The sequence below is a fragment of the Mobula birostris genome, chromosome 5 (assembly GCF_030028105.1).
Source record: "Mobula birostris isolate sMobBir1 chromosome 5, sMobBir1.hap1, whole genome shotgun sequence".
Taxonomy (NCBI): domain Eukaryota; kingdom Metazoa; phylum Chordata; class Chondrichthyes; order Myliobatiformes; family Myliobatidae; genus Mobula; species Mobula birostris.
This window is the reverse complement of record NC_092374.1, coordinates 183996078-184125446: the sequence shown is the minus strand read 5'-3', so window position 1 is coordinate 184125446 and position 129369 is coordinate 183996078. Positions and strand designations below refer to the sequence as shown.

Below are 129369 nucleotides of genomic sequence, written 5' to 3'. Positions count from 1 at the left end.
ACCATATACTATGCTGACATTCATCTTTTTGTAGGGATTCACAATAAATACAATGGAATAAATGAAAAAGTACACACAATGACAGACAAGCAACCGATATACAAAAGAAGACAAACTACAAATAGATAAGTAAATAAATAATCAATAATATTGAGATCAAGAGTTGAAGAGTGCTTGAACGTGTGTCCATAGGTTGTGGAATCAATTTAGTATGGAGGTGAGTGAAGTTATTCACACTAGTTCAGGAGCCTGATGATTGAAGGGTAATAACTGTGACAATTGTGATACTAGGTTTCCTATTAGGCATGAGACAGGGCAGGTGATAGAAGTTGGCTTTGCATCTACTGTTCATATTAAGGCATCCGTTAGTCTTGCGAGACAATAGGTCTGCGCCTGGAAAGTCTTCACTCTCCAGGGTGCAGGCCTGGGCAAGGTTATATGGAAGACAGGTAGTTGCCCATGCTGCAAGTCTCCCCTCTCCACAACACTGATGTTGTCCAAGGGAAGGGCATTAGGACCCATACAGCTTGGCACTAGTGTCGACGCAGAGCACTGTGTGATTAAGTGCCTTGCTCAAAGACACAACACGCTGCCTCAGCTGGGGCTCGAACTCACGACCTTCAGGTTGCTAGTCTAATACCTTAACCACTTGGCCACGTGTTCATAATGCCATTAATTTCAAGATTATTATGGAGAAGGATAGGTCTCATCCTTGGGCCAGATTTTACATTGGAAAAAGGCCAATTTTAATGGTATTGGAAAAAAAATCGGATAAGTGTGGATTGGAGCAGGTTGTTTGCTGGCAATGGTGTGCTTGGTAATTGGGAGGTGAAATTTTGAGAGTACAGATTCTATGTTCCTGTCAGAACAAAATGTAAGGATAACAGTTTTACAGAGCCTTGGTTTTAGAAGTACTGAATTGAATTGACATTATTACTTGCATGCATCACATACATGAGGAGTAAAAATCTTTATGTTAGGTTTCCGTTTAAATGTGCAATGTGCAATTTAGAGTAATTTGTAGTAAATAATATGTACAATAAGACAGTCAATATAACATAGAAAAACAACTGTATCAGCATGAATTAATCAGTCTGGTAGCCTGGTGAAGAAGCTGTCCTGGAGAATATTGGTTCTGGCTTTTATGCTGTGGTACTGTTTCCCAGATGGCTGCAGCTGGAACAGTTTGTGTTTGGGGTGACTCAGATCCCCAATAATCCCTGGGGCCCTTTTTACATACTTATCTCTGTAAATGTCCTGAATAGTGAGAAGTTCAGATCTACAGATGAACTGGGCCGTCTGCACCATTCTCTGCAGAGTCCTGCGATTAAGGGAAGTACTGTTCCCATACCAGGCAGTGATGCAACCAGTCAGGATAGAACATAGAACATAGAACATAGAATAGCACAGCACAGTACAGTACAGGCCCTTTGGCCCACAATGTTGTGCCGACCCTCAAACCCTGCCTCCCATATAAGCCCCACCTTAGATTCCTCCATAGTCTCTTAAACTTCACTAGTGTATCTGCCTCCACCACTGACCCAGGCAGTGCATTCCACGCACCAACCACTCTCTGAGAAAAAAACCTTCCTCTAATATCCCTCTTGAACTTCCCACCTCTTACCTTAAAGCCATGTCCTCTTGTATTGAGCAGTGGTGCCCTGGGGAAGAGGCGCTGGCTATCCACTCTATCTATTCCTCTTATTATCTTGTACACCTCTATCATGTCTCCTCTCATCCTCCTTCTCTCCAAAGAGTAAAACCCTAGCTCCCTTAATCTCTGATCATAATGCATACTTTCTAAACCAGGCAGCATCCTGGTAAATCTGCTCTGTACCCTTTCCAATGCTTCCACATCCTTCCTATAGTGAGGTGACCAGAACTGGACACAATACTCCAAGTGTGGCCTAACCAGAGTTTTATAGAGCTGCATCATTACATCGTGACTCTTAAACTCTATCCCTCAACTTATGAAAGCTAACACCCCATAAGCTTTCTTAACTACCCTATCCACCTGAGAGGCAACTTTCAAGGATCTGTGGACATATACCCCGAGATCCCTCTGCTCCTCCACACTACCAAGTATCCTGCCATTTACTTTGTACCCTGCCTTGGAGTTTGTCCTTCCAAAGTGTATCACCTCACACTTCTCCGGGTTGAACTCCATCTGCCACTTCTCAGCCCACTTCTGCATCCTATCAATGTCTCTCTGCAATCTTTGACAATCCTCTACACTATCTACAACACCACCAACCTTTGTGTCACATGCAAACTTGCCAACCCACCCATCTACCCCCACATCCAGGTCGTTAATAAAAATCACGAAAAGTAGAGGTCCCAGAACAGATCCTTGTGGTACACCACTAGTCACAATCCTTCAATCTGAATGTACTCCCTCTGCCTTCTGCAGGCAAGCCAATTCTGAATCCACCTGACCAAACTTCCCTGGATCCCATGCCTTCTAACTTTCTGAATAAGCCTACTGTGTGGAACTTGTCAAATGCCTTACTAAAATCCATATAGATCACATCCACTGCACTACCCTCATCTATGTGCCTGGTCACCTCCTCAAAGAACTCTATCAGGCTTGTTAGACATGATCTGCCCTTCACAAAGCCATGCTGACTGTCCCTGATCGGACCATGATTCTCTAAATGCCTATAGATCCCATCTCTAAGAATCTTTTCCAACAGCTTTCCCACCACAGACATTCGCCTCCCTCCAATCCTCTGGTACCATTCCCGTGGACAACGAGGACATAAAGATCCTAGCCAGAGGCTCAGCAATCTCTTCTCTCGCCTCATGGAGCAGCCTGGGGAATATTCTGTCAGGCCCCGGGAACTTATTTGTCCTAATGCATTTTAACAACTCCAACACCTCCTCTCCTTTAGTATCAGCATGCTCCAGAACATCAACCTCACTCATATTGTCCTCACCATCATCAAGTTCCCTCTCATTGGTGAATATCGAAGAGAAGTATTCATTCAGGACCTCGCTCACTTCCACAGCCTCCAGGCACATCTTCCCACCTTTATCTCTAATCGGTCCTACCTTCACTCCTGTCACCCTTGTTTTCTTCACATAATTGAAGAATGCCTTGGGGTTTTCCTTTACCCTACTTGCCAAGGCCTTCTCATGCCCCCTTCTTGCTCTTCTCAACCCCTTCTTAAGCTCCTTTCTTGCTTCCCTATATTCCTCAATAGACCCTTCTGATCCTTGCTTCCTAAACCTCATGTATGCTGCCTTCTTCCACCTGACTAGATTTTCCACCTCACTTGTCACCCATGGTTCCTTCACCCGACCATTCTTTATCTTCCTCACTGGGACAAATTTATCCCTTACATGCCGCAAGAGATCTCTAAACATCGACCACATGTCCATAATACATTTCCCTGCAAAAACTTCATCCCAATTCACACCCGCAAGTTCTAGCCTTATAGCCTCATAATTTGCCTTTCCCCAATTAAAAATTTTCCTGTCCTCTTTGATTCTATCCTTTTCCATGATAATTATAAAGGCCAGGGAGCAGTGGTCACTGTCCCCCAAATGCTCACCCACTGAGAGATCTGTGACCTGACCCGGTTCATTACCTAGTACTAGATCTAGTATGGCATTCCCCCTAGTCGGCCTATCCACATACTGTGACAGGAATCCATCCTGGACACACTGAACAAATTCTGCCCTATCTAAACCCTTGGAACTAATCAGGTGCCAATCAATATTAGGGAAGTTAAAGTCACCCATGATAACAACCCTGTTATTTTTGCACCTTTCCAAAATCTGCCTCCCAATCTGCTCCTCTGTATCTCTGCTGCTACCAGGGGACCTATAGAATACCCCCAGTAGAGTAACTTCCTGTTCCTGACTTCCACCCATATTGACTCAAATGAGGATCCTGCTACATTACCCACCCTTTCTGTAGCTGTAATAGTATCCCTGACCAGTAATGCCACCCCTCCTCCCCTTTTTCTGTCCTTTCTATCCCTTTTACAGCACTGAAATCCAGGAATATTGAGAATCCATTCCTGCCCTGGTGCCAGCCAAGTCTCTGTAATGGCCACTACATCATAATTCCATGTATGTATCCAAGCTCTCAGTTCATCATCTTTCTTCCTGATGCTCTCAATTGTGCTCCTGTAAAAACTTCCTAGTATTTGGGGACACATACCAAACTTCTTCAACCATCTTCAACTTCTTCAACAGGGAGAGGCTGTTTTCTAGACACCACTGTGTCGGTGTGAAAACTCCTTCTCTGTAGGCTGCCTCATTATTATTTGATATTAGGCCAATCAATGTAGTGTCATCAGCAAATCTAATTAGCAGATTGGAGCTGTGGGTAGCGACACGGTCATGAGTATACAAAGAGTGAAGGAGGGGGCTTAGGACACAGCCCTGAGGGGCACCTGTGTTGAGGGTCAGAGGTGTAGAGGTGAGGAAGCCCACTCTTACCACCTGCTGACGATCTAACAGGAAGTCCAGGATCCAGCTGCGCAAGGCAAGGTGAAGGGCAAGGTTTCTGAGCTTCTTTTCAAGCCCAGAAGGAACTATGATGTTGAATGCTGAACTGTAGTCCAAGGACAGCATTCTCACATAAGCATCCTTTTTCTTCGGGGTGTAGAGCAGTGGCTATTGCATTGTCTGTCAATCGGTTGTGTCAGTAGCCGAATTGTAGAGGGTTCAGTGTGGGTGGTAGCAAGCTGCAGGTGTAGTCCTTGACCAGCCTCTCAAAGCATTTGCTTATTATTGAGGTGAGTGTGACAGGACACCTGTTGTTCAGATTGGTCGGATAAGTGGCCACTCAATTTGCCCACATTGTGTATGTGAGTACTGGAATCTGTGGGAAGGATAAGATGGGATGAGTGTAGGGCCATTGATGTTGACAAAACAGACTCAAGGGGAGGGGTGGCCCCTCTTTTGTGTGCTCAAGAGTACCTGGGATTATTATCTGCTGATGTTCAGTGTTTGGACAAACAAAAACTCACCAGTTTTACAGTTAATCCCACAAAAGAACAAAAACATAAATCTCATTTCCTTCCCCCTCAATTCCAATAATACCATTTAACTGTGCTGTTCCAAGCAGAGCCACAAGTATAAATCAGACAGAGTTCTAAAGTTATGACATGAACATCCAATGAGTTGAGTCATTCGTGTTAACAACCAGCACTACCTGAAGATGTGCTGTGGGCAGCCCAAAGTGTCACCGCACGTTCTGGCACCAATATTCAGCAGAGGAACACAGAACAGAACAGGCAACAAAATGATAATAGCAAAACAAGCCCCTTTCCTACCCACACATATGGACAGTCCTCCAACTCTGGGATAGTCCTCTGGTCCTCCATTCTCCAGGCTTCACCATCAGGCTTTGACTTCTAGACTTTTGATTTACCCTTTGAGCTTCGATTTTCAGTAGTGACAATTGCTCTAGCCAATCATGGGATCCCTAACTCCTGGACTGAATTTCTGGCTTGCTGACTCACTGGCCTTTGTGACTTCCATGCCTCCTGCTCATGTAGACATCCAATCCCAGTACCTGCTGACCTGGGACAACCTGATGTCTACGGATGTCCTTTGTTGGACATGCACAGGCTGGCCTTTGAAAATTGGGTGCTGAACAGAGGCCTAGACTAAGGCCAAACTTGTAAGTCCTGCACATCCCTGAATCTAAAACCGAACATGACCCATAACTCCTTTCTCTGTCCTCAAAACCATCTCTATGAACTAAAAATAAATAACTGAGGCTGAGCTGCAGCCTCAATGGAGACCGCAGCTCTGCACCAAGGATGGAATTACAGATGGAGAAAGGATTGAGAGTCTGAGAATGTAGCAGTATCTCCAGAAAGGGGGTATTGGAAGAGGTGATTGCAGTGGGGAAGAAGCAGTGTGGTGGACCTCTGTTCCAGTGATTGTACCTGCAGAAGGTTGATGAGAAAGGAAGGGGATACAAAGAAATTAGTGCAGGGTTAGTGTTAATAGACGCCTGATGGTCAACACAGACAATGGCAAGACACTGTGAGGTCCAATCTTCTGTTCCTGAGGCCCTGTCACTTTTGTAGCCATGCATGCAAAGATCCCATTAATAGTAGAGAAAGAATGACCCAATGTAGTCATATTTAAAGCCTTTGTTCCCAACTCTGCCTCCTTCTCCTTCCAGGAACTCAAGTTTATAAGCACCGTAAAGCTTTTGCCCTTTGTTTGAGCCACCAGTCATTCTAGTCTACCTGCACCCATTCACTCTACTGGTGCTGCCACTGCCTGTGTTGCATTGGCAACAGGGATATCCCCTTCACAGTTATAGTGTAACACACATCAAAGTTGCTGGTGAACGCAGCAGGCCAGGCAGCATCTCTAGGAAGAGGTGCAGTCGACGTTTCAGGCCGAGACCCTTCGTCAGGACTAACTGAAGGAAGAGTGAGTAAGGGATTTGAAAGTTGGAGGGGGAGGGGGAGATCCAAAATGATAGGAGAAGACAGGAGGGGGAGGGATGGAGCCAAGAGCTGGACAGGTGATTGGCAAAAGGGGATACGAGAGGATCATGGGACAGGAGGTCTGGGAAGAAAGACGGGGGGGGGACCCAGAGGATGGGCAAGAGGTATATTCAGAGGGACAGAGGGAGAAAAAGGAGAGTGAGAGAAAGAAAGTGTGCATAAAAATGAGTAACGGATGGGGTACGAGGGGGAGGTGGGGCCTAGCGGAAGTTAGAGAAGCCGATGTTCATGCCATCAGGCTGGAGGCTACCCAGACGGAATATAAGGTGTTGTTCCTCGAACCAAGCTGAAGCCCATCTTTACAGTAGAGGAGGCCGTGGATAGACATGTCAGAATGGGAATGGGATGTGGAACTAAAATGTGTGGCCACTGGGAGATCCTGCTTTCTCTGGCGGACAGAGCGTAGATGTTCAGCAAAGCGGTCTCCCAGTCTGCGTCGGGTCTCGCCAATATATAAAAGGCCACATCGGGAGCACCAGACGCAGTATATCACCCCAGTCGACTCACAGGTGAAGTGTTGCCTCACCTGGAAGGACTGTTTGGGGCCCTGAATGGTGGTAAGGGAGGAAGTGTAAGGGCATGTGTAGCACTTGTTCCGCTTACATGGATAAGTGCCAGGAGGGAGATCAGTGGGGAGGGATGGGGGGGACGAATGGACAAGGGAGTTGTGTAGGGAGCGATCCCTGCGGAATGCAGACAGACGGGGGGAGGGAAAGATGTGCTTAGTGGTGGGATCCCGTTGGAGGTGGCGGAAGTTACGGAGAATAATATGTTGGACCCGGAGGCTGGTGGGGTGGTAGGTGAGGACCAAGGGAACCCTATTCCTAGTGGGGTGGCGGGAGGATGGAGTGAGAGCAGATGTACGTGAAATGGGGGAGATGCGTTTAAGAGCAGAGTTGATAGTGGAGGAAAGGAAGCCCCTTTCTTTAAAAAATGAAGACATCTCCCTCGTCCTAGAATGAAAAACCTCATCCTGAGAGCAGATGCGGCGGAGACGGAGGAATTGCGAGAAGGGGATGGCGTTTTTGCAAGAGACAGGGTGAGAAGAGGAATAGTCCAGATAGCTGTGAGAGTCAGTAGGCTTATAGTAGACATCAGTGGATAAGCTGTCTCCAGAGACAGAGACAGAAAGATCTAGAAAGGGGAGGGAGGTGTCGGAAATGGACCAGGTAAACTTGAGGGCAGGGTGAAAGTTAATAAAGTCAACGAGTTCTGCATGCGTGCAGGAAGCAGCGCCAATTCAGTCGTCGATGTAGCGAAGGAAAAGTGGGGGACAGATACCAGAATAGGCACGGAACATAGATTGTTCCACAAACCCAAGAAAAAGGCAGGCATAGCTGGGACCCATACGGGTGCCCATAGCTACACCTTTAGTTTGGAGGAAGTGGGAGGAGCCAAAGGAGAAATTATTAAGAGTAAGGACTAATTCCGCTAGACGGGGCAGAGTGGTGGTAGAGGGGAACTGATTAGGTCTGGAATCCAAAAAGAAGCGTAAAGCTTTGAGACCTTCCTGATGGGGGATGGAAGTATATAAGGACTGGACATCCATGGTGAAAATAAAGCGGTGAGGGCCAGGGAACTTAAAATCATGCTTGAATTTCCAGCATCTGCAGAATTCCTGTTGTTTACAGTTATAGTGTGTGCTAATGCACTCACTGCTGAAGAAATACCAAGAGACAAAAGGGGCTGCAGATGCTGTAATCAATGGACCGATCAGCATCTGTGCAGGCGAAGGGGGCGTCAAGATTTTGAGTCGACATGCAGCAGGATGACTGAGAAGTGAAGAAAATTTGACAGTGGTTTGCAGTATTTAGCAAGGAAATTGATAGAGGTAATTTCCAGTTTCTCATCTCCTACCTACCTCTTTCCCATACTTAATTGGCTACTTTTCCTCTTCCCTCTCAGCCCTGATGCAGGACATTGACTTAAACTATTGCCTTACACCATTTGGAACCACAGTTGCTGCTCGACCTGCTGTGTTGAAGAAATAGCTCACCCACCAAGCTTTTATTCAGAAGGTAACCAACCGTTTTCACAAAGCTAATAAAAGTGCAAGGTATAAACACAAATTGTCAAACAGTTAAGATTCTTTGATGGTCATATACAGCAACCCAGACAGAGATAAAGGTCTCGGTTTCTCACATTCAAAAGCCTTAAAAGACAGGTAGTTTATCACTTCATCTAAAGGTCATGGTGTGAAGCCATAAACTGAACATAGTGTAGCCCTGCAGAGAGGTTAACCTCACATACAGAATATTGGTAAAATATCATGTTGAATCTGTACTCAAAGTTTCCATCTGAGGACTATTTCAATGCTGAACACGAAAGCAACCTGTGCCTTATGAATGTTTGTAATCTCTTGAAACAGGTCAAGCACTGCCCCCTATTCCATATCTCTCTTTCTGCATGCACCTCTATCGCGCTGAGACATTCCTGCATGAACATCTCTAATGAGGAAAGGAAGAGGGTGATGGCACTGTGGTGAGTATAGGAGGATCTGGATAGACCAGGAGGAGAAAAGATGCAGAGAGTGAGCAGGTTACCTGAAATTGGAGAATTCAATGTTCATACTGTCAGACTGTAGACACCCAGCAGGAACATGAGGGGCTGGTCCTCTGGATTTGCTCTGTTCTTCCTACACACACAACAGTCTGACATCATGTTGCCCCCTTTACCTCCTCCATTCACTCTATGTCTCCATTATGCACAGAAACCTCCCACTTCCCTCCTCACTTCCCTTATTTAGTTCCATGGCTCATCTACCATTCCTATCAGTTACCATCATCCACTGTTGCCTTCAACTCTGTTGCCATTCCCAATCTCCCATCCCTCATCTGCCTATCACTCCAGCTCACCTGGATCCATCTTTCACCTTCCAGCCCTTTCCACCAACTCTTTGTCATGGATACATCCCCTGTACTCCTTCAGGGCTCAAACCAAAACATCGACTCTCCACTTCCCTCAACAGATGCCGCCTGACCCACTGAGCTTCCCTCTTGTTTCCCTTTTCCTTCTATTTATTTCATCGCCCACTCTCTTTTCCTATCAGATTCCTTCTTCACTGCCCCTTACCTCTTCAACCTATCAGTTCTCAGCTTCTTACTTCTTTCCCCTTACCTGGTCTCACCTTTCATCTGCTGGTCTGTAGTCCTCCCACTTCCTGCACCTCTTTATTCTGACATTTACCCCATTCCTTTCCAGTCCTGATTAAGAGTCTAGCAGTGAAACATTGACTGCTTATTCTTCTCCATGCATGCTGTTTGATAAATTCTCCATGGATCTGCTCAGTTCCCCAAACATTTGTCAATGTCTGAGGTAGGTGGGGGCCAGCTTGCTAGGGGAGGGTCGGAATGACAAAGAAACATAATGTGTTTCAAAGAGCAGGTGATGATGTGCCCATAGAATTCCTAAAATTGGCTCATATTTCCAGCATTTTTGATTCTCACAGCCAAGCGCAGAGTTGCCCTGTGGCTGTACACCTCAATAATAAGTATACTGCTTTGGATACAGTTGGGGGGGGGGGTGCAACTTACAGGGGGAAACACAGTAACCTGGTCTCCAGCAATGAGTCTGGCTCTGTGGCTCAGCATGGAAGTTGGGGGGTTGGGAGGGGCAACAGGAGTGCAGTAGTGAGAGGGGATTCCATAGTTAGAGCGGTAGACTGGAGATTCTGTGGACGTGAAAGGGTCACCCGGATGGTATGTTGTCCCACGTGTCATGCTCAGGAATGTGTCAGATCAGGTCCACAGTATTCTGAAGGGGGAGGGTGAACAGCTTGAAGTCGTGGTGCACTTTGGTACCAAAAACATAGCTAGCAAAAGGTATGAAGTCCTGGAGAGGGAATATAGGGAGGTTAGAGTTGGATAATTTTGCAGATGAATGTGTGGCCAAAAATTAGTCCAGGAGGGATTCTCTCAATATTCTGGATTATTGGGACTCTTCTGGGTAATGTATGAGCTATACAAAATAGTACAGGTTACATCTGAACAATAACCTTGTGAGCGCTGTTGTGGAGGGTTTAACCTAATTTAACAGGGGGGATGAGAACCAGAGTGATAGAGCTGAGGATGGGGCACCTGGTATACAAGGAGATGCAGCATGTAGTGAGATGGTGCAGAAGAACAGGCAGATAAAATGCCAAAATTGCAGTCAGTGGGAGGAGCTGAAGTGTAACAGAGGCAAAATCAATAAGAGTGATGAATATAGGACTGAAGGTTTATATCTGCATGCACACAATAAGGTAGATGGTCTTGTAGCACAGTTAGAGATCGACAGGTATGACGTTACGGGCATCGCTGAGTGATGGCTGAAAGAAGATCAGAGTTTAGAGTTCAGCATCCAAGAATACACATCATATCGAAAGCACAGGCTGCTGGGAGGACTCCTATGGGGGAAAAATGAAATCAAATTCTTAGAAAGGGGTAACATAGATGAGGAACTTGTGGATACGGTTAAGGAACTGTAAGGGTAAAAAAAAACCTCTTGTGAGTTATATATGGGGCTCCAAATAGTGGCCAGGATGTAGGGCACAAATTACAACAGGAGATAGGAAAGTTATGTAAAAAGGGCAATGAAACGATACTCATAGGAGATTTCAGTGTGCAGGTAGATTGGAAAAATCAGGTTGGTGCTGGGTGCCGAGGGAATTTGTAAAATGCTTACATGACGGCATTTAGAGCAGGTTGTGCTTGGGCCCACCAGGGAAAAGGGAGTTGTGGATTTGGTGTTGTGCAATGAACCAGATTTGGTTCGAGATCATAACAAAAAGGGACACTTAGGAGGCAGTGATCATAATATGATAGAATTCACCCTGCAGCTTGAGAAGGCGAAGTTAAAGTCAGATGTATCAGTATTCCAGTGGAGGAAAAGGAATTACAGAGGCATGAGGGAGGACTCAGCCAAAGTTAAGTGGAAGAGGGCTCTATTAGGAACAGCAATGGCTGGAATTTCTGTCAGCAATTCTGAAGGTGCAGGATAGATAAATCCCAGAGAAGAAGTATTCCAAAGGGAGGATGAGGCAACTGTGGCAGACAAGGTAAGTCAAACAGAGCATATAAGCAAACGAGAGGGCATATTGAAGTCAATTTTGAAAGATGAGGTTTCAGGGTTCTTGGAGTTACATGGTAAAATAGGCCAAAGTCAGCACGGTTTCCTCAAGGGAAAATCTTGCCAGGCAAATCTGTTGGAATTCTTTGTAGAAATAACACGCAGGATGGACTGAAGAGAGTTAGTGGATATTGCTCCGAGGATTTTCAGAAGGCCTTTTACAATGGGCCACACATGAGGCTGCTTAACAAGGTGCAATGGCACTTGGGAGTCCTTGTGCAGGATTCCCTAAAGGTTAGCTTGCAGTTTGAGTTGATGATGAGGAAGGCAAATGCAATATTAGCATTCATGTCGGGAGGACATGAATATGAAAGAAAGAATGTGGCTTTATAAGGCATTGGTCAGACTGCACTGAGAACATTGAGGCGTTCTGGGTCCCTTACCTAAAAAAAGATGCACCGCATTTGAGTGGGTTCAGAGGAGGGTCATGAAAATGATCCCAGGGATGAAAGAGAACGTATGAGGCGCGTATGATGGATCTGGGCCTGTGTTGGCCTGAGTTTAGAAGATTGACGGTCGATCTCATTGAAACCTATCGAATGTTGATAGGCATAGACAAGACCCCAGGAGTAATTAAGGCAGAGGTTGATAGGTTCTTGTTTGGTCACAGCGTGAAAGGTTACGGTGGGGGGGGGGGTGGTTGGTGAAGGCAGGAAAATGGTATTGAGAGGGAAATGGATCAGCCATGATCAAATGGCGAGGCAGATTCGATAACCTGAATGGCCTTAATTCTGCTCCCATATATTATTGTCTTTCTCCGCACATACATACATATACACCGATTTATCCGTTACCCCGAGGTCTACACTCTTCCCCCTCTCCTACACACACGTACTCTCTAATACAACCCCCTCCCTCCCGGCTAGCTCGGTGCTCGGAGCAGAGCTGCAGTCATGTGGTTTCGGCAGATGCAGCCCAAGGGCTCTGGGCGGCTGCAATAGCAGGAAGCGCGTCGTCACAGAGAGCAGCAAGAGCTATGGGGCTCGGCAATATGCTGCGAGCCCGAGGGGCGCGCTTTTGTTTTCAGGGGGAAATGACTGAGCGAAACGGGCTGCGATTCACAGGCCCCGCTCCTTGGAGGTCATTGGTAGGTAACTCGGTCGCTCTAAACCGCTGGCTGCCTCCAGTGGAGATACGGTCATACAATCACAGGCAGGAGCAGGAGCCGGAGCCGAGAAAACCTGGTTAATGCTCTTGCCCTCTTCCGGTCACGTTGCAAACCCGCACTGACCCGGGGTGATCCTGAAAAGGCATTACAGGTCCTCATTTATCAGGAGCCAAATAGGTGAGAGTCCCTTCGTTCACCCTGTTGGTTCCATATTAACTGATTAACAGTTATGCAGCACCTAAAACAGCCCCTTGACCACAGTGCCAAGAAGTTGTCCCCAGAACATCTTTCATTTGCCTCTCTGTTTAACCCATGTCACTCTCAGCTTTCCATGAGACATCAGAGCGGAATTAGGCTATTCGGCCCATCGGGTCTGCTCTGCCAGTCCATCATGGCTGATCCACTTCCCTTTAAAACCCATTCTCTTAGCTTTTTCTCCAGAACCTTTCACAATCTGACAAATTAAGAACCTATCAACCTTCGTCTTAACTACACCCAACGGTCAGGCCTCCACAGCCGCCTGCAGCAACAACCACAGATTAAACTCCTCACCTCTGTTCTAAATGGGCATTCTTCTATTTTGAGACCGTGCCCCCAGTTCGACATCCACTCTATCTAGGCCTGAATGTAGTATTAATGGTAAGACCTTTGGCAGTATGGAGGAACAGAGGGATCTTGGGGTCAGAGTCCATAGGACGCTCAAAGCAGCTGCACAGGTTGACTCTGTGGTTAAGAAGGTGTACAGTGTATTGGCCTTCATCAATCGTGGAATTGAATTTAGGAGCCGAGAGGTAATGTTGCAGCTATGTTGGACCCTGGTCACACCCCACTTGGAGTACTGTGCTCAGTTCTGGTCACCTCACTACAGGAAGGATGTGGAAGCCATAGAATGGGTGCAGAGGAGATTTACAAGAATGTTGCCTGGATTGGGGAGCATGACTTCTGAGAATAGGTTGCGTGAACTCGGCCTTTTCTCCTTGGAGCGACGGAGGATGAGATATGACCTATAAGAGGTGTGGCAGATGAGAGGCATTGATCGTGTGGATAGTCAGAGGCTTTTTCCCAGGACTGAAATGGTTGCCACAAGAGGGCACAGGTTTAAGGTGCTGGGGAGTAGGTACAGAGGAGGTGTCAGGGTTAAGTTTTTTACTCAGAAAATGGTGAGTGCATGGAATGGGCTGCCAGCAGCGGTGGTGGAGGCAGATACAATAGGGTCTTTAAAGAGACTTTTGGATAGGTACCTGGGGCTTAGAAAAATAGAGGGCTATAGGTAAGCCTAGTAATTCTTAAGGTAGGGACATGTTCGGCACAAATTTGTGGGCCAAAGGGCCTGTATTGTGCAGTAGGTTTTATATGTTTCTATAGGCCTTTCAACATTTGATAAGTTTCAATGATTTCCCACCCTCATTCTTCTAAAATCCAATGAGTAGAGGCCCAGAGCCTTATATCGTTGCTCATATGATAACCCTTTCATTCCCTAAATCATTCTCATAAACCTCCTCTGAACCCTCTCCAATGTCAGCAAATCCTTTCTTAAATAAGGGGGCCAAAACTGATCGCAATGCTACAAGTGAGGCCTCACCAGTGCCTTCTCAAGCCTCAGCATTACATCCTTGCTTCTATATTCTAGTCCTCTTGAAATGAATGCTGATATTGCATTTGCTTTCCTCACCACCAATTCATCCTGCAAATTAACCTTCAGGGAATCTTGCACGAGGGCTCCCAAATCCATTTGCACTTCGGAGTTTTGAATTTTCTCCCCATTTATAAAGTAGTCTACGCTTTTCTTCTATCAAAGTGCATGACTGTACACTTCCCAATACTGTATTCCATCTGCCACATCCAAATCTGTCTAAGTCCTTCTGGACCCTCCCTGCTTCCTCAACACTACCTGCCCCTCCACCTATATTTATATTGTCTACAAACTTGGCCACAGAGCGATCAATTTCATCATCCAAATAGCTGACATACAATGTTAAGAAGGTGGAGCAGAGAGATGATGGCGTTAAACGGCGACTGCTTTGCTTGCATCTTTGGAAGCAGCTCTATTTCCATCTTTAATATCTTTATTTTTCCCTTTCAGGGTTCTCTTGAAGACCCTGACCTGGAGTTACATGCTGACTTCGGTTCCTTGCAGGATTCGGAGCCACTCTCAGAGTTTCATAACTGGCCGCAGTTGTTCAGCACGCCAAAAGCTGGGCCTAAATATTCGGCTTGGCTTTGGAAGCCTAGGTTCATTGGGGAAGTCGGAATATCTGTGGCTGTGTGTCCAGAGACTCGTGATCTTTGGTCACAGGGCTCGAAAAAAAGCGACGTGGCGGACTTTTAACATCGTAAACCAGCAAGTCATTTGTTATGTCTCCCTGCTCGCTGTGAAAACAGAGACATCTCTTTCTCCCTTATTAGAGGGAGAGAGAGAGAGACCCTGTGGTATGTCGAAAACTGGGTGAAACGTCTTTGGGTAACTGCAAGTCTGTGTCTTTGCTGTTGCTGTGCTCATGCCTGAGTGGTCGTTGGCGGGTGCAGATGCTTTTTTTTGCTGGCGGGGGGAGGGGGATTGTTGCTTGCTGCCACTTATGCGCGGGAAGGCGGTGCTGGGGGAACACTTTGGGTTCTAACTTTTGATTGTCCTTTATTCTTTGGGGCACTCCTCTATTTTCATGGATGGTTGCGATAAAAAGCATTTCAGGAAAGATGTATACATTTCTCTGATATTAAGTGTACCTTTGAAACCTTTAAAAGGAAGTGGTGCCAACTCAGATCCCTGTGGAACACCACTAGTTACCAGCAGCTTATCCAAATATCCCTTAATTTCCACTCTTTGCCTCCTGTCAATCAGCCAATTCTCTATCCATGCTAGAACCGTTCCTGTGATAGCTTGGTCTCTTATCTTGTTTAGTGTCATGTGTTACACCTTGTCAAAGGCTTTCTGGAAACGCAAGTACACAATACCCACTGATTCTCCTTTGACTTATTGTTTCTTCTAAGAATTCCGACAGATTTGTCAGGCAAGATATCCCAATTAGGAAACCAGGCTGAATTATGCTTGCTTATCATGTGCCTCCAAGTACACTGAAACCACATCCTTAGTTATGAATTCCAATGTTTTCCAAACCACCGAGGTCAGGCTAATTGACCATAATTCTGTAAATTCTGCCTCTCTCCCTTCTTGAGGGGTGAAGTGACGTTTGAAATTTTCCAGTCCTCCAGAACCAGAGATTCTTGAAAGATCATTACTAATGCCTGTATAATATTTTCAGCTAGCTAATTTAGAACCCTGGGGTGTGGTCCATCAGATGCAGGTGACTTATCCACCTTCAGACCATTCAGCCTCCCAAGCACCATGTCCCTGCTAATAGCAACTGCAACAAGTGCTGCCCCGGACATGCTCAAACTTCAGGCATACTACTCGTGTCTTTCGCAGTGAAGACTGACGCAAAACATTTTTCCAGTTCGTCGGCTGTAATTATCATGCCAACATCATTTTCCATCTGCCTCATATCCCTACTCTAACCTCTTGTTTGTTTCTCTCTCTCTCTCTCTCTCTCTGTCTCTCTCTACCCTTTCTCTCTCTCAACCCTCTCTCTCTGTCAACTCTCTCTCTCTCTCTCTCTCAACCCTCTCTCTCTGTCAACTCTCTCTCTCTGTCAGCTCTCTCTCTCTCAACCCTTTCCTTCTCTCAACCCTCTCTCTCTCAACCCCCTCTCTCTCACCCCCTCTCTCTCACCCCCTCTCTCTCAACCCCCTCTCTCTCACCCCCTCTCTCTCACCCCCCTCTCTGTCTCACCCCCCCCTCTCTCTCACCACCCTCTCTCCCACCAGCCCCCCTCTCTCTCTCTCAACCCCCCCTTCACCCCCCCTCACCTCCGTCTCTCTCATCCTCCTTCTCTCACCCCCTCTCCCCTTCACCCCCCTCTCTCAACCCCCCTCTCCCTCACCCCCCCTCACCCCCTCTCTCTCAACCCTCTCTCTCTCACTACCCCCTCACCCCCTCTCTCTCTCACCCCCTCTCACCCCCCCCTTTCTCACCCCCTCTCTCACCACCCCCCTCTCTCTGTCAACCTCTCCATCAACCCCTCTCGCTCTCTCTCTCTCTCTCTCTCTCTCTCTCTCTCTCTCTCTCAACCCTCTCTCTCTGTCAATCCTCTCTCTCTCTCAACCCACTCTCCGTCTCAACCCCCCTCTCTCAACCCCCTCTCTTTCATCCCCTTCTCTTTCACCCCCCTCTCTCTCACCCCCCCTCTCTTTCACCCCCTCTCCCTCAACCCTCTCTTTCACCCCCTCTCTCTCAACCCTCTCTCTCTCAACCCCCCTCTCTCACCCCCCCTCTCTCTCACCTCCCTCTCTCTCACCCCCTCTCACCCCCCTCTCTCTCCCCCTCTTTCTCCCCCCCTCAACCCCTCTCTCTCTCAACCCCGCTCTCTTACCCCTCTCTCTCACCCCCGTCTCTCACCCCCCCTCACCCCCCTCTCTCTCTCTCAACCCTCTCTTTCTCAACCCCCCTCTCTCACCCCCCTCTCTCAACACCCCCTCTCACCCCCCTCACCCCTCTCTCTCTCTCTCCCCCTCACCATCCCCCTCTCTCTCTGTCAACCCCCTCTCTCTCAACCCTTCTCTCTCTCAACCCCTTTCTCTCTCTCAACCCTCTCTCTCTCTCTCTCAACTCCTCTCTCTCTCAAACCTCTCTCTCTCACTACCCCCTCACCCCCTCTCTCTCTCACCCCCCTCTCACCCCCCCTCTCTCACCCCCCTCTCTCACCACCCCCCTCTCTCTCACCCCCCTTCTCTCTCACCCCCCTCTCTCTCAACCCCCCTCTCTCTCAACCCCCCTCTCTCACCACCCCCCTCTCACTCTCACCTCCCTCTCTCACCACCCCTCTCTCTCTGTCAACCCCCCCTCTCAACCCCTCTCTCTCTCAACCCCTCTCTCTCTCAAACCTCTCTCTCACCCTGCCTCTCTCTCACCCCCTCTCACTCTCACCCCTCTCTCTCTGTCAACCGCCCTCTCTCAACCCCTCTCTCTCTCTCTCTCATCCCCTGTCTCTCTCTCTCATTCCCCGTCTCTCACTCTCATCCCCCCATCTCTCTCTCTCTCTCATCCCTCTCTCCCCCTCCCTCCCCCCCTTCTTTTATATATATAGGCACATGTTTGCACGTGGCCAAGTGGTTAAGGCATTCATCTAGTGATTTGAAGGTTGCTAGTTCGAGCCTTGGCTGAGGCAGCGCCTCAGAATCCGTTTTATTATTACTGGCAAGTGACATGAAATTTGTTAACTCAGCAGCAACAGTTCAATGAGAAAATAGGTCCTTCTGCAGCTGTACAGGGCCCTGGTGAGACCACACCTGGAGTATTGTGTGCAGTTTTGGTCTCCAAATTTGAGGAAGGACATTCTTGTTATTGAGGGATTGCAGCGTAGGTTCACAAGGTTAATTCCCGGGATGGCGGGACTGTCATATGTCGAAAGATTGGAGCGACTGGGCTTGTATACTCTGGAATTTAGAAGGCTGAGAGGGGATCTTATTGAAACATATAAGATCATTAAGGGATTGGACACGCTGGAGGCAGGGAGCATGTTCCCACTGATGGGTGAGTCCAGAACCAAAGGCCACAGTTTAAGAATAAGGGGTAGGCCATTTAGAACGGAGTTGAGGAAAAACTTTTTCACCCAGAGAGTGGTGGATGTATGGAATGCTCTGCCCCAGAAGGCTGTGGAGGCCAAGTCTCTGGATGCTTTCAAAAAAGAGATGGATAGAGCTCTTAAAGATAGCGGAATCAAAGGTTACGGGGATAAGGCAGGAACTGGATACGGATAGTGGATGATCAGCCATGATCACAGTGAATGGCGATGCTAGCTCAAAGGGCCGAATGGCCTACTCCTGCACCTATTGTCTATTGACTATAATGCAATACATAATCTAGCAGAGAGAAAAAAATAATACATAAAATAAAACATAATAAGTAAACAAGTAAATCAATTACAAATATTGAATAGATTTTTTTAAAAAGTGCAAAAACAGAAAAACTATATATTAAAAAAAAAGTGAGGTGTTGTCCAAAGCTTCAATGTCCATTTGGGAATCGGATTTCAGAGGGGAAGAAGCTCGTACTGAATCACTGAGTGTGTGCCTTCAGGCTTCTGTACCTCCTACCTGATGGTAAAAGTGAAAAAAGGCCATGCCTTGGATGCTGGAGGTCCTTAATAATGGACGCTGCCTTTCTGAAACACTGCTCCCTAGAAATGTCCTGGGTGCTTTGTAGGCTAGTGCCGAAGATGGAGTTGATTAGATTTACAACCTTTTGCAGCTTCTTTTGGTCCTGTGCAGTAGCCCCTCCATACCAGATAGTGATTCAGCCTGTCAGAATGTTCTGCAAGGTACAACTATAGAAATTTTTGAGTGTATTTGTTGACATGCCAAATCTCTTTAAACTCCTAATAAAGTATAGCTGCTGTCTTGCCTTCTTTATAACTACATCAATATGTTGGGACCAGGTTAGATCCTCAGAGATCTTGACACCCAGGAACTTGAAGCTGCTCACTGTCTCCACTTCTGATCCCTCTATGATGATTGATATGTGCTCCTTCTTACCATTCCTGAAGTCCACAATCAGCTCTTTCGTCGTACTGACATTGAGCGCCAGGTTGCCGCTGCTGCACCATTCCACTAGTTGGCATATCTCACTCCTGTACACCCTCTCGTCACCACCTGAGTTTCTACTAACAATCCATGCTGACTTTGTCCAATGATTTCACCGCTTTCCAAATGTGCTGTTATCACATCTTTGATAACTGACTCTAGCATTTTCCCCACCACCGATGTCAGGCTAACGGTCTATAATTCCCTGGTTTCTCTCTCTCTCTTTTTTTTAAAAAGTGGGGTTACATTAGCCACCCTCCAATCCTCAGGAACTAATCTAGAATCTAAAGAGTTTTGAAAAATTATCACTGATGCATCCACTATTTCTTGGGCTACTTCCTTAAGCACTCTGGGATGCAGACCATCTGGCCCTGGGGATTTATCTACCTTTAATTCCTTCAATTTACCTAACACCACTTCCCTACTAGCGTATTTCCCCCAGTTCCTCCATCTCACTAGACCCTCGGTCCCCTACTATTCCCGGAAGATTATTTATGTCTTCCTTAGTGAAGACAGAACCAAAGTAGTTATTCAATTGGTCTGCAATGTCCTTGTTCCCCATGATCAATTCACCTGTTTCTGACTGTAAAGGACCAACATTTGTCTTAACCGATCTTTTTCTTTTCACATATCTATAAAAGCTTTTACAGTCAGTTTTTATGTTCCCTGCCAGCTTTCTCTGATAATCTTTTTTCCCTTTCCTAATTAAGCCCTTTGTCCTCCTCTGCTGGACTCTGAATTTCTCCCAATCCTCAGGTGTGCTGCTTTTTGTGGCTAATTTGTATGTTTCTTCTTTGGAATTGATACTATCCCTAATTTCCCTTGTCAGCCACGGGTGCACTACCTTCCCTGGTTTATTCTTTTGCCAAACTGGGAAGAACAATTGTTGTAGTTCATCCATGCGATCTTTAAATGCTTGCCATTGCATATCCACCGTCAACCCTTTAAGTATCATTTGTTAGTCTATCGTAGCTAATTCACATCTCATACCTTCAAAGTTACCCTTCTTTAATTTCAGAACCTTTGTTTCTGAATTAACTAAGTCACTCTCTGTCTTAATGAAAAATTCCACCATATTATGGTCACTCTTACCCAAGGGGCCTCTCACGACAAGATTGCTAACTAACCCCTCCTCATTGCTCAATACCCAGTCTAGAATGGCCTGCTCTCTAGTTGGCTCCTCAACATGTTGGTTCAGAAAACCATCCCGCATACATTCCAATTCCAAAAGGATTGTGATCATTCAGCCTATCTATGCTTCACCTCTATACTTATTAACCTCTATAAAGTTTAATTTCCAATGCCCCAGGGAAAATAAGTTCCAGCCTGTCCTTACAGCTCACACCCTCCACTCCCATGATCATCCATCCGCGTAACTCTTTGTTATCCCCTCTCCAGTTTAATGACATCCTTCCAGTAGCAGGCTGACCAGGACTATATGCGGTACTCCAAATGTGGCCTTAACAATGACTGGTAGGGCTGTATCATTAGAATCAAAATCAGGTTTATTATCACACGTGTGTTGTTTGGCTGCAGCAGTACACATAAAAGGACTACAAATGAACAAATAAATAAACAGGGCAAATAAAAGACATCACAATGTCTGTACTCAATACACTGACTGATGAAGGCAAGCATGCCAGGTGACTTGTCATCACCCTGTCACCTGTGTCACCACTTTCAGGGAACTATATACCAATACCCCTGCATCACTGTCTTCTACAGCACTTCCCAGGGCCTCACCTTCACTTCCTCCCATGTGGTAAGTGATCAGATGGGAGCCTATCCTGACCCAGCCTCCTAGCCAGACAATGAGTCCTTTATTCCCACTCACTAATTCCTGTCTATGACTGGTCTGAAATCCAAGTAAGTATACACTTACTGGTCACTTTAATAGGTACACCTGCATTCCTGTTCATAATGCAAATATCTAATCAGCAACACATGTGGCAGCAACACAGTGCCTAAAACAAAGCAGACATGGTCAAGAGGTTTAGTTGTTGTTCATACCAAACAACAGAATGAGAAAGAAATGGGATCGAAGTGACTTTGACCATGGAATGATTGCTGGTGCTAGATGGATTGCTTTGAGTATCTCAGAAACTGCTGATTCCCTGGGATTTGCACACACAATAGTGTCTAGAGTTTACAGAGAATCATGTGAAAAACAATACAAAACAACCAGTGAGTAGCTGTTCTGTCGGCAAAAACACCTTGTTAATGAGAATGGTCAGGACAATGGCCAGACTGGTTCAGACTGAGGGGAAGGCAACAGTAACTCAAATAATCATGCATTTCAACAGTGGTGTGCAGAGTAGTATCTCTGAATGCACAACGCGCCAGTCTTTGAAGTGGATGGGTTGCAGCAGCAGAAGACTATGAATATATACTTAGTGGTTAATTTATTAGGTACAGGAGATGTGCAATCATTTCTTTAGATGTTGTATGCTGTTCACCTGTTGCTGCGGTTACCCCGTCAATCAGTATTGAGACTCTAATTTCACATTGAGATGAGTCACTGTTGTCTGATTGGTCAAACTGCTGTCTTATAGCTTCAATACACAGGGTTCAGTCCTGACCTCCATTGCTGTCTGTGTGGAGATTTCACGTTTTCCCAGTGAACACATGGATTTTCCCGAGTGTTCCGGTTTCTGACCACATTTTTTCTGGATGCTTCAGTGTCCACCCACAGGTTGATGGCTTAACTAGCCGATGTAAATTTGCCCTCCTGTGTTGGTGAGTGGTAATATTTAGGGTGCGTTGATGGAAGTGGGGAAAGAATAAATAGGATTAGTGTCAATGGGTCTTTGATGGTCAGTATGGTGATGGTTGGTGTTTTTGTATCCATGCTCTGCGACCACAATGCCCATATATAATTGTACCATCTGATTATGAACCATACTCAACCATTCCAGCTTCAATTGGTTCCAATGTCCACAGCCATTCTGGATGAGTGGGGTACAAATGGGATTTCTACAAATCATTTCGTTCCATGTAAACAAAGCCAATAAAATCCAGAGACCCAAGACAGTGCTGGTGCTGGGATCTGGAGCAGAATACAAGTATGTTGGGACTCAGCAGGTCAAAACTTGTTGAAGTTCCAGGTTGTGTCTGTGCATCTGGTGAAGTGATGCAGGGTCATGATCTGAAATATACTCCTGAACCAGCGTCAATAACTTCACTCACCTTAGCACTGAACTAATTCAGCAGTGTGTGGACTCGATGCGTGGGTCTGCAACTCATGTTCTCAGTATTATTTATTTTGTTTTAGTCTTTTTCATCTTCTTATACACATTGGTTGTTTGTCAGACTTTGTGTGTAGGTTTTCATTGATTCTATTGTATCTCTGTTCTACTGTGAATCACTGAAAGAAAATGAATCTCAGAGTATTATATGGTAACATATAGTACTATGCAAATAAATTTAATTTGAACTTTAAACTTTGAAGATAGAGGGGAAATCATCTTCAAATATGAAACTAGAGAGAGGTAAAAGAAAAGTCTTTGTAGAGCTCAGATGAGACTCTTCCTTCCCCAACTTGATTCTCCCTTCATAAACTACTGGACATTTAATGAGTAAATAGTTTTTGTTTACACTATATAGAGAAACTGAATGTGATCTGGCACTGCCGCTCTTTGATGCTAAAGCAAGTTAGAATGTTTACTCAGTGTGTCATCTGGGAATGTTTAGGTCTTAGGTCAGAATTTTCATAGATTTCAAAGGTGGCAAACATTCCTTTGTATTCACTTTGTTCAAAATTGAAAAAAAAGGACTGGTCCATGGGTTAGAAACAGAGAAAACCTACAGCACAATACGGGCTCCTCGGCCCACAAAGTTGTGCCGAACATGTCCCTAGCTTAGAAATTGCTAGGCTTACCCATAGGCCTCTATTTTTCCAAGCTCTATGCACCTATCCAACAGTCTCTTAAAAGAACCTGTTGTATCTGCCTCCACCATCGATGCCAGCAGCCCATTCCATGTGCTCCCCACTCTCTGAGTAGAAAACTTACCCCTGACATCTCCTCTGTACCTACTCCCCAGCACCTTAGACCTGTGTCCTCTTGTGGCAACCATTTCAGCCCTGGGAAAAAGCCTCTGACTATCCATATGATCAATGCCCCTCATCATCTTATACACCTCTATCAGATCACCTCTCATCCTCCGTCATTCCAAGGAGAAAAGGCCGAGTTCACTCAACCTGTTTTCATAAGGCATACTCCCCAATCCAGACAACATCCTCATAAATCTCCTCTGCACCCTTTCTATGTCTCCCACATCCTTCCTGTAGTGAGGCTACCAGAACCGAGCACAATACTCCCAAGTGGGGTCTGACCAGGGTCCTATATAGCTGTAACATTACCCCTTGGCTCCTAAATTCAATTCCACAATTGATGAAGGCCAATACACCGTATGCCTTCTTAACCACAGAGTCAACCTGCGCAGCTGCTTTGAGCGTCCCATGGGTTGAGATTCCAAATTCGGGAAAGGCCAGTTTTAATAGTAGCAGAAAGGATCTGGCAAGTGTGGATTGGGATGGCTGTTTTCTCATAAAGGTGTACTTGGTAAGTGGGAGGCCTTCAAAAGTGAAAAGTACAAATCTTGTATGTGCCTATCAGAATAAAATGGAATTATAACAGGTTTAAGGAACCTTGTATTTCAAGGGATATTCAGGCCCTGGTTATGGAAAAAAAGGAAGGGCATAGCAGGTACAGGCAAAGAGGAGTAAATGAGGTGCTGATGGAGTATAAGGAATGAAAGAGAACACTTAATAAAGAAATTAGCCGGGCTAAAAGGAGGTAAGAGGTTGTCCTGGTAGAAAAGGTAACGAAGAATCTGAAGGGATTCTACAGGTATCTTAGGAAAAAATGGATTGCATAGGACAAAATTGGTCTTCTGGAAGATCAGAATTGTAATCCCTGCGTGGAGCCAAAAGAGATGGGGGAGATCTTAAATGGATTTTTTTTGCAATTACATTTACTCAGAATACGGACACAGTGTCTGTTGTAGTGAGGCAAAACAATATTGACTACTTGGACACGAGACAGATTACAGAGGAGGAAGTGTTTGCTGTCTTAAGACAAATTAGGGTATATAAGTCTCCAGGGACCTGACAATGTGTTCCCTTGGACTCTGTGTGAGGCAAGTGCAGAAATTGCAGGGATGATAGTTGTGCTATTGCAATCACCCTTAGCACCAGGTAAGGATTGGAGGATAGCAAATGTCATTCTGTTGTTTAAGGATGACAATAGAAGTGGAAAGTTTATTGGATGCTATTCTAAGGGAGCAGATACATAAGTACTTGCAGGGACATGGACTGATTAGGGATAGTCAGCCCGGCTTCGTGCGTGATCGGTCACATCTAAACAATCTTAAAGAAGAAATTACCAAGAAAGTTGCTGAAGGCAAGACAGTGGATGTTGTTTACATGGACTTTAGCAAGGCATTTGACTAGGTCCCACGTGGGCGGTTGGTCAAGAATGTTCAGTCACTCGGCATTTGATATGAGTTAGTAAATTGGACTATACCTCAGCATTGTGGGAGAAGCCAGGGATTGGTAGCGTTGGCCATGATGGATATGAAATATGGAAGTGAATGTTGCAATCGAATGAATTAAGGGTAATGGAAGCAGACAGACCAATGCTTTTGTGCTTGCCATAAGGGTGGAGATGGAAGCTGCCATTTTATGAAGTGACTGTGTTCTCCATTTTGTGAGTTGGTTGCTTGGCTTGATCAGTGTTTTAAAGTCGACACAATGATGCCTCAGGTAATCTGTTGAACTGGGGATCATTTCCAAATAAGAAGTTATTTGTGAGATGTTGCTTAGCTGGATGTAACTTGCAGGTTTTTGACTGTTGTAGTCTGAATCTGTTCTGCATGATTCAAGCTGGTTGGTGATTGTGAATAAAGAGCCAAAAACTACTGATTATTGGTAAGTGCAGGTTCTTTTTTAACATTCAAGATTAAGCTGGACAGATACATGGATGGGAGGTATATGGAAGGGTATGGTCCGTGTGCAGGTCAGTGGGACTAGGCAGAAAATGGTTCAGCACAGCCAAGAAGGGCCAAAAGGCCTGTTTCTGTGCTGTAGTTTTTCTATGGTTTCTAATAAACGATGCTGGGCAGGATCAGAACCAATAAATGTCAGAGACATGACCTACAGCCAATGACACTGGAATGCTACATTTGAATTGATAAGGAATGAATATAAAAGTGGACACTTCGATTGTACTCTCAGCAATAGCTCTGGAGAATCACCATTGCAAGAAAGAACCCCCATGCCAGGGACTGGGAGAAGAAAGGATTGATCATCTGGCCACTGGAGATTTGCTATTTCAGTGTTATAAATTGGAAACATTGAGTGGGTATTGATACAGAGGGACAGAGAATCCATGTTCTAAGTTGTTGGCCCAGGGTCAACATAATGACATGGTTGCTTGTGCAGAGACAATAGAGTGCGAGCTTCGATAATTTAAAAGTGGAACAGTGAGTTTCCCCAAGCTAGTTCCGTTGACAAACTGTCAACACTTGTAGATAGTTGCTTCTCTGATTGGAGGACTGTGGCTAGTGGAGTGCTATGGGGATTGGTGCTGGGTCCGTAGTTTTTTGTCATCTGCTGTATGTCAGTAGTGTGGATGATAATGTGGTTAACTGAATTGGCAAATCTGTGGATGGTACCAAGATTGGGGATGAGCTGGATGGTAAAGAAAACTATCAGAGCATGCACCAGGATCTGGACCAGCTGGAAAAATGAGCTGAAAAATGGCTGATGGAATTTAATGCAGACAAATGTGCGGTGTTGTATTTGAATAGGACCAACCAGCATAGTTGATATACAATGAACGGTAGGGCATTGAGGGGTGCTGTAGAGCAAAGGGCTCTGGTATAAGGTTGAAAGTGTACAGAGTAAATTTACCAGAATGTTGCTTGGATTGGAGGATGAGGAAAGTTGAATAGATTAGGACTTTATTCCTTGGAATGTGGAAGATTGAAGGGAGATGTGATACAGTACAAAGTTATGAGAGGTATATATAGGGTAAATGTAAGAAGGCTTTTCCCACTGAGCTTGGGTGGGACTACAAATAGAGGTCAGGGGTTAAGAGTGAAAGGTGAAAAGTTTAAGGGGTACATGAGAAACTTGTTTACTCAGAGGGTCCTGAGAGTGTGGAACGAGCTGCCAGCGCCACGGTGCATGTGAGCTCGATTTCAGCACTTTCAGGGAAGTTTGGAAGGTACATGGATGGTAGGGGTATGGAGGGCGATGCGAAAACACAGTTTAGTTTGGCACGGACTAGATGTGCCAAAGGGCCTGCTTCTGTGGTGTAGTTTTCTATGACTATGACTCACCAGGTCAGGTAGAAACTGCAGAGGAAAGCTAAGTTAATGCTTTAATTAGAATGTCTTTAGCCTGGGCCATTAGCTCTGCACAGATGTTGCCTGACCTGCTGAGCAGTTTCTGATTCTGTTTCAGATCACCAGCACAAGAAGGTCTTGCGCTATTTTCATGCATTGTTTTATCTTCACATTTTTCAAGTTGACCAGATGCAAAAGGATTTTGACTGAAATAGCAGCTTATTGGAGCATCAGGATCAGATTCATCTTTAATATCATTTACATAGGGTATGTCATGAAGTTTGTTGTTTTGCAGCAGCAGTACAGAGCAATACATAAAAATCATAGTAAGTTAACATGAAGAAATATATAAAAAATAAAAGGTTGTGCAAATAGAGAACAAAAAGTCAGATAGTGTTCATGGGTTCCTGGACCATTCAGAAACCTTGGGTTAACGTGTTGCATTGCTTGGAGTTTATTAAACATGTTCGCTCTTGTATTGAAGGAGGGAACACTCGTATTACTGATGTCAGAGGTGCAGATGGATGTGGGAATAACTCCTGAGTCTAATCCATGCCAGACTTTCCTCAACAGAGACCAGTCCCTCCTTGACCCCTCCCATTGCCACAGTGCAAAGAAAAAAACTGCATTAAGGCAGAAATGCTTGAGCACATTCATCCAGCCACTCCTTTATCATCCCACATACATGTTAGGACAGCATTTAGATTCATAGATTCACAGATTCATACAACCTAGAAACAGGCACTTCAGCCCAACTTTCCCAGGATGACCAAGGTGCACATTTAAGCCAATCCAATTGAGCTGTGTTTGGCCCATGTTCCTTTAAACCTTCCATCTCCATGTACCTTCCACATAGCTTTTAACTTTTGTTGCTGTACCCACCGGTAGCAATTTCACTGGGTGTTCCTTACTCTATCTACCCCACCCTGTGAGCAAAGCATGCTCCTCAGAACCTCGTTAAATCTCGCACCCCACTTGCTTTAAACCTATGCCCTGTTAGAGTCATAGAAAAATACAGCATAGAAACAGGCCCTTCAACCCATCTCGTCCGTGCCGATCCATTTAAACTGCCTACTGCCATGGACTTGCACTGGGACCATAGCCCGCCTTGCCCCTACCATCCATGAACCTCTCCAACTTTCTCTTAAACATTGAAATTGATCCTGCATGCATCACCTGCGTTGGCAGCTTGTTCCACACTCTCAGGACCCTCTGTGTGAAGACATTTCTCCTCATGTTCCCCTTAAACTTTTCACCTTTTATCCTTCACCCATTACCTCTGGTTGCAGTCTCACCCATCCTCAGCGGAAAACTTGCTTGCATTTACCCTATCTATACCTCTCATAATTTTTATATGCCTCTGTCTTCTATGTGCCAAGGAATAAAGTCCTAACCTATTCAATTTTTCCTTGTAACTCATGTTATGTGCCCCGTCCCTGGGTTGCCAAACCAGCAGAAACAGAACGCTCGTTGCAGTCTGGATTACTAGGAACTAATAAAGTTTTATTAAAGAAATAAGTAATACAGTACACTAATCGTAAGGATATAAATGTAACAGGTTAGCAATGATAATACACACATATACACAGAACTAGAGTAATAGGAATCAACCAAGCTCTATCGCAGTCTAGGGGTAAAATGATCAGTCTTAAGTGAAGCAGAGTTCAGTTCAGTTTAGTGCAGTTCGCAGTAATCGCTGTTGTCGTACCATTGGAGGGAGAGAGAGAGAGAGATGCAACTTGGTTTCAGGCAGACCTTTTGGATGTCTTCGCAGTTGGTTTCGGGCAGACTCTTTGATGTCTTCTATCCCACTGTGGTCACCGACTGTGACCCCTCCGTTCCGGATACGATCGTTCATCCGCGGTGAACCCGGCACCCAGGCAAGGGCGGACACACACCCCAGGTTCCCACCGATCGTACCTGTACACCCTGTGAGCCTCTGGTCGGTTCCCGTGAACCGGATCTCCAAACACCCACCAACTTGTGGGGGCACACTGCTCTTCCCAGGGTCTCGTGGTGTCGCGTGCCTTAGCAAACCTGCTCCTTTTATCCCCCTGCTGGGGTATCATCTGTCCATCAAACTTTAAACAGTTCAGGTTCAAAGCAACCAGTCTGTCAATAGCTGAATTGTGTCCCTTTCCCATTAATCCCTTTCTTCTCTCTTATTAGCATTTTGAATGTTTTTGCATTGTCTTTCTTACCTCTCTCATTAGCATCATCAGTCCGGTACCTCTGCTGGACGTCATACATGACACTCAAGACCTCTGGACCTGTCAACATCCCAGTTAATGTTCTCTGTCTCCTTTCAACCTTGTTTACAGTACATCTGTCTTGTGGGTAGCGGACCAGAACTGGACACAGTACTCCAAATTAGGCCTCACCAATATCGTACACAACTTCAACATAATATTCCATCTCTGGTACACAATATTGAAGGCCAATGTGCCAAACATTTTATTTACAACCCTGTCTACCTGTGACACCAATTACTGTAAGTTATGGATCTGTATTCCCGGATCACTTTGTTCTACTGCTCTCCTCTGTGGACTATCATTCACTGTATAAGACTTAACCTGGTCAGTTCTACCAAAGTACAACACCTTGCACTTCTCTGCATTCAATACCATCTGCCATTTTTCAGCTGGTCCAGATCCCTCTACAAGCCATGATAGCCTAGTTCTCTGTCCACTGCACCTCTAATCTTGGTGTCATCTGCTAATTAGATGATCCAGGTAACCACATTATCATCCAGATCATTGATATAGATGACAGATAAGAATGGACCCAGCACCAATCCCTATGGCACTCCATCAGTCACAGGCCTCCAGTCAGGGAGGCAACCATCTACTACCTCTCTGACTTTTCCCACAAAACCAATGTCTAATCCAACTGATTTCCTCATCTTGAGTTCCGAGCAACTGAACTTCCTTGACCAATCTCCCATGTTGGACCTTGGGAAATATCTTTTTAATGTCCATGTAGCCAACATCCACTGCCTTGACTTCATTCACTTTCCTTGTAACCTTCTTGAAAAATTCAATAGGATTGGTTAGACATGACCTACCATGCACAAAGCCATGCTGGCTATCCTTAACCACTCCACGTCTATCCAAATTCTTATACATCTGGTCCTTAGAACACCTTCTAATAACTTTTCCGCTACTGATGTCAGGTTCACTAGTCTACAATTTCCTGTTTTATTTTTATAGCCTTTCTGAAACAGCGGAACAACTTTAGCTGTCCTCAATCTTCTGGGACCTCACCTGTATCTAAGGATAATTTAAATATCACTGCTAGGGTTCCAGCAATTTTTGCTCTTGCCTCCTGCAGGGTCTGAATGAACATCTTGTCTGGCTCTGAGGATATATCCACCCTAATTTTCCTCACGACAGCAAAGACCTCTTCCTCTGTAATCTGTATAGGGTCCATGAAGTTGATGCCACTTTGCTTTACTTCTATAGACTCTTTGTCCATTTCCTGTGAGAATACAGATGCAAAAAAAAACATTTAAGATCTCCCTGATCTCTTTTGGCTCCACACATGGATTACCATTCTAGTCTTACAGTTTTGCCCTTTGCTGTCCTTTTGCTCTTAACATATCTGTACAATCCCTTAGGATTCTCCTTCACTTTGCTTGGTCTTGTTTTAGACTCTCCTACCTTGGGGGAAAAGACTATGCACATCCACCTTATTTATTCCTCTAATAATTTTGTAAACGTCTGTCAGATCACACCTTAAATTCCTTTGTTATCAGCCTATCAAGACTATCTGCTGATCAAATCTTCCTTTTAACCCAAGCCCTCCATATCCTGATAACATTCATGTAAATCCTTTCTGCACCTTCTCTGCTTTTATCACACCACATCTTAATTTTGAGCACATCATTCTCTTTCATCAGTTGCTCATTGATTCTCTTTCCACTGCGTTGAATTCTCCTAGCTGCATTTCCCAAGCCAGGGGAGAGTGGGTTGGGTGAGGTGGGAAGTGATGTTCTACACTTGGCCCCTCCTCCTTCGGGACAATATTCTAACCAACCTTCATCATGAAGGCCCTTCACCACCTAGACTATGTCCTCTTCTCATTGCTGCCATAAGGGTTGAGGTACGAGAGCATGAGAACCCATAATCAACATTTTAGAAACTGCTTCTTGTTTCTGCAATCAGACTCCTGAATGGTTCATGAATCCATGAACACTCTCTTGCTATTTCTCTTCTTCAGGATGTATTTGCTGATGTATTTATTTATTTATGTATCTATATTTATGTAATCAATTTATTTCTTGGCTGACTTGGTTCTTATTTCTTTATATTGCAATTTGTAATCATTATTATGTCTTGTATTTGTATTGCTGCCACCAAACAAACTTCATAAAATTTCTGATTCTACTTGTACTTCACTTTAATTGTGACTTTATATTCTATATTACATTAACACTATAAGACATAGGAGCAGGATTAGGCCATTCAGACCTTTGAGTTTACTCCGGCATTTCGTCATGGCTGATCCTGGATCCCACTCAATCCCATACACCCGCCTTCTCGCCATATTCTTTGATGCCCTGACAGATCAAGAAATGATCAACTTCCGCCTTAAATATACACACGGACTTGGCCTCCGCAATCTTTGGCAGAGCATTCCACAGATTCACTACTCTCTGGTTGAAACAAAATATTCTTTACCCTCTGTTCTAAAGGGTCACCCCTCAATTTTGAGAATGTGACCTCTAGTTCTGGATGCCCCCAGCGTTGGAAACATCCTTTCCATATCCACCTATCTAGTCCTTTCAACATTCGGTATGTTTCAGTGAGATCCCCACGCATTTTTCTGAATTCCAATGAGCACAGGCCCAGGGGTACCAAATGTTCCTCATAAGTTAACTCATTCATTCCCGGAATCATCCTTGTGAACCACTTTTGGACTCTTTCCAATGACAACACATCCTTTCTGAAACATGGAGCCCAAAACTGCTGACATTATTCCAAGTGTGGCCTGATTAGTGTCTTATAAAGCCTCAGAATTAGATCATTGCTTTTATATTCTATTCCCCTTGCAGTAAATTGCATTTGCCTTCTTTACCACAGACTCAACCAGTGAATTAACCTTCTGGGAGCCTTGCACGAGGACTCCTTAGTCCCTCTGCACCTCTGATGTTTGAACCTTGCCCCCATTTAGATAATAGTCAGCACTATTGTTCCTTTTACCAAAATACATTCTCATACATTTTCCAGCACTGTACTCCAGATGCCACTTTTTTCACATTCTTCCAATTTGTCTAAGTCCTGTTGCAGTCAAATTGCTTCATCAGCAGTACCTACCCTGCCACACACCTTTGAAGGCCAATCTTTCTGCAGTTAAGACTATAGCGGTCGCCTCCTGCGCAGACTGCTTGGCAGCCAAATCGGCCGTTATTTCCTTTAGTCACTGCAGATTCGTCTTTTAGATGAGCCGATCATTTAATAATGGCTAATTTTTCGGGGAGGTGTATGGCCTAAGGGAGGTTCCTTACACAGATGGCATTCTGGATGGGGTCCCGGAGGAGGTGAGGAAATGGTTCCATAGCAGACAGTCAGGAGGGGGCTCAGTCAACTCAACAGGCGCTGTCTCTAAAAATGTAGCGGGGCTGACGGTATCACAGTATGCAAAGGTGAGGAGTGGGTTATTAAGTAATGCTATCTCGTAACGGGTTAGTCTGGCCTGAGTCAGATGTTGGGTTTGGTGGGTGGTCAGCAGCGCTACAATAGTGTGGGCCAAGTACACTGTAACTGGCTATTGGTGGGTGATGTTGGAAACAGCCGTAACTAGGGAGTAAATGGCTGGGAACATGTGCGAACACGAGGGTAATCCCTTCGCTACGGGGTCTAACAGCGGAATAATAGGCAACAGGCCTGCGTCTATCCCCATGAGTCTGAGTGAGCACTGCAGTGGCGCAGCCATCTAAAACATTCACAAAAAGCTGGAACGGACGGTCATCGAGCGGGCGGCCGAGAGCAGGTGCCCTCGAGAGGGATTTCTTCAATTCCTCAAAAGCCTCTCTCTGTTGCTCAGTTAGCTCTAGGGGCCCCGTAAGCGAACTGGAAGCCAGGGGGCTCAAATGTTTTGTATACAGGGCAACACTGGGAATCCACTGCCTGCAAAAGTTTACCAGACCAAGGAAAGCACGCATGGCTTTCGACGTAGATGGCGCGGCGGGGGGGGGGGGGGGCGGTCGCAAGGATCGGGGTCACTCTTTCTGCGGTGAGCTGCCTTTCGGTTGCACTCAGAAGGGTTCCCAGAAATCTCACTTGCCTTTGGGCATTCTTTACTTTTTGGGGCGGGTTCACGTATCCCCATGAATGCAGAGCATTCAGAAGCGTATTGGTGTCCTGCACGGTTGAGGTTTCTGACGGGCTTGCCAGTAGAAGGTCATCTACGTACTGTATTACCGTAGAGGCCCCGGGAAACTGTAAATCTCTAAACTACCTATGTAATATCTGCAAGAAAATGGTGGGGGAGTGCTTGGGTTAACCTAGTCCAAGTGCACTGCTGGTCTTGAAAGGTAAATACAAAAAGGCACTGTGACTCAGGAGCAAGGGGTATTGCAAAAAACGCATGCTGCAGATCTACTATAGTAAAAAAAAAACTTGGGAGTCCGGTGGAATGTTGCTTAAAATCGTAGCAGGATTAGGGACCACCGGATGTATAGGCTGCACAATTTCATGCTTTACTCTGGTTGGCTTGGAATCCCTGCATGACTCCAAAAATGCTCAACTGCCCTTTTTATGGCCTGCTTATTCCTATCGGGCCAGTCCATATCAGTTCTAATAGCCTTGGACACATCCTCGGGGAGGCACCGCAATGTCATCGAAATAAACTGGGGCGAAGTATTGCCGGCATTATAGGCGGCATCTCCAACGTAGGTTGCATAAAGGGAGCAGAAGCGTTCCCAAAAGTCGCAACTGTTCTGTCCTGCCTTTGGGCGGCACTCAAGGACCTTAGCGACGTCTACTGGGTGCTGCAAAACCTTCTTTAGAGCCTTCGTTATTTTATCCACCTGTTCTGCGGGCGGGGTTGCGGTGGAAGAGGACTCCAAATTGGCATGATCCCCTATAGCTTCTTTCCATTTCTCCTGTTCACTTGTCATAACAGCCACGCAGTACAAGCTAAAAAGATCCTGGGGAGTCACCTGAGACATTTGGGTTGTACCAATCATATAATCGATATATCCCTCGGGATCAGTTTTCCTGTTCGGGGCCTGATTCATGATCATACACATTTATTGGGGCTTCCAAGAGGTTTAAACCTGCATCATAGCTACCTAGGTTCGGCTGTCCTACCCTAGGTTTGGGAATGGTCCTGTTGGGAAATTGCCCCTCCTTCTGGGCCTCGAGTCTTCAGAATCATCATTTTCAATACTAGAGTCATAATCAGTATCCGTCTCAAGGTCTATCAAGGGGCCATCTCCCACCAAAAGGCTTCGTCGCCTCCTAGCCTGGCGCCTGTTTCTCCCCCGTCGCCGAAGTTGTCCCCTGGTTCGGGAGGCTATTGGGCTTGGGGGCAGTGTATTCGGAGGTACCTGGGGTTGGGCAGCAGTAACGTTATATGGGGGTGGCAATGCCGTGGGTTGGGGTCGAATGCAGGCAACGGGAATGTGCCATACCTCCTCCTCCTCAGTCTCATTATCATTAAAGAGCATGGGCAGTCCGGACAGGTCAAGAGGTACCTCAGTTTTACTTTTGTCGGCTTCATCATCATCCTCCCGTCTATCTTTAGCCCCGCATCTCTCTTTTCCCTATCCTGTTTCTCCTTATTCTTATTGTGATCCTCACACAGTCCTTTTAATATCTCCCACGGATTCGAATTTCCTTCATTGCCACATACACTAATCCCTCTGCGACATGTGTTATGCTCCCAACTGCTTTGCTTAGATCTGTTATTTTAATTCTTCGGCCGTTTTTCTCCAAATGGACATTAATACTTTCCATTTTTGTCCGGTGTTAACGCTTCCAAATTGCTTCTTCTGCCTTTAGACATTTACCTAAATCCCAGGTCCCACCCAGAAGCCAAATTTCACTCCCCAATTTCTTATTTAGGCATGCTGATATCCTTCAGTAATCATTCTCTCTCTCTGGGTCATCCTTACAAAGTTTAAACAATGGCGTGTTATTTACAGATTTATCTAATGTTTGCCCCATGCTCCCTAATCGGGTGGGTCGGCCGCCTTGCTTTCTCACTCCCACTTCAGGGTCCTGACCTTCGCTTGGGGAAATTTCCCCTCTTAACAACCGGTCTAAGGCTGGCTGCTGATACTCCAGAGTGCGGCTTTCCCACCTTATAATCTATAACCCCCACTCCCCATTAATCTTGTGCCGTGTCTCGCTGCACCCACTTCAAGGTCCTGAGCTTCGCGTGGGGGATTTCCCCTCTTAACAGCCGGTCTAAGGTAAGGCTGAGACAGGCAAATTATCACAAGTATACCCCAAAATGTATTTACAGCATCCGGATAGATTGCAGGGGAGAGACACTTCCCCTGTGTGGCCAAACGTCTGCTCTGCCCTGTGCTGGTCAATTTACTGCGCTACACGCCCCGGCCCCCCACGCCAATTAGAATGGCTACCAGCTCCAAAATCTAATAGGTTACTGCCACTAACCCGCTGACCAATTTGCTGTAAGACACTCAAAGGAAATGGAATAGGTCAGAACCAATGATCCGCTGCCCAATTTGTCGGCACCGGCAGGCTTTAATACTCACAATACTTCGTCGGGGACTGTAACCCCTTACCTAACCTTATACTTCGTCAGGGAATCTAACCCCTCTTTTAACCTGTGGTACTCGGTTTGGGAAGGAGTCCGTAAGAAGATTACCCACCAGACGAGGGGATCGTCAAGGTGGGCAATTAATGAGAGAGGTCAAGGTAAATCTTACCTTGTGGGCCAACCTGTCTCAGGTCACCACCACCGAGTTGACCGCTGACACTGTCTCATGAGACTCTCGTTTTTGGATTCCTGGCTTTGGCTCGCCAAATTGTCGTACTGGACCGACCGATGCAAAGACAAAGTACCACAAAAACGCTAACACACGTAATTCTTTTTCAAATCTTTATTCTTTACTCATAGCATGCTGTGGGGGAAGTTACAGACTGATCTCCCAAAAGAGCCAGTCCAGACAGTGCCCCCGAATTACACAATTCTCCACAATTTATAACATTGATCAGGTAGCAGTAAATCTTATGATTACAAGTTTAGATAATATTAGAATCACTTCAATCACATGCTAAGATACAATTAGATGTAAAATAATCATTGGTCAGTTAGTTATAATTATTTTAAAGCAAAGCTAGCCCATCAGTTCCTTATTCAGACCGTTCCCCTTTTCTCCAGAATATTCTAGCCCCTACACTATACTTCCCATATTGAGCTATACCTTGAGCTGCTTCTCCAAGATCAGGTAGTTCCTTATTTGAGCCTTTGCCTATCTTTAGAGAATAATGACTAGTACGTCATCTGTTGCTGGGTAAAGCTTCTTTTTGACTGTCCAAAACTGTAAGCTAAGGCGCAACCAAGGTGATTGATCATTGTTCTTAGTCTATATCCCTATTTACCTACCCCTTCACCCCACCACCGTAGTGCCTGATACCTATGCCAATCGGTGAGGGCTTTTCACTCGTAGCTGCTCCCTCCTGCGATGGTTCTGTTGCTGTGAACAGCAGCACTGGAGAGACCTCTGCAGGGCAGAAGCCTGGGCAGAAGATACGGACTTCTTGGGATGCAGGAGATCCCCCCCCCCACCTCCAAACTAGAGGTCATAGACAGGGTCAGAGAGAAGCTATTTAGAGCAGAACACACAAAAAATGCTGTAGGAACTCAGCAAGTCAGGCATCATCGTTGCAGGAGAATAGTTTCGGGCCAAGATCCTTCATCAATGTTTTGGGTTGAGATGAAGGGGCTTATCCCGAAACGTCACCTGTTGAGTTCATTCAGCATTTTGTGTGTAATGCTCAATATTTCCAGCATTTTCAAAATCTTTCGTGCTTTATATTTAGATGGGATTCTTTCCCACCCAGGGAGTGGTGAGTACCCGGAACACATTGCTGGAGAAAGTGGTGAAATTGAAGTCACTGACAGCACAGAAGAAGGGTCCAAACAGGAATCGTTCAGCACAGAAAGCTGCAAGCTTAAGTGCTGGGAGATGAAATGAATACAGATCAGTCTGCATGGACATGGTGGGCCCCATGTCCTGTTTCTATGCTGTAGAACACCATGACTCCATGCCCTGCAGTTTAGGATTAGATTAGATTCAACTTTATTGTCATTGTGCCGAGTACAAAGCCAATGAAATGTAATTAGCATCTGACCAGAAGTGCAAAAGAATAGTAATATTTACAGAATAACTACAAATAAAAAGTAAATGCTACAGCATACAAATATAAAAGTACTGAGACAGTCCAATATGGGTGCAATACTGCTTAGCACTGTGATGCGAGGTCACAGCCTCAGGGAAGAAGCTCTTCCTGTGCCTGCTGGTGCGGGAGCGGAAGCTCCCATAGCGCCTACCGGATGGGAGGAGGGTAAAACGTCCATGGTTAGGGTGAGATGCATCCTTGATAATGGTTTTTGCCCTGCCCAGGCGGCGTTTATGGTTGATGTTCTCAGTGGTGGGCAAGTGGGTGCCGATAATCCGCTGAGCAGTCTTCACCACACGCTGGAGTGCTTTGCGGTCCGATACGGGATAATTGCCATACCACATCGAGATACAGTTGGTGAGTATGCTCTCAATGGTACAGCGGTAAAAGTCTGTCAGTATCCTGGGATAGAGGTGCGGTTTCTTGATGCTCCGCAAGAAATAAGGGCGCTATTGCACCTTTTTGATCTGGCTGGAGGAGTTCAGCGACCAGGTGAGATCTTTGGGACTGTGGACACCAAGGAATTTGAAGCTTGATACACGCTCCACTACAGCACCGATGATGTAGATGGGGACATGAATGTGGCTCCTAGCATGCCTGAGGTCCACGATAATTTCCTTGGTCTTCTGGGTGTTAAGGGCCAGGTTGTTATCGGCGCACCACGCGGCCAGGTGCTGGACCTTGTCCCTGTAGGCCGTCTCGTCATCCCCTCATTAGTGAGGGTTTATGTGTCAATCCCATATGAGGCAATGGAACTGATATCATCAGTACGGACAAAGTTATCACATGACCACAGCAGTTGAGTATCTGGTGAGAAACACACACACACACACACACACACCCAGCCACCCACCAGGAAGAGCATTGGAGAGGAAGTCGACCAACTGGTTATAAAGAATGGAAATATTTTGATGTCAGTCTGATTGTGAGATAGAATTGACAGTTACTGGCATCTATCCATAAAAATCAAAACTTCTGAATCATAAACAAAAGGGTGGCCATGGGAAAATCAAAAGAGATTGAAAGAGCTGTTTCATTATTAGTCAACACATCTCAATTTCACCAGTTTGATTTTACCTTGAACTCAATAGTTATCTTTGTTAATCTTTGAACGTTGGTTAGATATGTAGTACAGCAGATTCAATCCTACTACCTCACTCCTCCAGTAACCTGGGTTCAGACCTAAACTCCAATGGTACCTGTGTGTAGGATGCATGTTCTCAGAGTGAATGCATGGGATCCCTAGAGCAAAGAACTTTAGGGCTGATCAATTTAGGTGACTACAATGAAGACAGACGTGAACAGAGCAAGCATAAAATATCTACTTCCTTCATTACAGCGATCAGTAATTAGAGGACATCCGGTGAAGTTAGCTGGTAGATGTACCTGAGGAGATTTGAAAAAGCAAACTATTTGACTCATTGAGGTTGCTCACAAGTGTAATAAAAGTAAAAAATACTGTAAGAAACAGCAATTCTTTTTCTCTGTATAGGTATTGCATGAACTGTCGAATTTTTCTTGCATTTCCTATGTTTACTTCATATTTTCTGGCTTCTGAAAATGTGCAGAGGCTAAGGAACTTGTGGGAAAAGTAGCTTGCATGATCATGGAGGGAAATGGGATTAGCCTGAAGTTCATTCCTGATGGAAGGAACACACTCAAAGGAAAATATAGACTTCTTTCTGTGTCTTGAAATTTCTGCCTATCCTTAAATTAATAAACTAAATCACATCTTACCCCTTCAGTGAACAAACCTCCCTATATCATCTATTCTTCTGGATCAGTGCTTAACTATAACCTATCCTTTTAAAGCAAAAATTACACGTTTTCCTTCCAGGCGCTAAATACTGGACGTTAATTCAATGCCTCTTTAAAATCTTTGGCAGTAAGTGTTCTGGAGCGCCATCTTGTGGGCAGATGTATTGCTACTTAGGTCGCTACTATAATAAAGACGATGACGTGAAGATTAGATCGATTTCTAAGGCCATAAGACACTGGAGCAGAATTAGACTACTCAGCCCACCGTGTTTGCTCCACCATTCCATCATGGCTGATCCCGTATCTCATTCAACCCTATACCTTCTCACCATTTCCTCTGATGCCCTGACTGATTTGGAAATGATCAACTTGCACCTTAAATATACCCACAGACTTGGCCTCCACCACAGTCTGTGGCAGAACATTCACCAGATTCACTACTCTCTGGTTAAAAAAATAATTCTTCTTTACCTCAGTTCTGAAATAGCACCCTTCAAATTTGAGGCTGTGCCCTCTAGTTCTGGATACCACCACCATAAAAAAATATTCTCTCCACATCCACCCTATCTTGTCCTTTCAACATTGGGAAGGTTTCAATAACATCCCCACACATTCTTCTAAATTTCAGTGGGTACAAGCCCAAAGCTGCCAAATACTCATCATATTTTAATCCCTTCATTCCCAGATTCATCCTCCTGAACATCCTCTGGACTCTCTCCAATGACAACACATCTGTCCCGAGATATGGGGCCCAAAACTGTTGATGATGCTTCAAGTGTGGCCTGACTAGTGTCTTATAAAGCCTCAGCATTATAGCCTTGTTTTTATATTCTATTCCCTTTGAAGTAAATGCCAACTTTGCATTTGCCTTCTCCACCACATACTCATCCTGTAAATTAAACTTCTGGGAGTTTTGCATGAGGACTCCAAAGTCCCTCTGCACCTCTGATGTTTGAACCTTCCCCCATTTAGATAATAGTCCACACTATTGTTCCTTTTACCAAAATGCATTATCATACATTTCCCAGCACTGTATTCCTTCTGCCACTTGCATGGCACCTTAAAAAGTGTCTTCTGAAAATCCAAGTAAATGATATCCACTGCCTCTCCTTTGTCCCACCTTGCTTGCTACTTTCTTGAAGAACTCTTAACAGATTTGTCAGACAAGATTTGCCTTTACCGAAACCATGCTGAGTGTAACTCGTTAGTCTCCAAGTACCCTGAAACCTCGTCCTTAACAATAGACTTCAACGCTATCCCAACCATTGAGATCAGGTTAATTGGCCTATAATTTCCCTTCTTTTGCTTTCTTCCTTTCTTAAAAAGTGGAGTGACATTTGCAATCTTCCAGTCTTCAGGACCATGCCAGAATCTTTAACGATCATGCGATTCTTGAAAGATCATGTCCAATGCATCCATTATCTCTTCAGCAACCTCTCTCAGGACTCTGAGATGTAGTCCATCTGGTCCAAGTGACTTATCCACATTAAGACCTTTAAGTTTGCCTAGCACTTTTTCCTTTGTAATCACAATGGCACTCTCTCCTGCTCCCTGACGCTCACAAAACCACTGGCATACTGCTAGTGTCTTCCACAGTGATGACAGATAGAAAGTACCATTAAGTTCATCTGCTATTTCTACCTCCCCAGCATCGTTTTCCATTGGTCTAATATCAACTCTCACCTCCCTTTTACTCTTTATATAACTGAAAAACTTTCGGCATCCTGCTTTATATTATTGGCTAGTTTGCCCTCATATCTAATCTTTTCCCTTTTTATGACCTTTTTCATTGCCTTTCGTTGGATTTTAAAAGCTTCCCAATCATCCAACTTCCAACTCACTTTCGTTATCTTACATGCCCTTTCCTTGGCTTTTATGCAGTCCTTGACTTCCCTTGTCAGACACGGTTGCTACCCCTGCTATTTGAGAACTACTGTGGGACATATCTATCCTGTGCCTTGTGAACTATTCCCAGAAACTTCAGCCATCTCTGCTCTGCTGTGATCCCTGCCAGTATCCTCCTCCAATCCACCTGGGAAAGCTACTCACTCATGCCTCTGCAATTCCCTTTATTCCATTGCGATACTGCTACATGTGACTTATGCTTCTACATCTCAAATTACAGTATGAATTCAATCATATTATGATCTCTGCCTCTTAACCTGTCCTTTACATTAAGCTCCCTAATAAGATCTGGGTTATTAGACAATACCCAGTCTAAGATAGCCTCTCCCAGGGTAGGCTCAAGCACAGGCTGCTTTAAAAAGCCATCCAGTAGGCATTCAGCAAATTCCCTCTCTTGTGGTCCGACACCAACCTGCTTGTCCTAATCCTCTTCCATGTTGAAGTTTCCCTTTACAAATTACAATTACCCTTACTACATGCCCTTTCCAGCTCCCTTTGCAATCTCAACCCTACATCGTGTGTACTCTTTGGAGGCCTACAGATAATTCTCATAATGGGGTTTTCACATTTGTAGTTTCTTAAGTCCACCCACAAAGATTCAACCTTCCCTGACCTTTTGTCACCTGTTTCCAAAGATGTAATTCAATCTCTTACCAGCAGAAACACACCACCACCTTTGCCTTCCTGCCCGACCTTTCAATACAAAGTATGTCCTTTGATGTTAAGCTCCCAACTATGGACTTCTTTCACCCACTACTCAGTGATGCCTGCAACACCATACTGACCAATCTCTAATTCTGCCATGAGTTCATCCGCCTTACTCCCAATGTTATGAGCATTTAAATACAGCAACATCAGTCCAGCATTCTTCACCCTTTTAAATTTTGCCTCTGTGTTACAATTTAACTCTTTGCTGTGTCTGCATTTGTACCCAATCATTGGCTTGTTCTTCTTCACATTCTTGTTGCATCCATTATCCAGATGTTGGAGTCAATTGTTAAGGATGAGTTTATGGAGGACTTGGACAAGATAGGACAAAGTCAGCATGGTTTCCCTGAGGGAAATTCTTGCCTGACAAATCTGTTGGAGTTCTTTGAGGATATTACAAGTAGGATAGGTAAAAGGGATGCAGTGGATTTTGTATTTTTGGACTTTCAGAAGGCCTTTGACAAGTTGCCACATATGATGCTGCTTACCAAGTTAAGAGCCCATGGTATTACAGGAAAGTTACTAACATGGTTGGAGCATTGACTGATTCGTAGGAGGCAGTGAATGGGAATAAAAGGACCCTTGTCTGGTTGGCTGTCAGCAACTATTGGTGTTCCACAGGGGTCATTGTTGGGACTGCTTCTTTTTATGCTTTATAGAAAGCTTTGTTGCCAAGTTTGCAGATGATACAATGATTGGTGGAGGGGCAGATAGTGTTCAGGAAACAAGGAGACTGCAGAAGGACTTGGGCAGCTTAGGAGAGTGGCACGCAGTATGGTAGTAGAAATAAATGTGCAGATTATTGTTTAAGTGGAGAGAAAATCCAAAAATCTGAGATGCAAAGGGACTTCAGAGTCCTTGTGCAGATCACCCTAAAGGTTAACTTGAATACAAGAGCAGGGGTGTGATGCTGAGGCTTTATAAGATACTGGGTGAGGCCTTACTTTTAGTATTGTGAACAGCTTTGTGCTGCTCATCTCAGGAAAGATGTGCTGGCAAAGTCAGCATGGTTTCCCTGAGGGCATTGGAGAGTGTCCAGGGAAGGTTCACAATGATGTTTCTGGGAATGAGAGATTTATCTTACGAGGAATGTTTGATGGCTCTGGGTCTGTACTTGCTGGAATTTAGAAGGATGAGGGAGGATATCATTGAAAACTTTCAGAATGTGAAAGGCCTAGACAGAGTAGATGTGGAAAGGATGTTTTCCAGGGTGAGGAAGTGTAGGACAAGAGGGCACAGCGTCAGGATAGAGGGGCGTCCATTTAAAACAGAGATGTAGAGAAATTTCTTTAACCAGAGGGTGGTGAATTTGTGGAATTTATCACCACAGGCAACTGTGGACACCAGGTCTTTGGGGGTACTTAAGACAGAGACTGACATGTTCTTGATTGGACACAGCATCAAAGATCAAAGGGAGAAGGCTGGGGATTGGGGCTGAGGAGGGGAAAACAGGATCAGACATGATTGAATGGTAGAGCAGACATGATGCGCCAAATGGCCTAATTCTGCTCCCACGTCTTCTGGTCTTATGGAGTTATTTACTTGTAAACCTGCTGGCTCATACTCTGCCCTATCATACTGGTTCCCATCTCCCTGTCATATTAGTTTAATCCACTCCTAACAGCTTTAGTAAACCTGCCAGCAAGATTATTGGTCCCACTCGGATGCAAGTGCAAACCATCCCATTTGTACAGCCCAGTTATCCAGAAATCTGAATCCCTGCCCCCCCCCACACACTCCAATACTTCAGCCACACATCTACCTGCTGCCACCTCATTCTATTCCTATCCTCACTGTCACTTGGCACAGGCAGCAATCTGGAGATTACTACCCTTGAAGTCCTGCTTCCCAGCATCCTTTCCAGCTCTTTTATATTCTTTTTTCAGGACCTCCCCCATTCTTCTACCTATGCCATTGGTACCAATATCTACCACAGCTTCTGGCCGCTCACCCTCGTTTTTCAGGATATTGTGGACGTGTTCAGAAACATTGTAGATCTTAGCACCTGGGAGTCAAACTACCATTTGTGTTTCCTTTTTGTGTCCGCAGAATCGTCTGCCTGTCCCCTATTACTGCTGCAATCCTCTTCAGTTTCCTTCCCGTCTAAACTACAGGGCCAAACTCAGTACCGGTACCAGAATTTATTATCATGAAACCAGTGTGCAGTACCAGTTTGCATGAAAATCACAGCAAAAACAGAATATGCTGTAATAATAATTACAACAATAAATACAGTCCACAACCCTACAGTTCTTTACAGTCACGGCAGATCAGTTGCTACTGTTATTATGCATCCACATAGAATGCTTTCTATGCTGTTCTCTTAAGCTGTTATGTATATTCTTATCAATAAAGTTGGTACGAGTTGACAGGGTCATGCAAGGTTCCTTTAGCCTTCTGAGCATGTGAATGATTGGCTGGGGTGTCAGCCCTCTGGCATCTGTATCTCCATGTGTGCCTGTCACTGGGAAGGCTGCTCTCCAGTCTACACACTCGCCAACTCCTATTCTGCTCCCACTCCTGCACTCTTGTAATGAAGTGACCTTTATCCCACAGAAGCTCCATTTGTGAGATCAACCAAATAAAACTTCGTGCTCTGACAGATTCAGTGTTCACTTCTCGCATTGGATTTGGATTCAGATTCAGGTTAATTTATTGTCATGTACTCCAGAGTGCAAAGAAATTCCTCACCTGCGTGAGGCTCACAGAGTAAACAGTGCGTATGGTCATAGCGACTACAACAGTGAAGACAGTGACTAGTGCAAAACATAGAACATAGAATAGTACAGCACTGTACCGGCCCTTTGGCCCACAATGTTGTGCCAACCCTTAAACGCTGCCTCCCATATAACCCCCCACCTTAAATTCCTCCATATACCTGTCTAGTAGTCACTTAAATTTCACTAGTGTATCTGCCTCCACCACTGACTCAGGCAATTCATTCCACGCACCAACCATTCTCTGAGTAAAAAACCTTCCTCCAATATCCCCCTTGAAATTCCCACCCCTTACCTTAAAGCCATGTCCTCTTGTATTGAGCAGTGGTGCCCTGGGAAGAGGCGCTGGCTGTCCACTCTATCTATTCCTCTTAATATATACCTCTATCATGTCTCCTCTCTTCCTCCTCCTCTCCAAAGAGTAAAGCCTTAATCCCTTAATCTCTGATCATAATGCATACTCTCTAAACCAGGCGGCATCCTGGTAAATCTGCTCTGTACACTTTCCAATGCTTCCACGTCTGACCTATAGTGAGGCGACCAGAACTGGACACAGTACTGCAGGTGTGGCCTAACCAGAGTTTTATAGAGTTGCATCATTACCTCGCGACTCTTAAATTCTATCCCTCGATTTATGAAAACTAACACCCCATAAGCTCTCTTAACTACCCTATCTACCTGTAAGGCAACTTTCAGGGATCTGTGGACATGTACCCCCAGATCCCTCTGCTCCTCCACACTACCAAGTATCCTGCCATTTACTTTGTATTCTGCCTTGGAGTTTGTCCTTCCAAAGTGTACCACCTCACACTTCTCCGGGTTGAACTCCATCTGCCACTTCCCAACCCACTTCTGCATCATATCAATGTCTGTCTGCAATCTTCGACAATCCTCTACACTATCTACAACACCACCAACCTTTGTGTCGTCTGCAAACTTGCCAAACCACCCTCCTACCCCCACCTCCAGGTCGTTAATAAAAATCACGAAAAGTAGAGGTTCCAGAACAGATCCTTGTGGGACACCACTAGTCACAACCCTCCAATCTTAATGTACTCCCTCCACCACCACTCTCTGCCTTCTGCAGACAAGCCAATTCTGAATCCACCTGGCCAAACTTCCCTGGATCCCATGCCTTCTAACTTTCTGAATAAGCCTACCGTGTGGAACCTTGTCAAATGTCTTACTAAAATCCATGTAGATCACATCCACAGGCCTACCCTCATCTATATGCCTGGTCACCATCTCAAAGAACTCCATCAGGCTTGTTGGACACGACCTGCTGTTCACAAAGCCATGCTGACTGTCCCTGATGAGACTATGATTCTCTAAATGCCCATAGATCCTATCTGTAAGAATCTTTTCCAACAACTTTCCCACCACAGACGTAAGACTCACTGGTCTATAATTACCCGGACTATCCCTACTATCTTTTTTGAACAAGGGGACAACATTCGCCTCCCTCCAATTCTCCAGTACCATTCCCGTGGACAACGAGGACATAAAGATCCTAGCCAGAGGCTCACCAATCTCTTCCCTTGCCTCATGGAGCAGCCTTGGGAATATTCCTTTAGGTTCTGGGGACTTATCCGTCCAAAGGTATTTTAGCAACTCCAACACCTGCTCTCCCTTAATATCAACATGCTCCAGAACATCAACCTCACTCATATTGTCCTCACTGTCATCAAGTTCCCTCTCATTGGTGAATACCGAAGAGAAGTATTCATTGAGGACCTCGCTCACTTCCACAGCCTCCAGGCACATCTTCCCACCTTTATCTCTAATCGGTCCTACCTTCACTCCTGTCATCCTTTTGTTGTCACATAATTGAAGAATGCCTTGGGGTTTTCCTTTATCCTACTTGCCAAGGCATTCTCATGCCCCCTTCTTAAGCTCCTTTCTTGCTTCCCAATATTCCTCAATAGACCCATCTGATCCTTGCTTCCTAAACCTCATGTATGCTGCTTTCTTCCACCTGACTAGATTTTCCACCTCACTTGTCACCCTTGGTTCCTTCATCCTACCATTGTTTGCAGAATCCGGATTTGATGGAGACAGCTGTGAGAAGCGCGGAGGAACACCTGGAGTAACTTCTGAAATGCCTGCTTCGCTGCCACTGCTACTGCGCGATCGAGAATCTCCGGAGACGAAGGCCCCATACCCTCGGCTTTGCCTATTGACTGTTGCGGGGGCCGGGGTCGAAACGCTCGGCAGAGATGGTACTCAGTGCTCGGTGTCGGAGAGGTGGTCGGAGGCTCGGAGTTTTCGGATGGACTCAGAGTCGGACTGTGGTCGGATGCTTCCAGTATGCTGCATCGGCAAGTTGACGGCGCTGGAGGTTTACCCGTCTGTGTGAGATGATGGGACTTTCAAGAGACTTTGAGTCTATTACCGTGCCATGGTCTGTTCATATCAAATTACGGTATTGTTTGCACTGTTGTAACTATATGTTATAATTATGTGTTTTTTTGTTAGTTTTAAGTCGGTTTGTCATGTGTTTCTGTGATATCATTCTGGAAAAAGATTGTATCATTTCTTAATGCATGCATTACTAAATGACAATAAAAGGGGACTGCGTGTCCTCATAATCTAATATTCTTCCTCACCGGCACAAAGTTATCCCTAACATCCTGCAAGAGATCCCTAAATGTTGACCACATATCCATAGTACATTTCCCTTCAAAAACATCATCCAAATTCACACCCGCAAGTTCTAGCCTTATAGCCTCATAATTTGCCCTTCCCCAATTAAAATATTTTCCTGTCCTCTCTGATTCTATCCTTTTCCATGATAATGCTAAAGGCCAGGGAGCAGTTGTCACTGTCCCCCAGATACTCACCCCCTGAGAGATCCGTGACCTGATCTGGTTTGTTACCTAATACAAGATCTAGTATGGCATTCCCCCTAGTCAGCCTGCCAAAATACTGTGACAAGAATCCGTCCTGGACACATTTAACAAACTATGCCCTGTCTAAGCCATTGGAACTAATTAGGTGCCAATCAATATTAGGGAAGTGAAAGTCACCCATGATAACAACCCTGTTATTGTTGCACCTTTCCAAAATCTGCTCCTCGGTATCTCTGCTGCTGCCAGGGGCCCTATAGAATACTCCCAATAGAGTAACTGCTCCCCTCCTGTTCCTGAGTTCCACCCATACTGACTCAAAAGAGGATCCTGCTACATTACCCACCCTTTCTGTAGCTATAATAGTATCCCTGACCAGTAATGCCACCCCTCCTCCCCTCCCCTCCATCCCTTTTAAAGCAATGAAATCCAGGAATATTGAGAATCCGTTCCTGCCCTGGTGCCAGCCAAGTCTCTGTAATGGCCACTACATCATAATTCCATGTATGTATCCAAGCTCTCAGTTAATCACCTTTGTTCCTGATGCTTCTTGCATTGAAGTACACGCACTTTAGCCCTTCTACCTTACTACCTTTACACCCATTATTTTGCTTCTCTTTCCTCAAAGCCTCTCTATATGTTAGATCTGGCTTTACTCCATGCACTTCTTCCACTGCTCTATTGCTCCAGGTTCCAACCCCTTGCAAATTAGTTTAAACCCTCCCAAACCATGCTAGCAAACCTACCTGCAAGGATATTGCACCCCCTCGAGTTCAGGTGTAACCTATCCAATCTGTACAGGTCCCACCTTCCCCAGAAGAGATCCCAATGGTCCAAAAATCTAAAACCCTGCTCCCTACACCAACTCCTCAGCCATGGATGCAACTGCCATCTCCTCCAATTCTTATCATCACTGTCACGTAGCACTGGCAGCGATACTGAGAACGCCACCCTTGAGGTCCTGTTCTTCAGCCTTCTGCCTAGTTCCCGAAACCCACACTTCAGGAACTCATCCCTCTTCCTGCCTATGTCGTTGGTACCAACATGTATCATGACTTCTGGTTCCTCTCTCTCTCGTACCAGGATGTCGTGCACCCAGACAGAGACATCTCGGACAAAAGAGCAGTAGAAGAATAAATGCTAAAGAGACAATAAGGGAAGAGCTGGAAGTGAACGTCCAAGAACGTGGTAGAAACACTGGGCAGGGGATGAAAACGATGTGGTTTGTTTCAGAGTTAGCAGTGGGAAATAAACTGTTCTTGAGTCACCCAGGATTTGTGGCTTCTGTATCTTCTCCCAGATGGTTGATGGTGGAAAAGAGAACTGGAAGGTTGACAGGCATTCTTGATGACATTGTTGTCTTTTCTGATGCAAAACACTGTGCAGATGAATGGTTAGAAAGAAATGATGGGCCTGTGATGGACTGGGCTGTGTTTAATACTCTCTGCAGGATCCATTGTTCCATTGCAGAGCATTTGCAATACGGAACTGAGATGTAGCTGATCAGGATACTTTCTACTGTGCAGCTATAGAAGTTCGAGAATATCTCATGGACAAGCTATATCTCCCTAGACGCTGAAAGTACATCCTGCATTCCATTTAATGCCCTGTCACAGTGGTGTTCGTTGTGCCTCTTCCCTCTTTCAAAGAACGCATGGCTGATTTCTTACTTCAGCGCCATTTTCCTGCTCTAACCCCATATCTATTGGCCTCTCTGAAATCCACCTTTGCCCTGTACTCAGTGACTGAACAGCAACCAGCCTCCCATCGATGGATTCCGTCCATACTTTTCACTGCAGCAGTAATAAGTTAGTATAATCAAAGAACCTACCCACTGCTGGCATTCTCTCTCCTCCACTCTTCCATCAGGTAGGATATCAAAAAAAACCTGAAAGCACGTAACACCAGCCTCTAGGACAATGTCTACCCCTCTGTATTTGGACAATTGAATAGTTCCCTAGTATGATAAGTTGGACTCTTGACCTCAGAATCTCCCTCATTATCTGTTTTGCTCCTTCATGTTCACGTGCACTGCACTTTCTCTATAGCTGTTACACTTTATTCTGCATTGCTGTTTTTTACCTGAATGCACTGTAATGATCTTATCTGCTTGTACAGTATGCAACACAAGCTTTTCACAGTGTCTTGATAGTACAACAATAATAAAATAATGCCTATTCCATCATCTATAGTACTGAGCAAAATTCTTAGGCACTGGAGATTTGTTGTATAGTTTGAGATGATCTAGCCAACACACAGTCCTGATCTCACTGTCTGGGATTACTTGGAGAGACAAAAGCAATTGAGACAGCCAACATCTACAGAAGAACTGGGGCAAGTTCTACAAGTTGCTTGGAACAACCTACAAGCTTATTTTCTTTTAAAACTGTATGACAGATTACATATCAGAATTTTTAAGGCAAGGGTTGTCATCACAAATATTGACTTGATTTAGCTTTTACTGTTTGCTGCTCTTTGTAGTAATTTTTTGATACTTAAAAACTTTTCAATTCATCACTTTTGAAAGCATCTTCACTTTGCAGATTTTTATTTTGCATGTTCCCAAGAATTTTGCACAGTACTGTAGATGAGGAGGTTTCTTCTCACTTTGTGAGACATTTTCTCAGGGTAGATATGTGAAATAGTCGAGAGCATAGTTTTACAGTGAGAGGAGGAACATTTCAAGGACATTGCAAGGTAAGGATTGTACACTGAAAGTGGTGGGTGCCTGGAACACGTTGCTGTGGGATATGGTGGTATCAGCAATGTTTAATAGGCATTTAGACAGGCTCATGACCAGGCAGGGGAAGAGGGATACGGATCATAGGTAGGCAGGTGGGATTAGTTAAAACTGGCATCATTGACAGCACAGACAAGGTGGGATGAATGGCCTGATCCTATGTTCTACTCCCATAATTTCATAACTCTTTGTTTTACTCTGTGACCTGTCATTCTGAACATCCATCCAGGCAAAACATTATTCCCACAACTATTCTGTCACCCCATTAATATTTGTCATGTTTTAAAGTGATCAGGCTTTCTCTTTTAAACTCTAGGAAGGCCCAGTTTTGTTTTGATACTCTACCTCATCTCATGACACATCTGCCAACCCAGGAATCAATCTGATGAACCATCATCACACTGCTTGTCCAAATCATTGGAGTATTGTGTGCGTTTCTGGTCACCCTGCTGTAGGAGACCTATCACATTTCTAGATTGGGTCCAGATAATTTTCCCGAGCATTCTGCTAGTTCTGGAGGCTTGAATTGTATGGAGAAACTGGAAAGGCTTGGACTGTTTTTTCTGCAGTTTAAGAGACCATGAGTTAATCTTTCAGAGGTCTATAAAATCATGAGGGGCATACAACATAGGAGAGTCAAAAATTACTAAAATGAGGAATTGTTGGGGTAGGTTAGTAGGTTTGCAGATGACACAAAGGTTAGTTGTGCTGTGCATAGTATAAAAAGTTGCTGTAGGGTAGAGTGGAATACACACAGGACACGGTTGGATGAAGAAGTAGCAGATAGAGTACAATCTGGGAAAATATGAAGTGATACACATTGGAAGATTGAACTTGAGTATGGAGTACAGGGTTTATTTCAGAATTCTTAGCAATGTGGAGAAGCAGAGCAATTTTGGTGTACACATCCATTGATGTGTCAAAGTCACCGTACAAAGCAATTGGGTGGGGAAGAAGGCATATGAAAATTATCACACCAGTAGTCGTGGATTGAGTTGAAAAGCCGTGACCCAAAGTCATAATGATGCCACTCTACAAACCTCCAGTTAGACCAGATTTAGAGTATTGTCCTCATTTCTGGTTGCCTCATTACAAGAAGGATATAGGCACTTCAGAGAGGGTGCAGAAGAGATTTACTAGAAATCTGCTTTGGTTAGAGAACATGAGGAAAGGTTGTATGAACTCGGACTTTTCTCTTTGGAGTGAGAGAGGATGAGAGGTGACTTGTTAGAGGTGTATAGGATGACAAGAGACACTGGTAAAGTGGAGATCCAATATCTTCTTCCCAAGGTGGCACTGGGCAATACCAGAGGATAGTGTAGGGGAGATGTCAGAGGTAGTTTTTTTTTTTACAGAGTGTGGTGGGTGTCTGGACCCTACTGTTGGGGTCCTGGTAGAGACTAATACAACAGCAACATCTTAAACAAGTACATTGATGTAAGGGAAATTGAAGACTATGTAAACATGAGGAAATCTGCAGATGCTGTGTACTGTGAAGGTTATGTGCTGTGTCGGAGGGAAGAATTAGAGTCATTGTCAAGTAGGATTATATGGGTCTGCACAACAGGGCCTATACTCTGCTGTACTGATCTATAATCCATGTTCTACATTCTACGTGCACTTTGCTCCTGTTTACATCAAGCATGCTGAGGTAGAGATATTCAGATTCCAAACCATGAACATCACCGACAGTCTGTCCTGATCCAGCAATGTAGACCTCATGGCCGAAACAAAAACACTCCAGCAAATCTACTTCCTCAGGATGCTAAAGAAACCCCTTTGATCCCAGCCAACCAATTTTTATTGATGCACTATGGTATGGCAAGAACTTTATCAAAAGCACAAGGGAGTTGTGAACTCTCTGCCCTGCAGCTAATTGACTCTGGCTCATCCTTACCATTACTGTAATGCCCTGGGTAAGGTTTTTGCTGCTAATACTGTAGGGTATGCACTTAATAGCTTCCTGTAGAAGCAGCATGTCTTGCTGACAGTATGTTTGGGTTTCCGGCAAGGATAAGGGGCTGTGATGTTCAACTCTGAAATGTTGTGTCAGCCAAACAGGATAGTGGAATTGGGAGAAGGTTTTCGAGAAAACTGTGCGGAGAGATATTTGTGATGGTCGCTGGTGGGGTTGGTGGTCTTTTTGGCGGGAGCTGCAAAGAGGACAGTAGGGAAGGTTGTTGGAGATAACGTGGGAAGGAGCATCCCCGTTGCGCAAGGGGCTTTGTGCAGACGGATGGCTGCAAGGTGGAAGGGCAAATACTCCAGAGAAAGCGCCCGTTTGTCCGAGATGGGTTTTCAAGCGACGTTTGGGAAGTGGTGTGGGCTTTCACACAGACCGTGAATTCAGCGCACGATTTAAAGGCGACGGCAGTATGAGCTCCAACTTTATGTGCACATTTGGACTGTGTTAACCGAAAGCGGCCCTTTTATTGTTTCCCCTTTTCATTTTCCTACTAACTGTCCGATAAAGCTGAAATTTGTAAATATATTTTCTTTATAATTTTATGGGTGTACGATCTGTCATATTGTGCCGACCAGCAATCGTGTGTATAGGCAGTATTTATGTAACATCAGATCAAACCGAGGATTCTTTAACCAGAACATCACGCGTTCCCGCTTAGCTGAACCTAAAATTATATCGACCCTAGACACATATAACTTATGAGAGGTGACCTTTTCACCGTTGAGTCTCGTGGTTGTTAGCGGGGATGGCAGCGAGCCAAGTTTCCATACAAGCCCTTTGGGGTGGGTGGTGTGGGTAGCTTCATCACACTCAGGCAGTTCCATCTCAGCCACAACCCTCTCCGATATCAAGGACATCTTAAAAGCCTTAAAAAAAGTAGTGGATAATATTTCAGGATTCATGAAGGATTTATTGAAATTGAATCACAGGGTAGTATATGGTGACATATATGTACTTTGATAATAAACTTACTTTGAGCTCCAGGAACCACAGTCCAGATCATTAATATAGATCAAGGGTTCCCAATCTTTTTATGCCATTGCCTCCCTATCATTAACCGGGGGGGGGGGGGGGGCGGGGAGGAGGGTGGAGACGAGTCGGTCTGTGCACCCTAGGTTTTGAAACTGTGATAACGATTGTGAACCTCTGGAGTCCCAGTACCCATGACTATCGTCCCCCCCCCCCCAATATATAAAACTGAAATGACCCACTTATTTCTCCACTGCTCTCTATCTGCTCGCCGATGCGCAAACCACACTGGCATGCTTCTCCCAGGGCATGTCCTAACTTCTCGAGTGCTAGTATTGACAGGCTTTGGAAAATCTGAATACACCACATCTCCTTATTTACTCTGATCTATTCTGCTCGTTATAGTCCCCTCAAAAACTTCTGATAGATTTCTAACCTACGACTTCCCCGTTGTAAATCCACGTTTGCGTGCTCAGTTCATTTGTACTGTTACAATGCCCCCGGAAATAGATACTGGCATTGGATGGCCAGTGTTTGGAACGTGTTAATGAAACCATCTGGTTAGCAGACTATAACCAAACAGGGATTACTAGTTTAAGCAAACCAGATAGATCTGCTCTGTTTACGACTGCAGGATCAGGTACAGGTGACCAGAAGTCACCACCTTCCCATGCGAATATAACGGTAAAGCATGCACAATAAGAATCCAGAAATAGACTTGCAGAGTGATGAGCGATACAAAACAGGAACAGGCTCTTTGACCCAACTGGTCCACACCGATCAAGATGCACATCTCAGCTGATTGTTGCCTTATACAATTTCCAGCCCACTTGATGTTGACTGGAGGATAAATGTGCACTGGTGATGGAGGAATGTATCAGTACAACCAGCTTTCTATAAGGTGTAGTCTGAACCCTATGTTATGTCGTAAAGAGCACTTTCCAGTCCGAAGGTTATAAAGACAAGATGCGTGCAATAGTAAACATCCCGAAATCCAGCATTTCCAGCGATAGAGTCACAAAAAAAAAAAAAATCCTTCGGCCCCCAGCAATCACTTCATTTTTACAGTAATAGTGACCCAGGAAGCTGGAGGATCTCGGCGGGTCAGGCAGCATCTATGGAGGGTAAGGGCCAGTCGACGTTTCACGTTAAGACCTGAAAGTCTGGATTCTAATCTTACACTAATGTTGTTCCAACACAGTTTGTTCTCTACATTCTCATCAGTCCTCACTTTCTCAAGTTGTACCACTTACTCACACTTGAGGGTCAAATTATCGACGGACACGCACTTCTTTAGGATGTAGGAGGACCCATGCAGGGAGAACGGGAAGACTTCACATTGACAACGCCGGGCGTTGAGACGGAACTCAAGTCTGTAACATCTGTGGAAAAGATCAGTCGACGTTTCGGGCTGGAACTCTTTGTCAGGACTGTAGAGGGAAGGGACCTCTGCCCCTTCCCTCTACAGTCCCGATGAAGGATTCTGGCCCGAAACGTCGAGAGATCTTTTCCACAGATGCTGCCGGACCTGCTGAGTTCCTGCAGCGTGTTGTGATTGTTGCGTTGACCCCAGCATCTGCAGATTATTTTGTGTTTACAGGTCTGTAACAGCCGAGAAACAACGGCTCTCAGTCACCACTCTACTATACTACCATAAAGATTCAAAGAAAGGCGGAATTTATTGCGTGACTGGCACTATGTGCTTGGTACATGGGTGTGTGGGAGTTGTGGGGGGGGGGGGGGGGGGAGCCAGTTGTCCGCAGAGAACTCTCGATTCTGGGATCGCACCACAGGACGCAGAGCTGAGGATGAACCGGGGCAAGGAAATGGAGATCAGGAAGAACCGTGTGGACCAGGAGCTCGATCATGCTGCCACCCAACTTGCTAAAGCCCTCAAATCTACAATGATAACGAATAAATTATTTTGATTTAAGCATATAATTAGCTGCTTATAACTGATTTTCGTATATTTATTGATATTCAATTATCTTACCCACTGCCTTCTGACCATTTCCGCTCTCCTTCCGCATGAAGAGACACAAGAGACTGCAGGTACACGAAAAATCATGACCTCGCGTTACTCGTCGCTGCTCACCGCTCATTGGGGAGGACCCGGAAAACGTCCCTCAAGGGGACCGGCAGCTCAATATGCGCGGGAAAGTAGATCCCTCTCAACTCACCTGCAGTCTTTTTGCAATCTGTTGCTTCATTTCTCTCTGAGATAAGCGTTTCTTTTAGTTTTCTTGCGGGATCACGCACTTCTCTGTCGCCGTGTATATTCCACATAGATATCGTTGCGCGTATGTATGCTCAGTGATTGGAGAGATATGGGTTCACTGCGGGGAAGTTGCGCTGAGACAGGTGATGCCTGCAGAACATGAAACATTACGGCACAGAAACAGACCCTCGGCCCACGATGTCTGCGCCGAACATGATGCCCAATTAAACTGAATCCCCTCTGCCGATCCATATTCCCTCCATACTCTGCATAATCATGTGCCCAACAGTCTCTTAAACACGAACAGCATACTTCCTCCGCAACCCATTCCTGGTACCCGGCACTCTCTAAACTTTCGCTGCACATCTCCTTGAAACTCTCCTCTCTCAGCTCCACGGCAACTTTAAACTATGCCCTGCAGTATTTAACCCTTCTCCTCTGAGCTTCCGACGCTCCAGATAAAACAGCACAAGCTAGTCCGATCTCACCTCTAATCCAGCTGAACCACTTCTGCGCCCTTCCCACAGCCTCCCGATCCTTCCTGTAATGGAGCGACCCGAAATGCAGACAATAGTTATTGGGCAGCAGAAAGCGAACGTGGACCAGACTTTCACTTCTTCTGCACGTCTTCCCTTTGAACGATCGCCGCAAAGGAAACTACTGCAGGTTCCCATTTCCGATGTGCTCCTTGTCCGCGGGATGGTTTACAGGCCGATCGTCACATGGAATGGGTCCAAGAGCTCATAACGGTTGCGCAGACCTGCGTGTTGTAGCGGAATGGTAAGAGAATTATCTGCCGCGGGTTTATTTAGTAGCTGCATAGTTATTTAAATATTAATTATGTTTATGGAGAAGATAGCTAGCATCTATTTCCCAGGACAGGAGTGCCTAATGCTAGAGGGCACAAGTTTAAATTGAGAGAAAGAGAGAAAGAGGTAATCTGAGGAGTAAATAGTTCACACAATGCTGGTATCAGTCATAGCCTGTCAGAGATGGTGCTGCATGCAGGGACTGTAACAACACTTATACGGCGTCTTGACAGTAAAATACAGCAGAATATGGAAATAATGCAGGCATTGGGAATTTGTATGGCCAATATAGACGCAGCGGGCAGAAATATCAGTTTTGATGCTGTAGAATTCCATGACTTGTGTTGCCGAAAGAGGACCAGATGTGTCGATGCGAACCAAGCCTTTGACTATTATTGTTCGGGGTTAACGTTCCTCCAGAGATATCACGCAGTCTGTTTTCCGTCCACCCCCCCCCCCCCCCACCCCGATCCCCGAAAGACTCCTCCATCTATCTCTGAAATGCAGCTCGATAAGACGACGCAGCCCTTGACGGAAGAGAGTTCTTCCTTTACTCCACAGAGTAATAGCGTTGCCAGATATTTGGAATTCCAGGTGCACACGTGAGCCAGATGTTATCAGATTCGCAAGGATTCCCTAAGGCAATCCTCCGTTGAGTTCAACACTGACTGCGAACTCCTGCGTCGCTGCTGGCACCAAACTGCATCGAGCTCTGTTTTTCCTTTGGGTTCATCAGACATATAGAGAGGGAGAGCTTGCTACATGGCAACAGATTACTCTCCATATCGTACTGACAAGGCTTGCATATGTAGACGACTAGGACGACCTTGACCGACGTAGGCCTCACACACACAGACAGAGTGGATGTGGAAAGTATGTTTCCTACAGTGGGTGAATCTAGCACCAGAGGGCATAACCTCAGAACAGAGGGACGTCCATTTAGGACAGAGATTATGATGAATATCTTTAGCCAGAGGGTGGTGAATCTAGGATTCATTGCCATGGTGTCATAAGGGGGCGGCACTGATGGCCGACCCAAGTGCAAGACACAGACATTGAAGTACCAGGAACAGGACTCAAAGTGTCAAGAAAGCAAGGAAAGTGGAGAAGAAAGGACGCTGGACATTGACACAGGACCTGGATGAGACTAGGATGCAGGACCTGGGCTAGGACATGGACAAGAAACACAGAAACTGGAGAAGGAACTAGGAACAAGGAGCCTGGACTAGTGACACAGAACTCCAGAACCAGAGCCTGGACAAGGACCCAGAACCTGGGCCTTGGTTGGGACTTGGATCCTGGGTCTTGACTCGGAACCAGAACCCGGGTCTAGGCTGGGATTCAGGACTAGGATCTTGGCAAGGACAGGACATGGCTACAGAACAGGACGTGGAACTCCTGCACAGGACAAGGCACATGGACTGGATGAGAACACAAAGCATTGACTTGGACAGGACGAGGTTCTTGGACATGGCTTGGACAGGACGAGAGACTCCTGGACAGGAAGAGAGAACCCCAGAACCGGGCTGGGCGAGGTACTCCTGGGCTGGGCGAGGCACATGTACAGAACAAGAACATGAAGCCTTGACTTGGTCGAGGGAGAACAGGAAGGCAGAACCTTGGTCGAGGGAGAACAGGAACGCAGAGCCTTGGTCGAGGGAGAATAGAAATATGGAACACAGAGCCTGGACCCCTCCTTGGGAACAGGACTTGGGGCTAGGGCTCTAAATGGAGTCAGGACCCCTCCTAGGGAGCAGGACATACGGCCAGGACTTGTACACAGAACACTGAGAGACAGTTCCCAACAACAGTTCCCGCCTTCCTCTTCCACTTCTCCACACACTGCTCTCCACATCTACTCCACCCAACCCTATCACCCTCTCCACAACATTCCTCTCTACTCCTCTCTTTCCAGCTCTACACTACCCACACCACAAAAGTCTCCACCTCATCCCTCTCCAACCCTCTCTGCTATACATCTTTCCAAATCTCCTCACCCTGCCCAAATCCCTCTCTCAATTCTCCATCCCACCTCCCTATTCACATCTCCTTGCCAACCTGCTGTTGGTGTGGAATGAGAGTATTAATAGTAGCAGCAATCTCTGTCAACTGGGAAACACTTCTACAATCAGAGGGTGGCAAATTTCAGACATTTCCTCACCCAGCATTGACAGATATTACATCGAACAGACAATTTGGTCCACCATGTCTGTGCCCACCATAAGGGTAATTTGAGATAATCCTATCTGCCAGCCTCTGCTGCTCCAGAGAAAACAATCAAAGCCTGCTTAACCTATAGCTAATATCATTCAGGCAGCATCCTGGTAAACCCCTGCACCCTCACTATGCCTTCCACGTTCTTCCTGTAATAGGGCGATTAGAACTCCCAATGCACCTATTCATCTTCTTTACCATGCTGTTTGCTTATGTTGACCCTTCCAGGGAATTATGGACTTGGAACCCAAGATCTCTCTGTACGTCAACACTGTTAACTGTCTGGTCATTCACTGTGTGCATTATTGCATTTTGGCAACAGCTTACACTTGCCTGGATTAATCCTCATCTGCCATTTCTTCCCTATATTTGTAAACTTAACTCTATTAGGATGGTGGTGAATATTGGTCAATGCAATATATTAAGGGACAACAGGGAAGCACAAAGAGACAGATAGATAATTAATATGTGCCTGACAGCTGTTACATTTATGAGCTCATGTAGATGGCGCACAGATCTCCAGAAATCCCATCTAATAGCACAATGTCTGGGCGCTAAACAACAGACTTCCCCATAGTGTGATAATATTTTGGTTAAAATGCCCCTAGAAGTGAACAGACTTATTCCTGCCCAGTCAGCCATTGTCAATGAGTTGAGCAGGAAACCAGGAAAATCTAAATCAAAAGTACGCTGATGACATTTTGAAGTAGTTACACTGACTCTACTCTCTGTCAGGGTATTGAAACACACTGAGAAGCCAAACAGAACACTGTACTCCTTGGATTCTATTCTCTTTCACATCAAATGCAGAAACTTGGGCTGAATACAATCAGAGTGTCAGGAACATTACTGCAGTGATAATGAGCAATTGAAGATGGTGGTAAAAACAGTTTTGAGGAAGGAAAGAGAGATTTTAATCATCAGCAATATCTTATTAGACCAAGATCCTTTCCTCCTTCAGAGGGAATACTTAAGAGGTCAGCAAGAAGTTGGTCATGAAATTGTGAACATAGAGATATTCACACAGGATGAGAGAGCATGTATACAAAATAGTTATCCAGCAATTCAATAGGGACATAATGTACCAGCCTGAAGAGTGGTTAGTATGTGGACTGTTTGGACAAGCAGTATAGAAGTTGTCTACATTAGGGAGAAAGGAACTGAAAACAGGAAGATTTTGGTTCAACAGTTTGGAGAAGTATGGATAAAATAAAAGTAGAGTGCAGCAGAGGTTGCTAAAATCTCTAGAATAAAGAATGCCAGAGGTTAGAAAGGAATAAGAATTTAACTCCAGTCAACATGGAGAAAAACTGAGAAGTAGGGTGGTGAATACAGGCTGAACATGTCCTATTTGAATGCCCACAATATATGAACTAAGATAGATGAGCTTATAAGATCAGCTAGAAATCAGTAGGTATAACATATTGGCCAGACAGAGCCCTGGTTGAAAAAAAGATCACAGCTGGGAGCTAAGCTCCCCAGAATGCACATCGTTTTGAAAGAACAGGGCCCCGAGCAGAGATAGTTAAATCACCTCTGGTGACAGTTGTGGTATCCGAGGATTGAAGATTATTTATGGATAGCCTATGTTGTTCTTCTGTTTAAGAAAGGCCCTATAAATAAATCAAGAAATTATAGGCTAGTGAACCTGACATCAGTAGCAGGAAAGTTATTGGAAGTTATTCGAAGTGACCGGATAAAGATTTGGATAGACATAGATTGATGAAGTGTGGCTTCATGCGTGGCAGGTCATGTTCAAACAATCTTATAACGTTCTTTTTAAGTATTTTACCTGGAAAATTGATGAAGGAAAGGCAGTGGATGTTTTCTAGCTGGACTTCAGCAAGGCATTTGACAAAGTCCCGTACAGGAGGTTGGACAAGAAAGTTCAGTCACTTAGCATCAAGATGAGGTAGTAAATTGAATTGGACATTGGCTTTGTGAGAGAAGCTAGTGAGTGGTTGTATGTGGTTGCCTGTCTGACTGGAGCCCTGTGACTAGAGGAGTGCAGCAGGGATCGATGTTGGATCTTTTGTTGTTTGTCATCTATATTAATGATCTAGATGATAGTGTGGTTAACTCAATCAACAAATTTGCAGATGTCACCAAGATTTGGGGTGTCATGGACAGCAAGGAAGGCTATCATGGTCTGCAGTGGGTTCTGCACCAGCTGGAAAAATAGTCTGTAAAATGGCAGATGGAATATAATGCAGACAATTGTAAGCTATTGCACTTTGGTATGACTAACCAGGGTAGGTCTTACACAGTGAATGGTAGGGCAGTGAGGAGTGTGAATGAACAAAGAGATCTGAGAATACAGGTCCATAATTAATTGAAAGTGGCATCACAGGAAGATACAGTTGTAAAGAAAGTTTTTAGCACATTGGCCTTCAAATATCAATGTACTCTTCACCATTTTCACCTCGGACTTCAACTACTGCACAGAGTCTTGTCATCTTCAGAAGTTTTCAGATGACTCTGCCATAGTTGGATGCATCAGCAAGGGAGATGAGGCTGAGTACAGGGCTATGGTAGGAAACTTTGTCACATGGTGTGAGCAGAATTATCTGCAGCTTAATGTGAAAAAGACTAAGGAGCTGGTGGTAGACCTGAGAAGAGCTAAGGTACCGATGACCCCTGTTTCCATCCAGGGGGTCAGTGTGGACATGGTGGAGGATTACAAATACCTGGGGGAACAAATTGACAATAAACTGGACTGCTCAAAGAACACTGAGGCTGTCTACAAGAAGGGTCAGAGCTGTCTCTATTTCCTGAGGAGACTGAGGTCCTTTAACATCTGTTGGACGATGTTGAGGATGTTCTACGAGTCTGTGGTGGCCAGTGCTATCATGTTTACTGTTGTGTGCTGGGGCAGCAGGCTGAGGGTAGCAGACACCAACAGAATCAACAAACTCATTCGTAAGGCCAGTGATGTTGTAGGGATGGAACTGGACTCTCTCACAGTGGTGTCTGAAAAGAGGATGCTGTCTAAGTTGCATGCCATCTTGGTCAATGTCTCCCATCCACTACATAATGTACTGGGTGGGCACAGGAGTACATTCACTCAGAAACTCATTCCACAGAGATGCAGCACTGAGGATCATAGGAAGTCATTCCTGCCTGTGGCCATCAAACTTTACCACTCCTCCCTTGGAGAGTCAGACACCCTGAGCCAATAGGCTGGTCCTGGACTTATTTCATAATTTACTGGCATAATTTACATATTGCTATTTACATATTACTATTTGACTATTTATGGTTCTATTACTATTTATTATTTATGGTGCAACTGTAACAAAAAACAATTTCCCCCAGGATCAATAAAGTATGTCTATGACTATGACTATGACTATGACTATTGAGTACAGGAGAAGCCATGTTATGTTGAAATTGTATAAGACATTGATGAGGTCTGATTGGGAGTATTGTGTGCCGTTTTGGTGACCTACCTACAGGAAAGGTGTAAACAAGTTTGAAGGAGTACAGGGAAAATTTACAAGGATGTTGCAAGGACTTAAATTGTAAGAAAAATTGAATAGGTTCGGACTATATTCCTTAGAAGATTGAGAGGAGATCTGACAGAAGTATACAACATTTTGAACGTTATAAATAGGGTAAATGCAAGCATGCTCTTTCCACTGAGATTGAGTGGGACTACAACCAGAGGTCATGAGTCAAAGGTGAAAGAGGAAAAGTTTAAGGGGACTATGAGGAAACTTTTTCATTCAGAGGGTAGTGAGAATGTGGAACGTAATGCCAGCAGTGGAATACATGCAAGCTCGATTTCAGCGTTTGAGAAGTTTGGATAGGCACATGGATCGCAGGAAGGCAAAGGAGATGAGGGGGCTCTGTTGGAAAAATTGAAATCAAATCCTTAGAGAAAGTGACATGGGATCAGAAAATTGGGAATACTTTTGGGTAGGGTTGAAAAAAACTGCAGGGAGTTCTGTATAAGGCTCTGAATAGAGGCTAGGATGTGGGGTATAAATTGGATTACTGAGCCTCTGGTGATGATCCTTGCATCATCAATAGGGACAGGAGAAGTGCTAGGGGATTGGAAGGTTGCAAACATTATTCCCTTGTTCAAGAAAGGGAGTGGAGATAACATAGGAAATTATAGACCAGTGAGTTTTTCTTCATTGGCAAGCAAGTTGTTGGAGAAAATCTTAAGAAACAGGATTTATGAGCATTTGGAGAGACAGAATCTGGTTAGGGATAGTCAGCATGGCTTTGTCAAGATCAGGTCATGACTTATGAACTTGATTGAATTCTTTGAGGATGCAACAAAACACACTGATGAGGGTAGAACACTGAATGTAGTGTGTATGGATTTCAATAAGGCACTTGATAAGGTTCCCCATGCGAGGCTCATTCTGAAAGTAATGAATCATGGGATCCAAGGAGACCTTGCTTTGCGGATCCAGAATTGGCTTGACCACAGAAGGCAAAAGCGGTTATAGATGGTTCATATGCTGCGTGGAGGACAGTGACCAGTGGTGTTCCTCAGGGATCTGTTCTGGGACCCCTGTTCTTTGTGATTTTCATAACTGACCTAAATGAGGAAGTAGAAGGTTAGTAAGGTTGCTCCTGAAACAAAAGTTGTGGACAGTCTGGAGGGTTCTCAGATGTTACAGCTTGATAGGATGAAGAACTGGGCTGAGAATTGGCAGATGGAGTTCAATGCAGATAAGTGTGAAGTGGTTCATTTTGTGAGTTCAAAGTTGAGGACAGAATATAATGTTAATGATAAGACTCTTGGCATTGTGGATGATCAGCAAGATCTTGGGGTCCATGCTCATAGGACACTCAAAGTTGCTGTGCAGGTTGACAGTGTTGTTAAGAAGGCACATGTTATGTTGGTCTTCATCAACCGTGGGACTGAGCTCAAAAGCCGTGTGAGTTCCGGTCACCTCTTACAGGAAGGATGCGGATGCTATAGAAAAAGTGGAAAGGAGATTTACAAGGATGTTGCCTGGATTGGAGAGCATGCCAATGAGAATAGCTTGAGTGACCTTGGCCTTTTCTCCTTGGAGTGACAGAGCATGAGAGGTAACCTAATAAAGGTGTACAAGATGATGAGGAGCATTGGTAGTGTGGATAGCCAGAGGCTTTTTCCCAGGGCTGAAATGGCTAACACAAGGGGGCATAGTTTTAAGATGCTTAGAAGTAGGTACCGAGGGGATGCCAGGGGCAAATTTTCACACAGAAAGTTGTGGGTACATGGAATGCACTGCCGGCAACGATGGTGAAAGCGGATACAATAGGGTCTTTTAAGTGCACCTTAGATAGGTACATGGAGCTTAGAAAGATAGAGGGTTATACGCTAGGGAAATTCTAGGCAGTTTCTAGAGTGGGTTACTATGTTGGCACAACATTGTGGCCAAAGAGCCTGTAATGTGCTCTAGATTTCTATGTTCTATGTTCTATTAACACATAAACAAGGCAGCCTGCGATGTGCTTCGGTTATTAGTTGGCTGAGCCAGGTCCTAAAGCATCCGATCACCTCTCATGAATTAAAAAGGTGAATACCTGCAGATGCCACAGAACCTGCAATTGAAACAAACCATCGAGGTTTCTCAGAAGCTCAGGCAGCATTTGCAGAAAGCGAAGCTGGGTAAATGTTTTAGAAATGGATCACACCAGTGAACTGGATGCCAAGAGTACAGTCTACACTGCGGGGAAATTTTTAGAAACAATAATCAGGGAAAATATTAACAGGTGCTTGGAAAAGTCAGGATTGATAAAGTAGAGGCCAGAGTGATTTACATAAGGCAATAAGTGAAGAAAAAAATCAGAAGATGCTGGAAAACTGAATTCAAGTAATCTGAAATCTTTATTAAAGACAATTCACGTATGACAAATCAGACAGGATAGTCTGATGTAGTAAAGTCTGATTTATGAAAACAGTACTGTTATACGAAAGTTGCAAATTCACAAAGACAGATACAACAGGGTTGCATTTAAACCTCACTCAAAAGCTGGTTTGGTAAATGGATAACCTTGGAATTAAAATATTAATAGTAATGTGGATAGAAAATAGACTTCAAAGTAGAGACAATGGTGCTCAATGTTTGTATTCAGATTGGTGGAAGGTAGACTTGGCATTTGCTGGCATCCATGCTGGGATCATTGCTTTGATTACTGCAAATTAATAACACAGATCTAACTTCCTTCTGCCAGGCTGACCTTTCACTGACCTTTTTTTTAAACCTGGCATTAATCACCAAAGGCTGTAGAAACAAATAGTTACTTAATCAGCACCCACGACCTAACTGCTATTATTGTTGTTTTGGAGATAATGTGTGGAGCAAGCCCTTCCAACTCAATGAGCCACACCACCCAGAAATCCAGCTATTTAACAGTCATCCTAATGATGGGACAGTCATTTATGACCAATTAACTTACTGATGGGTACATGCTTGGACTGTGGAAGAAAATCAAACTTGCCAGAGGAAACACATGCAGTCATGGGGAGAACACATAAACTCCTTGGAATTGAACTCCAAACTCCGATGCCCTGAGCTGTAATAGTGCCCCGATAGCTGCCACACGATCATAACTTGGAATGATGTGACTAATTCTTCAGCTACATAGTAGGAGTAAATAAATAGAAAATGCTCAGGAGTGATTGTCTGTTTATAAATTAAGAAAATAGATGTCTCAGTAAATTTATTTTTTTGAGGCTTTCTGTATCAGGAGAAAAGTAGCACATGTGTATACAAAAATTTGGTATTTATTATAATTAGAGTTATAGCAAAGAATTGGCCATCTAAAAATACCACTCTGGGCTGATGCTTATATTCAGGGGCCACTTTATTAGGTACATCTGTACGTTTGCTCATTAATGCAAATATCAAATCATGTGACAGCAATTTAATGCATAAGATCATGAAGCCAATGATCAAGAGCTTCATTTGTTGTTCAGAATAAACATTAGAATGAAGAAGAAATGTGACCTAAGTAATTGACTGTGGAATGATTGTTGTGCCAGACAGTGTGTTTAGAGTATCTCACTGATCTCCTTGGATCTTCACACACAACAGTCTGTATAGTTTACAAAGGTGCGAGAAACAAAAACAATCCACTCAGCAGCAGTTTAGTCAGTGAAAATGCCTTGTTAAAGAGAGAAGAGAGAAGCCAGAGGAGAATAGTCAAGCTGACAGGAAGACAAAGGCAATTCAAATAAACACGCATTACAACAGTGGTGTGCAGAAGTGCCTCTCTGAACAAACAACACATTGAAACAAAGTGGATGGGTGACCTAATTTAAGAGGCTACCGAAGGATGTACTTAAACTGGCCACTGAGTGTATGTCTGAGGTCTCCTGCTGCTATTCTGAATGTATAGTCTGTAAAGCGTAATTTATTTCTGTAAACCTGTAGTGCAAGTGTTAGAGTTTTTTTTTATAATTCTGGCTACATTTTTAAACGAAGATATTATCTTGGAAGTGCTACGTAAATGCTGCTGTAGTGATTTTTTTTGCACTTGGTGTTTCCTTGCCAACAAACACACCGTCCCCTAAGGTGGTGTTTCCTGGGTGTCAGATGCTTTGCAGTGCTGTACAGGCGAGTAAGTGAATAATCTCTGGTGGATGCCCTTGGCAAATTGTTTGTTTATTTGTTTATTTATTTTTATTGCAAAGTCACAACCTCAACAGGTAAGGCGGCAAGTACAGTAGCATTTCAGTAGTGATGCCCTTGATGAATTTTTTTAAATTTCAAAATATACTGTATTCAGAAATAAAATTTTATACAATAAACCATTCAATAACTTTCCATCCTTTACATACGTTTCCATTATGGTCCGTACATATCCATACTTATGGCCACCCACGTGGCACTCCAGTTGTTCACCTTACCACATCACTGTTGAGGGGTATACTCCCCGCCATCCAACCCCTCCCACTCCTGCGGGTGAATAAACCTATACGGTGGTCCTTCCCCGCCGGGCCCTTGCGGTGGCTGCACCGAGTTTCAGTGCGTCCCTCAGTACGTACTCCTGCAGCTGAGAATGTGCCAGTCGGCAGGCATTCTCCCACGGACATCTCCATGTGCTGGTAGATCATCAAGTTTCGGCCCGACCAAAGAGCGTCTTTCACTGAGTTGATGATCTGCCAGCAGCACCGGATGTTGGTCACCGTGTGCGTCCCCGGGAACAGCCAGAAAGCCCTCTGTTACGTAGCTGCTGGGGGTGAAACATGACTTGACGAATATACCGAGACCGATTTTTTAATAAGTTGATGATGAAAATCAAAAAGTGTCATCTGGCACCTTCCTCTATCACCATACCACTTCCTACTTATTTTAAGGAAATCAGATGCTGCTTTTTTTCCATTTCCTCCTGGCTGATGTCCATTCTGGAAATTGTGCTGAAGCCTGACTGATCCAATCGGATGTTCGCTCAGTCACAGAGACAGAGCTGTGGAAATTATTCAGAACTCACATTGACATGGGATAAGGAAAAACCCTTCACCTCACTGAGCCTTGATACTCTGTAATTAAATCAAAGTCACTGACCAGATACATAATAAATGGGATGAATACAGATAAGAGACTCAATATTTTTCTCAGACTTAGACAAGCATAGGCCCTTTGTCTGTGTTGTATGACTTAATAACTCTACCATTCCTAATGCTGTATAACATAGAGAGGCACAGTGTCACAGCGGGCAAAGCCACAACTTCCCAGCCTCTGCAATGCTGGTTCGATCTCAAACTCCTGCACTTCCTGTGTGTGTAATTTGCAGGTTTTCCCTGTCAATGTGTGGATTTCCTCTGGCTCCTCCTGTTTCTTTCCCACAACTGGATTAATTGACCTCCAAAAATTCCTTCTACTGTGTATAAAGATGGGAAAATACATGGGAATATGGGGGAAGAATCTGGCATTACAACGTCATGGAGTCTTAGAGTATTTCAGCACTGAGGCTGACCTTTTGGCCCATGGGTCCATTTTTACCCACCTTATATCGAGTCCAATGCATCCGTACTCGGATCATATTCTCCAAATCTCTTATCCATGTACCTATCCAAAACTTCTCTCAAGTGTTTCTAATAAACCTGCATCCATCACTTCCACTAGCAGCCCATTCTGCACTTACACCCACCTCTGAGAGAAGCAACACGCAAAATGCTGGAGGAACTCAGCAGGCCAGGCGGCATCCATGGAAAAAAAGTACAGTTAATGTCCGGCCGAAGGGTCTCGGCCCAAAATATCAAGTGCACTTTGTTTCATAGATGCTGCCAGGCCTGCTGAGTTCCTCCAGCATTTTGTGTGTGTTGCTTGGATTTCCAGCAGCTTCAGATTTTCTCTCATTTTCCCTCTGACAGAAGTTGTTTCTTCCCCCTTGTATTTTCCTTAAATATTTCACTTTACACTCTATAGCTATGATCTCTATCTCGACTCATTAAAACTGAGGGGAAGGAGTCTCCACTCATTCCCTATCTATGCCCCTCACAAATTTGTGAACCACTATATAATATTTCTCATTCTCCTGCATACCAGGCAATGAAGTCCTAACCCATTCAACCACTTCCTATCACTCAGTTTCTCAAGTTAAATATACTTGTAAATTTTCCTTGCAATTTCTTCAAGGTTATTGATTTGATTAAATTGGAATATGTACTGTTTCTCTGCTGTAGGAACCTGATCTGCTGAAGATCATGGGACTAAATGCTGAACTGTGATTTAAAGAGGGGGTGGAACATTCACCGTCTTCCTTTCATGCACAGTGTTGTACATGATGACTGAGTACTGTCAGTGACTGCACAATATTAGCGGTTCATAGTTTCGGCCAGTCAGGTTATTGCAGGGGTTGAAGATGGGGTAAAGTTTCTCATTGAAGGTGTCAGTGAAAGTGTACAGGTGAGACATCTTGTCAGCATCGTAAAAGGACACTTGACCCCCTTCATAGTCTAAGTAAACCCCCAGCTTCCAAAGTTTTCTATCAACTGGAATGACAGCGTCTTGGCAGGTAGATGCTCTGTAGTCATTTTCGCCAAACAACCCTATGACCCAATAGCCATGTGAAGGAATGGTTATAATGTCACCCTTCCTGTTGGCAGACTCTCTGCAGACACCGATTACCCACTGGACTTTGTGCCCAACGTTCACCTCCCAGAAGTGTCGCCCAGAAGTAAATCCCTGCGAGCTCAAAACGCACAGGTAGACATTGAACCGGGCTGGTGGATCGAGCACGTCTTCCTCCTTTTCCTGCTCTTCCTCACTTTGCTTCACACTAAGCAGGTCCTGGGACAGAAGGAGCTGGCTGTTTGCAGTCTCTGGGTCCAGAGTGAGATGCTCTGGGACTGGAATCAATCAGGAGAAGAACACATTACAATCACAAAACACCATCTGGTATGGATAGGTGAGGAGGACAAGCCCAGAAGGAAAGTATCTCATGATCCCTCAGTCATTATTAGGCAAAGGACCTGAATTAGGCCAATTGTCCACTGAGATTCTCTACCAATTAACATAGGGAAAAGAGCAGTGCAGCATGACAACAGGCCTTAGCATCAAGCATCTAACAACAAGCTTCTATCATGCAGAGATTATATATTACATGATTTCCTGTTCACTCTGACCACCCATAAAGGTAAACTGTAAGGAGAATTAGTCTAAACTCTCATAATATTTTATAAGCAACACACACAAAATGCTAGTGGAATGCAGCAGGCCACGCAGCATCTATAGGAAGAGGTGCAGTGGATGTTTCGGGCTGAGACCCTTTGTCAGGACTAACTGAAAGAAGAGGTAGTGAGAGATTTGAAAGTGGGAGGGGGAGGGGTACTGTCTTGTCCCATCATTTTGGATCTCCCCCTTCCATTGTCTTAACCATTGTCTTGTTTAGAATAACATAACACAATTTGTCTGTCATAGTTCACTCACGAAGGACTGGGACCAGGTGCAGAAGAATGGCTGGATTCCCAGGAAGAGACAGAAACAAGAGGTTAGAGATCAGATTACCTTCATGGCCTCGGAGGAATGACTGAGCAACACTACAAGACTATTCATTCTTTCCGATACAACGGACCCTGGCGCCAACCCTGACCCCCACCACCTCTACCAGCTTTCCAGCATCTGTAGCTTTTCTTTTTTACTTCCAGCTCCCTCCACTAACTTAGACTCTTATATCAGCCTCTATCCATTAGCTGAGTCACTTACTGGTCAGTGAGAACAATCAGCTTGACTGCTTGTTGAAAATGATGAGGCAACTATTCAATTTCCATCACCGTGATTATCAATGGACATTTCCAAAACCAAAGCCATTCTTTTTATGCATGGGACACCCATCACCCTATGTCTGAAAAAGATGGTTCTCAGAGCCCCATTTAAATCTTTACCTTCCCATTTAAACCCTTTAGATTCTCCTATCTTTAGAGCTGTATATATCCCTACCATGTCCATTTAACTTATCTATGCCCCTTATGATTTTTTGGTTTCGTTCAAATCCCACAAGCTACCTATCTATTGTAGGGGCACTCTCATGTGTCTTGGGGTTGTGAGACCTGGTGGCACCCAATGCTGTCCAGGCCAGACAACAGTCAATGTTCTCCAACTCAGAGGCTCACCCTGGTCTCGGACACATGTCCATTGTAGCTCTTCGGAGTACTCATATGCCCTGGCCGGTGTCTTTGTTGCAGAGGTCCTTTACCCAGTGGTGCCGTGCTAACACCACACCCTCATGTCATTTAGCCTGCCAGTTGAAATAGATTACCGCAATGTGCCACATGGAGGTACAGTGAACATGAGAACTTCTGGAGATTAATGAAGACCAGCGATTCCCGTCCAGGTGGAGTGCAGCTGCCAGACATAAAAGGTACTACCTCTATCCAGAGCCCCCTACAACCTCATGATTTTACAAAACTCCATAATGTCATCCCTCAGTCTCTTTCACCCCAGTGAAAACAGCTACAGACTACCCAGCCTTCCCTTATAACACAAACACTCCAGTCCCAGTTACGTCCTTCTGAATATTTTCTACATCCTTTCCAGCTTAATGACATCCATCTTCTATCCAGTCAACCAGATCTGCACACTGCATTCCTAATGCAGTCTCATGAATGTCTTCAACAGTTGTAACATGGCATCCCTGCTACTATACTCAATGTCCTGGCTGGTAGATTAAATATTCAGTTGAAAGATGTGTGTTTAACACAATAGCACACTTATTCTCATGGCAAGCAGAGGGTAGGAGAGTGCAGTCAGTTTTACCTGGTTCAATTATTCTCCTCATGGCTTTCCACACTCTGAAAGACTGGAAGGGTTCAGTGAAGGTTTCTCCACTCACCTCCTCTTCACCTACTCTTACTTGGTTGACAGTGCATCTTGGGAAAGACAAGGTGCATACATCAGAATCAGAATTAAGTTGATTATGACTGACATATGCTGTGAAATGTGTTGTTTTGTGGCAGCAGTACAGTGCAAAACATACAAAATTTATGCGTTAGAATAAATAAGAAGTGTGAAAGAGGTATAGTGAGGTAGTAATAGGTTAATGGACAGCTCAGACATTTGACTGTAGAGGGGAAAGACTGCAACAAAACATTGAGTACGTGTCATCAGGCTCCTTCTCCTCGATGGCAGTCATTAGGAGAGAGCATGTTGCAGATGGTGAGGATCCTGAGTGATTTTTTCCCCCTTTTTGAGGCACCTTCTCTTGAAAATGCCCTCAATGGTGGACAGGGTTGTGGCTGTGATGTATCTGCATGAGTCAACAATTTGCAGCCTCTTTCAGTCCCGCACATTGGACCCTCCATACCAGGTGGTGATGCAACCAATCCGAATGCTCTCCAAATGTACATTTATAGAAACTTACCCGGCCGGGGGGGGGGGGGGGTGGATTCTACATAAGAAACAACAACAAAATAGGTACATGGCAAGAACAGACAATGAGATGACCGCACCTGCGTAGAATGTCTTTAATGTCCTAAACAGAGAAAGACAAAGGACAATGATTAAAATCAAGCAGACATAGTTCTGAAACCAGTCAAACTTAGTTCCATATTACTAGTTACCTTCATCATGTTGATGTCATCATTAGACTCCAGGTGTGCTTGTATCTCTGAGATTTTGACCTCAGTAGATGACATTTCATCCTCGATTTCCTTCACCTTCTCCTCCAGTTTCTTCAACATTTTTTCCTCATCTTCTTTTATTTGATGTCTCAAGATCTCTTCCTGCTCTTTCAGGAAATTGTGCATCTTCTCGAATTCTGCTCTGATTTCATCTGTCACTTTCTCCACCCACACCTGCAGAGAAGGAGGAAGTAAAGCACAAGCAACCGCAAAGATAGACTAACTTGAAGAAATTCTGTCATATGTTATTATGACCTGGGAAACCACAGTTTCAACAGAAGACGAGTTGCTCGGCCATGAACTCTCTTGCAGAGTCTGAAGTAATCTGAACCCAGTAACATTTAAAAGACATTCAGACAGGTACATGGATAGGAAATGTTTATATAGATTTGGGCCAAACACAGAAAAAATGAGACCAGCTGAGGTAGGTGATGGTTGGCAAAGATGAGTTGGAGTGAAGGGCTTGTTTGTGCTGTGTAATTCTATACCTTTTTTCCCTTCCACTCATGATATATTTTATTTCTTTGTTAAGATCCAAACATTTTGTTGATTCGCACTGATTTCTTCCTCCTGGTGTCTTTAGAATACATGGACGCAGCAGTGACTGACTTGCCTCAGTTAACTGGTATATTGTTCACAAGATCACAAGACAAAGGGGCAGAAGTAGGCCATTCAGCCCATCGAGTCTGCTCCACCATTCCACCATGAGCTATACTATTCTCCCATCTAGTTGTGGTGTTGGTGCAGTGTTGCCACCTTCAGACCATAGAATGATGAAGCAAATTAGGTGAGCTACAGAAAATCAGGGGGATCCTTTTGCAAATCTAGTTCCAGTAACTCTCCAAACACCCACTTACATATTGTGACTCACTTCAGCATATTCCAGGCTACTGGAGTACATGCTGATGGATGGACTGAAGCTTGGTGAAGCTAATGTTAAGAAGCTGTGGGACAGAACACAATCTTGGGTTCTTGCACTGCCACACACAGAGGGGTTGAGTTTCATGTAGAGACCCTTGAATATTGAAAGTGATATCACTTCAGGGAACCACATGAGAGGCAATAGTGCTATGAATCTAACAACCATGGATAATTTTTGTGGCAGTATTTCTTTGTTTGCATACAATATATATCTTTGTTATGTCTGAAGACTATATTAAAATTTTAAAAGGCCCACATTAGGATGCACGCCCTAGAGGGTTCACTGTCCAAGAACCCTTGAGCAATGAAATAATTGGATGTAGACATTACCCTGGATCTCAGCATGGAAAGTCATACCAGTTAGAGCACCAGACATAGGCAACAAGTCTAGCCCTTCTCCTAATGGCTAAATTCTTTGAATTAATTCACCGTAAGATCATTAAAAGTGGATTGGATTTACCTTTGACTCTCCCAGCATTGCTTCCTCTTTCATTTTTCTTTTAGTAAGGTTCTCCATTTTCATTTTCAGTAAATCCAAAACAGCTTCTAGTCTGCCCTGAAACATTTGGTGTTTTCAGGATGAGTAAATGATTATGGTCTGTTACATGGTCAGTGTAGCGGTCAAAATATAATCAATTCAGTCTTTAGTATGGTAGTCAGCAGCGAAAGATATAATCTTTTACAGGATTTTCCACTAAACTTACCTTGATACCAGGATTAATACATCTATAGCCCACCAGTGAAATATGCTCGATTGATATCTGGATATTGGCATCACTAGTACACAGTACCCTTTAAATATTTAAGGGAGATAACACTCAGTAGAATAGACAAATACCAGCAAACATAAAATATTTTTATAAGTATTGGGGTATCCAATATTATAATTATAGATAAACAATAGCAAGCGCATTTACATGCACTGGTGTGACCCAATAAATGTACAAAAACAAACACAACCTCAAACTATCCACACAAATACTAGATTACCCCATATATATGAACAAACACCAGGCTGGCCGACATACACGGGCAACTTCATTGCCACTCAAAACACACAAATAAACACTGAGGATATCAGCGGTATGTGATTAAAAATAAGTGAGGGAATTGATGACAACTGAAGGAGGCTCAGGATTGCACTTATCTGTAGTTATGCTTGTGTGAGATGAGAAACTGCTAAGGGTTTTGCAGAAATGTGGCTCCAGGACAACTTCCATACACCATCAGTCCACAGGCCATGACACTCAGAGACTTGGGCTATATAAGTATTATTCATATTATTGTGTCAGTGTATGTTTTTTTCTGTATCATAATTATATGTGTGCTGTGCATGACTGTTGGTACTGTGTTTTGTACGTTGGCCCCAAAGGAACGCTATTTCGCTTGGCTGTATTCCTGTGAATGGTTCAATGGCAATTAAAATTGAAATTGAACTTTAACTTGAACAATAGGCCAAATAAAATTTGTCTCTGATGTAGGAAAATAGAAAAAAATTATGGACAGATATTGAAAACACAAAACACAGGAATAATTGGACATTCTATTTATACAGAGACACTAAAGTAGGTACTTCATATTCATAAGGTAATAAGACACAGGGGAAAATTAAGCTATTTTGCTGAGCAAGTCTGCTCATGCATTTATTCACTACCTCTGGCTAAAGAAGTTTATCTTCATCTCTGTTTTAAAGGGTGTCCTTGTATTCTGAGGCTGAGCCCTTGGGTCCCAGACTCTACCAGTATTGGAAATGTCCTCCCCATGTCTACTCTAACTCTAACCCGCTGATGAAAGTGGTGCTGTAGTAGTCTGGTGGACAGACCTCTACCTCACTGAGGCCAAACGGCAGCTCTCTGACACCTCCTCTTAGTTACCCCTGGAACAGGACCCCACCAAAAAACATCAAACCATTGTCTCCCGTACCATCACCGCCCTTATCAACTCTGGAGACCTTCCAACCTCAGCCACTAAACTCATTATACCCTCACCCCGTACCGCTCGGTTTTACCTCCTCCCCAAGGTCCACAAGTCTGATTGTCCCGGCAGACCCATAGTTTCTGCCTGCTCCTGTTCCACCGAACTTGTATCTGCCTACCTGGACTCCATTTTGTCACCCATTGTTCAGTCTCTCCCCACCTACATCTGGGATACATCTCATGCCCTCCACCTCTTCAATAACTTCCAGTTCCCCGGTCCCAACAGCTTCATTTTCATGATGGATGTCCAATCCCTATAAACCTCCATTCCCCATGAAGAAGGCCTCAAGCCCTCCGCTACTTTCTGGATAATAGACCTCACCAGTTCCCCACCACCACTACCCTCCTCCGGCTGGCGGAATTGGTTCTCACACTCAATAACTTCTCTTTTGGCTCTTCCCACTTTCTTCAGACCAAAGGTGTAGCAATGGGAACTCGCATGGGCCCTAGCTATGCCTGCCTCTTCGTTGGTTATGTGGAACAGTCTGTGCTCCAAACCTATTCTGGTACTGCTCCCCAACTTTTCCTTCGGTACATTGACGACTACATTGGTGCTGCTTCCTGCACCCATGCTGAGCTCGTCAATTTCATCGACTTCACTTCTAACTTCCACCCAGCCCTCAAATTCATGTGGTCTATCTCGGACACTTCTCTCCCCTTTCTCGATCTCTCGGTCTCCATCTCTGGAGACAGACTGTCCACTGACATCTTCTACAAGCCCACTGACTCTCATAACTACCTCAACTATACCTCTTCCCACCCCGCCACATGCAAAAATGCCATTCCCTATTCCCAGTTCCTCTGTCTCCGCCACATCTGCTCCGAGGATGAGGTTTTCCGTTCCAGGACATCTCAAATTTCCTCTTTCTTTAAGGATTGTGGTTTCCCTTCTGCTGTCATCAAGGATGCCCTCACCTGCATCTCCTCCATTTCCCGCACTTCGGCTGTCACCTCACCCTCCCGCCACCACAACAGAGACAAAGTTCCCCTTGTCCTCACCTACCACCCCACCAGCCTCCGGATCCAACACATTATCCTCCGCAACTTCCTCCACCTTCAACAGGACCCCACCACTAAGCACATCTTTCCCTCTCCACCCCTCTCCGTCTTCCACAGGGATCGGTCCCTCCGCGACTCCCTGGTCCACACGTCCCTCCCCACAGATCTCCCACCCGGCACTTATCCCTGTAAGCGCAAGTGCTACACCTGTCCCTACACCTCCTCTCTTGCCACCATTCAGGGCCCCAAACAGTCCTTCCAAGTGAGGCAACACTTCACTTGTGAGTCTGTTGGGGTCATCTATTGCATCCGGTTCTCCTGGTGCGGTCTCCTCTACATCGGTGAAACCCAACGCAGATTGGGAGACCACTTCGTCGAGCACCTCTGCTCCGTCCGCCATAACAGACAGGATCTCCCAGTAGACACCCACTTCAACTCTGCTTCCCACTCCCATTCAGATACGTCCATACATGGCCTCCTCTACTGCTATGATGAGGCTAAACTCAGGTTGGAGAAGCAACACCTCATATACCGTCTAGGTAGTCTCCAGCCCCTTGGTATGAACATAGAATTCTCCAACTTCCGGTAATTCCCTCCTCTTCCCCTATCCCTATGTCACTCTGCCCCCTCCCCCAGCTGCCTACCACCTCCCTCTTGGTTCCGCCTCTTTCTACTACCCATTGTGTTTTCCCCTATTCTTTCTTCACCTTTCCTGCCTATCACCTCCCTGCTTCCCTTCCCCCACCCCTTTATCTTTCCCCTTACTGGTTTTTCACCTGGAATCTACCAGCCTTCTCCTTCCCACCCTCCCCCCACTTTCTTTATAGGGCCTCTGCCCCTTCTCCCTACAGTCCTGACGAAGGGTTCCGGCCCGAAATGTTGACCGATGTTTTCCACGGATGCTGCCCGACCTGCTGAGATCCTCCAGCATCTTGTGAGTATTGCCATGTCTACTCTATCTAGGCTTTTAGATTTTCGGCAATATTTGGTGATTTGCAATTAGATCCCACCCCCACACAAATTCTTCTAAACTCAAGGAAGTACAGGCCCAGAGCTATCAAATGCTCCTCATATGTTATCCACTCTTTCTCAGAATTATTCTCATAAATCTTTTCCGACGCTTTCCAATGGCAGCACATATCTTTTAGATAAGTGATTCAAAAGTGCTCACAATACTCTAAATGTGGTCAGGCCTGCACATCACAAAGCCTCAGCATTACATTCTCACCTTTATCTTATTTTCTTCTGGAAATAAATGTGAATATTGTATTTGCCTGCCTTAGAACTGACTGAGTCTGTAAATTAACCCCCGAGGGAATTCTTCTCTTGCACTACTAAATCCCTGTGCAACTCTGATTTCTGAATTTGCTCCTTGATTATATAATAGTTGTTTGAACACTGAGATATGGCAGAGATGTGCTTTTGCACAATAATATAATAAGCATCCAAGGAATTTTAAAGCTGAGTAATCAGGTCAAACCCAGTCCCAGAAAAAAGGCGTTAGAATGGGGCACCAAATACTGTATCAGAGGTGGGTTCAATGGAATATCCCAAAGAAACAGGGGTGATGATCTTGAAGAATTTTGGAAGGCAGAAAAGTTAAGTCATGTTCCCCATTCAGGTGAAGGAGAGAAGTATTGGACATAAGTACTCAGTAAAAATGCTTAATCATATTCTTCCATTGTCACTATGCACTGTGCATGTGTAAGAAGGCCAAGACCAGAGGGTGTGTAAGGCTGTAGACATAGCAGGTGCATTGCACAGCCAGGAAGGGTGTGATCAGAAGCAGGAACATTTTTAATTCTGTGTTTTCAACTTTGTGGAAAAGTATATCAGACTCTCTGTGGTCTCCTTGTTACCTTGCTCCCCGCTCAGTTTCTCTAGTCTCCCCATTGTCCTGTTCCTCAGGATTCCCCCTCTCATTTGCACACCCACCTAATTTGAAATTACTTTGTAGATCTTTCATTGTCACTGGATCTACATCCAGAAACACCCGCCCCAACAGCACATTCAGAAGAAGAAGTGTAGCAGATTAAGGAAGCAGCTTACTTCCACACTGCAATGTCGAAATACTTTGATTCACTGAGTACTACTGCGCAGAAACAGGCCCTTCGGCTCCTCCAGTCCATGGCGACCCGATCGTCTAACTAAGCCCATCCATTTGTACCCAGCCCACTTCCTCCACAACCCTTATAGGAGGAACATGAGGGATAATTTCTTCACTCAGACGTTAAAGTGTGGAACGAGCTACTATCAGAAGTCAAGGATACATGTATGGACAAGAGGGGTATTGAGGGCTACGTTCCCAGTACAGATCAATGGGACGAGTGGAAAAATAGTATGACAAGGAGAAGATGGGCGGAAGGGTCTATTTCCATGCCATTGTACTCTATGACTCTATGATTCTCGTATCACAATTGAACCTCCTCTACCACTTTCACTTATTTTACCATTTACATTTCCAAAATTCCTTTGGTCTGTAGGTTATTGCCACCAAATAACCCAATGCATAGAATGCACAGCAAAATGATGTCCTTTTGTGCTCGTCAAGTTACTGACAGAATTAATAGCTGATGGTTAATGCAAGAGGGCATGAATTTAATATGAGAGAGGGTAAGTTGAAAGAAGATGTGCGGGCAAGATTTATTTTTAGAGAGTGGTGGTGCCTGGAATGCTCTGCCAGAAGTTGGAAATCTGACAGAGGATTTTAAAAAACTCTTGGATAGGGATATGGATGTGCAGAGAATGGAGGAACATGAACACGATTTGGTTTTGTTAGGTGTGTGAGACCTAATTTAATTAGTTTCAAGATTCAAGATTCAAGACTCCAGCTTGTTTACTGTTATTCATCTGTACACCAGTGTAAAGGAAAATTAAACAATTGGTACTCCAAATCTGATACAGGATAATACACAATAAGCACAGAAAACATATTATACGAATAATGCATACATAAGATTAACTTATCTTCACAGGGTATGTAAATAATGTGATGCCAGTTACAGGAATATCGCCACAAGAAGTAACTCTGACAGGAAATGATAAGTTAGTAGTGCTGAGAGTGCCATAGGGTTGGTTAATGGGAGGAGGTTTTGATCAGCCTGACGGCTTGGGAGAAAGTAACTTTTTGTCACGTAACACTGTGGTCCAGAAGGCCAGTTCCTGTGCTGGACTGTTCAATTTTCTATGTTCTCATGACGCCCGATCCTGAAAGTGAACAAATGATAAAGTATCATAGAAAAGGTAAGTAATAGTACTGAAGGCAGGTAGCAACTTTGCAACCAGAGGCAATGTGTGGTGAAGAGAGTCTGTTGGTAGTGCAAGTTTGTAGTCAACAGCCAGGATGAGTTACAAAATAAAAGGTGGACAAAATCGAAAAGGGTCAATCCAGGACTGAAGGTGATGTACCTGAATGCGTGTAGTGTACAGAATAAGGTAAATGAACTTGCAACACAATTAAAACTTAGTAGGTTTGAAGTTGTAGGCATCACTGAATCATGACTGATAGCTGGGATTTAATGTCCAAGCATACACATTGTATTGTTACAGGCAGAGGGGGAGGCATTGCCCTATTTGTAAAAAAAAAATGAAATCAAATCATGAGAAAGAGGTGACAAAGGGTTGGAAGGTATTGAAAGATTATGCATAGAGCTAATGATCTGTAAGGATTAAAAGACCCTGATAAAGTACTCCCCAGCACCTTAAGACTGTGATAAGGTACTCCCCAGTACCTTAAACCTTGTGGCAACCATATCTGCCCTGGGAAAAAGCCTCCCACTTTCCACGCGATCAATGCCTCTCATCATCTTATACACCTCTATCAGGTCACCTCTCAACCTCCGTCGCTCCAAGGAGAAAAGACCAAGTTCACTGAACCTGTTTTCATAAGGCATGCTCCCCAATCCAGCCAACATCCTTGCAAGTCTCCTCTGCACCCATTCTGTGGCTTTCACATCCTCCCTGTAGTGAGGCGACTAGGACTGAGCACAGTAGTCGAAGTAGGGTCTGACCAGTGTCCTATATAGCTGCAACATTACCACTCGGCTCCTAAATTCAATTCCACAATTGCTGAAGGTGTAACACTCGCTTCACCTTGAGGATTAATCTCGGGGGCGATAAACCCCTTGCCCAGCCAAACTTAATTAATATCATTTGGTTGGATGCTGCGCGATGTGTCCCCGTGCCAGATCAGTACTGAGAACTAACATACAGTACACAATATGCAGTTAAACGATTAAGATTTACAAATCTTAGTTTGACTATGTGATTAGTAGAGAAACAAAATATAAAACAAAAAGGTGCCAATAATCTTATTAAGCAGTCCATGCACAAATAGTTGGAGCTCACTCAGCGATATCTTCCATCCACCATTCGATCTCCTCCATGCATCGTCGACCCCCGGACTGCCACCCGGAGTCCACCCAGTCGGGCGGCCCACCGACTCGCTCAAGTTGTTACTCCTATCTTCATTCCTCTCGTGCCTTCCGGCAAAAGCTCGCAAAACCAACAGCTTTCAGATACACAAGAAAGAATAACATTTCCCCCATTGGATGGTCACCCATTATATCTAGTTATAGCCCAAACATTGCCGCTACAGAGAAACCTTTACCTCATCAGAGATGCCATTACATTAGCCTTAGCAGTTAACATTACAGAGAAGCCCTTACGCTCTCCCCCACCAAATTTAGGTATGTCCTCATGACTTTGAGATAATTTGCCAACCATTTCTGCAAACTCAAAACCCACCCCAGGTGCAAAAGCAGTGACATAGCTCCCGAAACAGTAGATATCATGCCCTGTTCCCCAGGCGCTACATAGGCCACCCTATCTGGTGGTTTATTAATTCTCTGAGACCACCGCACCCTCTCACCTAACTCTTCAGGCTCAGACACTACTGGGGATACTTTGGGCCTGCTTGCCGAATAGTCTCTCGATCTATCACTCATAGCCCCCGGCAACTCACAGACCCCTGTCCTGTGTCTAGGCCCTGCTTCCTCTCTTTCAGGGTCCTGCGGTAATACAGGCTGCCCACCGATAGTTGCCCCAACCTTGCCTGACTCACTGGGAAAAGGGCCAGGAGTCTGTTCCTCAATCAGTGGGAAGTTAGTGAAAAGCAGTATATACTACACATCCAGATCATCATCCACCGAATCAGTATCCTTCTACTTCTCCTCTGCGTTGACGGTGATGCCAAACCTACACATGGTCTTCACCCCAGGGGCAGGAACTCTCTTCCACTGCTCATCCAATGCCAGCCCCTTGTGCAATCGTCGTGACAGAACATCCTGATACAGGACGCCCCCTAAACCTTCTCGGCTGTCATCTGTGTGCAGTACACATGGCAATCGGGGGTCCGCAAAAAACACCACCAGTGCCTGGGTCAGCAGCTCCTGCAGCGACTGAAAAGCCTCCTCACCTTTTACATCTGACATCTGTCCAACAGGCTCCAATGGGTTTAAGTATTCTCCACCTTCTGGTCTTTTGTTTCAACTCCCTTTCTTCCCCAAGGGAGGGTAACCACACTGAACCTGATTCAACAGGTTTCTCACTTTGACGTAGCCCTTCGGGAATCTCCAATATTAACCACAGAACCCCAGGAATGAGTGCAGAATGCTCACAGTCTGGGATCTTTAGCAGACCTGGCACTTGTCCAGAGAAAGTTCTAACCCTTCAGCTTTCGAGCGGCCAAGCATCTGCAGTAACTTTGCTTCATGTTCTTCCAAGGTAGATCCAAATACTAAGCATCTGTTAGTCTTGTGAGACCATGGATCTGCGCCTGGAAAGTCTTCACTGTCCAGGGCAGAGGTCTGGGCAAGGTTGTATGGAAGACCAGCAGTTGCCCATGCTGCAAGTCTCCCCTCTCCAGGACACCAATGTTGTCCAAGGGAAGGGCATTAGGGCATACAGCTTGGCACCAGTGTCATCGCAGAGCAATGTGTGATTAAGTGCTTTGCTCAAGGACACAACACGTTGTCTTGGCTGGGGCTCGAACTCACAACCTTCAGGTCACTAGTCCAATGCCTTAAACACTTGGCCACGTGCCCACACCAAATACTAGGAGATCATGCAAGTACACCAACACCAATTATTCTCATAAATCTTTTCTGACGCTCTCCAATGGCAGTGTAGTTTTTTTAGATAAATGATTCAAAAGTTCTCACAATATTCTAAATGTGGTCAGGCCTGCACATCACATAGCCTCAGCTTTACATTCTTGCCTTTATCTTCTTTTGTTCTGGAAATAAATGTGAATATTGCACTTGCCTGCCTTACAACTGACTGAGTCTTCAAGTTAACCCCTGAGAGAATTCTTCTCTTGAACTCCTAAATTCCTGTGCAACTCTGATTTCTGAATTTGCTCCTCGATTATATAATAGTTGTTTGAACACTGAGATATGGCAGAGATGTGCTTTTGCATAATAATATAATAAGCATCCAAGGAATTTTAAAGCTGAGTAATCAGGTCAAACCCAGTCCCAGAGAAGAATGCATTAGAATGGGGCACCAAATATTGGATCAGAGTTGGGTTGAAAGAAATATCCCAAAGAAACAGGGGTGATGATCTCGAAGAATTTTGGAAGGCAGAAAAGTTAAGTCATGTTCCCCATTCAGGTGAAGGGGAGAGTTATTGGACATAAGTACTCAGTAAAAATGCTTAATCATATTATTCCATTGTCATTATGCATTGTGCATGTGTAAGAAGTCCAAGACCAGAGGGTGTGTAAGGCTGTAGACATAGTGGATGCATTGCACAACCAGGAAGGGTGTGCTCAGAAGCAGGAACATTTTTAATTCTGTGCTTTCAACTTTATGGAAAAGTAGAACATCTCTCTGTGGTCGCCTTGTTACCTTACTCTTCGCTCAGTTTCCCTAGTCTCCTCACTGTCCTGTTCCTCAGGATTCCCCGTCTCAGTTGCACACCCACCTAATTTGAAATGACTTTGTAGATCTTTCATTGTCACTGGATCTACATCCAGAAACGCCTTCCCCAACAGCACATTCACAAGAAGAAGAGTAGCAGATTAAGGAAGCAGCTTACTTCCACACTGTAATGTCGAAATCCTTTGAGTCACTGAGTACTACTGCGCAGAAACAGGCCCTTCGGTTCCTCCAGTCCATGGTGACCCGATCATCTAACTAAGCCCATCCATTTGTACCCAGCCCACTCCCTCCACAACCCTTATAGGAGGAACATGAGGGATAATTTCTTCACTCAGAAGTTAAAATGTGGAAGGAGCTACCATCGGAAGTCAAGGATAAGTGTATGGACAAGAGAGGTTTTGTGGGTTATGTCCCCAGTACAGATCAATGGGGCGAGGTGGAAAAATAGTTTGGCAAGGAGAAGTTGGGCGGAAGGACCTATTTCCATGCCGTTGTACTCTATGACTCTATGATTCTCGTATCACAATTGAACCTCCTCTACCACTGTCACTTATTTTACCACTTACATTTCCAAAATGCCTTTGGTCTGTATGTTATTGCCACCAAATAACCCAATGCATAGAATGCACAGCAAAATGATGTCCTATTGAGACAGTCAAATAACTGACAGAATTAATAGCTGATGGTTAATGCAAGAGGGCATAGATTTAGTATGAGAGAGGGTAATTTGAAAGCAGATGTGCAGGCAAGATTTATTTTTATAGAGTGGCGGGTGCCTGGAATGCTTTCCCAGAAGTTGTAAATCTGATAGAGGATTAAAAAAATCTCTTGAATAGGGATGTGGATGTACAGAGAATGGAGGAACATGAACACGATTTGGTTTCATTAGGTGTGCAGGTACTAGTTTAATTAGTTTCAAGATTCAAGTGTCATTGTCGGGTCTGTGAAGTCTGTGTTCCGGTCCACGGTCCAGTCTGTGGACTCTGCACTCTGGGTCTTCTGGCTGTCCCTTGTTTCATTTAGGCTTAATAATAGGCACCTGGTGCTCGTTTTGGAGCTGTGAATATAAGTGGTCCTGGGTTCGCGTGTGGTTGCTGGTTCGTCTCGTCAGTGTCCCATCCTTGCCTCCATCGGGCAAGTCAGGCCGTCTTTGCCATTACCCTGTGGTTGGATCTGTCCCTTCCTGTCCTTGCCTCTGGAGGGTAAGCCAGGCTGTCTTTGTCGTTAACCTGAGGCTGGACTGTTCCCTTCCCTTCCCCTTCCTTCTGGAGCCTTGCCCTGCAACCTTGTCCAGTTCAACCACCGGAGCGAGACCAGAGCCTTGCTGTGTCAAGATAAGGAACTGTCTATCGTTGAGCTGGATCTGTCTCTGTGTCCACACCTTCACTAGGTAGGTCCGGCCGTTTGCCGTTTGCCGCTACCTAGTGTTGGGAACCATCTCGTCGTGTTCAGCATTCTGTGTAGAGCCCTGGCCCCAAGTCCTGTTCCCAAGGGGGGGTGCTGGCTCTTTGTTCTGTGTACGAGTCCCAGTCCTTAGTCCTGTTCACAAGGAGGGGTCCCGGCTCTGAGCTCCATGTCCCTGTGTTCCTGCCTCTCAAGTCTAAGGCTCTGTGTTCCTGTGCTCTAGACCAAGGCTCTGTGTTCCTGTCCTCCCCAAGACCAAGGCTCTGTGTTCTGCGTTCCTGTCTCCCAAGAGGACAAATGCTCTGTGTTCCATGTTCCTGTCTCTCAAGTCCTAGGATCAGTGTTCCCATGCTCTAGACCAAGGCTCCGAGTGTCCAGTCCTCGTCCAAGGCTCCGAGGTTCCTGTCTCCCAAGACCATGTCATATCTTCGCCTAGTTCCAGAATCCAAGCCCGAGTCAAGACCCAGTTTCTTGGTCCTTATCCAGTCTCTGGCTCGGAGTCCGAACCCAAGCCAAGAAGAACTCAAGCCTCGAGGAACTCAAGCCACATCCAGTCCTGTAGTCACTTCATGTCCTCACCTCGTTCCAGTGTCTGAGCCTGAGTCAAGACCCAGGTCCTGGGTCCTTGTCCAGTCTCTGGCTCAGATTCCAAGCCCAGGCTCCTAAGTTCATAATTCCTAGTCTTGGTCCTACAGGAAAGGAATGGAGGGTTATAGGCTGAGTGCAGGTCAGTGGGAATAGGTGAGAGTAAGAGTTCAGCATGGACCAGAAGGGCCGAGATAGCCTGTTTCTGTGCTGTAATTGTTATATGGTTATATGATCCCACTTGCCTAGCCAATGTCCTAGCTCAAGCCTGTGTTCTTGTCCCAGCTCCTTGTCTGCATTGAGTCACGTCAGTAACTCTAGTCTCTAGTCCTGTCCTGTTCCTAGTAATTCAGTGTCTGTGTCTTGCATTTGGGTCTGCTCCCGGTGCCAGCCCGTTATGACATCACGATTTCAAGACTCAAGCTTGTTTACTGTCATTCATCTGTACACCAGTGTAAAGGAAAATTGAACAATTGATACTCCAGATCAGATACAGGATAGTACACAATAAGCACAAAGAACATATTGTATGTACAAAGAGTAAATACATAAGATTAACTTATCTACATAGCGTATGTAAATAAAGTGATGCTAGGTACAGGAATATCTCTATGTAAAGTAACTGACAGGAAGTGATAAGTTAGTAGTGCTGAGAGTGCCATAGGGTTGGTTAATGGGAGGAGGTTTTGATCAGCCTGACGGCTTGGGAGAAAGTAACTATTTGTCACATAACACTGTGGTCCAGAAGGCCAGTTCCTGTGCTGGACTTTTCAATTTTCTATGTTCTCATGACACCCCGATCCTGAAAGTGAACAAGTGATAAAGTATCATAGAAAAGGTGGATAATATTACTGAAGGCAGGTAGCCGCTTTGGAAACAGAGGCAATGTGTGCTGAAGAGAGTCTGTTGGTAGTGTAAAATTGTAGTCAGTCAACAGGATGAGTTACAAAATAAAAGGTGGAAAAATTCGAAAAGGGTCAATCCAGGACTGAAAGTGATGTATCTGAATGCGTGTAGTATACAGAATTAGGTAGATGAATTTGCAACACAATTGAAGCTTAGTAGGTATGATGTTGTAGGCATCACTGAATCATGGCTGATAGCTGGGATTTACTGTCGAAGGATACACATTGTATTGAAACAGGCAGTGGGGGAGGCATTGCTCCATTGGTAAAATAATGAAATCAAATCATTAGAAATAGCTGACAAAGGGTTGGAAGGTATTGAAAGATTATGCATAGACCTAATGATCTGCAAAGATTAAAGGACTCTGATGGGAGTTGTATACAGACCCCCAAACAGTAGTAAGGATGTGGTCTAAAAAGGCATCCTAAAAGGGAAATGCTACAATAGTCATGGGGTACTTTTGTTGCGAAAATCAGGTTGGTGTTGGATTCCAGGAGAGGGAATTTGTATAATACCCATGAGATGGCTTTTTAGAGCAGTTTATGGCTGTTTCCACTAGGGGATCACCTAAACTGGATTAGGTTCAATGAACGGAATTGAGTAGAGAGCTTAAGGGAAAAGTGATTATAATATGATTGAATCACAAACAAGAAAAAAATCTGGAAATCTGAGCAACACACACAAAATGCTGCAGGAACTCAGCAGGTCAGGCAGCATCTATGGAAAAAAAGTACAGTCGACATTTCAGCCTGAAATCCTTCATCAAGGCTCATATGATGGAATTTACTCTGAAATTTGGGAAGGTGAAGCTGAATTCAGATGTATCACTACTACAGTGGAATAAAGGGAATTTCAGAGGCATGAGAGAACAGTTGGCCAGAGATGACTGGGAAAAAAAAACAGTGGCAGGGATGACAGCTGAGCAGCAAAATCTGGAATTTCTAGAAACAATTAGGAAGGCACAGGAAATATACATCCCAAGAGAGAGAAGTATTCAAAAGGAAAGATGACACAACTGCAGCAAGCAAGAGAAGTCAAAGCCAACATAAAAGCCAAAGAGAGGGAAAATAATAGAGCAAAAATTAGTGGTCCATTAGAGGATTTTAAAATCCAACAGGAAATAAGTAAAAATCACCAAGTAAGTACAGATGGAGTACAAGAATAAGCTAGCCAATAATATTAAAACAGATACCAAAAGTTTCTTCAGAGGGATAAAGTGTAAAAGAAAGGCGAGATTGAACATTGGACTGCTGAAAAATGATGCTGTTGAGGTAGTAATGGGGGTCAACGAAATGGTAGATGAACTGAATAAGTATTTTGCATCAATATTCATGGTGGAAGGCATCAGCAGTTCAATGGAAGTTCCAGATGTCAGGGCTCATGAAGTGTTTGAAGCTACCATAACTAGAGAGAAGGTTCTTCGCAAGCTGAAAGGTCTGAAGGTAGATAAGTCACCTGGCCCCGTTGATGTACACCCAAGAATTCCAAAGGAGGTGGCTGAAGTGATCATGGAGTTATTAGTAATAACCTTTCAAGAATCGCTAGATTCTGGATGGTTCTGGAAGACTGGAAATTTGCAAATCTCACTCCAAGAAGTGAGAGGGGTAGAAGAAAGGACACTATAAGCCAGTTAGCCTGACCTCAGTGCTTGGGAAGGTGTTGGAGTCGATGATTTATGATGAGCTGTCAGGGTACTTGGAGGGACGTGATAAAATAAGCCATATTCTGTCTGGTTTCCTCAAGGGAAAATCTTGCCTGACAAATCTGTTAGAGTTCTTTGAAGAAATAACAAGCATGATAGAAAAAGGAGACTCGGTTGATGCTGTGGATTTGGATTTTCAGAAGGCCTATGTCAAAGTGGCTCACATGAGGCTGCTTAACAAGCTATGAGCCAATGGCTTACAGGAGACGATCTAGCATGAATAAAGCAGTGGCGAATTTGCCAATAGTGGGAATAAAGGGGGCCTTTTATGGTTGGCTGCCGGTGACTAGTGGTATGCCACAGAATTCTGCGTTGGGGTTGATTCTTTCAATGTCATATGTCAATGATTTGGATGATGGTATTGCGAGCTTTTTTGCAATGTTCGCAGACAATGTGAAGATAAATGGAGCAGCAGATAGTTTTCAGGAAGTAGAGGGGTAACAGAAAGACAGATTAGGAGAATGTGCAAAGAAATGGCAGATGGAATACAGTGTCAAAAAGTGTATGGTCATGCAGTTTGGTAGAAGGAATGAATTTTGTAAATGGAGAGAAAATACAAAAACAACCGAGGTTCAAAGGGACGGGTGTCTTTGATCAGGATTCCCTAAAGGTTAATTTGCAGGTTGGTCTGTGATGAGGAAGGGAAATGTAACGTCCTGTTTCTCTCACTAGCTTCTTCACCTCTTGACTTTATTTCCACATTCGTTCCTCCTGCCTCTCGGTCCCCATTTCCCGCTCCCGTTCTCCTCTGCGATACGCTTACCTTGTACTTCTCGGCTGCAGCCTTGACAGTGATCACGCTGTGAGTCCGGTGCTGTCCGTTCCAGCAGTCCGGACAGATCAACTGCTGCTCCTCTTTGCAGAACAGTTTCAGCTTCTCGTCATGTTCCCAGCAGAACAGCTCCAGTTCCCGCTGCTTCGCCCTCACGCTCAAACGCCGGAGCTGTTCTGCGACATTGCCCAAGGTTCGGGAGGCTCTTGTATTCCTCTGGGTGAATACCTGCTGACACTGGGGGCAGGAGACGTCTCCCAGGACGTTCTCCCAAACCTGAGAGATGCAAGATCCACAGAAGCAGTGGTCACACTCCAGAGACACCGGATCGGTGAACAACTCTGAACAGAGTGGACATATAAGCTCCTGGCATAGTCCCGCGAACAGTTTTCTGGACGCCATCGTTGAGTTTGTTGATTATCTGCTCTCTTGCTTTCGGTTCTGATTCCGGAAACGTTTGCTCTTTTCCAAATTATCACGAGGTTAAAAGAATTCTGAAATATTTGCATGTTTCTGTTTTGAGTCACTACTGAACTCTGAACCGGCTGGCAGCAAACCAAGTCTGCATTGAGAATCAGCGTGAACAAAACACCACACGTCATCGAAAAAGCACACTGCCGGAGGAACTCAACGGATCGAGGAGACTCTGAGCTGGAAATCGAGTCTGAGGGAGGGGAATTGTCGTTACTAGTGGAAACCCCACACCTATGGAGAGGAACAAACAGTCTACGTTTCAGGACCGGAAAAGAAGGTGGAAGATGACAGAATTAGAAGGTGAGGTAGGGTAAGGAGTACAAACTGGCAGAAGATAGTTGAAACTCGGAGAAGGGAAAGGTGACTGGTGGGCGGGGAGAGTAGTATGAAGTAGAAGCCGTGACAGGTGGAAGAGGTAGAAGGCAGAAGGAAAAGGAATATGATTGGAAAGGATAGTTGAACACGGAAAAAAGAGGGCGTATGAAGGGCTACAAAGGGAGGTGATAGGCAGGATATAAGAAAAAGGGCAAGAGCTGAGTCATAACGGGGAATTAAAAAAGAGAGATGAGGAGAGTTGAATAACTTCCGGGAGATAGAGGAATTGATGTTCAAGCCATCAGTTTGGAGGTATGAGGTGTCGCTCCAGCAACCTGAGTGTGATCTCATCCTGGCAGAAGCCGAGGCGATGGACTGACATGTCGGAATGGGAATGGAAAATCGAATAGAAATGGGTGGCCGAGTAAAAAAAAAGCCCGAATTATGTTGTACACAGAGCGAAGGTGCACGACAATGCGGTCCCCCAATCTACATCTGGTCTCATCGATGAAAGGGAGGCTACGCCGGCAGCACTAAATATAGTAGATGATCCCGACTAGCAGGTGAATGGTCTTCGCACCTATTTGGTGCCCTTAATGGTGGAGAGGGAGAAGATTTAATAGGGATCCTTGAGGATCTGTACAAATCCTCCAGCGATTTATTTTAACCCACTACCGTTAGGAAGGAGCTAGAGAAGCGTCAGGATCAATACTGCTAGACTTGGTAACAGCTTCTTTCCTCAGGCTGCGAGACTAATGATGATAACCTCCCTCCATGACTGTAGGACAGAAATATTTACTGTGCTGCTAACTGTATACTGCTATTTTCCCTTGCAGCACACCAAATGCACTTTGAAATCTATTTTATTAACTTATTTGTGGTAATATTTTGTTTATGTGCTGTGTGCGTTCTCTGATTTTTAGGCTCACCATGGTCGGCAAGATCGTTGTTTTGCTTGGCTGTATATAATATGCACATATATACATACATACACACAAACACACACACACACACACACACACACACACACACACACACACACACACACACACACACAGAGTCAGATAACAATAAACTTGAACCTAAAGCAAGAGGCAGAAAAGCATCTAAATGATTGCAACGACCATGACACAGAGAGTGGTGAACCAAGAGAATGAATGCGATAACGAATTCTGTAACCGGTTAAGATAACAGCATTGTACGTTAGTTTCTTTTATTCCATCACAAACTGTGGGTATTCCTGGGATGATCGTCCACCCGTGTTCCCCTTGAAGCGAATGGTTGGCAAAGCTATCAGTGAAAGCGATTAAGTCCACAGCAGAGTCACATGCATCGCGGATAAGGCTTGAATAACAGACTTATCCGCATGACGGATATCAGTGTGTCTGAGGAGTGTTCACCATATGTCAGTAGATCCATGCTCAACGTCACTTTTGCCAAATTTTACATCAATTAATCAATTTAATATTAAAAATAATGGAAAGAAACACATCGATCTCTATCGATTATTTCACCTTCTCGGCGCTATTCCAATGACAGAAGCAGACATGACCACGAGTTTTTCTGTTATTCCTGCTCGGCCGGAGGAAATTGTTTCTAACATTTCCATTTATTTCTTGCAGCGAATGCGCTGACAAGCGTGAATCTGACCTGGAGAAATTGCGGTCTCTCTAGGTGCATCACCTGCTACCAGTTGGCAATAGCAGTCGCTGATCTTATTATCCTGATCGTGAACGTCATTCTCTCTCAGATCATGTATTTTCCAGGTTCATTTCTGGATTACACACCAGTCTGCCGACTGTTTTTCTTCATGAGCTTGGTCAGTATTGACTGTTCTGTTCAGTTCACCGTCTTTGTCACTTTGATTGGTTTATCGCCATATGTTTTAAGAAACTGGGAGCTAAATATTGCACCGAGAGAAAGGCGGCGATGGTTATAATGTGAGTCTGTGTGTTCCGTTTTTCACTGAATATTGAGGTTTACTCTATATTTGAACCAGCAAAAACAATTGCTTATATACTATTGCTCTGCATTGTAAAATTCACCTTCTACACATTACCAGTATTGGCGGCCTAGTGTTAGCTTCGGACAATATTAACGCCGTTTACTAAGTTTCTGCTGATTGTACCTTCAAACACACTGACCATCAGGCAGATCAGCCGGACCATAGACAATAAGGAGGAAACTCTTGGTGACCAAGAAGTGTGGGAGTCAGAGTGGCACAGAAACAGAGAACCCAGCGGAAATCCATCACTTCGCTGCTTACTTTCCCGTTGCCCACAGACCCACCATTCACCTTCTTCCATACTACTCCTATCGCCCAGTATCATCTTCCGTTCTTCATCACTTTCTGGCATCTTGATCGTGCAATCCTTCACTTACCCCTTTGTTCCTTTGTCTTCCACAGTAATATGGAGATGGCGAAGAGGATAATGACGAGGAGAATCAGCATATATCTGCACAGCGGCCTGTGGTTTGACACTGGCGTAGTGTATCCAGCAGTAGTTCAAGGATTCGAGTTCGCCTTTACTAAAATAAAGTTACTCTGATAAACATGACCGGAAGGACCAGTAACGAGGAATTACTTCAGTAATTTACGGTCGGTTTCGCTCTGGTAAGTACGTTAGTAACAGCAAAATAACGTGTGTTGGTAATGTAGTCGCGCACACATTTATGAGATAAACTTCGTGATCTATAGAACAGTTAAGTTAATTCGGTTAAATAACCTAGACAGGATTAAAATGTACATGGCTGATATGCAAAATTCACGCTGTCTGACCTCTTGCCCATTTTCCTCTCGATATTCAGCTCCTCTGTTTTCATGCTTGTCATAGAAACGATAGCAAGGTTGATACCGACTGTTTTACCCTCTATTTATTAATCGGTTTTATTAGCCCGATTACAGTTTGCCATTGTTACTTTATTCGTCGTGCTCAGAGGTTTCCTACCTGTTCCATTGTGGACCTTTAACGACACGTTGTCTTTAACGCTGTCGTTCCCACCGCAGTAAACGGATATCCCATACACTCCACTGTCACTGAACCGTAAATCCCACAGTAACAAGGATCCATTGTCGGAGTAGAGGTGGACTCGTCCACTGTGGGAAGGAGTGATAATCAAGCGATCTGAACAATTATAACCGGGTTTGTCGGGATGTGGAGAGCACTGTGATCGGATCAGTTTCACAAGCGAAGTTGTGTCGGGGTACAAATTCCATTCCACTATTAGTACGGAGCCGGGAGTGGGCGTGCAGTAGGAACCGGAGAGAAGGGCAGACTGTCCAACGATGCCGTTCACTTCTCGCTCACGGTCGCTCACGGCAACAAGGCTTCCAGAGACTGCAACAGAATAACAAACCATAAATGAGTCTCACTCACACGAAACGAGGCCATCCCAACTGCAGAACCAAAAATTCCCGAAGGGGTAAGTCTGATATTAAGGTCAGCCAGCATCAACGCACACACACACACACACACACACACACACACACACACACACAGAAGGAGGAAGTCAACGATTGAGACAGAATTTAAGTGGGACAAAACAATCGAATTTTCTGACGAGATCGTTCATCAGGATAGATGAAGAGCAGAATACCATTCTCTACTGACTGCCGAAAAATACGATAATGATACAGTCTGTGGAAAGGGTAGGGTGAAGAGTTGGGTAGGTGCTCTCGTTGGGTAACACACTCTGGGAGTAGATTTTAACTTCGGATGGAGTTTTGACCGGTGGCCATTCAGGACATCAGAAGCCTGGAGAGGAGGGGACTTCAGTTCCACCGTCCGAGGGTAAGAGGCAGAAGTGGTTCGCGGCCGCTGAAAACAGCTTTGACAAGCGGCCAATCTGCGTTTGGGATTAATCAGAAGGAAGAAATTAAAGGAAGGCAGGGACAAGCGCAGTGTGCCACCTTGGCAGTGGCCGTCGTCTGAATGGACATAGTCAGTCCTGATCTGACGACTTAGCTCGTCGAGGCTTTTGCGAAGAGAGGCTTTACTCAGAGAAAGCAAACTCAACTTTTTTTTTTCTTTGTTGTTTATATTTGCTCAGTGAGGTAGAAACGACAGACAAGGCTGTGCGATGCTCCTCTTGTGGGATGCGGAAAGACAGGAAGTCCTCCAGTATCTCCAATCACTGCAACTGCGTGAAGTGTATCCAGCTGAAACTTCTAACAAAAAGGATTAAGGAGTTAGAGCTGGATATGAATTAACTCCGAAGCATTCGGGAGGCTGATGGGGTGATAGATAGGATAAAAAGAGAGCCAGTTGCACCGAAGTTGCAGGATACAGAAAACTGGGAGAGAGTCAGGAAGAGAAAAGAAGTTAAGGAGCCTGTGGAGTGTACCCCTGTGGCCATCCCCTTCGATAAGAGGTATATCACTTTTGAGACAGTTGGGGTGGATGACCTAACAGAGGAAAGCCACAGTGGTCGGTTCTCTGGTACTGAGTCTGCCTCTGTGACTCAGACGGCATGGGGGAAGAAGAGGCACGCTGTGGTGATAGAGGATTCGTTAGACAGGAGTTCTGGGAACGACATTCCCGTATCGTATATTGCATCCAGGGTTCCAGTTTCCAGGATATCTCGATCGAGACCTTTAGTATTCTGAAGAGGCAGCGTTTACAGCCAGAAGTCGTGGTTCATGAATGGACCAATGGCATGGGAAAGACGAGTGAAGCGTTTTGCATAGGACTTCAGTGAATTCGGTGCTAAGTTAAAGGGCAGGACGTACAGAGACGTGATCTCAGGATTGCTACCCGTGCCACGTGCTAGTGAAGCCAGAACTAGGAAAATAATACAGTTTAATACGTAGCTAAGGAGTTATTCTAGGAAGGAGGGAATGAGATTTTTGAATCATTGGTCTCTCCTTCAGGGAAGGTGAGACCCCGGACGGTTTGCACCTCAACTGGAGGTGGCTAACATTCTAGCGGGATGGTTTGTTAATGCTGCATAGTGGGCTTTAAACTAGAGCTGCAGGGGAATGGAAACCAGAGTGCTCGAACAGTTAGTGGAGGCAGATGTTGGTAAGAGCTCAGGCAAAGTTAGGAATTAAAAGGTTCAGTATTGTGCGACAAATTCGAAAAGGGAGAACACAACGCTGAAGGTGTTGTACCTGAGTGTGCGCAGTATATGGAATAAGGTAGACGAGCCGTAGCAGGTTGGCAGTTATGATGTTGTAGGCATCACGGAATCATGGGTTAAAGATAATAGCTGTTAGCTTAATATCCCAGGATACATATTATACCGACAAGTCAGGAAAGAAGGCAGATGGGGATGCGTTGCTCCGTGACATTGGGTCGGAATGTGTTGAATCACTGCGGATGGAGCTAAAGAACTCTAAGAGTCAAACACGCTGATGGGAGTTGTATACAAACCCCCCAAACAGTAGTAAGGATGTTGCCTACAAATTGCAAAGGGAGGTAGAAAGTGAATGCCAAAAGAGCAATTTTACAAGAGTCCTTGGGGACTTGGATATGCAGAGAGATTGAGGAAAATCAGGTTTGTGCTGGGTGACAGGAGGGGAGATTTGTAGAGTGCCTACGAGATGGCTTTTCGAGCAGATAGTGGTTGAGCCTACTACACGATCAGCAATTCTGTAATGGGTGTTGTGCAATGAACCAGAATTGATCAGAAAGTTTAAGGTTAAATAACCCTACGGATCAAGTGACCATAATATGATCTACTTCACCCTGAAATTTGAGAAGGAGAAGCTAAAGACAGATGTAACGTAATTACAGAGATATAATTAGAGAGTTCGAGAGGCATGAGTGAAGGGTTGGCCTGAATTGATTGGAAAAGAACACTGGCAGGGACGACAACAGATCAGCAATATTTGGAATTTCTAGACGCAGTTTGGAAGGCACAGGATATGCACATCATATAGTGGAGGTAGAATTCAAATGTAAAAATGATACAACCGTGGCAAACAAGAGAGGTCAAAGCCAACATAATAACCAAAGAGAGAGCATATAATAGAGCAAAAATTAGCGGGAAGTTAGAGGATTGGGAAGCTTTTAAAAGCCAACCGAAGGCAAGGAGAAATTACTAAAGTGGTAAAGATGGAATACGAATATCAGCTAGTGAATAATATTAGTTGGGATACCAGAAGATTTTTCAGATACATAACGTGTAAAAGAGAGACGAGAGTGTATATTGGACCGCTGGAAAACGACGCTGGAGAGGTCGTAATGGGAGACAAGGAAATAGCGGACGATCTGATTAAGTATACTGCACCAGTCTTCACAGTGGATGGCACTAGCAGTATGGTGGAAGCTCCAGGTGCCAGAGGGCAAGAAGTATATGAATTTACCATAACTATAGAGAATGTCCTTGCAAAATTAAAAGGACTGAAGGTCGATAAGTCACCTGGACTAGTAGACCCAAGGGTTCTGAAATAGGTGGCTGAAGAGTTCGTGCCGGCATTATTAATGATCCTTTAAGAATCACTAAATTCTGTAATGGTTCGGGAAGGCTGGAAAATTGAAAACGTCACTCCATACTTTAAGAAATGAGAGGCAAAAGAAAGGAACCTACAGGCCATTTAGACTGACCTCAGTGGTTGGGCAAATGTTGGATTAGATTACAAAGGACAACCAAGAGAATATCTGTAGATGCTGGAAATCCAAGCAACAGCATTTTATGTGTGTTGTTTGATCATAAAGGATGAGGTGTCAGGGTTCTAGGAGGCTCATGATAAAATAGGCCTCAGTCAGCATGGTTTCTTGAAGGAAAATCTTGTTCGACAAAGCTGTTGGAATTCTTTGAAGAAGTAACAGACAGGATCTACAATGGAAACTTGGTTGATTTTGTGCACTTGGGTTTTCAAAGGACTTTTGATAATGTGCCGCACACAAGACTGTTTAACAAACTATGAACCCATAGCATTACAGGAAGTAATTCCAGTATGGATAAATCAGTGGCTGATTGGCAGCAGGGAAAGAGTGGTGCCTTTGCTGAGTGTCTGCTGGTGACTAATGATGGTACACAGGAGTCTGTGTTGGGACCAATTATTTTAAGTTATATGTAAATGAATCGGATGATGGAATTGATGGTTTTGTTAAAATGTGAAGATAGGTGGAGGGGTAGGTAGTTTTGAAGAAGTAGAGAGGCTACAGCAGGACTTGGCAGATTCGGAGAGTTGATAAAGAAAATACCGAATACGGTGTAGGGAAGTGTATCTTAATGCACTTTGGTAGAAGAAATAAAAGGCTTGACTATTTCCTAAATGGAGAGAAAATACAAAAAAAAACTGAAATGCAAAGTAACTTGGGATTCCTTGTGCAGCATTTCCTAAAGGTTCTCTTACAAGCTGAGTCTGTGGTTAGCAAGGCAAACACGATGCTAGCATTCTTTTTCAATGGGACAAGAATATCAAAGAGGGGATGTAATGTGAACACTTTATAAAGCACTGGTGAGGCCTCAGGGAGTATTGTGAGCAGCTTCGGTCCCCTTATCTCAATGCATTGAAACTGGAGAACATTCAAAGGATCTCGCGACATTGATATCAGGATTGAATGACTTGTCATATAAAGAGCGTCTGATGGCTCTGGGCCTGTAATCAGTTAAATTTAGAACAATGAGGAGTGTGCTCATTGAAACCTATGGAACAGTGAAAGGACTTGACAGAGTGGATGTGGAGAGGCTGTTTCCTCTGGTCAGTGAGTCTATAACCAGAACAGAAGTGTGTCCTTTTAGAACGGAGCTGAGTGGGAATTTCCTTAGCCCTAGGGTGGTAAACCTATTGAATTTTTCGCCACAGGCAGCCGCAGAGGCCAAATCTTTGAGAATACTTAAGGCAGAATTTGATAGATTCTTGTTAGTCCCATTCAGAAAGGCATACGGGTAGAAGGCAGGAGATTGGGAGTGCCGTATAATTGGATCAACCATAATGAGATGAGGGAGCAGGCTCGAAAGGCCAAATAAACAAATTTTGCTCCTATATCTTATTATCTTATGGTCTTATAACCGGGACTTGTATAATCATTCCAGCTTATCTCCGGCTATGAAATGTTCTCCAGATCGCAAGGTCGCTATTCAGTCCCGAGTTTTCCCCATGCAGTAAACCAAAGCAGACAACAAAGTAGGGATGGGAAACAGTAGCCTTTGAAAGTACACAGCAGTGGACCTCAGATTCGCAGAATGCAGGCAGCAATCCGCTTTAAATTCTCAGCTTTTTTGATTTGTAAACTTCTCGGAAAACCAGTCTCCCCTACATCGATTTTATACTTCCCATGACCTCGAGAAATCAGCCAACGTAACCAAGGTCCCGTCCTGCGCTGGGCGCTCTCTCTTCAACCTACTTACGTCGGTCAGGAGATACAAAAGCTGAAGAACACATATCACCAGACTCAAGGACAGCTTCTTCCCTGCTGCTATCAGACACTTGAGTGGAAATCCTGTCCGTTAAAGGTGTACTCTAGATCGCTCTGTCTCCCTCATCAAGACCTTTGCAGCTTAGTTGTCTCTCTGCGCAGCACTTTCTCGGTATCTGCAACACTATATTTTCTGTTCTGCTGTTTTCCTTTTCTACTACGTTGAAGTACCTTTAAGTACATGTGACAATAATAAACCAATTACATATTTACACTTAATGTGTTGATGCGCTTCAGTGGTCTCGTTTATATTTGGAGAATATCATTGTGAGCCGAAGAGTCTATTTCTGTGCTATACTGATCTATGTTAACAGTACAATTGCTCTGTTTTCCCATGCTGAGGAGCCTTGTCAATGTGGCATTACACAGCAGCCTTTATCTCCAAACCTTTTTTACACAGATAGTAACTGGCTCCGAAGTCCCACACCAGCAGCGACAAAACGTGGAACGCGTGTGTTAGGAGGTAAACATCCCTTCCCTGGAAGTTTACCATTTACGGCTGGAGCCCGGAATCGCATTTTTCGAATGTACAAACTTACAACATCACTAGTTCGTACCTAAAAACTCTCCCTCCTGCTTATCTGACAGAGCATTCTGCTGATGTCCAAGAAACGTTCTCTTAAAGTGTGGTGAACCTGAACCGTGAACCTTGTATCTATTTCCACAGTTGCTCCCTGACCTGTTGAGATTGACCTGAGACTTGACTCCATTTCACTCTGCACAATGATTCCTGTCCGTTTCCATTCTGGAGCTGAGGGATTAACTGTTTCTCTCTCTGCATGTACTGTCCGACCTGCTGAGTTTATCCATCTTTGACCTCAGACATTAGTTCACGTTTTGACTGCAGGCCTGGCTCCTGATATTTTAATTGTCGACCTGAAACAGTACACCTTTATATCGCCATATGTACTGCATGACCTGCTGACTACATCAACCGTCTTTTGTTACTATTCTTGGGTAAATCACCGTTGGACATTTTTACCCGCCCATGTTTCCGGATTTTGACAGACGCAGGGTTTTATATAGAACATCGAACATAGAATAGTACAGCACAGTACAGGGCTTTCGGCCCACAATGTTGTGCCGACCCTCAAACCCAGCATCCTATATAACGCCCACCATAAATTCCTCCATATACCTGTCCAGTAGTGTCTTAAATTTCACTAGTGTATCTGCCTCTACCGCTGACTCAGGGAGTGCATTCCACGCAATAACCACTCTCTGAGTAAAAGACCTTCTATCGCCTTGAACTTCTCACCCCTTACCTTAAAGCCATGTCCTCTTGTATTGAGCAGTGGTGCCCTGGGGAAGAGGGGCTGGGTATCTACTCTATCTATTCATCTTAATAGATGGTAAATCTATTTTGGTTCCGAGGAACTCCTTATTCCTGGAGTTCGTTAACAACCTTACGTTGCCTGAATGAAACGGCCACGATTGGTGATCAGACACAACCGGTAGCTTACTGGGGCAGTTGGGAATAATTTGTTTACCAGGTAGTGTATAAGGGCCAGACTGTGTTGTTTGACTGTATAGGTCAATTGGGATAGTTAAAAATCAGAGTATTAACGACAATCCGACAGCTTCACAGTTACCATTGCTGAAGTATTTCTAAATTCAATTTCAATCTCTCAAATATCCATGTTGGAAATTAGAGTTGTATTATGGATAATCTTTGATACATCATAACAGTCCCCCGCCCATGAGACAGGACTGACTCCGGCTCTCTCCATCGATAGTCCAAGGACGCACAGAATGTGGCTGCAGTATTTGATTACGTTTTCGTTACCTGAAACTCCAGCTTTAGTTCACCGTCCTAGTTTACCAGATTAACAATGGGCACTCAAAACGTTATAATTGTCGTCTCCAGACCCCAAGAGATTCTGCAGATGCTGAAGATCCCTCCTGAGTTCAACATATTGAAACAATTATGAAATAGGGAGACCAACTGCAATGTTTGATCAGGAGTTTGTGGACATTTAGAATGTCACCAAATACTCTAGCAAATTTCGGAAGATTATCTCATGTACAACATTCTAAATGATTGCTTACCGTCTGGTATGGGAGGACGAAAACAAAGAATCGGAAAGCGTGTAGAGGGTTGTAAACTCGTCTAGCTCTTTCATGGGCGCTAGCCTCCCGACCATCGTGACATCTTCAAAAACCATGTCTCAAAATGGCGGTATCCATCATTAATGACGCCCTCCACGTAGAGTATGCTCTCTTCTCACTACAACCGTCAGACAGAAGGTACTATCACCGCCTTAGGAACACCTTCTTCCCCTTCATCATCAGATTGTTGAACCGTCTATGAAACCCTAAATATGTTGCTCGCTTTTCACATTACTTATTTTTTATATTTATTATTGTGACTGAAACAATATTGTTTTTGTATTGCACCTTACTACTGCAGCAAAAGAGCCACTTTCACGACATATGTCAGTGATAATAAACCTGATTCTGATTGGCATGGAGAAGGAAAGAGAGAGAGAGAACCCGACTGTCAAGCACCGAAATCCCTTCAAAATTTTTGTCTATAAATTTATTAAAGTGTCACAACATTAAATTATAGCGACAACGTTAGAGCGTAGGAGTAACAGATAATTGTTTAATGTATAATCATAACGTTATGGGATTGTAACAGTAAAGGAGGCTACTCGGCCCACTGAGGCAGTGCTAGCATCCGGGAAGACCCAGTTGGTTATTTCTCTTTTCTTTTCTTGCCCCTTATCTTCAAATTCCTTTCCTTTCATATTCAACTCTCTCTTGAAACCCCTAAATGTTTTTTTTTACCCCTGCACCTTTATTGTGTTTAATTAAGTAAACTAAAGCGTTAAGCGGCTTGGTAAAATCGCTGAAATACGGAAATTCCTCTCAATGCAAAATAGCACCTCCAGTTTTCCTTCCATATGACATAGACGATGAGGCCCCGCACTGGGCTAGTATAGAAACTTGGCTCCTTGCCGGCCCCACTAACGACTACGGGATTCAGCGGTGAGGCCACCTTCATAAACAATAGGCATCCAGAGTTGGGATATTTTGGGGTTCAACCAAACAGGAACGTCGTGATGTTCCGATTAAAGAAACTTTGATTTGAGCGAATGCTGCATAATTACTGCCCATGCACAATTGTCAGTAGTCACGAAACAAACAAAAAATCGTACAGGGCATAAAATTATTAGGAAAGCACAGAAGCATAGAAACATCGAAACCCTACAGCACAATACAGGCCCTTCGCCGCACAATGCTGTGCCAAACATGTACTTACTTTAAAAATTACCTCTTGTTACACATAGCCCTCTAATTTTCTTGGCTCTATGTACCAATCCCAGGGACCCTATTGTATCGGCCTCCACCACCTTCGCCGGCAGCCCATTCCACGCACTCACCACTCTCTACTGAAAAAAAACTTACCCCTGACATCTCCTAAGTTAACGAGTTTCACCTTTACTGAGCAGTTAGTAGGAAAAAGAAAAAGGGAAAATATAAAAAAAACGGCTCATTCCAGTTAATCCAGTCCAAATGTGCACATAAAGTTGAAGCTCATCTTGAAGTTGTCCTTTTCACTCACGCGCTGTACACACGCTCTGCGTTGAAGCACAGACCACATCCTGAACGTTGCTTGCAATCCATCTCGAACGAACGGGCGACTCTCCGGAGGTTTGGCCCTTCCTCTTTGGAACCATGCACTTGCACAAAGCACTATGTGCAAAGGGGACTGTCCTTCCCGTGGTATCCCCAGCTATCTTCACTCCTGTCCTCTGTGCAGCTCTAGCCAAAGGCACCACGAACCCCACCAGTGCCCGTCACAAACCTCACTCCATTCGGCTCTCTCTGGAACCTTCTCCCAATTACAACTTCCTAATTGATTGGCACCACATCGCTAAGGCTTCAGATACCAGCATCTGCAGTTCCCATGTCTCCCTCTTTCTGCACCTGTCGGCCCAGATTGTTCAAGATTCATACTTTATTTATGAAGAGAGGCTGATGTTAGAATGTTCAGCTGACTGACAGAGAAACACTGACAAACACGTGTTGTATGCTCGTGTGTGTTTCCATGTGTGAGTGTGTAAACTATGCACTGTGTGGGTGTGTGTGTGTGTGTGTGTGTGTGTGTGTGTGTGTGTGTGTGGAGGAGGGTATAGTATGTTGGCGGAAATGTGGTGAATGGTATTGTTCTAAATCTTCAAGAACTTTGTGTCAAAAAACTGCTTCCCGATTCATGCTTGAATAGAGACACAACGACTGGAGATGCTCGAGTCCGGCGATCGGCAGAGCAGTCACTGTAGAGACAAAGAAACGTCAACCATCCCTCTGCCTTCAGAAATGCTGGTCAAGCCGTTGAGTCCATCCTGCAGACTTTTAAACCTTGAAGAGCCCGGCTTCAACTATGAACTCACGCATTTGTTCTGTTTCATTCCTGCATCAGGGAAAACTGTTAATAGCCGCCCACCTCATCTACAGTGGTAACGGCGACAAGTGTGTCCATTGTCTGAGAATTTTTAAAGTATGCGACTTTTACTTTGTCCTGATATGCCTACATTGGACTTTATTAATTTGCCTACAAGTACACAAAGACTTTCCTACACATCTGGGGTGTATCTAATAAACAAACACATCTCTTTGGTTCCACACATAGCTGTCCGCTCTGAATCTCTAAGGGACCAATTTTATCCCTCACTATCCTTATGCCTTCCTGCACATCCTAAATCCCTGACACAACATTCTTAGGATTTCAGAAAATTAAAAAAATCATATTGGCACCTTGCATGTCCCGGGATATATTTACCAGCCCTATTGTGAACACAGGGCAAAAGAAACATGAGCGTCAACTCCTTCGTCAAACTGATTGTAAGACAAAGAAAAATCGGAGCGCATTTCACAACCTGAAAGTGAGCTATGAAGCATAGTGCAGACAAAGGAGACAGCAGATGCTGGAAGCTGGAGCAATGTCCTGCTGCTCTGTATCGACCTGGAACGCCGCCAATTCCTCTCACCCGACAGATGATGCTTAACATTTTTGAAGATTATCTGCCATATTACATGGAGTCATAGAACATTAACAGCCATTCAGCACATTGTTTCTCTGCCATCACTTTACAATAGCAACTCGCTAGTCTCATGCACACTTCGCCACTGTTTTGAAGTTTTATTCTTCAAAATTAGAATCAGGTTACTATCCCTGAACTATTATGTGCAAATTTATACTTTCCGGCATTAGCACCGCGGTGGGACATAACAATTCTGTTAGAGAAAGAAAGAAAGAAAGAAAGAAAGAAAGAAAGAAAGAAAGAAAGAAAGAAAGAAAGAAATGAATAGATAGATAAATAGATAAATAAATGAATAAATAGATAGGTAATTAAATAAATAATAGATAAATAAATAAATAAATAAATAGAACGATAGCTAGACAGATAAATAAATAAATAAATAGACAGATAGATAGATAGATAGATAGATAGATAGATAGATAGATAGATAAATAAATAGATAAACAAATAGTGCCAAAAAGGAATAATGAGGAAGTGTTCATAGGCCAAAAGACATAAAAGCAGAATTAGACAATTCTAACCAACAGATCTGCTCCACTTTCGATCATGACTGATTTATTTTCACTCTCAATCTCATTCACCATAACCTTCGACTCCTTAAATAATCAAGAGTCTAACAAACTCCGCTTTAAACCTACCCAATGACTTGGCTTCCGCAGCCGCCTGTGGCAGTGAATTACTTAGATTCATCATCATCTGGCTAATAAATTCATCCGCATCTCTGATGGCCAAGGAGTAGAAGCTATTCCTAAAACGTTGAGTGTAGTTCTTCAGTCTCGTGCACCTCTCCCGTCCAGAGGCCGAGATTCCCCTATTGTAAGGATCTTTAATGATGGATGCCGCCTCCTTGACGTACTGCCTGTGATGGAGTTGGCTGATTCCACAATCCTCTGTATCCTCTTGCGATCCTTTGCAGTGGATTGCATCTCCTTGTGTTGCTCATAATTCTCGTCCACATTTTCGTTTCGTCCGTGATCACACCGTCAAGGAACCAGGCCCTTACTGCCAAATGTCCGCTCCTCATTTTATACACATTATAAAGTCTCCGCTCAACCTTCATTTGTATAAAAGATTTGCCACCGTTTCCAATCTATCCTTATAACAGTCATCTCATCTTAGTAATCACCCTCTTTCATCCATATTGTACTCTCAAATGCCCTAAAATCCCTCCTATAATAGGCCATCAGATCCGAAGATATCACACATGGGCCTTTGTTTTACAAAATATTATGACGTCCATGATTTCATACTTTATACTGTATGTCCATTAATAAACCCCAATTATTGTGAGTGCCTTATTAGCTGTCTTCTCAATCTGCCCCGCCATTAACAGTGACCTGTGCACACATTGGGACATCAGCTGTCAATTCGCACAGATCACAGTTGATTGTAAATGGATGTTGAGTTGTTCCTGAAGAGACTTAGACCATAAGACCATAAGATATAGGAGCAGAAGTAGACCATTCGGCCCATCGAGTCTGCTCGGTCACTCAATCATGGGGTGATCCACTTCATCCAGCTATCTCCACTACCCTGCTTTCACCCTACCTTTTGATGCCCTGGCTAATCAAGAACCTCTCTATCTCTGTCTTAAATACACCCAATGACTTGGCAATCACATCCACTCTGGGTAATAAATTCCACACATTTACCATCCACTGACTAAAGTAATTTCTCCGCTGCTCCATTCTAACAGGACGTCCTTCAATCCTGAAGTCGAGCCCTCTTGTCCTAGAATCCTCTACCATGGTAAATTACTTTACTATATCTAATCTGTTCAGGCCTTTTAACATTTGGAATGTTTCTATGAGATCCCCCCTCATTCTCCTGAAATCCAGAGAATACAGCCCAAAAGCAGCCAGATTTTCCACATACGGTAACCCTCTCATTTCTGGAGGCAGCCTCGTGAATCTTCTCTGAACCCTCTCCAATGTCAGTATATCCTTTCCTTTTCTTGTTCAATATTTTTGTTAATTTCTACATAGAAGAATGCATAGTCCAAGAAAATACATATTATAAAACAAGAGAAAAATGTATCAATAGAGTAATGCCAGATACATTATATTGAATCACATTAACGAACCCCTTACCCTATATTCATATAGATTAGATTAATTCGTATGTTAGAATATAAACAATTGTATATCTATATGAAAAAAACTATACCCACTACCAAAGTCGAAGCTGTTTGGTAAAGAAAAAAAACCTTATCAGATAATAAAATATGCTATTAACCAGCTTCTGTACCTTAACGAGAAATCAAAGATTATGAAAATAATTTAAAAACGGTCCCACAAATCGTGAAAATCTTGTTTAGATTCAGAAATTGAACAAGGAATCTTTTCTAAATTTAAGCATCCCATCACATCCCATAACCAGTGAGCGTGGTTAGGCGGAACAGCATCCTCCCATTTAAACAAAAGCGCCCTTCTAGCCATAAGAGAGATAAAAGCCAGAATGTGCAAATCATATATCTTCAAAATGATATCCCCCCCCCCACAACAATATCAAATAGGGCAGTCAAAGGATTGGGCTTAAAATTTACTTTAAGGAGTACAGAAAAAGTTTGGAATACTTCCTTCCAATATTTCTCAAGACTTGGACATGTCCAAACCATATGAATAAATGAAGCTTCTCCATTGTTACAGCTATCACAGTAGGGAGATATATCCATATAAAAAAAACGAGATAACCTATCCTTGGTCATATAAGCCCTGTGGTCCACTTTAAATTTTAGGAGGGAATGAGGAGTACATTTCTAAAACACGGAGCCTAAAACTGTACACAACACTCCAAGTGTGGAGTCACGAGTGCCTTATAGAGCCTGAACATCACAACCCTGCTCTTATGTTCTGTAGGTCTAGAAATAAATGCCAACATTGCATTCGCCTTCTTCACAACTGACTTCACCTGGAGGTTAACCTTCAGAGTATCTTGTGCAAGGACTCCCAGCCCCTTTGCATCTCTGCATTTTGAATTCCCTCCCAATCTAAATAATAGTCTGCCCGTTTATTTCTTCCACCAAAGTGCATGACCATACACTTTCCAACGTTTTATTTCATTTGCCACTTATTTGCCCATTCCCCTGATCTATCTAAGTCTCTCTTCAGGCTCTCTGTTTCCTCAGCACTACTCGCTCCTTCACCTATCTTTGTATCATCTGCAAATTTAGCCACAAATCCATTAATACTGTAGTCCACATCGTTGACATACATCGTAAAAGTAAAGGTCCCAACATCGACCCCTGTGGAACTCTACTGGTAACTGGCAGCCAGCTAGAATAGGATCTCTTTATTCCCACTCTGTTTTCTGCCAACCAGCCAAAGCTCCACCCACGCTAGCAACTTCCCTCTGATTCTATGGGCTCTCATCTTGGTAAACAGCCTCATGTGCGGCACCTTGTCAAAAGCCTTCTGAAAATCTAAGTACACCACGTCTACTGCATCTCCTTTGTCTACCCTGTTTGTAATGTCCTCAAATGATTGCAGTGGGTTAGTCAAGCAGTATTTTTCTTTCAGGAAACCATGCTGGCTTTGACCTATCTCGTCATGTGCCTCCAGGTACTCCGTAATTTCATCCTTAAACATCCATTCTAACAACTTACCAACCACTGATGTCAGGCCAACAGGTCTATAGTTTCCTTTCTGCTGCCTTCCACCCTTCTTAAATAGAGGAATAACATTTGCAATTTTCCAATCATCCGATACAATGCCAGAATCTATCGATTCTTGAAAGATCATCGTTAGCGCCTCAACAATCTCTCCAGCTACTTCCTTCAGAACCCGAAGGTGCATTCCATCAGATCCAGGAGATATATCCACGCACAGACCATTCAGCCTCCTGAGCACCTTCTCAGTCGTAATTTTCAGTGCACAAACTTCACTTCCCTGACACTCTTGAATGCCTGGAATACTGCAGACGTATTCCACAGTGAAGACTTATGAAAAACATGCATTCAGTTCCTCTGCCATCTCTGCATCTCTCGTTACAATATATTCAGCGTCATATTGTGTTGGTTCTATACCTACCCTCGACTCTCTTTTACCCTTTATATATTTAAAAATGATTTTAGTATCTTCTTTGATATTAGTCGCCAGCTTTCTCTCATAATTCATCTTTTCCTTCCGAATGAACTGCTTAGTTTTCTTCTGCCAAGTTTTTAAAAGCTCCCCAATCCTCTATCTTCCTACTTGCTCTGGCTTCCTTATATGCCCTCTCTTTTGCTTTTACTTTGGCTCTGACTTCACTTGTCAGCCACCGTAGTGCCCTTCTTCCCTTTGAAAATTTCAAATACTTTAGTTCCGGCTGAAGAGGAATAGGCAGTGTGGCATCTCTCTGCAGAACCAATGCCTACCCCCTGGTTGAAAATCCACCCATGCCTTATCAATGTTGCTGGCTGTTGGTTTACATACACGTATGATCAGATACCCGAAGCGACTGGATGAACTCTCAGGCAGCACAGACACCGGGCGGTATCGGGAAAGCCGATTACTCTGTGCCCTCGTCATCCGCCTAAATGAAACGGGGAGAATTCGGATCTTGGGTGAGCTACCCCAACCTCGGAGCGCACCAGCGCCCTGGAAGTCTAGGGGAAACAAAGAAATAGCAAACACGCTGAAATGAACGACTTTACCAACTTACCGTAAAGACGGGCGCAATAGGCGAAGAGTACGCTAATGCTGGGCAGCCCAATTCCCCAGCGCGGGACGCGTACTGGCACCCAACCACGGGACATCGCACCGGGGAACAGTTCACAGAGTGACCGGGGAGGGCGAATAGTGTACAGCTGGTTCGGAGGGGCGCTGCAAACACAGTACGCAACGGCGCTGCTCTCGATCCAACGAATGGAGAGAGAGAGAGAACGAGGTGGGGGAGAGATACTATTTCAGTGGTACGCCACTATGGTCTGTAACTTGTCTCTGATTATTTTCCACTGATCTAATGTTGTACAGTCATGTTTATTCTCTGTGTTATACATGTTATTAATTAGGTTACGTTCTGAATGTTGTGGCTTAAATCTACGCGCTTGTGCTGCTGCTGCTGCAAGATTCTCATTGTACTTGTACCGTATGCCACATGTGCATATGGCATAAAAAAGGCTCGGCCTTATGACAAGAGACTGTAGTTGCCGGAATCTGGAGCAAAAGCAAATTACTGGAAGAACACAGCGGGCCAGGCAGTATCCGTGGAGGAAAAGGTGCAGTCAAGAATTTGGGTGGAAACCATTCATTTGCAAGGAAGTTTCCACCGGAAATATGGACTATCCCTGTCACTCCATAAATGTTTCCTGACTTGCTTGGTCCCTCACACGGTTTTAATTTTATTTGTCTGTGCAATAACTGTACTCGTTATTGATGGAGGAATTCTGAGAGATCATTGGTATACAGGAGTAGCCATGTTCACATTGAATAATGGAACAATCTTGACGGGCTGAATTGCCCTCTGCTCATATTTTGAGAATTGAGAGAGAGAGAGATCCACTGTGGACAGTGACAAAATGAAGGACTCAAACAACAGCTGGCTCCCTGAGCAGAGACAACAACAAAACCGTCATTTTCCCATCACTCTCCAAGCAGCCAGAGTACACTAGTCAATCACCTGTCTTCAAATTGATCATTTTCGCATTTTACCGTATATAACCATATAACAATTACAGCACGGAAACAGGCCAACCCGGCCCTTCTAGTCCGTGCCGATCGCTTACTCTCAGCTAGTCCCACCGATCTGCACTCAGCCCATAACCCTTCATTCCTTTCCTGTCCATATAGCTATCCAATTTTACTTTAATTGCCAATATCGAACCTGCCTCTACTACTTCTGCTGGAAGCTCATTCCACACAGCTACCACTCTCTGAGTAAAGAAGCTCCCCCTCGTGTTACCCCTAAACTTTTGCCCCTTAACTCTCTACTTGTGTCCTCTTGTTTGAATCTCCCCAACTCTCAATGGAAAAAGCCTATCCACGTCAACTCTATCTATCCCCCTTATAATTTTAAATACCTTTATTAAGTCCCCCTCAACCTTCTACACTACAAAGAACAAAGTCCCAACTTGCTCAACCTTTCTCTGCAACTTAGGTGCTGAAACCCAGGTAACATTTTAGTAAACCTTCTCTGTACTCTCTCGATTTTGTTGATATCCTTCCTATAATTCGGTGACCAGAACTGTACACAATAATCTAAATTTGGCCTTAGCAATGCCTTGTACAATTTTAACATTACATCCCAACTCCTATACTCAATGCTCTGATTTATAAAGGCCAGCATACCAAAAGCTTTCTTTACCACCCTATCCACATGAGATTCCACCTTCAGGGAACTATGCACCATTATTCTTCGATCCCTCTGTTCTACTGCATTCTTCAACGCCCTACCATTTACCAGGTATGTGCTATTTATTTTGATTAGTCCTACCAAAATGTATCACCTCATATTTATCAGCATTAAACTCCATCTGCCATTTTTTAGCCCACTTTTCAAACTGGCCTAAATCCTTCTGCAAGCTCTGAAAACCTACTTCATTATCCATAACGCCACCTATCTTAGTATCACCTGCACACTTACTAATCCAATTTACCACCCCATCATCCAGATCATTAATGTATATGATAAACAACATTGGACCCAGTACAGATCCGTGAGACAACACCACTAGTCACTGGCCTCCAATCTGACAAACAGTTATCCACCACTACTCTCTGACGTCTCCCATCCAGCAACTGTTGAATTCATTTTACAACTTCAATATTAATACCTAATGAATTGACCTTGCTCACTAACCTTTCGTGTGGAACCTTGTCAAAGGCCTTACTGAAGTCCATATAGCCAACATCCAGCGCTTTACCCTCGTCAACTTTCCTGGTAAACTCTTCAAAAAATTCAATAAGATTCATCAAACATGACCTTCCACGCACAAATCCACGTTGACTGTTCCTTATCAGAGCCTGTCTATCCAGGTCATTATAAGTACAATCTCTAAGAATACTTTCCATCAATTTACCCACCACTGACGTCAAACTCACAGACTGATAATTGCTAGGTTTACTCTTAGGACCCTTCTTAAACAATGGAAGAACATGAGCAATACGCCAAATTCTCCGGCATCATCTCCATTTCTAATGACATTTGAAATATTTCTATCAGAGCCCCTGCTATTTCGACACGAACTTCCCTCATGGTCCTAGGGAATATCCTGTCAGGACCCGGAGAATTATCCACTTTTATATTCGTTAAAAGCGCCAGTAATTCCTCTTCCTTAATCATCATAGTGTCCATAACTTCCCTACCTGTTTCCCTTACCTTACACAATTCAATATCCTTCTCCTTAATGAATACAAAGGAAAAGAAATTGTTCAAAATCTCCCCCATCTCTTAGGGTTCCACACGTAGCTGTCCACTCTGATTCTCTGAGGGACCAATTTTATCCCTCACTATCCTTTTGCTATTAAGATAACTGCAGAAACCCTTGGGGTTTATTTTCACCTTACTTGCCAAAGCAACCCCATACCTTCTTTTCGCATTTCTAATTTTTTTTCTTAAGATTCGTTTTACATTCTTTATATTCCTTGAGCACCCCATTTACTCCATGCTGTCTATATTTATTGTTGATATTTCTCATTTTCTGAACCAGCGCCTCTTCCCCAGGGCACCACTGCTCAATACAAGAGGACATGACTTTAAGGTAAGGGGTGGGAAGTTCAAGGAGGATATTAGAGGAAGGTTTTTCACTCAGAGAGTGGTTGGTGCGTGGAATACACTGCCTGAGTCAGTGGTGGAGGCAGATACACTAGTGAAGTTTAAGAGACTACTAGACAGGTATATGGAGGAATCTAAGGTGGGGGCTTATATGGGAGGCAGGGTTTGAGGGTCGGCACAACATTGTGGGCCGAAGCGCCTGTGCTGTACTGTACTATTCTATGTTCTATGTTCTACGTTAGGTTTCCAATATCCCTTGAAAACCATGGCTCTCTCAAACTTTTAACCTTTCATTTCAACCTAACAGGATCATAAAGATTCTGTACCCTCAAAATTTCACCTTTATATGACCTCCATCTTTCTATTACATCTTTCCCATAAAACAAATTGTCCCAATCCACTCCTTCTAAATCCTTTCGCATCTCCTCAAAGTCAGCTTTTCTCCAATCAAAAGTCTCAACTCTGGGTGCAGACCTATCATTCTCCATAATTATATTGAAAATAATGGCATTGTGATCACTGGACCCGAAGTGCTCCCCAACACAAACCCCCGTCACCCGATCCTGTCCCTTGTAAAAGTGCCATCCCCTTCTCGCAATTCCTTCGTCTCCGCCGCATCTGCTCTCGTGAAGAGGCTTTTCATTGCAGGACGAAGGAGATGTTCTCCTTTTGTAAAGAAAGGGGCTTCCCTTCCTCCACCATCAACTCTGTTCTCTAACGCATCTCTTCCATTTCACGCACACATGCTCTCACCCCATCATCCCGCCACCCCACTAGAAATAGGATTCCCCTTGTCTTCACCTACCACCCCACCAGCCTCCGGGTCCAACATATAATTCTCCGTAACTATCGCCACCTCCAACGGGATCCCACCACTAAGCACATCTTTCCCTCCCCCCACTTTCTGCTTTCCGCAGGGATCGCTCTCTATGCAACTCCCTCGTCCATTCGTCCCCCCCACCCCCCGCTATCCCTTCCCACCGATCTCCCTCCCGGCACTTATCCTTGTAAGCGGAATAGGTGCTACTCATGTCCTTACACTTCCTCCCTCACCACCATTCAGGACCCCAGACAGTCCTTCCAGGTGAGGCTGGGGTGATATACTGCGTCCGGTGCTTCTGATGCGGCCTTCTATATATTGGCGAGACCCGACGCAGACTGGGAGACCGCTTTGCTGAACACCTATACTTTGTCTGCCAGAGGAAGCAGAATCCTCCAGTGGCCATACGTTTACTTCCACGTCGCATTCCCATTCTGATATGTCTATCCACGGCCTCCTCTACTGTAAAGACGAAGCCACACTCAGGTTGGAGGAACAACACCTTATATTCTGTCTGGATAGCCTCCAACCTGATGGCATGAACATCGACTTCTCTAACTTCTGTTAATGAACCACCATTCTCCTTCGTACCCCATCCCTTATCTATCTATTTATTTATGTATTTATTCATTATTCTCCCCTTTCTCCCTCTCTCTCTCTTTTTTCTCCCTCTGTCCCTCTCACTATAGTGGGCTCCCTTTTCCCCTTTCTTTCTCTTTCGGCCTCCCGTCCCATGATCCTCTCCCTCCTCCAGCTTTGTATCCCTTTTGCCAATCAACCTTCCTGTCATCGGGTGGCTGGGAATGGACCCAAGTGCAAGACACGGACACCAAAGTACTAGGGACAGGTCTAGGATACAGCGTGAGGGCTAGGTCATGGACATGAAAACCGGTAACCTGGAACAGGACGGGACAAGAGAGCTAGGAGCCCGGCTTGGACTTCAAGCCGGAGACTGGTCAAGGACCCAAATCATGGGTCTTGCCTCTGGCTCGGAACCCAGAACTAGATAAGGACGTGACTTGGCTGGCAGGAAGGACGAGGTTGGAGTCTTCAGACTTGAGGTGAGGCTGGAGACCAGAGACTTGAGGCGAGACTTGGCTAGAGACTTGAGGCGAGGCGTGGCTAGAGACTTGAGGCAAGGCGTGGCTAGAGGCTTGGGGTCCTGAAGCTTGGCTTGGGGGCGAGGCTCGGCTAGAGAATTGAGGCGAGGCTCGGCTAGAGACTTGAGGCGAGGCTCGGCTAGGGACTAGAGGCGAGGCTTGGCTAGACACTTGGGGTCTGGAAGCTTGGCTTGGGGCGAGGCTTGGCTAGAGACTTGAGGCGAGGCGAGGCTGGAGACTTGAGGCGAGGCTTGGGATCTTGAAGCTCCTCCTGGGCAGGGCGTGGTACTCCTAAGCAGGGCGCGGTACACCTGGGCAGGGCGCGGATCACCTGGGCAGGGCGCGGATCTCCACTGGACGGAGGCAAGGGACAGGAAGGGACAGAAGCCACCGCAAGGTAACGGCAATCTGGTTTGGCTCACCCGACGGAGGCAAGGGACAGGCAGGGACAGAAGCAACCGCAGGGTAACGGCAATCTGGCCTGGCTTACCCGACGGGGGCAAGGGATAGGACGGGAGCTAGGTACGGGGTGGCTTCAGGACAAGACTGCAGGTGAGACGAGGTGAAAGTTACCAGCAAGACAAGGCAAGGCTTCAAGCAATGCAAGGCGAGACAAGAAGTTCAGGTGAGGCGAGAGTTACCGGCAAGACATGGCAGGGCTTCAGGGGAGGAAACAGAAGGCAGTGGGAGGGATACAAGCAATAAGGACAAGAACAATCCAGCAGCCACACCCTTGTCTCTGGAGGTATTCTTGCAGCCAGCCCCCACGAGAATCAGCTGCCTCAATTAGTGCTCAACAGGAACAGAAACAGGGTAGACAGGAAAACCTGCAGAAATGGTCGATGGACTGGACCGTGAACCGGAATGCGGACTTCATGGACCGGACCATGACACTTCCATCTCTTAGCCTCCTGTCTTTTCTTATCATTTTGGATCTCCCCTTCTGCCTCCCACTTTCAAATCTCTTAATATCTCTTCTTTCAGTTAGTCCTGACGAAGGGTCTCTGCCCGAAACGTCGATTGTACTTCTTCCTAAAGATGCTGCCTGTCCTGCTGCTTTCAGCAGCATTTTTTTGTGTGTGTTGCTTGAATTTCCAGCACCTGCAGATTTCCTTGTTTTTGTGCAAGTAAATACAAAATGTTTTATCATAGTCTGAAATTATGCCTTGTAGATGTGGGATAGCCTTAGAATGTGAGGGGTTAAGTCACTCACTGCAGGATACCCGGACTCCATCCTGATACTTGTATCTACTTTTAAAATGCTGCCACAAAAACGACATTTTTTGACATAGTGATAATAAATGTAATTCTGATTCTGAAATGAGAACAATGTGAAAGTAATTGGACAGTTATACTGGGGTTTGATATGTCTATGCTGGCAGTAACACAGTAGACTGGGGGGAGATTCCATGTGGATGTGAAGATCTGAACTGTTGGGTGGTACTGTGCACCCACCATCCTGCATAGTGCCAAGACACATGACAGTTTTTGGAGCTGCACCCATCCAAGTAAATACAGAATGTTTTATCATACTCCGAAGTTATGCTTTGTAGATGTGGGATGTCCTCAGAATGTCAGGGGGTAAGTCATTCATTACAGGACACCCAGACTCCATCCTGATCTTGGAGCTACTTTTCAGATGATCGGTGCATTTGAGCTTCTGGACATTGATGACATGAATACATTGATAGTGATGGATCTGGTTATGGTAACATCCTCAAAGGCCATGAGGCTGAACTCTTATCGGTGGAGATAGTCATTGGTTGGCATGATTGTTACTCGCTATTCACAAGCCATATCTGAATCGTCGAGGTCTTTCTGTCAGCTTTGTTGCATCATTTGTTTATTCTTAACATCATCCTGTATTCCACTGTTGGAGGAGGTGTATAAAGCAGGTACATTATCCACATTCAAAGGCACTGAGACTCATGCATGAGCAACACACAGAAGATGCTGGAGAAACTCAACAGGAACACCTGCATCTATGGAGAGCAATAACCAGCAATATTTTGGGTCTATACCCTTCCTGCATCAGAACTGGAAAGGAAGGGAAAGAAGCCAGAATAAGAAGGTGGGTGAATATGAAGGAGTACAAACTGGCAGGTGATAGGTGCAACCATATGAGTGGGTCGGCGATGGGGATGAGGTGAGAAGTTGGGAGGTGCTAAGTGGACGAAGTAACAGGCTGAACACATGGATAGCAGAGGTTTAAAGTGGTAAGGGCCAAACGCAGACAAATGGAACTTACTTAGGGAGTAACCGTAGTGCGCATGGAACATTTGGAATGAGGTGCTTATTTCCATGCAGCATGATTCTATAACTTGAGAATTTATTATTCATTAAATGTCATCGTCAATCATTTATATTTGAGATTTGCAGAGGATTGGATAAACTGGTGAGAGTATTTTTTATTCTTAGTAGTTCTGAAGCAATGTCCCAACAAGAAGTGACAGCAAAGTCTCAAGATGCTAGAATGTGGAGCATCAAGCAATATACTGGAGGTATTCATAGAGTCGAGCACCGTCTGTGGAGATAAGTGAATTGCCGATGCTTTGGGTCAAAACCCCAGAATGGTCTGAGGTGGTCTGCAAAATTGTGGGATCCAACAAGAAGTGGTCCACATTGTCGTGGGGTCTGCCTGCTTTGTCCCATTGGTAATTGTTAGCACCTGTAATTACTCCCAAGGATATTCAAGTGCAGAATATGTGAACCATGAAACTCTCGTGGAGCTTGGATTGCTACGAGTGAGTGGTCAGCAGAGACTCTTGACCTCACATTCTACCTTCTAAAAAACCGGGCCTGCAAAGTCTCTGTAGCACTTACACTCTGTTGTGCATTGTTAATGTTTAACCTTTTTCAATCTCAATGCACCATGTGATGATTTTAATCTGTCCAAACAGTAAGCAAGGCAAACTGTACTCTGTATCTTGGGACCTATGACCGCTGCTGCACAGCACACTGTGACTTGAACAACTCCACAAGATGCTCTCACTATGCAGTACCTCAATACTTCACTGTTCTCTTGAGGCCACTGTCTCTGTTGTGTCACTAATCACTGGTAGCTTCCTACCTTGTGTGGCTTTACGCAGCCTTCGCTGAACATGTGAATACCCGGCTCACCTCATTGCCCTTCAGATCCTGAACAGCACAGCAGCCTTGGAATGGCCTGGCTCAGTCCGAATCCCACTCAATGCTCTTTGCTTGGGTAAGGTGCCATGATGGTGAAGCAGCCAGACAGTCCTCTCTAGCATCATTTTCTCCTCACCCATAGGATTTTACCTTGTTAAGCAATCTAGCGTGTGGCACCATATCAAATTCTTTCTGAAAATTTAAGTAAATAATTTCCACTGCCTCTCCCTTGTCCACACCACATGTTACTTTTTCAAAGATTTCCAACAGATTTGTCAGGCGAGCTTTCCCTTGACAGAAAGCGTTCTGACTTTGAATTTTTTTTTATCATTAGTCTCCAAGTACCCCAAAACTTTGTCCTCAATAATGGACTCCAACACTTTCCCAACCACTGAGGTGAGGCTAACTGGCCTATAAGTTCCTCTCTTTTGTCGCCCTTCAGTCTTAAAGAGTCAAGTGACATTTGTGATTTTCCGGTCCTCTGGAATCATGCCAGTATCAAATGATTCTTGAAACATAGAATATAGAACGTACAGCACAGTACAGGACCTTCGGCCCACAATGTTGTGCCGAACCTTAAACCCTGCCTCCCCTATAACCCCACCTTAAATTCCTCCATATACCTGTCCAGTAGTCTCATGAATCTCACTAGTGTATCCTCCTCCACCACTGACTCAGGCAGTGCATTCCACGTACCAACCACTCTGTGAGTAAAAAAACCTTTCTCTAATATCCCACTTGAACTTCCCACTCTTTAACTTAAAGCCAAGTCCTCTTGTATTGAGCAGTGGTGCCCTGGGGAAGAGGCGCTGCCTGTCCACCTTATCATGACCAATGCATCTGTTTTTTACAAGGGGGCGTTGGGAGCGGACCCAAATGCAAGACACAGACACTGAAGCAGTATGAGCAGAACTATGTTTATTAAGAATACTAGGGAAGCCAAGAAACAATGACCAAATCTCAACCTGGGACGTGAACGAAGAATAATAAACTGGAAAACCTGGAGTAGGACTTGGAACTTGGACTTGACTGAGAACTCGGTTCTTGGCAGGGACTAGGTACCTGGGTCTTCACTTGGCGCTTGACCTGGAACTCGGGCTTAGCTTGACCTGGAACACGGGCTTGGCTTGACCTGGATCTCGGGCTTGAGCTTAGACTCAGACTTGACTAGACTTGGACTCGTCTTTTACACAGGTTCGGGACTCAAACTTGGACACTGGATACAGAGCCGGGACTCCTCTTGGACACTGGACACAGAGCCGGGACTCTTCTTGGACACAGGACATAGAGCCGGGTCTCTTCTTGGACACAGAGCACAAAACTGGGACCCTTCTTGGAAAAGAACACAGAGCCGGGACTCTTCTTGGACACAGAACACAGAGCTGGGACTCTTGTTGGACACAGAACACAGGGCTGGGAACCTTCTTGGACACAGAACACAGGGCCAGGACCCTTCTTGGACACAGAACACAGGGCCAGGACCCTTCTTGGACACAGAACACAAAATCGTGACCCTTCTTGGACACAGAACACAAAACCGGGACCCTTCTTGGACACAGGACACAGAGCCGGGACTCCTCTGGGACTTAGAACACAGAGCTGAGACTCCTCTTGGACTTAGAACACAGGGCCGGGACCCTTCTTGGACACAGAACACAGAGCCGGGACTCTTCTTGGATACAGAACACAGAGCCAAACTAGAGTCCACGATACTCAGTAGCTCCAATAATGGCCCAGACTTACCACACTGGCTGAGGTCACTTGTTTCTGGTAACGAGCTCCTGGTGTGGGTTTCTGGTGCCAAGCTTCTTGGTGTAGGTTTCTGATGGGGATTCTAACGGGGACCGTCGACCAAAAGAATAGCTGGACCCTGAGTTACTTATGTTGCAAGGCCGAAATGAGGATAACCTGCCTCGATTAAGCCGCCCAACAGAACAAGGGAAAACAGAAACAACCGGAATAAGGAATCCACGGACCGGACCGTGAACTGGAATACGGAGTTCACCGTTATCTGTTCAGCAACGTTTTTCTGGATTCTGGGATGTCATCCATATTGTCCAGTTGACCTATCCACCTTAAGACCTTCGAGGGTGCCTAGCACATTTTTCTTTGTAATAGCAATGGTACTCACTAATGCTCCCTGACACTCACGCACCTCTGGTACACAGCTAGTGTCTTCCACAGTAAAGACTGAAGCAAAGTACTTATTAAGTACATCTGTCATTTTTTGTCCCCCATTACTACCTCACCAGCATCATTTTCCAGTACTCTAATATCAACTCGCACCTCTCATATATCCTTTATATAACTGAAAACACTTTTTGTATCCTGGTTATCAGCTAGTTTCCTTCGTATTTATTCTTTTCCCCTTCTTACTGAGTTTTTAGTTGCTTTTTATTGGATTTTAGAAGCTTCTGAGTTATCCAAATTCCCCCTTACTTTTCCTACTTTGTACGTCCTCTCCTTGGCCTTAATGCAGTCCTTAACTCACCTTGTCAGCCACAGCTACCAAGCCATGCCATTTGAGAACTACTTCTTCTGTGGTTCATATCTATCCTGTGCCTTGTGAATTATTCCCAGAAACTTCAGCCACCTCTGTTCTGCTATCATATCCGCCATTATCACCCTACAATCTATCTGGGCATGATCCTCTCTCATGCCTCTATAATTCTCTTTCTTCCTTTGTGATATATGTGACTTATGCTTCTCCTTCTCAAATTCCAGTATGAATTCAATCATATTATGATCAATGCCTCTTCGGGTTATTAATCACAAACAAGAGAAAATCTGCAGATGCTAGAAATCCGAGCAACACACAGAAAATGCTGGAGTTCTTCCATAAATTTGTATTTATTCCTCCTAAAAGTTCCTTTTGTTAAGCTGACTAACAAAATCTTGGTTATTACCCAACACTCAATCTAAGACAGCCTTTCTCTGAATAGGTTCAAACACAAGCTGCTCTAAAAATCCATCTTATAGCCATCTAGGAAATTCCCTTTCTTGTGATCAGACACCAACCTAAATTTCCCAATGCCCTAGCATAGCCGTCCCCATCACAATTGTGACACTACCTTATTACATGCATTTTCTAGCTCCCTTTCAATACCAAACCCACTTCTTTCCTACTATTTTTAGGCCTATATATGATACAGATGATCTGTTTTTTTAACCCTTACAGTTTCTTAACTCCACCCACCCCACAAGGATTTAAAATTCACTGACCTATATCACCTCTTTCTACAGATGCAATTCCATCTATTACCAATAGAGCCACACCACTGTGTCTGCCTTCCTGGCTGCACTTTTCAGGATTTTGTGGACATATTCAGAAACATCTTGGACCATAGCTTCGGCGAGCCACGGCAATGCTCTCTACTATTTGATATTCTCCCTTTCCTCTCTTTATAGTCACCAATTTATCTGTCTCCTGTCGCAATCTGGTGACTACCTAAATGTAGCTCCCGTCTATCACTACTTCTCTTTCACTAACAAGCCGTAGGTAATCGAGGTGCAGCATATGACATCATGTACTACCCTGACATTCATCCTTTTGTCTGGATTCACAATAAATAAAAATAAATGCAGTGGAATCAAGGAGAAACTACACTCAATGACAGACAAATAACCAATGTAAAAAAGGGGACACTACAAATTGAAAAGTAAATAAATAATAAATAATATTGAGATCAAGAGTTGAAGAATTCTTGAAAGTGCGTCCATATGTTGTGGAATGCAGTTAGTGTGGAGGTGAGTGATGCAATCCACACTGGTTCAAGAGCCTGACGATTGAAGGGTAATATCTGTGACAGTTGTGAGACTAGATTTCTGATTAGACAAGGAGAGAAGGCAGTTGACAGAAGTTGGTGTAAGGGAATGCTTTGAATCTACTATGCATAATGCCATTAATTTCAATAATATTATGAGGAAGGATAGGTCTTATCCTTGAGTTAGATTCTAAACTGGAGAAAGGCCAAACTTGAGGATATCAAGAAGATCAGGCAAGTAAGGATTGGGACACGTTGCTTTCTGAGGTGAAATTCTGAGAGTACAGAGATTCTATGTTCCTGTCGCAATAAACTGCAAGGGTAACAGGTTTTTAGGTACTTTGGTTTCTGAGAAGTATTGAGGCCCTGGTTATGAAGCATAAGGAAGTTTATGGACGTTATAGGCAGGAAGCGAGAATTCAGGAACTCGAGGAACAGAAGAAATGCAAGAGAACAGTTAAGAAGGGAATCAGGATGGCTTAGAACATCATGAGTCTGCTCTAGCAGACAGAGTGAAGGAGAACCCCAATGACCTCTGCACATATATTAAGAGTAAAAGGATAGGAAGGGACAAAATTGTTCCTCTGGAAAATCAGTGTGGTCGTCTACACATGGAGTCGGAAGGAATGGAGGAGATCTTAAATAAATACTTTGTATCTATATATACTCAGAAGATGAACACAGGGCCTGCAGGTTACTAACCATATGAAGATTACAGGAAAGATATCCTTGCTGTCTTGAGGCAAATTAGGGTGTGTAAGTCCTCAGAGCCTGACAAGGTAGTCCTTTGATCCTTGTGACAGGCTAGTGAGAAGTTGCAGGGATCCTAGCAAAGATACTTAAACTGTCTTTAAGAACTGGTGACGTGCCAGAGGATTGGATGATAGTTAAGACTATTCCATTGTCTAAAAATAAGCCAGAAAATTAGAGGCTGATGAGCCCAGCCTTAGTTGTAGATACATTATCAGTAAATATTGTAATGGACAGGATATATAATCATTTATATAATCAAGGACATATTACAGATAGTCAACATGGCTTTGTGCATGATAGATCATGATTAACTAATCTTATAGAATTCTTCAAGAAAGTTACCTGCAATGTTGCTGAAATCAAGGTAGTGGATATTGTGTAGCTGCATTTTATCAAGACCTTTGACAAGGGAGGTTTGACAAAGAAGGTCCTGGGAGATTGGTCAAGAAGTTTCCTTCATTTGGTTTTCAGGATGAGGTAGAAAATTAGATTAGATATTGGCTTGCAGGATGAACCATCAAGTGGCAGTAGTGGTTGCCTCTCTGACTGGAGGGCTGGGACTAGTGGCTTACTGCAGGAATCCGAGCTGGGTCCATTGGAGTCTGTTATCTATATCAACCATCAAGAGGATAATGTAGTAAAATCGATCAGTAAATTTGCCAATGACACCAAGTTGGTGGGGGGTGGAAGGGGGCGCAGTGGACAATGAGGAAGGCTATCAAAGCTATCAAAGCTAGGATCTGGATAAGCTGGAACAATGGCAGCTGAACTTAATGCAAGCAAGTATAAAGTGTTGTACTTTGGGAGGACAACTTAGGGCAGGACTCACCCAGTGAGAGGCAGGGCATTGAGGAGTGCGATAGAAGAAAGGGATTTGAGTATACAGATCCATAATTCCTTGAAAGTGGCATTACAGGTAGATAGGCACGTAATGAGAGCATTTGGCACATTGACCTTCATAAATCAAAGTAGCGAGTTCAGGAGTTGGAATGTTATGCTGTGCTTTTTTAAGATTTTGGTGACCTTACCCACTGGAAAGATATCAAAGAGGTTGAAAAAGTGCAGAGACTCATAGGGAAAGGTTTAATGGTTTAGATCTGGTGTTGAGAGGATGAAAGGCTTTATATTCCTTGGCATAAACAGCCCTGAGGCTCTCACGTGGTCTGTACATACAGTGCCTCTTTCATTTCAGATGGTTGAAGAGGTTTGGTATGGACCCCCAATCTCAAAGAACTTTCTATCGGGGCATGATTGAGAACATCCTGACTGGCTGGATTGCATGGGAACTGTATTTCCCTCAATCGCAAGACTCTGCAGAGAGTGGTGCTGATACCCCAGCACATCGTTGGATGTGAACTTCCCACTATTTAGGACATTTACAAAGACGGGTGTGTAAAAAGTGCCCGAAGGATCATTGGAGACCCGAGTCACCCCAACTACAAACGGTTCCAGCTGCAGGCATCAGGGAAATCGTACTGCAGCATAAAAGCCAGGACCAACAGGCTCTGGGTCAGCTTCTTCCGTCAAGTTATCAGACTGCTTAATTCATGCTGACGCAACTGCATTTCTATGTTATATTGACTTCTTCAACCGTCTGAGGTGAAAGAGGCGCTGTTGTGCATTTTTTCCCTACATCCGATATGAAGAGACCACGTGAGATCCTCCGTGATGTGTAAGTCGAGGAACTTAAAGCTGTTCACCCTCTGAACCGCAGATCTATTAACGTCAATAGGGGTTAGCCTGCCTCCATTACTCCTGTAGTCCCCAACCAGCTCCTCTGTGTCTGGGACGTTGAGGGAGAGGTTGTTTTCTTAACACTACTGTGTCAGTGTGATGACTTCTTCTCTGTAGCCTGCCACGAAATTGTCTGAGATTAGGCCAATCAATGTAGTATCATCAGCAAATTGAATTAAAAAAATGTTGCTACAGGTGGCAACACGGCCATAGGTATACAGAGAGTAAAGGAGGAGGCTTAGGACACAGCTGAGGGGTACCCTTGTTAAAGATCAGAGAGGCAGAGGTGAGTGAGCCCACTCTTACCACCTGCTGACGATCTGACAGGAAGTCGTGGATCCAGCTGCACAAGGGAGGGTGAAGGCCAAGGTCTCTGATCTTCTTGTCGAGCCTGGAAGGAATTATGGTGTTGAATGCTGAACTGTATCCCAAGAACAGCATTCTCATATAAGCATAGTTCTTCTCCGGTGTGTAGAGCAGTGGCTATTGCATCGTCTGCCAATCGGTTGTATCAGTAGGTGAATTTTAGGGGGTCCAGTGTGTGTGGAAGCATGCTGCAGATGTGGTTCTTGATCAGCCTCTCAAAGCATTTGTTTATTATTGAGGTGAGTGCAACAGGACGCCAGTCGTTCAGATTGGTAGGATAAATGGCCACTCAATTTGCCAGTACTGGAATCTCAGGGGAGAATAGAATGGGATGAGTGTAGGGCTGGTGCAAATGGGTCTTTGACGTTGACAAAACAGACTCAAGAGGACAAGTTGCACCTCTTTTGTTTGTTCAATAGTACCTGGGAACAACAGGATTATTATCTGCTGATGTTCAGTGTTGGACAAACAAAACCTCCGCAGTTTTACAATTAATCTCACAAAAGAGAAAAAAAAAACTTAAGTCTTATTTCCTTTCCTGTCAATTCCAATACTACCGTTTAACTGCGCTGTTCCAAGCAGAACCCACAAGTATAATTCCGATAGAGGTTTTAAAGTAATGTCATGCTCCAGAATAAGAGTAATCTGAGAAAATGGTCATGAACTTCCCCAAGTGTGTCTGTGTGTGTGTGTGTGTGTGTGTGTGTGTGTGTGTGTGTGCGCGCGCGCATATAAATTAATGTGTGCTTACGTGTATGTTATGTGTGTGCATGAGTGTGCAATGTTTATATGCACATGAGTGTAGTTGTGAGTAAGATGTTTTGTGATCCTGTGCATTGGATCTGTGCAATCTGACAGGAAGTCCAAGATCCAGCTGCACAAGGCCCTAGTTAAGAAGAATCAGGATGTTCATGGAAGTTATAGGCAGGAAGCCACAATTGAGGAACTTGAGGAGCACACGAAATGCAAGAGAACACTTGAGAATGAAATCAGGACAACTCAAAGAAGGCACGAGGCTGCTCTAGCAGACAATCCCGAAGGCTCTGCAGATATATTAAGAATGGACAAAATTGTTCCTCTGGAAAATCAGTATGGTCATCTATACATGGAGTCGAAAGGGATGCGTGATACCTTAATCAAAATATTTTGCATTTATATTTACTCAAGAGATGGACACAGGGTCTGTGGGTTATAGACAATATACAGATTAGCGGGAAATATGTGCTTGCTGTCTTGAGGCCAATTAGGATGTAAAAATCCTCAGAGCCTGACAAGGTAGTCTTGTGAGAGGCTAGTGCAGTATGTTCTTCCATTGTCTAAAAATAAGTCAGGAAAATAGAGGCCAGTGAGAGCACCATCAGTAGTAGGTAAATTATTGGAAAGTATTCTAACTGACAGAATATCTATGTATTTGGATAGACAGGAACTGATTATGAATAGTCAATATGCAATCTTACAGATTTCTCAAGAAAGTTGCTAGCAAAATGGTTGAATTCAAGGTAATGGATGTTGTCTACATGTACTTTAGCAAGGCCTTTTACAGCGGTTTGACAAAAGTTTGCTTGAGAAGTTGTCAAGAAGTTTCATTTGTTTGCCATTCAGGATGAGGTAGTAAATTGGATTGGACATTGGCTTGCAGTATGAATCAGCGAGTGGTAGTAGTGGTTGACTCTCTGACTGGTGGCCTGTGACAAGTGGTTTACTGCAGGAATCTAAGCTGGGTCCATTGCTGTGTGTCATCTATATCAACCATCAGGAGGATAATGTAGTAAACTGCAATAGCACATTTGCGAAGTTTGGGGGCACAGTGGACAATGAGGAAGGCTACCAAAGCTATCAAATCTAGGATCTGGACGACTTGGAACAATGGCAGTTGAATTTAATGCAGACAAGTGTAAAGTGCTGCAGCTTGGGAGGACAAGTTATGGTAGGACTTACCCAATGAGAGGCAGTGTATTGTGGAGTGTGGTAGAACAAAGGGATATGAGAATACAGATCCATAATTCCTTGAAATTGACCTTACAGGTAGATAGGGTCATAAAGAGAACATATGACACATTGAACAAAGCAAACAACAGGAATTCTGCAGATGCTGGAAATTCAAGCAACACACATAAAAGTTGCCGGTGAACACAGCAGGCATATGGCACATTGACCTTAGTAAACCAAAGTAGTGAGTTACAGAGTTGGGATGTTATGTTGTGCTTGTATAAGAAGTTGGTGAGACCCAGTCAACTACCCACAGGAAAGATATCAATGAGATTGAAAAAAGTGCAGAGAAAATTTACAAAGTTGTTGCCAAGATTTGACGTCTGAGTTAAAGGGAAAGGTTCAATAGTTGATAAAATTTTTTACATTGGAGCACAGGAGAATGAGGGAATATTTGACCGAGGTATACAAAAGTATTACCGATACAAAGAGTATAAATGTAAGCAAGCTTTTCCACTGAGGTTTAGTGAAACTAGAATCAGATATTCAAGATTTACGGGTTCGATTGCACATTTAAGAGCAACTTGGATAGGTGCATGAATGGTATGCCTATGGAGGACTGTGGTCCAGATGCAGTCTGATGGCATTAAGCACATGAATAGCTTAGTATGGACTGGATGGACAGAATGGCCATTTTCTTTGCTTCTATGAATCTATAACCCAAATTCTGATTCAGATTCAAATTCATTTATTCATAACATGTACATCTAAAAAGTTTAGTCATTTGTGTTAACAACCAGCACTACCTGAGGATGTGCCGTGGGCAGCCCCAAAGTGTCACCGCATGTTCTAGGCCGATATTCAGCAGAAGAACACAGAATACAACAAGCAAGAAACAATAATAGCAATCAATCCCCTTTCCTACCCACACATACAGACAATCCTCCAACTTAAAGATAGACATCTGCTCCTGCATTCTCCAGTCTTCATCCATCAGGCTTCAACTTCTGCACTTCTGTTCTACCTTTCAGCTTTGATTTTCAGTCTTGACAATTGCTCTAGCCAATGATAGGATACTGACCTCCTGGATTAAGATTCAGGCTCACCAGCCATTGTGACTGCTTGTGCCTCCTGATCATGTGGATATCTAATCCCAGGACCCGCTGACCTCAGATATCTTGACATCCACGGATGTCCTTTGGTGGACGTTCACCTCACTGCCTTTGTTTGTTGGATGATGAGCAGAGCCTTAGACTAAGGCCTACTCTCTAACTCCTTCACATCGCCAATCTTAAAACCTGGCACGAACCCCAAATACTTTCTACTTTCTCTGTCTTCAAAACCATGTATATGAACAGAAAAAAAAGATGACTGAGGCTGAGCTGCAGTCTCGATGGAGACCGAAGCTCTGTGCCAAGGTCGGAATTACAGATGGAGACAGGATTGAGATTCCGAGAAGGTAGCAGTACCTCCTGAAAGGGGTATTGGAAGAGGTTATTGCAATGGGGAAGAGGCAGTCTGGTTGGCCTCTGTTCCAGTGATTGTACCTGCAGGAGGCTGATGACTAAGGAAGGAATAAAAATAAATTAGTGCAGGATTAGTATAAATACTGTAGATGCCTGATGGTCAACACAGACAATGGCAAGACACTATGAGGTCCAATCGTATATTCCTGAGGTCTTATTGCTTTTGCAGCCATACATGAGAAGATCCCATGAATAGTAGAGAATGAATGATCCCAATGTAGCAGTATTTAAAGTCTTTGTTCCCAACTCTGCCAGCTTCTTTTTTTTCCTAGAACTCAGGTTTATAAGCACCATGAAGCTTCCGCCCTTTGTTTGAGACACCAGTCATTCCAGTCCAACTGCATCCATTCACTCTACTGGTGCTGCTCTCCCTATGCTGCACTGGCAACAGGGATCTCTCCTTCAAAGTTGTAATGTATGCTCATGCACTCACTACTGAAGAAATACCAAGAAGCAAAAGGAGCGGTAGATGCTGCAATCAATGGACAAGTCAGCATCTGTGGCGTCAAAGGGGCATCAACATTTTGAGTCGACCTGCAGCAGTACCGAGAAGTAAAGAATATTTGCCAGTGATTTGCAGTATTTAGCAGGATAAATTGATTGAGGTAATTTCCTGTTCTCATCTCCTACATAATTGACTACTCTTCCCCATACATAATTGACTACTTTTCCTCTTCCCTATCAGCCCTGATGCAGGACATTGACTTGAGCTATTGTCGTACACCATTTGGATCCACAGTTGCTGCTTGACCTGCTATGTTGAAGGTATAGTTCAATCAACGAATATTTATTCAGAAGGTAACCAACCGTTTTCACAAAGCAAACAACAGTGCAAGGTTTAAACACACATTGTCACAGTTGCGATCCTTTGTTGGTCACGTACAGCAACCCAGAGATAAACATCTCGGTTTCTCACATTCCAAAGCCTATAAAGACTGGCAGTTTGTCACTTCATCTAAAGCTCATGGTGTGAAGCCTTAAACTGAATATAGTGTAGCCCTGCAGAGCGGTTAACCTCACATACAGAATATTGGTGCATTGTAATGTTGAATCTGTAGTCAAGGTTTCCAACTGGGACCATTTCAGTGCCTAACACAACAGTAATCTGAACCTCATGATTGTTTGTAATCTCTGGAAACAGGTCAAGGTCTGCTCCCTACTCGATATCTCTCTTTCTGCTTGCACATCTAACGTGCTGATATATTGCTGCATGAGCATCTCTAATGGGGAAAGAAATCGCGTGATGGGGACTGTGGTGGGTTTAGGAGGACCTGGGTAGACCAGGAGGTGAAAAGAAACAGAGGGTGAGCAGGTTACTTGAAATTGGAGAATTCAATGTTGATAGTGTGAGATTGTCGATACCCATCGGGAATATGAGGTTTTGGTCCTCTGGATTTGCTCTGTTCTTCCTACACCCACAGCAGTCTGACATCATCTTGTCTCCTTCACCTCCTCCATCCACTCCATCTGTCGATTATGCACACAAACCCCCAACTTCCCTCCTCACGTCCCTTATTTAGTTCCATCACACATCTGCCATTCCTATCAGTTACCATCATCTACTTCCCATTGTTGCCTCCAACTCTGTCCTCCCAGCTTGTGTCACCACTCTGAATCTCCCCTCCTTCATCTGCCTATCACTCCTGCTCACAGGGATCCATCTTTCATCTTCCAGTTTTTGTTTCAGCCTTTTCCACCAACTCTTTATAATGGATACATCCCCTCTACTCTTTCAGGGCTCAAACCAAGACATCGACTCTCCATTTCTCTCAACAGATGCTGCTTGACCCACCAAGCTTCCCTCTAGTTTCGCCCTTCCTCCATTTATTTCATCGCCCACTCTCCTTTCCAATTAGATTCTTTCTTCACTGCCCCTTACCTCTTTAACCAATTATTTCTCAGCTTCTTACTTCTTTCCCCTTACCTGGTCTCAACTTTCATCTGCCGGCCTATAGTCCTCCGACTTCCTGCACCTCTTTATTCTGACTTTTGCTCTATTCCTTTCCAGTCCTGATGAAGGGTCTTGCATTAAAACATTGATTGCTTATTCTTCCCCATCGATGTTGGCTGACAAATTCCCCATAGATCTGCTGAGTTCCTGAGACATTTGTAAACGTCTGAGGTAGGTGGGGACCAGTTCGCTATGCGAGGGTTGTTAATGAAGCAGTTTGAGTGATGGAAGTTGCATCAAAAAGCAAATGATGAAGTGCCAACAGAATCCATAACATTGGCTCATATTTCCAGCATTTTTGATTCTCACAGCTCAGTGCAGAGTTGCCCTGTGACTGTACACCTCAATAGTAAGCATACTGCTTTGGATACAGTTGTGGGGGGGTGACTTACAGGGGTAACGGAATGACCTCGTCTTCGCAATGAGTTTTGCTCTGTGGCTCAGAATGGTAGTTGGAGGTTTGGGAGGGATAACAGGAGTGCTGTAGTGAGAGGGGTTTCCATAGTTAGAGCGGTAGATTCTGTGGATGTAAAAGGACACCTGGATGTTATGTTATCCCAGGTGTCAGGGTCAGGAATGTGTCAGATCAGGTCCACAGTATTCCGAAGAGGTAGGATGAACGGCTTGAAGTCGTGGTACACATTTGTACCAACAGCATAGGTTGCAAAAGCTATAAGGTCCTGAAGAGGGACTATAGGGAGTTGGGAAGAAATCTGAAAAGCAAGACGTCAAATGAAGTAATTGCCTACTTGTGACACCACTGGGGGTAAGAATTAGATAAGTTTGCAGATGAATGTGTGGCTAAGAATTGTCCAGGAGGTCTGGTTTCAAATACCTGGATTATTGGGAGTCTTCTGAGGAATGTATGAGCTGTACAAAATAGTACGGGTTTCACCTGAAAGCGAGTGATAAAAATATCCTTGCGGGCAACGCACACAAAATGCTGGAGGAACTCAGCAGACAAGGCAGCATCTATGGAAAAAAAGTACAGTCGACGTTTTGTGCCGAAACATTTCAGCTGGCATGGAAAAAGAAGTATGGACTGTCCTGCCAAGGGGTTTCTGAGTATCCTTGCAAGCAGGTTTGCTCGACCTGTTCTGAGGGTTTAAACTAATTAAGCAGGATATGGGAATCAGAGTGATAAAGCTGAGTATAGGGCAGCTGTAGCAATCCGCATGCAGCATGTTGTGACATGGTGTGGAAAGTCAGGCAAATAAAAGTTCAAAATTGCAGTCAGTGGGAGGAGCTGAAGTGTGACATAGAGGCAAAATTGAAAAGGCTGATGAATAAAGGACTGAAGGTTTATATTTAAATGCACGCACTATACAGAATAAAGTAGACGAGTAGAGAGTGAGGCTGACGACCTACACAACTCTCCCTCACTTTAATCCAAGTCAAGCGCAAGTCATGACTTTAAACCCAACGCGCAACCTAAAGTCCTGTGGCGATGGGGGAGTGGCGAAGCAGCAGGTGCGGATACACTGGAAGCTGTAGTCACAAACCGGCACACAGGCGGCCCAGGGCATAGGGTCGCTCTCTACTGGACCGAAGCAGTAGTTGAGTTCGGCAGCCCCCTGGGTGTCTGAGCAGCCCTCTTTAGGATCGCTCTGCTCACCTCCATGGAGGAAGGGGCTGGAAAAGGTGCCTCAAATATAGTCTGCTTCACCTCACCCTGGCCAGCTTGCCGCGGCTGGTGGGGATTCCTCATAGCGGTCGACCTACAACAGTGAAGAATAAAGTGATGATGCTCAACCTTGGCACATGGAACGTGAGAACTCTGCGAGATAACATCAAGGCAGACAGACCAGAGAGAAGAACTGCACTGGTTGCAAAAGAGCTAGCTCGCTACAACGTGGACATAGCAGCTCTCAGCGAAACGCGCCTAGCAGACAAGGGCCAGCTGACAGAACGTAGTGGTGGATACACGTTCTTCTGGAGCGGTCGCAGCAGCGCTGAACGACGGGAAGCAGGCGTGGGATTTGCCATCAATTCTAACCTCGGCCGTAAACTCACCAAGAACCCAGAGAGCATCAACAACCGCCTGATGACACTTCAACTCCCACTTACAAACAAGAAGAGTGCTACGCTGATTAGTGCCTACGCTCCCACCATGACCAACCCAGATGACATTAAAGACAAGTTCTATGAAGAACTCGACGCCCTCATCTCAGCAATCCCACAGTCAGAGAAGCTCATCGTTCTCGGGGACTTCAATGCCAGAGTAGGAACAGACTTCCAAACCTGGGAATGGATCATTGGAAGACACGGCACTGGCAAGTGTAACAACAACGGCCTTCTGCTCCTCAAGACATATGCCACACACGACCTTGTCATCACCAACACCCTGTTCCACCTACCCACCCGTAAGAAGACGTCATGGATGCACCCACGCTCGAAGCACTGGCATCTGATTGACTACATCATCACCAGGAAGAGGGATAGGATGGATGTCAGAGTGACGAGAGCCATGTGTGGTGCCGCCTGCTGGACCGACCACCGCCTCATTGTGTCCAAGTTCAGGCTTCGCATCCTGCCCATGAGAAGACCCCAAAGGCAGAAGACTGCAAATAGGCTGAATGTCTCCAAGCTGAAAAGCAGCAGGGTTGCAGAAGAATTCGTCGATGACCTTGAAGGCAGACTGCCAGACACACCACAGGATGACGGGACCAGCGTTGAGGAACAGTGGACGGCCTTCAGAGACGCTGTCTACACTACCGCCCTCGAACATCTCGGACCAGCAACCCGAAGAAACCAAGACTGGTTCGATGAGAATGATGAAGAAATCCAGGCACTACTAACGGAGAAACATCAACATTACAGAGCGCATCAGAACGACCCCACGTCGCTAGGCAAGAAAGATGCCTTTACCAACGCAAGAAGAAAGGTGCAGAAAAAACTTCGCGAGATGCAGGACCGCTGGTTCAGCAAGAAGGCCGATGAAATCCAGGGCTATGCAGACAGCCACGACATAAAGCGCTTCTACGATGCGCTTAAGGCTGTATACGGACCCCAGTCCTCCGGCTCCTCACCCCTCAACGCAGATGAGACGCAGCTGCTGACAGAGAAGAAGCAGATTCTGGATCGGTGGGCTGAGCACTTTAACAACGTCCTTAACCGCCCTGCCGACATCAACGACGAGGCCATTGCCCGCCTGCCCCAGGTAGAGATCAACAAGAACCTCGACACCCTCCCCACAGTAGATGAAGTCAGGAAGGCAGTGAAGCAACTCTCCTGTGGCAAAGCGCCAGGACTCGATGCAATCCCTG

At 44.5% G+C, this 129369-nt stretch overlaps 2 protein-coding genes across 4 annotated transcripts; one reads left to right on the top strand and one right to left on the bottom strand.

Moving 5' to 3' along the window:
* Nucleotides 1-7975: 7975 nt before the first annotated feature.
* LOC140198115 (uncharacterized) lies at nt 7976-46933 on the top strand. Of its 2 annotated transcripts, XM_072259043.1 has the most exons (5): nt 7976-8049; nt 8391-8503; nt 8854-8966; nt 14783-15129; nt 46189-46933. In XM_072259043.1, the coding sequence occupies exons 3-5, from the start codon at nt 8923-8925 to the stop codon at nt 46506-46508; spliced, it is 711 nt and encodes a 236-aa protein (XP_072115144.1). In that variant the 5' UTR covers nt 7976-8049; nt 8391-8503; nt 8854-8922; the 3' UTR covers nt 46509-46933. The 2 variants fall into 2 exon arrangements, 1 of the variants encoding a protein (XP_072115144.1); XR_011886101.1 differs by lacking the exons at nt 7976-8049; nt 8391-8503; nt 8854-8966; nt 46189-46933 and adding an exon at nt 12564-12678 and having other exon boundaries at nt 14783-15213.
* A 20224-nt stretch (nt 46934-67157) lies between these two features.
* Nucleotides 67158-87553, bottom strand: LOC140197392 (E3 ubiquitin-protein ligase TRIM39-like). 2 transcript variants are annotated; one of them, XM_072257353.1, is made up of 6 exons: nt 87125-87553; nt 72368-72463; nt 70927-71160; nt 70816-70838; nt 70124-70236; nt 67158-68217 (listed from the first exon to the last, which is right to left on the bottom strand). In XM_072257353.1, exons 1-6 carry the CDS (start codon nt 87533-87535, stop codon nt 67667-67669), a joined length of 1428 nt encoding a protein of 475 aa, XP_072113454.1. In that variant the 5' UTR covers nt 87536-87553; the 3' UTR covers nt 67158-67666. The 2 variants fall into 2 exon arrangements, with proteins under 2 accessions (XP_072113454.1, XP_072113455.1); XM_072257354.1 differs by lacking the exon at nt 72368-72463.
* Nucleotides 87554-129369: the final 41816 nt, after the last annotated feature.

Bases quoted from the DNA above. Each gene is read 5' to 3' on its own strand.
- LOC140198115 (XM_072259043.1), top strand. From the start codon at position 8,923: ATGAACATCTCTAATGAGGAAAGGAAGAGGGTGATGGCACTGTG. The intron at 8,967-14,782 runs GTGAGTATAGGA...TTTCCCTTTCAG, and splicing joins AAGAGGGTGATGGCACTGTG to GGTTCTCTTGAAGACCCTGA. The intron at 15,130-46,188 runs GTATGTCGAAAA...CATTGTTTGCAG, and splicing joins AGAGAGAGAGAGACCCTGTG to AATCCGGATTTGATGGAGAC.
- LOC140197392 (XM_072257353.1), bottom strand. From the start codon at position 87,535: ATGGCGTCCAGAAAACTGTTCGCGGGACTATGCCAGGAGCTTATATGT. The intron at 71,161-72,367 runs GTAAATCCAATC...CCTTCTCTGCAG, and splicing joins CAATGCTGGGAGAGTCAAAG to GTGTGGGTGGAGAAAGTGAC. The intron at 70,839-70,926 runs GTAACTAGTAAT...TTCTCTGTTTAG, and splicing joins ATGACATCAACATGATGAAG to GACATTAAAGACATTCTACG.